Below are 144,179 nucleotides of genomic sequence, written 5' to 3' on the forward strand. Positions count from 1 at the left end.
GACATTTGCTTCGCATGCGGCCGATCCAGGGTCGACCCTCAGCATCCTATATGGTTTCTGGAGCACCACCAGGAGTGATTCTTGAGTGCAGAGCCAGGAGTAACCCCTGAGCATCGCCAGGTGAGGCCCAAGCCCACCTATGCCACCCTCAAAAGAAACCACTTAAGTAACTGGAAATAAAGTTTACCTCTTTAAAAAAAATTACTGCAGAGAGGGGCCAGAGAGATAGTACCGGGCATCTGCCTTGCGTGCAGCTGACCAGGGTTCAATCTCTGGCACCCCGTATAGTCCCCTGAGCTCGCCAGAAGTGATCCCTAAGTACAAAGCCAAGAAAGCCCTGAGCACTGCCAGTGTGGCTCCCAAATCAGAATTTAAACAAAAAATAACTGGGGCTGGAGCGATAGCACAGTGGGTAGGGTGTTTGCCTTGCACGTGGCCAACCTGGGTTTGATTCCCAGCATCCCATATGGTACCCTCAGCAGTGCCAGGAGTGATTCCTGAGTGCAGAGCCAGGAGTAACCCCTGTGAATTGCTGGGTGTGACCCAAAAAGAAAATAAAATTATTGTGGGATCATTCCTAGTAATGTTTGTTTGGTGTTCAGGACTGTGCAGTGCCAGAGACAGAAACCAGAGCCTGCAACGTGCAAGGCAGGGCTGGAGAAGGTCTAACAGAGAAGGCATTTCCTTGGCAGGCACCTGATCAGGGCTCAGTCCCCAGCACCCCAAAACCACCCCCAAGCCTTATCAAGAATGATACCTGAGCACAGAGCCAGGAGTAAGCCTGGACACTGCCAGGTGTGGCCCAAAAATGTAAAATGTAAATAAACAGGCAAGACAGGTGTTCAACTCCTTGAGCCACATCCCTGGCTGCCAAAGGTCAGGTCTCGAACAATAATTTATATTTTCAAAGGATTGCTGCTTAAGTTTTATTCTTAAATAACTAATCTAAGTTTTCTTAAAATACATTAATTCTAAAAATACAACCAGTCAAGTTTATTAGGAAAGACTCACAAAAGGAATAATTTTTTTTCTCATATTCATTATCATCATTATCATCTCGTTGGTCATTGATTTTCTTGAGTGGTCTCAGTAACGTCTCCATTCATCCTAGCCTTGAGATTTTAGAAACCTCTCTTTACTTGTACTTCCCAACGTGCTGCATTGGAGCATTGGAGGCTCTTTCAGGGTCAGGGGAATGAGACCCACCATTTCTCATATTAGGTAAGAAAAAAGTTTACCACTGGAAATGACTAATCATATATACTGCTGTAATGTGCTCAAAGGATTGATACTTTCATATGAAAATGCTGCCTCCACACAGCCCCTCCACAATTAGGGGCCATCACCTATGGGGCTGTCACCGTCACTATACTTTCTGGCTCTACCTAGCACTCTAGGGAAGCTTCAGCTGCTCTACTTAGAACATGCTTGATGAAAAACTTTTAAACATTTCCACAACCACAGCACCACATGGTTGCACCCTTGGCTCTTTTGTTTTTTTCCAACACCCCCATTAAGGTATCTGGGTGGGTTCTAGTATTTGCTACAGTCCTGGAATGACTCTCGTCTCTACATCCCATCACAGTTACCTGCAGAGAAGAAGAAGCATTATCTGCTGTTCTGTCTCACACCCTCCGACTACGGGGAAGTCTCACGCGCCATCCCATTCTTGAGGGTGAGCAAGCTGACCCTGGCCCTGAGGGAGCAAGTGCAGAGCTGCCCTGCACACCCCTCACCTGCCGTTCTCCCGACAAGGCACTTCCCCTCAGCCTCAGCTCTGGGCCCACAGTAATTCCAGAGGGCAGTCTTCTGACTAGAGACTGGTCCCCTGCTAAACCATGAGCTCTGAACGACTCAGCACCAGTCTAGGTCAGGCAGGGGTCAGCTGTTTCCAAGGCGAACTCCCACAGGCCAGTTTACTAAGTAACATCCCCAGAGGAAAGCTGCCACATGGCCAGTCTTGACTCTGAGGGCGAATCTGCTGGTGAGCACCTTCTGTCCACACCCCAGCAGGATGTGCCTCCGGCTCTACGTGTGGGTCGAAATCCAGCCCCGCTCTCCACACAGATGAGCTCTTTGCTGCTAGAGGCTCTGATGCCGAAGGAGAACACTCAAGAGGAACTTACTCCTATTTCTTAGTGCAATGAAATAAAGACATTATTTTAAAGTCTTCCCTACTGCAAAGGAAATAACAGTTTAGTGTTTCAAATCGCTTAACTGAAGCAATAAACTTGAAATCTTTTGTTTTTCTCCACTTTAACTAAATATCTTAACATTGTTCAATTTAAAAGAAAGGATTATGGATATCAATAAATGAGATACTACCTCTATTTTCTTGGAGCTAAAAGAGACCTCTAGCATAAATCAAGTCCATTCTGTCATATTCTAAATAAGGCTTTCACATTCTTATATTGTTGCAATAGAGCTAATAGAAATTCAAGAAGAATGAGTGAGATAGATAAATCATGTAAAATGCTTAATTAGTATCCATTATAAATAACTCATAGTAGCACAGATTTTCCATAGCATATCATATTAGCTAGAGATAAAAATATTTGTCTTTCAATTTAATGAACTCCTGGAGATATTAAAATTTGCAGTGTGCCAAGTTTATTTTTTAATTGGATCATTATTTTAAAGGAAGTCTATTTTATTCTTGAGAATAATAAAAACAATTCAAATGACATTAAATGCTCTTTAAAAATGTAATGGCAGCACAAGTACTTCATAGACAATAAAGAAAGTGAGGGTTAACCTGTTCATGGAGCACTCAGCTATTTTATCTAACTCTTTCTAATTAAATTTCAAGGAAGTTAGTAGATAATATAAAACCATATTTGTAGCATATTTTGAAATTTAATAGATCATATGAAAATGTTGAAATTTATAATGTCAGTGTAATTGAGTGTATGGATAATCTTTGTGTTATTGGTAGATGATGAAATACGTTGTATGTAGCATTGGATATAGTTTAAGCATTGAGAATAAAACACAACTTATTCCAAAATCTTACTTGATTCATCTGATATTTGTAACTGAATACATATACACTTTTGTTAGCAGCAGGATTTTATCTATTTGTTTGGTTTTGAACCACGCCTAGCAGTGCACAGAACTTACACCTGGCTCTTCGCTAGTGGGTACCATAGGGGATGCCAGGGATCAAAAGTGTCAGCTACAGGCAAAGCAAACATCCTACTCACTGTACTGTATCCCAGGCTACAGTGAGTAGTAGGATTTGATACTTAGATACGATTAGGGTACCTTTAAAAGATTCTCCACATATAAGAAAACATCATAAAATTCTACTTGTAGTAAACTTGCATATTAAATATTTTTGTCTTTGCTGACATATGACTTGCTACAGATTCTTGTAACATAAATTGTTAAAATGTAAAGGATTGTTACCTTAATTACTGTATTAAAACAGCATGGTTTTGGAGTAAAGGCAGACCCACAGATCAATAGAACAGAGTTGAATATCCTGACACTAACCCTCAAATTTATGGTTATCTAATCTTTAATAAAGAATTAAGAAATCGGAAGTGGGGCAAATAAAGAATCTACAACAAGTGGCAAGTGGTGGTAGGAAAACTAGTAGCTACTTACAAAAAGATAAACTCAGACCTATTTCTGACACCAGGCACTGTTGCATGAACGTTCCTGCGGTTGGGGACCTGAGATAAGGAAACCGGAAGAAATGCGTTCTTGGAGGATCTAGGTTCTCTCTGACTCTTAGACAAGGTAGAGAGCCCCGTGATCTCCTTTTATTGATCATGGTTCCTCTAAAGGGTGCAATACAGTGATGTCACCAAAGGCATCAAAAGAAGTTACAGGAAGAACATTGAGGCAGTAGAATATGCATTAGTTTCTTGCATCTGCAGGCCAGTAATTTTGGCCTCAGGAAAGAAGATACAAAACCAAAACTGAAACCTTCCTTGGGCTAAAAGGACTTGGATTTATATCCCAAAGACAAACCTGGGCCCACACCTGAAATCTACATCCCAAAGACTAGGCTGGGCCAGAGCCTACAATTTACAATATCGAAGGTCAGGCCTGGCTAACGCCATCTGCATGTCTACGACCAGCCAGGCTTCTGTGAGAGAAGGAAAACTGCTCTTATTAATATACTGAAATTATTTTTCTAAAGGCAGCTTGAAGGGGGAAAATGTTCAGCTTCATCCAAACCAGGACACACAAGAAATCTTGCCCATTTTCATGGGTCCCTATGTTCCTCTCCATAGTACGGTACAGTCTACATGGGCTCGCCCTAATAGCTCAGTCCAGCCCCTACAAGGCACAAAGATGAGATCAAAATGTATTAAAGGCCTCAATATAAGATCAGAATGCATATGGTACATGGAAGAAAATATGGGCAGAACCCTCCATGACATTGAAGATAAAGGAAACTTCAAGGATGAAACACCACTGTTAAGCAATTTGAAGCAAGATAAAAAATGGGACTGCATTAAACTATGAAGCATTTGTACTCAAAAGAAACAGATACAGAGCCAGCCAGCCCGTAGACTGGGAAAATTATTTACCCAATACTCATTGACAAATGGTTAATAACCAAGAAATATAAGACACTGGTAAAGCGTTAAAAAAATCTAAACCCATAAAAAAAATGGGGGGAAGAAATGAACAGAAACTTTCTCAAAGAAGAAATACAAATGTCCAAAAGACACATGAAAAAATGCTCTTCTATCACTAATCATCAGGAAAGTGCAAATCAAAACAGCAATAATATATCATTCTATACCACAGACACTGGTACACATCAAAAAGAACAAGAGCAATCAATGTTGGCATGGATGCAGAAAGAGATTCTCAATTGTTGGTGGGAATGCCAACTGGTTCACTCTTTTTTGGAAAACAATATGGGCATTCCTCAAAAAACTAGAAATTGAGCTTCCTTATGACCCAACCATACAAATTCTGGGAATATATCCTGGGGGCCCAAAAACAAACAGCAGAAATGCCATCTGCACTCCTATGGTCACCACAGCTCTATTCACAATAGTTAAAATCTAGAAACAACCAAAATGCCCAAGAACAGATGACTGGATAAAGAAACAATGGTGCATCTAGACAACAGAATACTATAGCCACCTGAATAATGAAATCATGAAATTCACTTATAAATGGATGGTCATGGGGATATGGAGAGTATCATGCTGAGTAAGAGGAGTCAGGAGGAGAGGAGGAGACATAGAATGGCTGCACTTATTTTAGTATCCCACCTAGTTGGATACTAAAAAAATCATAATGTGAGTAATATGAGATTAATACCCAAAGATAGTAGAAACAAGGACCATAGTTGGAAGCCTGCCTCAAGTATCGGTGGGGAAAGGGCAGTTGAGATCAAGAAAGGGCCAATGTGACAAAGATAGCTGGAACTTATCATTCTGGATAAGAACTGTGTGCTAAAAATAGGTAAAGGAACAAACATGATGACCTCTCAGAATCTGTATTGTAAACTCCAAAAAGTTGGGGTGGGGGCAGAGACAGAGAGAGAGAGGGAGAGAAAGATATTGGAGAGATAAAGTGAGAGAGAGAGAAGAGAGACTGCAAATACCTGCCATAGAGACAGGCTGAGGAGAGGAGGGTGGCAGGATGTATCTGGGGCCATTGGTGGGGTGGCAGGATGGATCTGAGGACATTGATGGTGGGAAATGCATACTGGTAGAGGGATGAGTGTTGGACCATTGTATTACTGAAATCCAATCATAGACAGCTTTGTAACTTTATCACATGGTTATTTAATAAAAATAAAATAAAATGTAAGGGGTAGTTTTCTTTTTCAATATAAATGTCATGGGGAATCTATTGAAAAGTTACTGTGCTAAAACTGAATATAATTCCAACAAGCACAAAGAAAATAAGTTAATGTCATTTTGCCATCAGCTTTTGAACTGTCAAATAATAGCAGACATTATTATAACTTAATAATAAAATAACAAATATAGCATCAAAAAATGCAATGCAAGATAAAATATTATTGTTTACAAAAGAAATACTTTGGTTTAAAAGAAAACTGAAACTATTATGTATATGGTTACTTTTAATATTTGGTTTGTTTGTTTTTATTTAAGTCACTGTCCTCCCGTTGCTCATCGATTTGCTCAAGTGGGCACCAGTAATGTCTCCATTGTGAGTATCTCTGAAAAATTGAGAAGGATCCTTATATAGTTGTACTTGTTTAGAGAAAATTTATAGGTTATACAACTGAACAATCTGGTTTTCAGAAATAAATTTTTAGATGAAGAACTTTTAATATTTGATAAATATTTTAATTAAATTTAGAATCAAATTTCTAAGTGAAAAATATCCTGAGTAACTGAAAAAGACAAATATATTTGTTTAAGTCTTAACTAGGGGTTGAAGTTCCAATTTTGCTTTGATGGTGGCACTCTCCCCACTGTCCACAGCCTGTGACAGATGCGTATAAGCTATTCCAGATTACTGTCAAACTTCTGATTCAATATATCCATCCCCTTGCTATTCTCTAAATGACTTATCTTTTCCTAAAAACTGTTCATGAAAATTATTGTTGTTAGCTGCATTTGTTGAAAAGAGGACCCGGGAGTTACTACAGCATCTAGGGCACTTTCCTTGCAGTGTTCAACCCAGATTTTATCTCCAGCACCACCAATGGGCCCCAGAGCTAACTCACAAATGATCCCTCAGCAGAGATCCAGGAATAATCGCTGGACACTTCTGGACATGGCCTAAAACAAAAATCAAACAAACAAACAAATTAACAAATAGATTAATTTAAAAAATAAACAATGCAAAGATAATTTTAATTTGGAAGCATTAAGTGGAAGTAAGGTGATTTATCATGGATTTAGTATTCTCACCAGGACATTCTTATAAGAATTTTTGTAACTCTAACTGTTTGAAAATTTTAGGTTAGTTATAAAGCATTACTGCAGTTCATTATTCATTTTAGGAAAAATATAAAGCCCGAGGACTAGGCATGTAACACAAGGGGTAGACTCCATGCCTTCTATGTGCAGGCCCTAGGTCGACCCCGGTGCCCCAGTGTCCACACGACCACTGGGTGAAGCTGTATGACCCAGAGAGCTTGACGGTGTGGTCTTTAGAAAGAAATAAATGATTTATTATAATTTGCCCCTGCAGGATATAGACAAAAAGCAAAGGTTCAATATCACTTAAAAATAGTTAATACTTTTTCAAAGAGGTTCACCTAATAGCCTTTTTTCTTTAAACCTTCCATTATCTCAATAATCATTGCTATGTTAAGTCATTTGTGCATAAGCCTTTTGTGTGTGTGTATGTGAGGGCATGTGTCTCCCAAATAATGCACAGATGGTTTAAGAGCCACTTGCAGATACTCAGCTAACTAGGGTAGACCATTTAATGCCTGGACTGACAGGGTTATGCTACCAAGGCCTCTCACTCCCAGAACAATATCTGGGGCAGTGCTCTGGGCCAAGTTAGCCGATGGGTCTAACACAGGGTTTCATGTATGCATGAGCATGTGCCATCCTTTGAGGCTATGTCTTGGCCCTTACATTTTGCTTATTAATAATTTATGACTGTTAGAAACTTTTCATTTTGTAAAAAAAATTTTCCTGATATTTTTAAATGATTTCTTCTATCTTTTGAACAGTGTAGATCCCCTTTTAAAGAAATAAGGCAAAATAAAGCAATGCTTAAAATATCATGTGTGAATTATACTTGCCAAAATAAAATGTCTAGTTATTCCTGATCACATTCATTATTATAGACATGTCATTTGATAACGTCATCTGTAACAAATCCATTACTTAAATAATAGCAATGTATTAATCAACAAATGTCAGAAGTGACTATTTTTCTTCAGCAAAATACACATAAGATCAAATGTGTATAATAATACTTTCATACATGTACATCTATTTTATAACCAATGTCTAGTTTATAATGATTTTTTGAAAAACCCTGGTCTATAGATTTTACTTAAAAATACTTAATTGTTAGCTTTATATAAAGTAAACTCTTTTTCACATTCAATTTTACGAGTTTTGACAATACACTTTAATCAAAATATTAAATACCTATGCCACCTTTTAAACCCTCTTTTCTGTAGTTAATGTCTCAATGGTCCTCCAATTTCTATCAACCACTGTTCTGTCAAATAATGGATATATTTTTATTTATTTATTTATTTATTTATTTATTTATTTATTTTTGTGTTTTGCGTCACACCCGGCAATGCACAGGGGTTACTCCTGGCTCTGCACTCAGGAATTATTCCTGGCGGTGATCAGGGGACCATATGGGATGCTGGGAATTGAACCCGGGTTGGCTGAGTGCAAGGTAAATGCCTTACGCGCTGTGCTATCGCTCCAGCCCCCAAATAATGAATATATTTGAGAAGCAAATTCACTCTTGATACAGTAAATGGAGACTCTCCAGAGGAAGTGCATAAAGAAGATTGTCCCATGCTAGTACCAACTTAAGCAATAGTTCAGGGGAGCAAATACTATACTGTTCAATTTTAACTTCAAGTTGAAGTTTTATTTGATTTAGATTTATTTTCAAGTGAAACTGTACATTCCTCGGCTGTATGTAAAATATCAAGGGGAAAAGTCTGAATCCAAGACCAGGAAAAATGGGCAGGGAGGGCTGGTCAGGGATGTGGGGGTGAAGGGTGGTTGAGATAGAGGAGGGTCCATTATGATAACATTAGTTGGAAATGATCACTCTGAAGAACTGAGTATGGAAAATAGGTCTTTACCTACTAGGTCTTTACCTACTTTACCTACAATACATGTTAGGATATACATGCTAACTTCCAGCATCTGTATTGCAGACCATAATGCCTAAAATGAGAGAGAGAAAGAGAAAGAGAGAAACTTGAGAGAGGCAGGCAGGGGTGGGGGATGGATTGAGGAGTGGAGGAATACTGGCAACATTGGTGCTGGGAAATTACACTGGTGGATGAGTTTGTGTTGGGACATTGTATGACTGAAACACAATCATGAATAGCTTTGTAATGCTCTCACAATCATTCAATCACTGTATCACTGTCATTCTGTTGCTCATCAATTTGCTCGAGCAGGCACCGGTAACGTCTCCATTGTGAGACTTGTTACTGTTTTTGTCATATGGAATACACTTGCCAGCTGGTAGCTTGCCAGACTCTGTCATGAGGGCGAGATACTTGAGAGGGGCAGAGGAATCAAACCTGGTTGGCCATGCAAGGCAAATTTCCTAGTGGCTATGCTATCACTCCAGCCCAGTCATTCAATAAAAATTTTTAAAAAATATATTAAAAATTTGTCTTCCATAGAAACACAGCAGAGCCTGGCAAGCTACCCATGGTGTATTCAATATACCAATAACAGTAACAAGTCTCACAATGGAGACGTTACTGGTGCCCACTCGAGCAAATCGATGAACAACAGGGTGACAGTGCTTCCATAGAAGCAGGGGGAGGGGTGGGATGGAAGGGGAGGAATACTGGGGACATTGGTGGTGGAAAATGTACACTGGTGTGAGATTATTGTATGAATGAAACTCAAACATGAAAGTTTTGTGGGCTGGAGTGATAGCATAGGGGGTAGGGCATTTGCCTTGCACACGGCCGACCTGGGTTCAATTCCCAGCATCCCATATGGCCCCCCAGCACCGCTAGGAGTAATTCTTGAGTGTAGAGCCAGGACTAACCCCTGTGCATTGCTGGTTGTGACCCAAAAAGAAAAAAAAAGTTTGTAAGTGTAGCTCATGGTGATTCAATAAAAATAAATAAATAAAATTTAAAAAAATCTGATTCTGAACTTGATTCTGCAAAATACCAATTACCAACTTTGTTTTCTGGTTTAGAAACATACAGTTTACAGATTAATAACAATAAAAATAAAAATATAGCAAAGTCAGAAAAATAGAAAACTCTGATCAATCAGAAAATTTCGCTGGCTTTCTGTTTTTTTTTTTTTTTTTCTGGCCCAAAATTTGGTCCATACCTATTGGTACTCAGAGGTTACTCCTGGTTCCACATTCAAGAATAAATAGTGGTGACTTCTGTTTTAGTGGAACACCCTACCACAATTTAATTAATTAATTTCTCATTGATAGGCATTTTTGTGGATGGAAGTATATAACATGTTTAATTGTAATGCATTTCAAAACAGTTATTTTAACTTGTACAAAGTCTGCCATTTCCCTTAACATTGAATGTATTTTTAAAGATTTATGATTTTCTTTTGTATTGGGGCCACATCCTGCAAAACTCAGGACTTTCTTCTGCTCAGTGTTCAAGTATCAATCTTTGGAGAACTGTGAGGCCCCTTATATTTCTGGGATCTACTTGGGGTGAAGAATTTTGTACAAGGTAAGCTCTTATCCCTGTGGTATCTCCCTTGCCCTAAGTGAGGCAAGTTTTTTTTTTTTAATGTGACATGGAATTTTAATCAATAACTGATAAAAAAATTCTCTTACCTCATTAAAAATAAAATCTTATAGTATCAATGTCCATAATAACACTCAATATTTGGAATGTTCTTTGCTCCTGCATATCATTTAAATATTTCATATATTTATCAATATATTATTAATATATATCAAGGTATCATTTAAAGTATTTGCTTATGATTGCATGAATCCATTTAATTCTATAAAACTGCAGAAGAAAAATATCTATGAAACTCTAAAAATAATTAAACATCCTTTACTTGGAGAATGGTGGTAATTCAAACAGTAGTACAGATATATTTTAATTCTATTATCTCGAAGTCCTTCTGACTTTGTATGAATAGAGGTTGGTTCAAATAATCTAAATCATTAACTTCACAGAAATGCATCAAAGTTTTACTAACATTTAGTTCTATGCTGGCAGACATACAATTAAGAACCTGTGGCCCTTGGAGATCATGCGAATACTATGAAAAAAATCAGAAACCAGTGTGGGAAGATTTTAGCAGATTCTCTTTGGAGAGAAAAAAAAAAACTTAGAAGTGCCTCTGGGCATTTATAAAACCTCTTTGATATCTTGATGTCTAACGAAAAGATATGGAAGTTAATGAAAGATTTATCTCCAATCCTAGCCCCTCACTTCATGAAGAGAATTTTCAGGTAAAATAAATGCAATATTTTGCTACTAGTGCAATGATATTTTAAGTATTGATTTTAACCTTCTACCAGATACCATGAAGTCCCATATAAATTAAAACAATGTGGACTAAATACTTTAATAAATCAGATTACCTCTTTATGACAAGCCCTATCTTTAAAAAGTTTATAACATATCTACGTTTTTACTGATTCCTTGCTGAATATCAGGAACTAGTAACTCATACTATTGCCAAGGTTACAATATATGTATGCATATATTTGCATTTAAAAATGGAAGGCAAATTAAACACACATAGACAATAATAACTACATGTATGAGTAACCATTGGAAAATATAATTTTTAGAAAATTAGTTGACAGAGTTCAAAACACATAAAACTGATTTATCAACTATATTTTTCTAAAAAGGCAACAATTTTTCAAATGTCACTGCAACACATTATCACAAATGTAGTTGCTTAAAGGGTGCAAATTAATTTTTTCCCCACAATTTGGGAGGTCTAAAACATAAAATAACTCTCATTGGGTAAAAGTAAAATATCACTGGGCCTATATTCCTTCTGGATGTTGCAGAGATAAATCCATTAAAATCTTAGCTTTTTTAGCAATTAGAGACCACGTATATGATTCATGGTCCCTATCTCCATCTCCAAGGTCAACAAAAGCAACTGCAGTCCCTTTTTGCCTAGATACTTCTATTTATTTTCACCAACAGAAACCCTTGTGACTGCAATTAGTGACTATACTGTTATCCCTGAATGCTGAACCAGATGTCAGCCTTGGCACCATTCAATGTGGCCCCCAAACTACCTGAGTAATCTGATAATCTACCTTCATCTCAAAGCCAGCTGATTAGCAAGCATGCATAAATCTAAAGTGTTAAGTTGTTAAGCAAGAATGGTCTGGGTTTCAGCTCTTTAGACATTTTCTATGTTTCCTGTCAGTTTCTTTCACATTTAATCACTTGGGGCAGGAAAGTGATAGACTTGATTTCCACTCAGTACAATCAGCAGAACAGAACACAAAGAGAAGAAAAATAAATTCAATGAATACACAGAGGGTGTTTGATTTAATAATTAGTAAGATGATTTATCATCCTACCTTATCTGCATCTATATTCTTTCTGGAGATCAAATATAACTAATTAATAACTCAAAGCACAAAGACTTTTATGTGGAGATCACCCTACTTATAGAGTGTTATACTCCTGGCTAACAGATTTTAAATCCAAGGCTAGTTAAGTTCTTCATCTTGCTATAAATTAAGTTCCTTAATTTGAAGTACTTAAATTGAAGTTCAGTTACTGGACAGATACATACATGAGTTGCTTTAATCAATTTATGTTTTTATTTCCTTTTCCACTATGAGTTCATTTAACATTTGTGAACAATGGTTAAACTTCTAAATTTGCTACTTAAAAATGTCAGGATAAAAGACACTGAGTCAAACATCAGAAGGTAAGAAGCTGGTAGGTGGAAGTATACACTCAGTTCCCAGCTCCAAATTCAGATATTTTTGTGTGACACTAGCACTGATATAAATAAAAAGCATTAAATTATAATGTTAACAATAACTGAAATTCATTAAAGATCTTGGCCAAGATAAAAACATTTTGTATTTTGCATTTCAGTGTGCATCTGAATAGCTGTTCCTGAAATTTTAATATTTCTCATATGCTAACTGAAATTCTAAGATGCAATCTGCCAGAAATAAATTCCACATGGGGAAAAAGTGTATTTTTCCTGTCAGCTTTAAGGTTTATATTGTCTTCTTGCTAATTTCTTAATTTTTTTGTAAACAACCCGCTGATGCTGAGCATACAATGTGTTAAATAAAAAGTGGTTATTCTAATAAGACACAATGACTGAAAGTAGTAATATATTTCATGTTAAACTGATACAAGCATCTCTTCTGTCATATGACTTAAGAATTAAAAATCTAAACAGACTAGGGTTAACATGAACAAATTATTTGTTTACATTTTCCTCATAGAAATAACGGGGAGTGGAGTGATAGTACAGCAGGTTGGCAGTTTGCCTTGAAGCTGATGAGAGTTTGGTGCTACCCTTGAACATTGTGAATCAGATTTGATCCACAGAACCCCATAAGGTCACCTAGACCCTTCAGAGGTGATCGCAGAATGCAGAGCCAATAGTACACTGTAATTACCATCAAGTGTGCTCCCCAGAACAAAAAAAAATTAAATACAAAAATGAAAACTAGGCAATGGAAACAGACTTCTAAGAAAGGATTCTTTAGAATAAATTGGTTTACATATTGAAATTCTTTTTTTCTGAAAGTTCATGCTCTGTCCTTTGTGTGTGCCTATGTGCCTGTGTGTGTGTATTTGGGTGTGGGTGTGGGTGTGGGTGTGGGTGTAGCAGTGATGATGATGGTGCTCAGTTCTCACATAGGCAGGGCACAATCCCCACCTCTGATCCGCATTCTGGGTCCACATTTATATACTTGGTAGACACAGTGTTTTGTTCTGCACAAAATCTTTCAGCATACAGAAAATTGAACAGAAAAACTTGGATACATGAAAAAAATTAATAGTTTGGTTTGTCACATGAGTTCAATTTGGTGTGTAGTTTCTGAAATGTACCATGTGTTTATTAGATGTTAGTATTAGAAGAATATACACATATATATACATGTATATAATCATTTTCTCTTATTCTTCTTTGAAATTATATAGAAGCGTACCTTAGCTTGATTACAATTATTTTAACAAAGCTAATACAGTAGACTTAAATTTTTTTAAAGGCTGATAATTTACCTAAAGTTTTTATCTTAGAGATTTTTCTCAAGAATAACAAGTACTTTTAATCATATTGAGTGTTTTGTTAATCCTAATCATTTCATTTATGGTCCAGAATCTTCTTCATTTTCATTCTGTCCGTGGCAATGTCAAGTGGATAATGTATGTGTGCAGTAGATATATAATACATGTATATTATATACAATGGAATACTACTGATCTATAATAAAAGATGAAAACACATAATTTTCTTCTGTATGGATGGAAATAGAGGTATTGTGGTGAGTGAGTAAGGGCGAGGGGCAAATATACAAACCGATCATTCTAATACGCTGACTTCGGCTAGAGAAACACTAAGGGAGCACCAAGTCCAAAAGCAGCAGAGCTGAAGAGTTGGTCTACAGACTGACCTTCCCTGGGGAGTTAGAGGAGGGTCCTTGGGACATCAATGCAGGGAAAATAGCATCCTGATATTGGCATGGTGTTGGAACTGTGTATGCATGAAACTATTTTTAAGCTCTCTGCCCACTCTCTTAGTTGATTTTCTGCTGCTTTGCTCTCTCTTTCTGTCTCTCTCTCTCTGTCTCTCTCCTTCCCTCTCCTACTCCTCCTCTCTGCTACTACATGCTACCAATTCTCTCAGTTTCTCTGGCTCAATCTTTACAGGTCTCACATCCTCTGTGATGCTAGGATAGCAAAACAGCCCCCTTCTAACCACTCCTCACCAGGTTGCTCTCTCTCCAGGACTGCTCCTCCTCTCCTTGGCTCCCACAGTGCTACAAGGCAGGAGTGCAATGCTGGCACCTTGCACCAAACAGTCACGTATCTCTGTCTCTTTACACTCCAGCAGTCACATATTCAAGTGCTCAAGGACTGGCTGTTTTGCTGAGTCCTGTTCCCTAACTGCCTTTAATGTCTGGGTATTTTGCCTAAAGCAAGAATTTAATCCCCTACAGTGCTCCCAAATGTGCCATCAGACATGCAGCTCCTTTAGCTAAAGGCCAAACTAAGCTTAGTGTTGGAGAAAGCCAGGTGCTCTTACTGACAATCCTCTCTGCTTCATTCTTTTAATTATTCATTTTATTATTAAATTTATAAATATTTAGCACTGTCTGTATCACTGTCATCCTGTTGTTCATTGATTTGCTTGAGCAGGTACCAGTAATGTCTCTATTGTGAGGCTTGTTACTGTTTTTGGCATATTGAATACTCCATGGGTAGCTTGCCAGGCTCTGTCCTACTAACGTAAAATTGATAGTCCAAGTAAGTGGGTAGAGTGCCAAGCGAATTTCATCAATCACTTTATATCTTGTCAATCAAACAGATCACTGTCATTGTCACTGTCATCCTGTTGCTCATCAACTTGCTCAAGCAGGCAAAAGTAAGTCTCCATTGTGAGACTTGTTACTGTTTTTTGCATATTAAATACGCCATGGGTAGCTTGCCAGGTTCTGCTGTGCGGGCGGGGTACTCTCAGTAGCTTGCCGGGCTCTCCAAAAGGAATGGAGGAAAAGAACCCGGGTGGGCCACATGCAAGGCAAACACCCTACTCACTGTGCTTCGCTCCAGCCCAATCAAGCAGATAGCCAATCAAAATAAATAATGGAATGGCTGGGTATCCGAGATGGAAGCATATAACTGTAGGCATCAGCCCTTACAGAACTGTGGGAGCAGTTATGAGAGGCCCAGAAACAGACATAGTGCACAAGGATCTCATTCACAAGCACTGTGGCAGAGGGCTGGAGGCTTAAGGAATGCCAGGACAAGGCATAAGGGCACCATGGGTACAGCTAGGGAAACAGTTTCAGACTAGGAGAGTGTATGCGGGACAGAGAGTGAGCACTGGCCATCATGCACTGGAGGGAAGAAGACCACAGGGACGGGAAGGGAAGTCACATATGCGCTGGGGCAGTACAATGATGAGTAATGTCATTTTTGAGTGAAGAGGAGGCCTGGGTATTGGGGAAGGACATCTGATTAAACTATATAATAAATGCCAACACTAACTTTTAATATCCTGTGGTGTACACAACTCTTTCATACAATTCTCCAGAACCCACCAAGACAGGAAAATCTACTTTTACACTAACACAGTGATCAAAACATGTGATTCAAGTCTAAAAAAAGCAAAGGGTTAGAGTGCTTATTTTTCATTCGGGAAAACAATACGTATCTCATAATGACTGGTATATGATAAATGTTAGGGTCCACGATTTAAACACAAGACACCCATGAGAAGTTTGAAGATTTTATTACAGAGAATTATTACAGATTGACCGGTCAGGACCTCATGCTACAGAAAATGGTCAGGAGTGTGACCCCCTTTGACGGCTGGGAGAGGTTTAAGTAGCCTAAAAACCACATTCTTGGCCAGCGATCAGGTTTCTTCCCTATACTAATTGGCTGGCACTACCAGACCCCCAGGTTTCACATGCATGTACCACAAACTTTTGTCTCTGTCTATTCTTGTTCCTTTTTCCAAAGTGTGCTTCAGGTTGTGGTCTGGGGCTCATGCCCAGGTCAACAATCAATTATATAAGCATATAACATGGCTTCTAACAACTAAAATGGCTGCACTTGGATTGTAACAATAAGTACTCAAAATTATTGAGGAATGAATATATATTTAAAAAAAAAAAAACAGTGCCCAAGAAATTTGCCTTGAAACTCTGTGCATGTGTTCCCAAAATATAAAAAATAAAATGAGATAAAATACAAAATAAAAAATGAGTATTCAGCCTTTGTTATAGAAAATGATGTATTGCAAGCATTAGAGTGAATGGTGGACAAGAGATGAATGTGCTTCCAAAGAGAGAATCTCAGAAACTACTTTATAACTTCTAATATGAGCTCAAATGCATTTTTATGTAAGAAACAAACTTGAAGGAATATTTGAACAGGCACTGTTTTTGTTATTTTTATTAAGCAACATTTTTTCAATATTTTAAGCTCCTAAACTGTGGACATTATGCACACACAGCCTCACGCATGAAGGAACCAGCAGACGAACCCAGCTGTGTAGGACCCAGGGCTGAGATCTCTAAGGCTCTCGGAGAGTGACTGGGTCTCTTCTGCCCAGATCCCCCATTTTCCAGTAGCTAGACTGTCAAACCCAGAAACTGCCCCCAGTGCCATGTAATCCCATCAATAGCCAACATCCAGAGACTATAAAACCAAGCTCCCGGCAGCAATGCGGCCGTGTGACAGCTGATAGCCTAATTCTCCCTCTTGGAGAACCTGGAAAGCCACAGAGAGTTTTCTGTCCGCATGAGAGAGCCTGGCAAGCTCCCTGTGGCGTATTTGATATGCCAAATAGAGTAATAATGATGGGTCTCATTCCCCTGACCCTGAAAGAGCCTCCAATCGTTAGGAAAGACGAGTAAGGAGAGGCTGCTAAAATCTTAGGGCTGAGAGAAATAGAGACGTTACTGGTGCCCGCTCTAGTAAATCGATGAACAACAGGATGACAGTGATACTGTGATACAGTGTTACACACACAGAGAGGAAAAGTTCTCAGAAATTTTTACGTCTTGTCATTTATTTTGACTGAAATAAAAAAAATAAAACGTTAAATAGATTGTTCAAATATCACATGTATGCATATGTATCTATATATTTCTCTTCCCATGGATATGGAGAGAAGAGAGACAGAGACAGAGACACAAAGAGAGAGAAAAAAATAATAGTCAAAGTTTCTGGAGAGTTTTAATATGTTTCCAATATTAAGCCTTAAATCTTTAAAACTGCATCAAACACAGAAAATTGGTATTGAAAACAACCCAGATTAAAAAAACAATAAACTTGGACAAATTTCATCTATTAGCAACAAAATAAAAAGACTAAACGTATAAATTTAAATATGCTTCTTTCATTCGGACTATAGTTTATAGGCACATGTTGGGACTGAGTGATAATTGGGTGTTTCCTTCTTATTGGTAATATTTGAAAAGTATTATTCACTTAATGTGTAGTTTGGTAAAAATATTTTAAACTTTGTTTATTTATAATGTTAATCATGTCAATTCTAGATGCCCTATATAGTATAAGTAATAAGATTTTTCAAATAACAGGCAAAGATATCTGTATTCTGGAGCATAGAGTTATTATAAATCTACTTAAAAGTATTGGCTTGTACTATACTTTTACATTAACTTTTAAAGTGCATATTTCCCTTGTTAAGAATTTTGTCAGCAAATGTATTTACTAATAGGAGTTACTCTACAGACCTAGAGGCAAAATCTGATCAATGCCTCATTTGTAAACAAAGCAAGGCTATCAGTATCGTGGACATCTATATTGGCTTCTTGTACAACAGCCAGATCGACAAATTACTAATGGGAGGAAAAGGACATAAATTATTGGGTAACATTAGTGTTTGTGAACTCTCTAGTTTAGCGCTCTGTATGTCAATCTTCAAACAGTGCTGAATCATTGCAATTGTTGATTAGCAGAACCTTTGTTGCCACATTTCATCCTTTCTTTTGCCTTGGGCAGATGCTGATTTGGCTTGTGGTTTATCTTTTAATCCTCTTTCTTGATCCATATACAATCAAAAATCTGTGTGAGTTAAGTTGCTTTCTTTGTTAACCATGAATCTTCTTTTGATGGCTGATCCCCACATGATAGTAGTAGTTGTTTACAGAACATATGAATTTTTGAGATAAAAACCAGAGCTCACTGTATCTTCTCTCTGTGAAAATAAGGAGGTAGGCTATTCTTGGTGGCTAAGAGCACCTTTTGGAAGAAAAGGAATAGGAATAGACTAATATATCTTTGTTTTCCCCTACCTGACAAAACTAATTCAGCTATAAAAGTCAACCATATTCTGCACTTATTCTCCATCACTGGTCCTATTTCCCTCTTTCGTCTTCTTTTTCCTCTGATGAAAAGTTTCACGTTAGCCTTAGCATAAATATCTCTCTCTGGCAATTCAAATTCACACATTTTATTTGATTTATTTACGTTTTCTTTTCTACTATTAATGAACACATGTGTTTCTTTTTGACACTGAACATAAAGGCTTAGAATTTTCTATTTAATTCATTAGATACACAAAGTATTGTCCATTTTAACACAAACACAGTTATTTACTAAATAAGCTTTGTCTGAATAATGTTCTACTATGTGTATATACTTGATCTTCTTTATCTACCCTTCTGTCGTTGAGCCCCATGCATTGTTTCCGGAACTTCACTACTGTGAATAGGGCTGAAGTTGGTGGGTCCCCAAGGGTGACTTATGTGAGGCGGAGAGAAGAGAGGTGATCACACTATCTCTGGATCAGCCCCTGGAACCTAGCCCCTGGCAGGCTAGGAACAATAAAGTCTAAAGATGAGACCCTGCGCTGCATGGGCCAGAACCCTGCCAGCCCCACCAGGTGCCTATCAAGCCACATCTGATGTCTGCTCAGTAGGGAGTTAATCCTCACCACCTGATTTCTTGGGGAGCTACAGTGAGCAGTTGCTCTTTGCAGGAAAAGAAAGTCAGCCCTTGGTCTTGCCCAGGGTTTCCAGGTACTTTGTCCTGTCTCCCAGAAAAGAATTTCAGGAGTAGCCGAGCAGCAATGTAAAATCAAATTTTATTTGGAGGCTTTTAGGAGGGGGAAGGAGGGAGAGCGAGAGAGAAAGAGAGAGAAACACACACAAGAGAAAAGGTGAGCTTCTTCTGAGATAGCGAGCCCCTACACACATCCCAACATTAGATATAATGGCATGAAATTACATACCTCAAGAGTGGAGATGGAGGCAACACATATGCTCCAGGCAACACATGTGCTCAGCTGCAGATGCAGCACATGGGCTCAGGCAGTATATGTGCACGCTTTCTTCTCTCTGTGTCCATCTTTGAGTCTCAGTTTGGTGGTACTTGACTGTGTGTGTTGACTTTTGTGTCTATCGCTCTATTTATCTATCCAGCTTTGTTGATATATGCATCATGACTGATAATTCAACAAAAATATCGATTGAATAAATTGGAAATTTTAAATGTAACTTTGTTATTTTTGTAAAATCCTTGTTTACTTACAAAGCCTTACAAATCCTTACTTACAAATCCTTAAAATCCTTGTTTACTTATTTTCAAATTATTATCCCAGTAGACCTTATATTTATATATTATATTTGGTCGATCTACATTAGTAAAATTGCAGAAAGGATGGCATGGGCTTAAGGAACAGAGTTATGAGTGAAGAATCCTGGCCGGCAGGCACCACACACCTGAGAATGATTCGAACCCAAGACTGGGCTGATAACAGTGGGGTGCCCCAATGGAGCAGGTGCAGTCTCCCCACCTGCTCCAGATGGAATCCTGGCAACACTGAGCTTCTACTAACATGGATCTGCTATATGAGGATCAGTACTATTTCTCCAAACCTTTCCTGATATACAAAAAAATGTTCAGGAGTGGCTTCTTCGCCCCTGAATGACCATGATCCCAGAGGCACACAAACCAATCTCGGAATGCAGCAGCTTCTGGCAGAAATGATCCTGGACTGTGAACTAAGAACGGCCCTGTGCTACTCAGGGAGGGGAAGGGTTTTTGTGCCTCAGCCTTTTCCCTTTTGCGGCAGCATCGTGACCACCATCTTTCAGAGCCAATTGGACAACGAGGTAGGAGCTTGCAGTGATGGGGTTCACAGGAAATCTCAGGATGGGGGACATGAAACCACTCCTTCTTCCCTACCAAACCAGACCCTGAGTGGCCGCCCACGAACGGCTCCTCCACTCCTGAACAGCCATGATTCCAGAGGCACACAAACCAATCTCGGAACCCAGAAGCTTCTGGCAGAAATACCTCTGTCTTAATTACTAAAATACCAGAATTACAAAACCACACAGTCTCTCTTATGGCCGTGTGACATCATATGCTCTTCATTATCAGCAATAGAAAACAAATGATCAGCAGGTCTGATTGTTGGGGAGGGAATTCCAAATAATAATTGTGAGTTTTCTGTTGAAAATTGAATGTAATCAAAGTAAAGTGAGAGTAAAGAGAAAATCATCTGCCACATAGGCAGGGTGGGGGCTGGGATGAGGGTACACTGGGGTTCTTTGTGGTAGAACATATGCACTGGTGAAGGGATGGGTGTTTGATCATTGTATGACTGAGACTTAATCTTGAAAGCTTTGTAACTGTTCTCACGATGATTCAATAAACATAATAAATAAATAAATAAATAAATAAACAAATAAATAAATAAATAAATAAATAACGTGTTTTATGCATGCAGGCTGGAGAAAAAGTACAGTGGGGTAAGGTCATTGCCATGCAGGAATATAACTAGGATTCAATACTCAGTAATACATGTGGTCCCCAGAACATTGCCAGGAGTGACCCCTGAGAGCGAAGTCAGAGGTAAGTCCTGAGTACTGATGGGTGTGGCCCTCTGAAATTAACAAAAGTAAACCAAAATGTTTTATGTATCCTAAAGTTCCTACTGTATGCATAATGTGCTAAAGCTATTTATTTTATCATAGTAAAATAAAATGCTTATAAATAAATATATAAATTAATAAATACATAAATATATAAATAAATCCCCATTAATCCCTCAAAAAAGAAACAGTTACTTAATACTGGTAAGCTACATTGACCACATTTAATTTTTTACCCCTCCTTTGTAAGAAAGAATGATAAGCAAAACACATTCCTATACTTCTTGTTTTTTGTTTACTGCGAAAATAGCAAAGAAGAACTTATGATCTATACCAAATAATGGTTTAGGAGGAAGTATCAGAAAACACATCATCTTCCTGTTTATCATTGAGATCTGGTCACCCTCAAGAATCTTATTATGTTTATCTCAAATACCTTCTTTAAAAGAAATAGACAAGATTGAAATTCCAAGCTCCTTTTCTATCACATAACATATTTTCTGAAACAAGAGTATGGGGCAAAGAGGTAGCTTTGAATATTGTCACTGTGTAAATTGCACTCCTCTCTGTGACAAAAGTATTTTTCTCTTGTAAAAAGAATTTGTTGGTAGTGTTTGTTAATTTTGATGTACTTGGGTATGACTTTACTTGGCTTCATTGTTCTTTTTTTTAACTTTCACTCATCTACTAGGTATTAGCTTTGCAGTTAATAAAATACACAGAATGGAATTTGATACTTTAAGTTTTCCCATATACCTTGCCTAGTACAATTCTCTCCCCAAATGCCTGAAAAAAATTAAAAGAAAAACATATGCAGCTAATTAAATATGTGACATGACTCTTAGTGAGCAAAATAACAAGATTGCTTAAAAACTGTTATTCTGAATTATTTTTTTCTTATCTTTAATCCTGTCAAAGATTAGTAAGCCTCAATTAACATTGCACTTTTGACTTACATCTTGTCAAACATTTCATTTCATCATCTCTAAACTTGCCCCTAGATACAGATAGAAAAAGCAGGCAGCAATAATCCTTAAACATGGAAAGTGGCACACTTCCCTGCAAAGAGCAAAATGGCATAGGGTATGGGTAAGAGCAAACAGGTTAGTGCAAAAATATGTTGACACTTTGCTTTTAACAAGTCAACACTTTGAATGCTTGCAGTAAGAAGGCATTGCAGCAGAACAGGGGAACGCACTGGCAGATAGTCTTTTTTTTTTTTTTAAATTTACTGAATCACCAAGAGATACAAAGTTACCAGGTTGGCAGATGTATTTCATATTCTTTAACTCTCTTCACTTCCGTCAACAGAACAGGATGATAGAATTAAAAGAAAAGTGCCTGGGTTTCTTGCTTGGGGAAGTTAGAAAGGCAGAGACTAGACTTAAGAGTCAATGTCTGATGTCTAGATCTTACAGTCTTTTGCTATGGAGGTGAATGTCTAATCCCCAAAGAACCCTAGTACCAGATAGTGACAATAACAGCATTGAGTTCCATTCAATCAAGCTAGAACACTTCTAAGCAGTTTCTATGAGGCAAATATCAACTTCATGTCAAAAACAGACAAAGAAAGACACCACATAAAAAGAGAATAATAGGCCAATATTCCTGATGAACATAGGATAAAGATCCTCAAAAAATACCAGCAAATTGTATCCAACAACTCATCAAAAAGATCATATACCATGACCAAGTAGGATTCATTTCAGGGATGCAATGATAATTCAAGACTCTCATGTCAATCAATACAGTACACCGGATAAATAAAAGGAAAGATAAAAACCATAGAACATATCAATAGCTGTATATAAGGCAATTGATAAGATCCAGCACCCATTTATGATTAAAAGTCTCAGCAAAATGGGAGTCACAAGATTTTCCCTCAGTACAGTCAAAGCCATTGACCACAGACTCACAGCAGGCATTATTCTCAATTAAGAAAAACTATAACAGTCCTTCTAAGACTGGAGACAGGATAAGTTTGTCCGCTCTCACCACTTCTATTCAATTTAGTACTAGAAGTACTTGCCACAGCAGTTACGCAATAAAAAGATATCAAGGACATCCAGATAGGAAGGGAAGAAGTCAAGCTATTACTATTTACAGATGACAGGAAAACTTAACAAAATCTTCAAGAATCTACAAGCAAGTAAAAACAAAGATAAACAAATGTGACTAAATTAATCTAAGAAGCTTCTGCATCTCAAAAGAAACAGTAACAACAATACAGAGAAGCCCATGGAATGTGAAAACATATTTACCGAATACCCTTCAGACAAGGTATTAATATCCAAGAACCAAGTCACTGGTAGAACTTTATTTTATTAATTAAATTTTTAATAGTGAATCAACGTGAGGTACAGTTGCAGACTTACAACTTTTCGTGCTTGTGTTTCAGTCATAAAATGCTCGAGTACCCATCCCTCTACCAGTGTCTATTCTTCACCACCAATAATCCCAGTATCCCTCCCACCCTCCATCCCATCCCCCCACCCCCCACCCCTGCCCCACCCCACCTCTGTGGCAGTGCATTCCCTTTTGCTCTCTCTCCTTTTGGGTGTTGTGGTTTGCAATAGAGGCATTGAGTGGCCATCGTGTTGGATCTATAATCTACATTCAGTGTGCATCCCCCATCCCCAGCAGGTCCTTGAACCACACTTTACATGGTGTTTCCTTTTCTATCTGAGCCGCCTTTTCCTCCAGCATGTGAGGCCGGCTTCCAGGCCATGGAGCCAACCTCCTGGTACTTATCTCTACTATTCTTGGGTGCTAGTCTCCCATTTTGTTACTTTATATTTCACAGATGAGTGCAATCTTTCTATGTCTGTCTCTCTTTCTGACTCATTTCACTTAACATGATACTTTCCATGTTATCCTCTTATATGAAAAGGTCATGACTTCATCTTTTCTAACAGCTGCAAAGTATTCCATTGTGTAGATGTACCAAGGTTTCTTTAACCAGTCATCTGTTCTCGGGCACTCAGTTTTTTTTCCAGATTCTGGCTATTGTAAACAGTGCTGTGATGAACATACAAATGCAGACATCATTTCAACTACACTTTTTTGTCTCTCCGTGAAATATTCCCAGGAGTGGTATTGCTGGGTCAAATGGGAGCTCAATTTCTATTTTTTAAATTTATTTTATTCTTTAATCAGTGAGTAACAATGAGGGTACAGATCCAGCAACACCACTCCTGGCAATATAAAAAAAATATAAAAATATATAAAAAAAACTGGGGAGAAGAAATGAACAGAAACTTTCTCAAAGAAGAAATACAAATTGCAGAAAGCACATGAAAACATGTTCTACCTCACTAATTATCAGGGACATGCAAATCAAAACAAGAATACTGGTGGTGTGAATGTACACTGTTTGAGGGATGGTGTTGGAACATTGTATGACCGAACATTATGAAGCTTTGTAATTGAATCTCACAATGGCACAGTGATTCAATAAAAAAAATCAATAATTTTAAAAAGAAGGTATTGTTTTAGTTATCAAAAAATTTAGTGATCTCATTCTGACCCTCCTCTATATACCTTTAAATTATATTTAAGTAATAAATGCTCACAGCAGAACCTGGTAAGCTACCCATGGCATATTCGATATGCCAAAAACAGTTAACAACAAGTCTCTCAATGGAGACGTTATTGGTGCCTGCTTGAGCAAATCAATGAGCAACGGGATGACAGTGATGATGACAGTGAAGTAATAAAGGCTATTTTACTTTTAGGTGTTCATATGCATATATATTTTCATAAATTATTAACATAATTCCATGTAACTTGCAGAAAACATGTTAATTCTTTGAAATTCATAGATGGGTACAAATCACTGAGAGACTGGCAAGAAGTCAACTCAACTTTGTCCTGGTTTCAGTAAACTTTGTCTTGTTTACTTGATTTTGCCAAAGAGATAACTTAAGGAGGCCCAGTTTCAGTTCCTATCATCATTCAGTCCCCTGAGCAATGGCAGGAGTGACATGACTTCAAGCACTGTGCCCAGGAGTTACATCAAGGGATGCTCTAAGTGGCACTAAACAGAGGGACACAGGGACAGAAAGAATACACATAGAATCTGTCCACCCTTCCATAGGAAAATCAGAATATGTCTCATTTCTGCAGTCCTGATCTCCCCCGGCCCCAGTCCTGAAATAGTGCTCTCTCTATGCAGAGTTTTGACATTCAGAATCACACTTTTCAATTCCTGCAGCATAAGGCCATCTACAGTATCAACAGCCTGCCTTCTTCCTCTTGGTCTTTGGATTTTCAGTCCCACATACCTCTTGGGAAGGAAACAGGGACATTGACGTTGGGAAATGAAGGCTGGTGAAGGGGCAGGTGTTGGAACATTGCTTGACTGAAACCGAATCAAGAACAACTTTGTAACTGTATCTGACAATGATGCAATAAAAGTAAATAAATCAACTAAAAAGTAAGCAGATGAATCCCTCAAAGACAACAATAACTCACTTCTGAGGAGATTTCCTTTCTCTGACATTTAACTTTTGGAGCTATAGTTTCCATCAAGACCTGCTAATGCTTTAACTCATAGGTTAAGCATAAAGTATCCAGATTTACTCACTTGTGCCAGGGTTGTTCATCACAGGTAACAAATCTAATCCACATGCAAATGCAGTTTTCCTTTCTTCCTTTTTTTGTTGTCTAAGATCCATTTATCCCATATTTATGTTATATCTAATTTTCCAATTTTTCTAAGCATAGACTATGGAAGAAAAACTAAACTTTTTTTATATATGTCTTGAAAATCACTAGTTAAAAACTGTGGTGAGGGAAGGCAGAGTGCAGAATTCAGGCATGACCTTCACATGCAGTGATGCTAGTTCAACCCAGGACACCACATGGTCATCTAAGCAGTCCTGAAACCCCAAGCATTCCTAGGGTCCTGGGTCATCTCTTCCACAGGAAAGCCCAAGACTCATGGCATCCTTGTGACCTACTATTAAATGTCTGGCTTGATTACCAGAGAATTGGGACTAACAGTCTCAGGGCCCCTAAGCACTATCGGTGAGATCCGCACACAATCCCCCCTCCAAAAAAAAAAAATCACAAAAAACATGGTAGCATATTTTTTTTTCTGGAGTTTCTGGAGTACTCTGGCCTTAAAATTTTCAATTTCTTCTATCCTAGCACTATCTTTCCAAGTGTGCTGAAATTGCTACTAGTGGCATTTCAGCTACAAAACAAGCTTCAAACTCAACTTTCTCCCATATTTTTAAGTCATAAAATCTTGCACATAGATTGCTTTATATGTATACACAAGACTATTAAATCATTTTATAATTCTTTTCAAAGTTTGGTACTGAATTTTTGGAATATGTCCAAGTGTATTCATAATCTACTTTTTGTCTCTTTCCTCCGAAGAAAACTCTTAGTATACGTTTCTATATTAAAATTGTGTAGAAAGGTTAAAATTCAAACAAATTAAAATATCTGGAAGCTGTCCCAGAATCCTAAAGTAGGTATTTATTGGGAATTCTGCCAACAGGATTCTATGCTCTGCATATATATGGAGAGAAAAAAGTACTCATGGGATATTTTAATATAAATTCTGATGCATTTCACATAAGTCTTTGTAACTTTCAAAAGAATAATCACATATGTATAGAAAAAGTTTTAGAGGTAACAATTAACTGTACAAATGGTCATCAATATTTTAGAGCTTACTGAACCTTATACAAATGAATAACTCATACATTCTCTGATTTTGTACTTTGTTCTCATGATCTCTTTTATATGATTTTTGTACAAGTTGCACAAATTTCTAATTTATTTTTTATCGCCATTTAGTTTTACTTTAGATGGATGTGCAATTTTTATGTATTTTATCATTGATGACTATTTTCATCTTAGTATTATAGAAAAAAATGCTGTGATAAGCATCATTGTGTATGTTTCATTGGATTTGATTTATCACAAGGAATAGATTAGCTTTATTTGGTATTGCAAAATAGGTTTTAGAACTTCTTGAACCAAGTTACACTTTCATCCCTGATGTAACTTGCCAATATATTCATTTTATCTAACATAAGTTCCTTCAAATATGGCACATCATTTAGTGAAGAAATATCAGAGGCATTTCATTTTCCTGGTTGCTAAAGAAGTTTTGTAATGTGCTTACTAACTAGCCTTGCATTCAGACCGACCCAGGTTCTATTACTCTGTCCCTCTTGGAGAGCCCGGCAAGCTACTGAGAGTATCCCGCCCGCATGGCAGAGCCTTGCAAGCTCCCCGTGGTGTATTCAATACGCCAAAAACAGTCGCAACAAATCTCACAATGGAGATGTTACTGGTGCCACTAGAGCAAATCGATGAGTAACGAGATGGCAATGCTACAGTGCTACTAACTAGCTGTAAATTTTTGTTTTTGCTAAGCAGTTTCTCACATTTTTAAAAAATTGTTCTTCTTATTTTAAATAGATCCTGGTCATAGTTCTTTGATGTTTAGCTTTTGCTTAAAATTAGTATTTTCTTACTATAAAGTAATGAAGCTAATTTTCTTTTATTTTAGAAACTTCAGTGTTTGCTTTTTAAAAAAACTATAAATTTCACCAAAAATTAATAGATGATAATATCTCAAAAATTTGAGATGATATTCTCAAACTATAATGCCCAAAATGAGAAAGAGAAAAAAACCAGTTCCTGTCATATAAGTAGGCTGGTGGGTGTGATGGGAGGGAAACTTGGGAACACTGATGGTGGGAAATATACACTGTTAGAGGGGTGGGTGTTGGAATATTGTAACTGTGAATCTCATAATGATTGAATAAAACATAAACTTTGCTTAACTTCTGCATATTGAGTAATTATTATTTCTGAAATTGTGGGAGTCAGTCTCAAAGCTGGTGTTTAAATAGCCTTGTCTAGTATTAATACTATGATTTTATGTGTTGTTTTCATCTATGGTTTATATCTAAAACTTCATTTCTGACAAGCAGAATACAGTATATGTGATGAATGTCACTACCAACATTGAGTTATAAAAGGTCAACCTGTATCGAAAGTAGTATGGATGTTTCACAAAGAATTAAGAATAAAACTCCCATATGAATCATTTAGTCTAATTTTCAGCATCTACCCCCAGAACACAAGAACATTCATTCAAAAGTATCACTTAGTGCCATAGCAAGGATATGGAAACAGCCCAAATGTCTAATGATGGATAAATGGGTTAAGAAGCTGTTGCATTTGTGGAGCATGAGAGATATTACAGTGGGTAATAGTTCCAGAGGGAACCTGGGTCAGCCTTGTGAAAGGAAAGCATCTTACCAACTTTACTATCTCTCTGGCCCTAATCTTAGAAATTTTTAACATACAGGAACTTTTGCAACTCTAAAACTCAATTTGCAAGCTGCTGTAGACTACGATTTTAATAGGGAGTGTTTAATCGACGAATAGCTCCAATCATTGAATCCCTCCAAATTCATATGTTAAAATACTAAATCATTATAAAATGTTTTTAAATAAATTTATCATTTCTAGAATATCTATTCAATTTTATGACCAGTAATCAAATTAGTCGTCATTGTTGTCAGCCCTTTGTTAATCGATTTACTTGAGTGGGCACCAGTAACGTCTCCATTGTGAGACTTGTTGTTACTGTTTTTGGCATATCCAATACGCCATGGGTAGCAGGGCTCCGCTGTATGGCGGTGTATGGGTGGGATACTCTCCATAGCTTGCCGTGCTGTCTGAGAGGGATGGAGGAATTACCTAGGTCGGCTGCATGCAAGGCAAAAACCCACTGTACTATCGCTTCAGCCCATCAAATCAGTATATATATATATATATATATATATATATATATATATACATTATATATATATACATTTTTGTTCCATGAAAACTGGAAAAATAATGTTGTGCTATTTTATTAAATTTAGAAAATGATTTTTTTTTTTTTTTTGCTTTTTGGATCATACCCGGCAATGCACAGGGGTTACTCCTGACTCTGCACTCAGGAATTAATTACTCCTGGCGGTACTTGGGGGACCATATGGGATGCTGGCAATCGAACCCATGTCGGCCGTGTGCAAGGCAAATACCCTACCCACTGTGCTATCTCTCCAGCCCCGAAAATGATTTTTTTAATTGGGTTTGGGACCACAGCCAATGGTTTTGCCCATACTCAATGGGGCACACTCAGAGATTACCCTGGTCCTACAATCAATCCTGATGGTACTTGGGACCACGTAGAGTGCCAGGAATTGAACCCAGGTTATCTATGTAAAAGGCAAGATACCTACTTGTACTAAATATCCAGCTCCTAGAAAAGTATTCTTTTACTTAAATTAAATTTAAATTAAATTAAACTAAAAGAGTAACTTGGTTGTATCACCTTAGATCATGGGAAAGGATAAGCTAAAGTATTTTTATAATTCATTTTTATTATTTTACATATTACATTATTTTACATTGAGGTATTATCACACATCCTTGATACCATGAAACGGCATATTACATAAAGGCTAAATAAGGTATAGTACTGAACAAATATTCCAATCCTAGAGGTGATACAAAGAACAATTTCTGATGATACATATGCAGGAGAGTGTTATCCTCATGAGATTACTGCCCCTATAAGAGTAGTAAGAGATAATGTAAGAGATCTCCCAGCTCTTTCTTCACTAATAAATTAGAAGATAAGACAGCCATTTGGAAAGCAGAGTGTTGCTAATCACTGAATCTACTTTTCTCAGCATGTTTGTGGATTGTTCCACAATTTTGATCGATTTATTGTTTATAACACATAACATAAACTATGTTACATATTATATATATATATATATATGTGTGTGTGTGTGTGTGTGTGTGTGTGTGTGTGTGTGTGTGTGTGTGTGTGTGTTCTTTGTAAGTCATTAGCCTGGTATTTTAACACCATATATCAGTGTACTGAAACAGTGGGATAATTTAAATAAGAAAAAATAAATAAAAACCTCTGGGTTTTAAATTCTCTTTTTTAAAAAGGCATACAATATCAGTTTATTGGGGTGGGTTTTTTTGTTTTATTTTTTGTTTTTTTTAATTAATTTATTTCTTTAATTAGTGAGTCACCATGAGGGTACAGTTACAAATTTACCCATCTTCGTGCTTGTGTTTCCCTCAAGCAATGTTCGAGAACCCATCTTTCCACCAGTATCCATTCTTCACCACCGATGAACCCAGTATCCCTCCCACCCTCCAATCCAATCCCCACCCCGACTCTGCTTCACTGCCGTTGCAGGGTATTGTGTGAATATTTGTGCGGTCAGAGGCGCTGAGATAAGGCATGCGGAAGAAATGTATCTCATGAAGGACTAAGGCTCTCTCTGGCTCTTAGCAAAGGCAGAGGGCCTAGTGGATCTCTTTTTATTGATCATGGCACTTCTAAAAGGCACAATACATTGACAACATTAAAGGCACCAAAAGATGTTACAGGAAGAACATTGAGACAGCATTATTTCCTTGTATCTGCAGGCCAGTAATCTTGGCCTCCAGAAAGAAGATACAAAACCAAAACTGAAACCTTCCTTGGGCTAAAAGCACTTGGATTTACATCCCAAAGACTAGGCTGGGCTGCCACAGGAAATCTACATGTCAATTACAGACTAGGCAGCACTTGAAGTGAACATCCTAAAGACTAGGCTGGGCCAGAGCCTGGAATCTACAATGTCAAAAGTCAGGCCTGGCTAGCACATAAGATATGCATGTCAAAGACCAGCCAGGCTTCTATGAGAAAAGGAAAACTGCCTCTGAAATTATTTCCTGAAGGCCACTGAAAAGGAGGAAAATATCCCTGTCTGTAGCACAGTGTCCCCAACACAGGGAATTCCATTTTGTTCTCTCTCTCCCTTTGGGTGTTGTGGTTTGCGATAGGGCCATCGTGTTCAGTCTCTAGTCTACTTTCCACATGTATCTCCCTTCCCGCGCAGGATCTTCAACCACATTTACTTGGTGTTCCCTTCTCTATCCAGACTGCCTTTCCCCCGAGCATGTGAGGCCAGCTTCCAAGCCATGGAGCCAACCTCCTTGTGTTATATACTACTATTCTTGGGTGTTAGTCTCCTACTCTGTTATTTTATATTCCACAGATGAGTGCAATCTTTCTATGTCTGTCTCTCTCTTTCTGACTCATTTCACTTAGCATGATACTTTCCACGTTGATCCACTTATATGCAAAGTTCATTACTTCATCTTTTCTTTCTAGTAGCTGCATAGTATTCTATTGTGTAGATGTACCAGAGTTTCTTTAACCAGTCATTGGTACACGGGCACTCAGGTTTTTTCCAGGTTCAGGCTATTGTAAACAGTGCCGCGATTAAAATATAAGTGCAGATGTCATTTTGACTATACTTTTTTGTTTCTCCAGGATATATTCCCAAAGTGGTATTGCTGGATCAAATGGAAGCTCAATTTCTAATTTTTTGAGAATAGTCCATATTGTTTTCCAAAAGGGCTGAACAAGTCCGAATTCCCACCAACAGTGTAGAAGGGTCCCTTTATCCACACATCCTCTCCCACAGCGGTTGCTTTTGTTCTTTTGGATGTGTGCCAGTATCTGTGGTGTGAGGTGGTATCTCATGGTTGTTTTGATCTGCATATCCCTGATGATTAGTGATGAAGAGCATTGTTTCATGTGCCTTTTGGCCATTCGTATCTCTTCCTTAGAAAGGTTTTTGTTTATTTCTTCGCCGCATTTTCTGATGGGGTTGAATGTTTTCTTCTTGTAGAGTTCAACCAGTGCCTTATATACCCTTGATATCAACTCCTTATTTGATGGGTATTGGATGAATATCCTTTCCCATTCTGTAGATTGTCTTTGTATTTTGGTCAGTATATCTTTTGCAGTGCAGAAGCTTCATAGTTTAGTATAGTCCCATTTGTTTATCTCTGTATCCACGTGGTTGGTCAGTTGCATGTCATCTTTGAAGATACCTTTAGCTTAAATATCATGGAGGGTTTTACCGACCTTGTCTAAGATGTACCTTGTGGATTGTGGTCTGATATTGAGGTCTTTAATCCATTTTGATCTGACTTTTGTGCATGGTGTCAGGTCCAGGTCTAAGCCCATTCTTTTGCATGTGGTTGTCCAGTTATCCCAGCACCATTTGTTAAACAGGCTTTCCTTGTTCCACTTTACATTTCTTGCTTCCTTATTAAAGATTAGATGATCATACAGTTAAGGTTGTGTGTAGGGATATTCCACCCTGTTCCACTGGTCTGCAGCTCTGCCTTTGTCTAGTACCATGCTGTTTTAATTGTTACCGCTTTGTAGTAAAGTTTGAGGTTGGGGAGGGTGATGCCTCCCATCATCTTTTTCCTAAGAATTGTTTTAGCTATCCGTGGGTGTTTGTTCTTCCAGATGAATTTCAGGATTGCTTGATCCATTTCTTTGAAGAATTTCATGGATATTTTTATAGGGATCACGTTGAATCTGTATAATGCTTTGGGGAGTATTGCCATTTAGACAATGTTGATTCTCCCTATCCATGACCAGGGGATATGTTTCCATTTCCTCATGTTCTCTTTTATTTCAGAGACTAGCTTTTTATAGTTTTCTTTATAGAGGTCCTTAATTTCTTTAGTTAAGCTGATTCCAAGGTACTTGATTTTCTGGGGCACGATTGTGAGTGGGATTAATTTTTTCATGTCCCTTTCCTCTGTCTCATTGTTTGCAAATAGGAAGGCCGTGGATTTTTGAGTATTGATTTTATAGCCTGCAACTTTACTGTACAAGTCTATTGTTTCTAACAGTTTCTTAGTAGAGGTTTTAGGCTTCTCTACATATAGTATCATATAGTCTGCGAATAGTGAGAGTTTGATTTCTTCTTTTCCTACCTGTATGCCCTCAATATCTTTTTCTTGCTAACAGATATTGCAAGTAATTCCAGTACTATATTGAACATCAGTGGTGAGAGTGGGCATCCTTGTCTTGCCCTGATCTTAGAGGAAACGCCCTTAGCTTTTCCCAATTGAGGATAATACTTGCCATAGATTTGTGGTAGATGGCTTTGACTACCTGAAATCTATGTTGTCGGATACTAGTATGACCACCCCAGCTTTTTTGTGGGAGTTATTTGCCTGCAGGATTGATTTCCATCCTTTGTTACTCCAAAACCCACTTTGTGAGAGTTTTCATCATGACCAGATGTTGGATCTTGTCAAATGCTTTCTCTGCATCTATTGATATGATCATATGGTTTTTATCTCTACTTTTGTTGATATGATGGATTATTTTGATTGATTTCCGAATGTTAAACCATCCTTGCATCCCTGGGATGAATCCCACTTGGTTCTGGTGTATTATCTTTTTGATGAGTTGTTGGATTCTATTTGCTAATATTTTGTTGAGGATCATCACGTTGGTATTCATCAGGGATATTGGTCTATAGTTTTTATTTTTTGTGGTGTCTTTGTTTGCTTTTGGTATTAGGGAGATATGTGCCTCATAGAAACTGTTTGGGATTGTTCCTGTTTTTTCAATTTCCTCGAAAAGCTTGAGGAGAACAGGCAAAAGTCCTCTTTAAATATTTTGAAGAAAGCAGTAACAATTAAAACAGCATGGTACTGGAACAAAGGCAGAGCCGTAGACCAATGGAACAGGGTGGAATATCCCTACACACAACCCCAAATGTATGACCATCTAATCTTTGATAAGGGAGCAAGAGAAGTGAAGTGGAGCAAGGAAAGCCTCTTTAACAAATGGTGCTGGCACAACTGGACAACCACATGCAAAAAAATGGGTTTAGACCTTGACCTGACACCATGCACAAAAGTCAGATCAAAATGGATTAAAGACCTCAACATTAGACCACAAACCATAAGGTACATTGAAGACAAGGTCGGCGAAACCCTCCACGATATTGAAGATAAGGGTATCTTCAAAGGTGACACGGAACTAAGCAATCTAGTAAAAACAGAGATCAACAAATGGGACTACATTAAACTAAAAAGCTTCTGCACCGCAAGAGATACAGTGACCAGAATACAAAGACTATCCACAGAATGGGAAAGGATATTTACACAATACCCATCAGATAAGGGGTTGATATCAATGGTATATAAAGCACTGGTTGAGCTCTACAAGAAGAAAACATCCAACCCCATCAAAAAATGGGGCAAAGAAATGAACAGAAACTTTACCAAGGAAGAAATACGAATGGCCAAAAGGCACATGAAAAAGTGCTCTACATCACTAATCATCAGAGAGATGCAGATCAAAACAACTTTGAGATACCACCTCACACCACAGAGACTAGCACACATCCAAAAGAACAAAAGCAACCGCTGTTGGAGAGGATGTGGGGAGAAAGGGACCCTTCTTCACTGCTGGTGGGAATGCCGACTGGTTCAGCCCTTCTGGAAAACAATTTGGACGACTCTCAAAAAATTAGATATTGAATTCCCATTTGACCCAGCAATACCACTGCTGGGAATATATCCCAGAGAATCAAAAAAGTACAATCGAAACAACATCTGCACATGTATGTTCATCGCAGCACTGTTTACAATAGCCAGAATCTGGAAAAAACCCGAATGCCCCAGAACGGATGACTGGTTGAGGAAACTTTGGTACATCTATACAATGGAATACTATGCAGCTGTTAGAAAAAAGGAGGTCAAGAATTTTGTAGTTAAGTGGATGGGCATGAAAAGTTTCATGCTGAGTGAAATGAGTCAGAAAGAGAGAGACAGACATAGAAAGATTGCACTCATCTATGGTATATAGAATAACAGAGTGGGAGACTAACACCCAAGAACTGTAGAAATAAGTACCAGGAGGTTGACTCCATGGCTTCGAGGCTGGCCTCACGTTCCGGGGAAAGGTCAACTCAGAGAAGCGATCACCAACTACATTGCAGTCGAAGGCCATGTGGGGGAAGGGAGTTGCGGGCTGAATGAGGGCTAGAGACTGAGCACAGCGGCCACTCAACACCTTTGTTGCAAACCACAACAGCTAATTAGAGAGAGAAAGCAGAAGGGAATGCCTTGCCACAGTGGCAGGGTGGGGTGGGGGGGAGATGGGATTGGGGAGGGTGGGAGGGACACTGGGTTTACGGGTGGTGGAGAATGGGCACTGGTGAAGGGATGGGTTCCCAAACTTTGTATGAGGGAAGTGTGAGCACAGAAGTGTATAAATCTGTAACTGTACCCTCACGGTGATTCTCTAATTAAAAATAAATAAATTAAAAAAATAAATAAATAAATAAATAAATATTTTGAAGAATTCGCCAGTGAATCTGTCTGGACCTGGGTTTTTATTTTTGGGGAGACTTTTGATTACAGTTTTGATTTCCTTGATATTAATGGCTCTATTCGGGTGTTCTAGATCTTCTTTGTTCAGTTTTGGGAGATTGTAGGAATCAAGAAATTCATCCATTTTATTTAGGTTCTCTTGTTTTGTGGCATACAGACTTTCAAAGTAGTCTCTGATGATATTTTGAATCTCCTTGGTTTCTGTTGTGATGCCCCCCTTTTCATTTCTGATTCAGTTTATTAGGATTCTCTCTCTTTCTCTTTTTTTGTGAGTCTTGCTAATGGTTTATCAATCTTGTTTATTTTCTCAAAGAACCATCTCTTGGTTTCATTGACCTTTCAGAATGTGTTCTGGGTTTCCGTGTCATTAATTTCTGCTCTAATTTTTATTATTTCTTTCCTTTGGTCAGGTTTGGTTTCCTTTTTCTGGTCCTTTTCTAACATCTTGAGCTGTGACGTCAAGCTATCGATGTAGGCCCTTTCTTCCTTCCTAAGGAATGCTTGCAGAGCTATAAATTTCCCCCTTAACATGGCTTTTTCCTTGTCTCATAGGTTTGTAGCTTGTTTCTTCATTCTCCTTTGTTTCGAGATATCTCTTGATTTTTCCTTGATATCTTTCCTGACCCACTCATTGTTCAACTCGAAGCTATCTAATTCCAGGTATTTGCTTTGGTTCTCCATGTCTCTGTGTGATTATCTTCTATCTTCAGTGCATAGTGGTCTGAAAATATAGTTGATACAATTTCTATTTTTCCGATTCTATTGAGGTATGTTTTGTGGCCCAGTACATGGTCTATTTTGGAAAATGTTCTGTGTACACTGTAAAAGAATCTGTATTCTTTCTTCTGGAGGTGTAAAGCTCTGTATAGGTCTATTTGGCCTCTCTCTTCCATTTCTTCTTTCAGAATCAGTGTTTCCTTGCTGAGTTTTGTTCTTGTTGATTTATCCAGAGGTGATAAGGCAGTGTTGAAATTTCCAACTATTATTATGTTGCTAGCAATGTCCTCTTTAAAATCTTTTAGGAGTTGTTTTCAGTATTTAGCCAGTCATTCATTAGGTGCCTATATGTTTAAGAGTGTGATTTCTTCTTGTTGTATATATCCCTTGATAAATAGAAAATGACCTTCACTGTCTCTTCAAATCTTTTGCAACTTGAAATCTATGTTGTCAGATACTAGTATGACCACCACAGCTTTTTTGTGGGAGTTATTTGCCTGCAGGATTGATTTCCATCCTTTGACTTGGAGATGTGTTTGTTCTGATTGTTCAGCTGTGTTTCTTACAGACAGTAGAATGTTGGGTTTAGTTTCCGAATTAGTTTGCCATTTTGTTTCTCTTAATTGGCACATTTAGGCCATTGACATTGAGAGAGATTATTGTCATGAGGTTTTGTGTTATCTTCCTTGGGGCTTGTTGTTCTTAAGGGTTTTTTTTTCTCGTCTTACAATAGCCCCTTTCCTCTTTCTTTTATGTTTGGTTTTGTGTCTATGAAGTTGCCTAGCTGTTGTTTATCCATGAAATAGTGTATGATTCCTTCGAGTTTGAGTGAGAATTTAGCTGGATTTGTATTCTTGCTGATGCTTTAATTTCATTGAGTTTTTTCACTATGTCCCACCATTGTCTTCGGGCTTGGAGGGTTTCCTCTGATAGGTCTGATGTAAATCTAAGGGGTGTTTCTTTGTGTGTGATTTCCTTCTTTGACCTTGCTGCTTGCATTATTGTGTCTCTATCCACAGCATCTATCATTCTGACTATGATGTGTCTTGGAGTCTTTTTATTCAGGTCTCTTTTTGCTGGTACTCTTTGGGCTCCTTGAATCTGGATGCCTGCCTTCTCCACTTCTGAGAATTTCTTAGCAATGATTTATTTAATTGTGTTTTCTTCATTAGGACTGGTTCCCTGTGTTTTTGGTACTCCAATGATTCTTATATTGTTTCTCTTGAGGTCATTACTAGGATTCTGATTTGCTCTAGAGCCATTTTGAGGTCTTTTGCCATTATTCGTTGTTGTCTGTAAGCTTTGTGCAGCTCATCTTCAAGCTAGATGGTTCTGTCTTTGGCTGTAGCCATTCTACTGTTGAGGGCTCCTACTGAGATTTTTAATACATCTACTGATTCCTTTATTTGTGTAACTTCCGTTCATATCTTTGAGATTTCTGCTCTCATTTCTTCCTGCATTTTCTTGGTGGACCGATTCAATTCTTCATTTATATCCTCCCTTAATTTATTGGATGTCTGTTCCATGGTTGCTTGGTGTACATCGACTCTCCTCAAGATTTCCTCTCTGAATTCTTTTTCTGAAAGGTTATAAATGTGGGTAGCCCCAGTTAAGGTTTCTGGGATCTTCTCTTCATCCTCTCTTCGTGGAGGGGATTTTTGCTGTTTCTTCATATTGGTATGGAACTGTAGAGTTGGAACCTTCTAATTGTCTATCCCTATTCCCTCTTGCTTTGGGAGAAGGGGCTCTGGTTGTGCTAAATTGATAATGGTAGTATTGATCCTATTTTAGAATTCTTCCTTACTCTCAGGCATTCATCCTGATTCATGTGGGGCCTCTAGTGAAGGTTTAAGGCTATGCTCTCCTTGCAAAGGTTTTGTATAGTTTTTATTGTTCACAGATAGTTTTTGTGAAGTTAAAATAACCTAATAGACTATGGCCAGGGTATTTTTCAAAGAAACGGGTTATACAGATTATGCTATAAAAGTAATAATAACTGCGGCTGGCCACCACTCGAGCAGGAGGCCACGCCCCCTTTGAGACCACGCCCCCTTAGATACAGGTAAGGCCCCCAGGAACCACTCTCGACACTGGAGGAGTTCACGGTGGGCTGATTACCTGCAGGATAGGGACAACGCAGTTGGGGACCAAGCAGAGAGGCCTGGCAATGGGAGACAGGGTCTGTGGATCCTGGTAGAGCCAGGAAGGGCGGGCCCCGGGTGAGAGCCATCCAAAGACCCTGGGTTTTAAATTCTTTTTTTTTTTTTTCTTTTTGGGTCACACCTGGTGATGCACAGGGATTATTCCTGGCTCTGCACTCAGGAAGTACCCCTGATGGTGCTCAGGGGACCATATGGGATGCTGGGAATCGAACCCAGATTGGCCATGTGCAAAGCAAATGCCCTACCTGCTGTGGTATCATTCCAGTCCCGTGGGTTTTAAATTCTTAATGAAAGCCACATTGAGAAAATTAATGAAACTATATGACTACTATAAAAAATCTAATAAATTTTGTGGTTCAGGGCTAATGATATGATAACAAATTAACTAGTATCTGAGTCAGGAGGTTGCTGAAATACACTGCATTTTCCAAAGATTACTGTGAAATTATCTCCCATGCTGTCTACTCTTTTGAAATATGACCTTGAATATCCCATTAAAAGGAAGAGTTTATTTCGCCACCGTATTAAATGTAGGCAGTGTGGTTTATATTATAAAGTTATGATGAATGATATTGTGCAAGTTTGTTCTTACTACTATGAATTATTGTACGTCTCTATAAGCAACTCTGGCCTATATAATTGTACAGTAGCTCAAAGAAAGTGAAGATAAAATCAGATACAACACCCGGTTGTATACTCTGGTTAATATGAATAGTTCCACTGAAGTACAATGTGAAAACACTCAGAAAATTGTTCATTGTGACATTTTGGGGTTTGGGAGAGAAAGAGAGAGAACAAGTCAGACAGACACAAACATACCTGATGCTAAGGCACTGACATACACGAAAGGAACCAACTGAGGTATTTAGCCTTTGATCCAATTGGATAATCTTACCGTTGAGCATGGAAGACCCACTGACAACACAGCAACTGGACCTACAGAATCAAAGCTGTCACTTATTTTGAAGCTTTGTCATGCTGTCGTGGGTAGTAGAAATACTGTTAGAATAAATGGGGCATTGCCAAATATAAACCTTATGTACTGAGTTTAGAATTAGACTGCAGACATTGGCTAGGAAGATCTGTTGGTAAATGATAATAGAAATCAGAAAATTTAGAAAGAAATTGCTATCATTGCTTGGATGGTAAACAACCTGTATTAGGGAGCAGCAAAATGTGTAGTTGCCTGCTATTTGAAGGGCAAAATAGTACGAAATAATTTGGTAAACTGAACAAGAGTATTCCCAGTAAATATATTAAAAATACTGACTGATAATTTTAACTATATTTGATAATAGTAATGGAGAGGACACATAAAGAGGAATGCATCAAAAAAGGAGCTGAAAAGTATATGAGCAGAACTGTAAGAAATCTAAGGTAGTCTGAATGTCTTTTAGCTGCCGTGTTCCCAAAGTAGGAACTGGCCTCAGGGTGAAGATTCAATTTGGGGTGCACAGTAAAAAAGTGGCCATAGCAAAGTCTAAATTTAGGATGTCACTCTAAAATTCTTTCCTAAGACATTGGAAAGATTAAGGGAACATCTCATGTATAATGTTGGTTAAACAAAATAAATTCTAAGAACTAATTTCTTAGTTTTTAAACTTTCTCTAGGTAAAATGAGTTCTCATGCTCATCAAGTCTGTGATAAAATAACTGTTTTACATTCATCCCATTATTTTTATTGAGATAGACCTGCTTACCTCTTCAAAATGTTGTTTTGAAGAAATGTGAGTTAACTGGTTATTGGAATGAACACTAGCAAGATTCATAGGGCCATTATAAAGATTCTAAGACCATTGAATCAGCAAATGCACCTTCAGTTTGAACAAATACAAATCAAAACAGTTGATAATGAACAAGTTCAAGCCTTCTTAAAGAGACACACACATACACACACACAGACTCCAGAAGTACAGTCAGTTGCAAACATAAAGGTTTCTTATTAAAAAGAAACAAAGAATTAAAGACAATAACACAGACTCAGAGTTAAAATGCAAAAAAACAAATGAATCAATAAGAGCATAATGATTCAAAGTCAAAACCTTATTAACTGTATCTGTGTGGAAACAGAAATTTAATAGGATCTGTCCCTTGGGGCTATTTGCTTTCTGTTTTCTCTATCAGATTCACCAATAAGTGTTAATGAATAAGGAGTGAATAACTTGTTCTTTTAAAAATGTCATCTTCAAGTGTTAAAATGAAAAATCTCCTTTTTTTACCTATTTTGGGGAGGAATTCTTGACATTTACTTTTTCTGAAAGTCTCATTTAAAAATCAGCCTTCTCTTTCATTCTTTAAAAAATTTTTGGATATTTACAACACAAAAAAGCCAAACATTGTCACCTACTAATATGAGTAGTCTATATTATTTAAGATATAATTTGCTAGGAATAACTTGATACATGGTGTACTAATAACTTTCACTTTATAAATAATTATTAATACAAATGTGATCAGTTTCCTATTATATTACTTATATTAAAATACTTATACTATAAGATGTACATGCTATCCAACATCTAATGTCTCTTTAAATAACCCTAGTCCTATCACATTGAATATTTAGATTTTCCCAGCTATTTTTTTCCAGGGGAGGGTTTTGGAACCACAAACAGTGGTGCACAGGATTTACTCCTGGCTCTGTGCTCAGGGATCACTTCTGCACAGGTCAGATTAATCTGAGAGCCTTTGTGCATCGTTTTTTAATCATATGGAAAAATACAATCAATGAAAAGTACATTTGAACTTCTATTTTAGGTCTGTTTTCTTAAAGGCCTATAGGGAATATATGGTAGAATTAAATTATTAAGATATTTCAGGGCCAGATCATACCATCAGTAGGGTGATTGTCCTAAACGGGGCCTACCTGGGTTTGATTCTTGGCATCCCACAAGGTCCCCCAGCACAGCCAGGATGCAATTCCTGAGTTTAGACCAGAAATAATCTCTGAGCTTTGCCACATGTGTCCCCCCCAAAAAAGGAAACAAAAAATATGTATAACAAATTACTAAACCTTCAAATAAAGTATATCTATTGTTAGGTCCCTGACTGGGGGAATACAGTTAATTATTCTATATCATTATATCTGAAAAAGTTAAATAAAAATTTGGTTTCATGTGGTATTGTGTTGGTTGAAATTTGCTATATAGGGGCCAGGAAACAAACCTGAGTTGGCCAAGTGAAAGCCAATTGCCCTAACCACTGTACTATTGCTCTGGCCTGGTTTGTTTTCTTTTTTTTTTTGGGGGGGGGGGTGGTGTAGAAGTGCTTGGAGCTTTTTTTCTGAGTTTACACACGGGGATCACTCCTGGGATGGGGGTTAACTCTTGGGGCGTGGTTTCAGGGGACCATATGTGGTGCTGTAGATTGTACTTTCAAGACCCGTACAAGCTGTCCTATTCCTCAGACCCCACCTTTACTGAAATTCGCTAGGACAGGAACAGGGAATGGTTGCACTAGGTGGGATAGAACATGGTATGTTCATTCTCACAGAACCATTGCCGTTGAACAGGAGAGGAAGTTCAAGGCAGATGCTCCTCATCCATAACTTCAGAGAAATGGGTTGAAGGAGATAACTGAAGAATAGACTGGATGATATTAAAGAAAAACACTGTAATCATCAGTTACTGGTTTCAGAGGGTAACAGAATAGTTTCATGCTGTCACTGTTCACGCCTACAAATAACTTGTTTGTGTTTTTGAATTAAAAAAAAGGCATTTTTATATATCCAGTGACTGACAGCATAAGTTGTGAGGCACTGTTACTGCTATTCTGCTGAGTTCAGGAATTGGGTGTTTGCTATCACCAGAAGGGAAGTGAAGAGGCATTCTTTCTGTAAGCGTAAGAATAATTGTATGTAAAATATTATTATTATATGTATTTTTTGCTTTTGGGGTCACACCCGGTGATGCACAGGGGTTACTCCTGGTTTTGCACTCAGGAATGACTTCTGGAAGTGCTCAGGGGACCACATGGGATGCTGGGAATCGAACCCGAGTTGGCTACATTCAAGGCAAATGCCTTAACCACTGTACTATCACTCCATCCCCTTGTGTAAAATTTTTAAAAAATCAAATTAGGTGACAACAGTGTGTGGTGAAATTTATTAAAGCTTACAAAAATCTATGTCTATTTTTCTCTACTCTACAAAATACCACACTAGAAAAAAAATCAATAGATTAAAATAAAAACAATTGTTTTCCATAAATTAGTAACATACTACTGGGGAAAGTACATTTTTGACATCCTGAGGCATATTTTATTATTATTATAGTCAAGAAAATAATGTAAAATGTTTTTAATGCATTTTAAAAGCATATGTACATTATCCTAACCACTATAGCACACAGCCAATAGGGTATTTGCTTTTCATGTGGCCAACCCAGGTTCGATTCCTCCATCTGTCTCGAAGAGCCCGGCAAGCTACTGAGAGTATCCTGCCTGCAAAGCAGAGCCTGGCAAGCTTCCCATGGCATATTCGATATGCAAAAACAGTAACAACAAGTCTCCCAATGGAGACGTAACTGGTGCCCGCTCGAACAAATCGATGAGCAATGGGATGATAGTGATACAGTGCATGTGCACTGTTATTAGACTTGAAGAGTAGAATATTTATTAGAAATTAAGTACTTCAGTCTTTATTTTACTGATGTTATTGACTATTTTCTAATTTATTTGTACATTTAAAAAACAATATTCTCTTTTATTTTTGTAAAGTTATATAAAAAATTGAATGTGAGAATTAGCTAATATGTATGAGGTATCTAAAGAATTTATATTTCAAGTTAAAAAGCAATAAGTAGACTTCTACCCATAAGCTGTATTGGGAGACTAAATTTAAAAATGATTTTTCCTTTTGTTAAGATCATCTTTTAGTTCACAATCTTTTACACAATCTTTAGTCATTTACTACACACACTTTTTTTACCTTAAATATTAACAAAAATGTACTTTGGTCTACTGCAATTGGGAAATTTGGTGTTTTGTGAAAAAAGAATTTGTCATTTTATTCCTTTGAGAATAAAATATGAACAAGCACAGGAAAATAAAATGTGATCATTGACAGTGCTTTAGTTGTGTTTAGAACTCTGAGGTTTGAATTTAGAAACTGGAGCTGAAAAATTGACCGAAATAAAAATAGCTATTATTTGATGGTACTGTTTGGACAACAGCTTCTTGATCTTTGTTAAAAATTTATTTTGTTAGATGGTAGTAATTTCTTAATAAAAAATTGCAAAGATAACAAATTAGAAAAGTATAAAACAATTGTGGTGTCATTAGAAAAATTGTATAAATTCAGGATAATTGAAAGAATGAACCCAGTGCTCTACTTAGATTCACTTCATTTTGTGAATAAAAATATAGATCATTCAACAATTTTTGATCTGTGACTAAGTAAAGAAAATAATTCACTCTATGAGTTATTCATAGAGTGAAATGATTAGGAGGATTTGGTCCATTGTAATATCATGTGATATGTGGGTCAGTGGACTTTGAAAAATCAAACACCATCTTGCTAATTTAATTCTTTAATTTTATCCATTTACTTATCAATGTTAATAACATATTCATGTCGATAATGTTGGTTAAACTTAAAAGTTTGCAGTCCTTTCTCCCCTCTCTGTGAAGTAGAATTTTGCACGAAGAAGATGGTTAGTTAGAACCCGCTTGGAATTTTGGGAAAACAGCAACATTCGTCAGTCAAAACCGTCATTTGAATATGATGTGGTCAATTTCATTGTGGAACTGTCCACTGGGAGACTCCCATGTCCAGTGTTTAGATTCGGCCTCTGGAACTGTGAGTTACCATGGATGCTCTTTGCTCGACACGATGAACCCAGACAGTCTCTCACCCTGTTCGTTTCATTCTAGGCCATGCATCCTGAGGTGGAGTTCTTCGGGCGACCTTCTCAGTCTTGGCATTAGTATCACCATATCACCGACAATGATTTTGTAGAAGGTGTGGTCTTCTTTATAGAACTTCACCAGATCCATGTAGAACTTCTCAATTTATTCTTCATTGTAGTTGGATGTTGTATGCAACTACATTACCTCTGCTCTGCTGATGACATCATTCTAATAACACCAAACATTAGCCAAGTGGCACAAACGCTGACCAACTTCGACCCTGTGTGTGGAAAGGTCGGACTGCAGCTGAATCTCACCAAGGCAATGTTCATGAAAAATGAACTAGAACCTGACATTCCATTTGCTCTCAATGGAACGAACAACTCCGAATGCAGCAGCTATGTGTACCTGGGTCAAGACCTCAACATGAGGAATGACTTGGTGCCAGAACTGCGCAGGAGAAAGAGAGCAGCGTGGAACACCTTCAAGAGTGTTGCTGAACGTCCGTGATCCCAAAGACCCACTACTTTCGGCACCAGCAGCTTCTTGCAGAAATGCCTCTAGAATGTGAACTAAGCTACAGCACTATGCTGCCATGGGAAGGAAAAGGTTTTACTCTCTCGGCTTTTTCTTTCCCTGGCAGGGCGTGGCAACCACCAGCTTATAAGGTCCACTAAGCAATAGTACGAGCTTGCAATGATGCAATTTCTGGCAGAAATTTCTCTGGACTTAGTTACTAAAATACCAGAAAACCAAAACCGTGTGGCCATGATGGCAGCTGAGCGATCTCATATGCTCTTCATTCTCAGCAATGGAAAATTATCAAATGCTGCCTTTTCGGCAGGTCTGATTGTTGGGGGGAACTTACAAATAATAATAGTGAGTTTCCTATTGAAATATTGAATGTAATCAAAGTAAAGAGAAAGTAAAGCAAAAATCATCAGCCACACAGGCTTGAGTGGGCTGGGGGGAGGGGCGGTGGGATGGGAGGTATACTGGGCTTCTTGGTGGTGGAACATGTGCACTGGTGAAGGGATGGGTGTTTGATCACTCTATGACTGAGACTTAAGCCTGAAAGCTTTGTAACTTTTCACATGGTGATTCAATATTTTTTTTTTTTTTTAAAGAATGCCAGAGAAGTGGTTAAGAGGATGAAGAACCTCTGGCTCCAGGCACATCTTTTCAACTCCACCATTCTTCCTGCACTAACATAAGCCTCAGAGACCTGGGCCTTTCCAAAACAGGATGAGAAAGCTATTCTTTTTTAATTTTTTTAAATTTTATTGAATCACTATGAGATAGTTACAAGCTTTTATGTTTGGGTTACAATCTCACAATGATCAAAAACCCATCCCTCCACCAGTGCACATACCCACCACCAATATCCTGGGTATACCCGTCCCTTTCCCACCCTCCCCCTGACTCTATGGCAGACAATATTCACCATACTCTCTCTCTACTTTGGGGCATTATGGCTTGCAACACAGACACTGAGAGAGCGCTTTTCGGGTATTCCAAAGAAGAATCAAAACAGCTATGCCTGGAGTATCACGTGTCACTCAAGCGAGAGAAGGAATCCAGAGTTCTGACCCCCATCGACCATCAAGAATCAGGGACACTGTCTAGTTTGCCACGGCGTCGAAAATCAGATAACAGAGGCGACTGCTGGACTAGAGCTGTCACCGACTGAATTCCATGGGACTTCAAAAGATCGCATGGCCGCCCACCTCCGAGATGGTCAGACTTCTTCGTCAAGACCCTGAATTAACAGTTTGAGGCTCTTTGTGTTCCTGGAGCGAGCAGACGCCATTGGGCTACACTAGAACATGACAGGGACGAATGGAGACTTTACTGGTGCCTACCCGAGCAAATTGAAGATCAACATGATGACAAGTGATACAAGTGATACAAGTGATAATGTTGGTATTATCATTATAATTCCAATAGTGATAACGATCTATTTCTTATGTGTAGATGATCATCTTTGTTATTGCATCTATAAATTATAATAAAAATACACCAAAACATATTACCAAAATTCAATCACAATTTAGGAAAAAGGTAAAAATACAACTGCAATATTTAAATAATGTACATTTTAAGATAAAATTCATACCTAGATAAACTTTTATATCTAGATGAATGAAAAATTTAAGAGCAATTATCTTCTTTGGTAGAGTGAAGGCATTAAAATTATGGTGGCAACACTCAGAGAATTGCTCTTGTTCCAGTAGCAGATGAAAATGCATGCTCGCATTCTTCAGGACTGTATACTTTTATTTCAGTATCATTTACAAAAAAGTTAATTTAAACTACTTTATTTGCATTATTTGGGAGCCATTTCAAGCAATGCCTCTGGGATATAAAAGGGTATTTGAGAGACAGGAGGGACAGCCCTAAAGTTCCTGGGGGATATTCATTTGCAAGAACCAAACCAAAGACACTGATACTTGGAGCCAGTTTCTCAGCCGCAAATAACCCAATTCAAGATAGTGAATGAACAAGCAAGTTGAAGGTGTATTTTCAGATGTTGGAAAAGTTTCATATTAAGGTCTACAAATCTTTTCAAGTATTCAAATATTTATGTGACAAGTAGATAGGCAATTCTGGGGCTGATTTAACACTCTCTCTAGCTTAGTTAATATTTTCATGTTTCCTGAGAATAATATATTTCCCCAGAAAGCATTTTATGGGCAGGGCACAGTTGATTGTGCTCAGAGGTAATTCCTGGTTTTGCTTCCAGGGATTGACGCTGAGGTTGCTCTAGGAACCAATTTGGCTCTGGATATCACACCTCGCTTGACCACGTGCAAGTTGCATAAGCTAGTCCCTGTATCATCTCTTTGACTCTCCCCACGTGCTACACTTGCTACAGGGCACTTATGACCGCTACCTATGACCCCTGGATTCTGACACTGCAAGCACAGCTAGTTTCCAGCAATTCTGAACCCTCACTCCAGACCTGCTGGCGCTCTTGAGAGCAAATTCAAGCAATCCTCCAATCCCACACAATTACAGCTGTCCAGAAGCCCTGATCATGAATCCCTGGTGGCTGGTCAGATAGAATAAAGAGATGAAGGAATAGACTTGATCTGTTCATGAAGACAAACGCCTGGGAAGGACCCCAGCATAGATCTTTCTGAAATCCCAAATGAAGAGATGATAAAATTAATGGAAAAGTGTAAAAAACTAAAGAGCGCCGAGGGGCGCGAGTGCACTCGCGGGCTCTCCGGGCGGCTCTGTCTCACCGCCCGCGTCCGGTGCTCCAGAACCGCTGTGTGTGCTGTTAGTCGAGGGCAGGGGACGGAAGGAAGAAGGAAGAAAGCCAAACTGGTTGCTCGATCCGTTTATTTCATTCTCTCCCTCCGCTTCTCTCCTGCTCTCCTGGGTCTCTCCCTGTGGATCTGCCCCGTGGATCTGGCTCGTGGATCTGGCTTGTGGATCTGGCCCCCCAACCCACTCTCACAGCCTAGTTAAATCTCCACAGCATCAGGGGGTTGGGGCATACACGTAGGTGTGGTCACCATCAATAGGGTAAGGTTCCTTTCCCTTAGGGGATGCTTCTCCTAGGACTTAATTCTCTTTCAGCAGGAGGATCCACCCAAGGGCGGAGTCCCATGAATGTGTTTCTCTTCTCCTCAGCCAGCAAACATATAAGAATTCATAATATTAATTATTTTGTATGGACACAATAAGAGATGCATTAAAGCTTATAGAATTGCTCTCCTGGGGCCATCTCAATCTCAGACTACAGTGCTCAGGCCAGATCAGTCTTTCCTATCCCTGGCAGGGTCCCAGTCTCATAATTACTATTGGATCATGACAGCATTTGTCTATGATCAAGCTCTTAACTTATAGTTAAGAATTAGGCACTTTGGCCAGGCCCATCTCGATGCCAGGGTAGCACATAACTCACCGCTTGCCCTGGATCCTTCCTGTCCCACGTCGGGGACCCTACTTTGGGGTGCTAGGAACTGAGGGCAACTGAGGCTTAAGTGGAGAAAGCAGAGGCCCAGGAGGGAATATTCGAGGCCAATTAATTCCCAAGTTATAAAAACATAATATTGTCTTCTTGTGTCTATACAAAACAGTCATAGCTTTAAAGTAAATTATTCAAAAGGCACAAGAAGAGGAGAAAGGCAATATTAACTTATATGATATAAATTCAGTATCCTAGGAAGGTCTGACCTTGCAAATTAGCAGAGTCAGATTAAGGGAAAGCCGAGGATTAACTCTTTTGGGGAAGAGAGCATGGAGAAGTGATTATAGCTAAACAAAGGGATGGGAGAGATTCGGGAACACCTTGATGGGTGTGACTGGGGTAAGCCTAAACTCTGGGTAAAACCGGGACAAGCTACTTGTGGCAAGGAGGGAAAGGGCAAAGTAATGTCATCCTACAGAAAAGAAGTTAAACAAGGGCAGAGAAAATATATGAAAAATCTAAATAAAAATCAATGAGCAAAAGATACATAGTAGACATATAGACAGATCCTGGAAACCCCCAAACTAAATGATATAAACTCAAATGTAAAACACAAACACAAATTTATATGAAATAAGCAAAAGTCAGAGAAAGACAGAACCCTTAGAGCAGCAAGAAAAAATCAGAATGGCAAATAAGGGAACCCTAATAAGACTCAGCACAGTTATAGTCTGAAAATCTACAACCCAGGAACAGGTGGTATGAAATATACAAAGTGTTGAATAAAAAAAAAAGACTTCCAACCAAGAACACTGTTCAGGGTTCAAGGAGTGATAAAAATCTGTTCCTCTAAATAATCGTAAAGTAATACATGCCACCAAAGTGGTTCTGTAAGCAATACTATTGGGTCTGCTATAAAAGTAAAAAAATCTCCACTTGTGTTTAAGTAAAAAAAAAAGAATATACAGAAAGGAAACATAAAAAATGCAAAAGACTATTGGAATTTTGTAAAATGGACTTTACTTCTTTGCTTTAACATTTAGTGGGAAACTAGAAAGACAGTACAGTGAGTAAGGCACTTGCCTTGCACATAGAAAAACTGTATTCAATTTTTGACATCCTACATAGTTCCCTTGGCCCTGTCAAAAGCCATTTCTTAGTGCAGAGCCAAGAGTAAGGCCTCAGCCCCAACTGGTGTGAGCCCAAACATAACAAAACAAAGAAACAAAAACCCCTCAAATTTGTCAGGGTCCTGACCAGTGGACCCCAGCACACTGGAGCAGGATCCCCCAAGCCACCGGACTTACTCCCTGTAGGAGAGAGTGGGAAGGGGAGAAACCTCTGCCCTGCCCCTCTGTGCCCCGCAGACTCACCACTGCCACCGAGAAAAACCATGCAAAGGGGGGAAGCTGGAGGTCAAGCAGCTCTCACACTATTAGCTCTCACACGGGGCATTTATACATGGACTTCAGGCAGCCTACATACACATCGCACACACCTGGTTATCATATTCCTCACGTACACCTGGCCGACCTCATCACAGATGTTAGCTAATGATTTACGTTTCCTGCTCTCAAGGCCGGGTGTGTTAGCTCAGGCAAGTGGTGACTGGCAGGTCCCTCACCCCGTTATCTCCTCAACCAGAGTGCCCTTCTGGGTGGAGTGCTGGCACGGGGCCCTGGGCCCCTGTGAACACAGCCTGCTCCTGCTTCTAGGGGATTTGACCAAGGTCTCAGGCCGGCTGCTGAGGCTCCAACACAAATTAAACGGAAATAAGAGTTATATGTAAATTCCATGGCAGTATTAAGATAAAATACTATGAAGAAATAAACAGATGCTAATGGAATTTGATCACTATATAATAAGCAGCTATGAAAGTTAAAAAAAAATAAGAGTTGACAAAGGAAACAAAAGCAAACAAAAATATCCAGATCCCATATAGTAAAATGGCAATAGATTATTTCACATTCATAATATTTCTATACAGAAATGGCCTTAACTCACCAATGTAGTTTCCATATAGGTAAATACAAAACCTTTGATATTTAGAGAAGATTCATTGAATTTCAAATATAAACTCAGCGTAAAAGTTTAGAAAATGACCATACAGACATATGGTAGTCTGCAAAATGCAGGATCACCATGATTAGACAAAACATATTTCAATTTGTGGTAGTTATAAGATATCATATATATATAATGCAATGACTAAGGGAGTTATACATCTAGACAACTAAAAACTTGTTAACATATATGTGATAAACGGAAAGGGAGAAAATCATATAAAGCAACTACTAAAAGACCTGAAAAGAAATAGCAACCATTTAATAGGATAATTTATGGAAATATAACAAATATAAAATTAAAGAGAAAACAACAGCCATAAATGAGGAGTTAGAAGAGAGGTAAGTATACATTTGTAGACATTTATAGAATTCTCTACCTTTTGCAGAATGATTATATATTATTTTTTTCTAATATACACAGTACATTTCCCAAGATAGATTGTATGCAGGAGTGCAAGTATCAAGGATGTCATGAACACTGAAATCCTATCAAGTTTCTTTATGAATCACAATAAAGGTCAATCAAAAAATCTAAGATAATACAAATATTTGGAAAACAAGCCACACATTTATTAAAATTATCTTATAAATGAGGCCAGTGAGAAAATCAAATAGGAAATAAAAATATTTCTGAAAATATTTTTTCAAATGAATATTTTTTCAAATGAAATATTTTCAAATGACAATGAAAGCAAGCTATCAGAATATGTATGATACAACTAATCAATATAAGAGAAAATTTATAGCATTGCAGCTTATGATTGAAAACAGGCTAAGTCTGTATGGGAAATAGCACAGCTGTGTCTCAAAAAATAAAATGGGGGCTGAAGATAGTTCAAAGGGCAGGAGGCTATGCTTCGCACTCACAGGGTCCTGGGATTGATCTGTGGTGCTGCAAGATCTCCGGAGAACTGCTGAATATAGGACAGATGGACCCCAGCAATGCTTTGGAGAGAAGCCTCAGAAACAAAGCATAATATCGACGTAAATAAAAATAGAACCATCATATGATTTAGCAATTCTACTACTAGGTATTTGTCCAAAGAACACACAGAAAAAACTACTAATTCAAAAGTTATACAAATAACTGTATTTATTGCTAGCACCATTTATATTATAGTAGCTAAGATCTGGAAATAATTATCCAAAGATAGATGGGTAGTTAAGGAAATGTGCTGTAGATGCACACAATAAAATATGACTCAGCCACTAGAAAATATAAAATCTGATCTTTTACTATAACATGAATAGAACCGGAAGGTGGCTTACTAATGAAGTAGTCAAAAAGAGAAAGACAAATCCTGGATTAGCTCACTAACTTGTGGCATATAAGGAAACTAACAATGAATGATACGTAGAGCAGTGCAAAGAAATCCCTGGACTCTCAAATCAAATTCAGAATGACAAGAGTTCTTGAGAGAGCGGAGGTCTAATGGACCTAGAAATAGTCACTAGGTTTACTGAAGGAAGAGGACACTTTGACATTGATTATGACATGGTACCATTAAACATAATCTACAATATAATCTTCAACAATAGTATAACCAATGAGTGCTCCAAGCATATTTATTTCAAAAGTGAAAATAAAATAGAGTATGGACAAAAAGTAGTCTAAAATATGGACATAGCAATAGAAGAAATCAGTGAAGGGAAGATTGAATTTATGCCTGTGCATTATTGCTATCAAATACAGCCTGAGAATATTCTGTAGGCTGCTCAAAAATAGAATTTAATAATACTATATTAAAGTTATTATTATTAATTATATAATAAATATATTGTATAATAAACCATATATTCATCATAATTATATATTCTATTATTATATGTAATATATTATATAATAAATATATAATTGTTATATAATAAATAATAATATTATTACATAAGGTGCAAGTTACCTTGCACTATAGTTTTTAGTTCTTTGTGAGGACACGAGTCACCTCAATATACACCAGGGGGAATTTGATTTTATGTTATGGCTCTTTACACAGCTGCAGGGGTCTCTCACACAGAGTTAAGCCTCATTAACTAGACTTCCTCTGCCACAAATTCTAAAAGTCAAGGGCAAGTTGTGAAACAACCTTCTAGAGAAACATTTTAGATAAACATTTTAGACTGTAGCAGCGAAATGCATTTTCTTATACCTCGTCTTATTATCATAATATTTGGATCTACAGATAATTTCTTATTTCCTTATAGATAAGTTATTTCATATGTAATATAAACTTATAATAAGTTAGGATCTCTTTTGCAATTAATTTGTATAAGAAATTCAGGGTTTAACAAAATGTATGCTACTCAACAAGTAAAAATTAATGCGAGATTTCCATGTAATTTCTCCTGAATTGATCTCTGCTTTTGAATGATGATTTTCTGATATAAAACAAATTTATTAGAATCATTTCAGACACTGGTATTTGACTTTAAACATCTCTATTGATTCAATAAATTTACATATAATAATCCTAAAGAAAAAGTTTTTTTTTAATTTTTTGTTAGTGAATCACTGTGAGATATAATTACAGACTTACAAACTTTCGTGCTTGCGTTTCAGTCATACAATGTCAAGTACCCTTCCTTCCACCAGTGCCCATTTTCCACCACTAATGGTCCCAGCATCCCTCCCACCCCCCACCCCCCACCCTGTCTCTGTGGCAGGGCATTCCCTTTTGCTCTCTCTCTCTCCTTTTGAGTGTTGTGGTTTGCAGTAGAGGTATTAAGTGGCCATCATGTTCAGTCTATAGTCTACTTTTAGCACACATCTCCCATCCTGAACGGGCCCTCCTAGAACCCTTTACTTGGTGGTCCCTTCTCTGTCTGAGCTGCCTTTTCCCCCAGCATATGAACCAGCTTCTAAGCTGTGGAATAATCCTCCTGGTACTTATCTCTGCTGTTCTTGGGTGTAAGTCTCCCATTCTGTTACTTTATAGTCCACAAATGAGTGCAATCTTTTTATGTCTGTCCCTCTCGTAAAGAGAAAAGTTCTTTAGGTTATTAGTATACTATAAACTTTGAGTCCTGTAGCTTCACTTTCTCTGAAGACTTATTTAAATACATCTTAACAAGAGGATTTCTACAGAGGACTTATTTTGTCCTGTTTTCTTCTACAAACCAAACTATTTTCTGGAATTCTTTGTCCATCCTTTTTTAACTGCTGTTTGTTGATCTTGGTTTAAATTTCTCTGAATGTCTCCTTTTATAGAGCCCATAATTCTGACTTGTATTTTTTTTGTACTCTCTGATCTCTTCCATCACTTATGTTTTCAAAGAATGTTCTATCCTATGCACACATTCAGTAAATTATTGGCTTTATAGTTCTCACAGCAAGTACCATGTCATTATTTTTCAAACTTACAAAACCAATTTTCTGTGTTGTGTACATGTACATGTATTTAAGGATTTTTCCTGTTACCACACCATAAACTTATTTTTTTCTTAGTTTTGGGGGACCACACGGAGCAGTGCTTAGGGGTTACTACTGACTCTTCACTCAGGAATACACTCCTGGCCATGCTTAAGAGACCATATGGGATACCGGGGGTCGAACTCAGGTTGGCAACACGCAAGGTGAGCATCACACCCAGTGATGCTCAGAATTTACTTCTGACTCTGTGATCAGTGTGAATATATCTGGTATAGGGTAGACTCACATGTATGGCAATGTTCTTACCTGCTGTACTAACTGCCTGACCCCTCAAACTATTTAAAATATTTATTTTTCACGATCATTCTTTTTTCTATTTTGGAAATATTAATGTTATATACTAGCAGTAAAATAGTGTATAAAGTTAATAATAAAATTTAAATAACTTAGAAAATAATAAAATGAATTATCAGAAATAACTCAATTACTTGCTCAAATAAGTTTTAAGAAAATTCCAATTGTCTACAGTGGCAAAATATTAGTTTTAATTCATAATAAAAGGAAATGGTTGCTAGAGATTTGTCTAAACACACTATAATAAGTAAAAAAAATATTTAGAAGATATTTAAGGAAAAGAAAGGTAGCAAATATGCTAAAATGTATGGACATATGGGGTTTTTATGTTCTCAATTGTAGTCAAATGTACTATAACTTCAAATTAATATATATCTTTTCAAATAAATATACCTATATTTTATAATTTCAAATGTTATATGCATTCACTATATATTCATAATACTTTCATTTACATACAAGATATATATTTTTAAAATTTTATTTCAGTCACCATGAGTTACAATTCTGTTAACTGTTTATGTTTCATTCACACAGTGTTTGAACCCACACTCTCCACTAGTGTCCACTGGAGGGCCAGCATTGTCTATGGGTTTCCCTACTCCATCCCCTATCACAACCCATGCGTCATTACAGTCTCAAACGTTTGGAATAGGAAAAAGATTGATATACTGAACTTGGTCCTGTAGGCCAGTTCACAGTATGGGAATAGCAATGGTCAAAAGAGAAGCGATCTATGACTTGTCCCATGCACACTTACCTTCACTGAAATCTGGGGAGTGCATTATGTGTATGTAAATTGCATCTTTCAAAGTGACCACACAGACAATAGGTGCTTAGTTAGTATACGGCAATAAGAGGAAATGTTGCAACACATATTTTAGTCTCTCTATCCAAGTCCTATGTTCTTCTATCATGAAATGCTACCTGTACTATATAATCAAGGACTGACAGAATAGAACTGTAAGATAAACTGAGTGTGATTTGAGCCAAGCACCATATAGACTCACCCTATTGGCAAATGAGCACCACAAACATAGGTAGTTGGACAACCAACCCCAACAGACATACACACACACACACACACACACAAAGATATAAAGACACACATGCTGTCTGTGTACAAGACTGTAGTACAGTGTTCCAAAACAAATGCAGATAAAAAGGCAGAAACCATGAACTGTCATTCTCTTTTCTGGATGAAATATATATTTGACTAAAGAAAAATGTAATAAGAAGCAAAGTCAAATATGATACGCTGACCAAACAGTATAACAAGTGAATACAGATAGGCAAGTGAGAGTTGAAATAACAAAATAGAAAACAGAAAGGTGAACCAAAAAGGCATATTTAAAAATAAAGAAAAAAATGGTCTGGTAATTTGAAAAGAACACATAAAGCTTTCCTAAAGTCAATAATAAGAACAGGACAAAATGTCTCAATAAAAACAAATAAAATCTGAACATTGAACTTAAAGCCAATATTGCAGAAATATAAAAGATAAGAAACCATTATGTTTCTTTTGAAGCTTCTTAGTTTGATGTAGACCCATTTGTTTATGTTTGCTTCCACTTGCAGGGTCAGTGCTGTTTCATCCTTAAAGATGATTTTAGCTTCAATGTCATGGAGAGTTCTGCCTACAGTTTCCTCTATGAACCTTATGGATTTATGTCTAACATTGAGGTCTTTAATCCACTTTGATCTGACTTTTGTGCCTGGCATTAGACAGAGGTCAGACTTCATTTTTTTTTTTTTGCAGGTAGCTATCCAGTTTTCTCAGCACCACTTGTTGAAGAGTCTTTCCTTGTTCCATTTTGCGTTTCTTGAACCTTTGTCAAAGATTAAGATTGGCCATATATTTGGGGGCCTGTGACAGGATATTCAACTCTGTTTCATTGGTCTGCAGGTCTGTTTCTAGCCCAATACCATGCTGTTTTAATTACCACTGCGTTGTAGTAGAGTTTGAAGTTGGGGAAGGTGACACCACCCATCTTCTTTATCCCAAGGATTCCTTTAGTTATTCTTGGGGGTTTATTGTTCCATATGAATTTCAGGAGTGTTTTGTCTATTTCTTTGAAAAATGTCATGGGTATCCTGATAGGAACCACATTAAATTTGTATAGTGCTTTGGGCAGTATTGCCATTTTGATAATGTTAATTCTCCCTATCCATAAGCAGGGAATGTGTCTCCATTTTCTAGTATCCTCTTTAATTTCTTGAAGTAGTCTTTGGTAATTCTCCTCGTATAGTTCCTTCACCTCTTTGGTTAAGCTGATTCCAAGGTACTTGATTTTCTATTCACAAGGTACTATTGTGAACAGGATTGTATTATTAATGTCTCTTTCTTCTCATTCATTATTTGTATATAAGAGAGCCATGGACTTTTGGGTGTTGATTTTGTAGCCTGCCACTTTACTATGTCAACCTATTGTTTCCAGAATGGGATAGAATATTTAACCAATACCCATCTGATAAGGGATTAATATCAAGGATATAAAAGACACTAGTAGAATTGTACAAGAAAAAACCTCCAACCCCATAAAAAAATTGGGAGAAGAAATGAACAGAAGTTTCCTCAAAAAGAAATACAAATGGTCAAATGGCACATGAAAAAATGCTCCACATTGCTAGTCATCAGAAAGATACAAATCAAAACAACAATGAGATATCATTCGCACCACAGAGATTGGCATACACTCAAAATAACAAAAACAACCAGTGCTGGCTTGGATGTGGGAAAAAAGGGATGCTCCTTCACTGTTGGTGGGAATGTCGTCTGGTTCAGCCTTTCTGGAAAACAATATGGACAGTCCTTCAAAAACTAGAAATTGAGCTTCTATATATATGACCCCACAATACCACTTCTGGGAATATATCCTGAGGATAAAAAAAAGCACTGTAGAAATGACATCTGTACCTATACATTCCTTGCAGCACTGTTCACAATAGTCAAAATCTGGAAACAACCCGAGTGTCCTAGAACAGATGACTGGTTAAAGAAACTTTAACACATTAAACTTTAACACATTAAAGATGTACATAATGTGACATTATGTACATCTACATAATGGAATACTATGCAACTGTTAGGAGAGATGAAGTAATAAACTTTGTTTATAAATGGATAGACATGGAGAGTATCATGATAAGTGAAGTGAGTCAGAAAGAGAGGGATAGACATAGAAGGACTGAACTCATTTGTGGAGTATAGAATAACATCACATGAGGCTGACACCCAAGAGCAGTAGGTACAAGGGCCAGGAGGATTGCCTCATAGCTGAAAGCTTGCTTTATGAGCGAAGGGTAGAAGGAGGATGGAATAGAGAAGGGATCACTAAGAAAATGATGGCTGGAGGAACCAGTTGGGATGAGAGATGCATGCCAAAAGTAGATAATGGAACAAACATGATGACCTCTCAGTGTCTGTGTTACAAGCCATAATGTCCAAAAGCACAGAGAGAGTATGGGGAATATTGTCTGCCATGGAGGCAGGGGAGGGTAAAAAAGAGAGGGTTTACCGGGGATATGGTGGTGGGGAATGTGCACTCGTTGAGGGATGGGTGTTTAATCATTGAGTGATTGTAACCCAAACATGAAAGCTTGTAACTGTCTCATGGTGATTCAATAAAATTTAAAAAAAAATAAACCACTATGAACACACCTATGCAAATAAATTAAGGAATCTAAAAAAAAAATGGATGCATTCTTTTAGAGTCATTCAGCTTTCTACTACTAAGCCAGGAATAAACAAATTAAATGGATGAACCAGTGAAAGTATCGAAACTGCACTTAAAAGTCTTCCCAGGAACAAAATACAAAAACCAACTGACTTCAGTAGTGTATTCTGTAAAAAAAAACAAAAACAAAAACAACTATACCCATTCTGCTCTTATTCCTCGAACAATTTAGAGTTGGAATTATTGGAACACTCTCAAGAATTCTGGAGGCTAACATAATTCTAATTCCAAAACCAGAACGGGACAAATATATATATACAATACACATGTTATATAATCCCTGATTAGCGTAGATGCAAAATTACTTCAAACAGTTGAAAATCAAACCCAACATCACCATTAAGAGAATCATTCCTCATTCTCAAGAGGGCATTATCTAGGGATGAAAGGATGGTTCAACATACACAAATTGATGAATTTAATATACTACATCAACAAAATGGTAAATAAGTCACATTATCATGACAATATATAGTAACACAATTTGTTGTATATTCATGATAAAACACCAAATATATTATGAAAAGATGGAACACCTGTTTTCCTATAATACAAGGTATACCCACAACTAGCATCATATCTAACAGTGAAAAACTGTAATATGGAAATCTGAAAAAAAAAAACCCATACAATCTCAGCATGGCACTTCAGAATAGTTTTGAAAACTACAGTCAAACTATTTATCTTTATACATTTATTTAATTTTGGCGATGGGGAGCAAGTCAGGTTGAGTTGACTTTTCTTTATGCAAATGGTTTGCTTATTTGTTTGTGTTTTTAAATTACTTAGGTATGAGGGGTAAAAAGAGGGTATATGCAGGTGTGGAGAGCAAGCCTAATTAGCTATTTTTTTGAAAGATATTAAAAAGAATCCAAATTGGAAACAAGAACAAAATCTATCACATTTTTTTCTGTTGTTGTTATAATGTATGTATAAAAGTCTAAAGACAGTTGTTCAATTTCTTTTTCATTTGTGTGTGCCTTTTGGCCTCTGGATATTTAGTGAACATTTTGTTGTTGCTGTACAGAAGCACTAGATGAAAAATGGGCCAAAAAAGGTAAAAACAGAAATTTTACCTCTGGTGAACAAAACACTATGATTACAACTACTAGAACAGCAGATTTGCAATTTGTTTTCTCAAATTGACAGGTTGAACTGCTTATTCGGAAAATGCAATTTTTTCAATTTTACATCCAAAGACAAAACACATTTGAAAGTCAGTATTCTGAAAGTAGTTTATCATTTAAATGCTAGAATTAGGGATTTACTTAATCTAAATTATTATCTTGGGCCCTTGGGATATTTTGGCAAAATGTTCTGCTTTGCAAGAATAAAGTTGATGAGATCTCAATTTCAATCCCACACCCCATCCACGTGCCTGAATTAACCCCAGTGCTTATGTTTGTTAGTATCACAGGCACACAAACAATTGTGTCATCCCTGGCTAATAATAAGCAGAGTATATAAGCACTGACACTAAAGTCTTCAAGCAACCAAACCAAAAGGGAATCTCACAATGTCAAAACAAAAATAACTATGAATATTAGAACCTAATTGTGTAACCCTCCCTTACTCTCCCCACCCCACAAGCATGTTGACAAACACCACATACAGCCATCAGTGAGCATCACAACCAAATCCATAAGTAATGCAAAGGCAGCAACAAAATAAAAGTGCCAGGGAAGAGTTTCAAAGAAAAAAATCTATCATTCAGTGATATACCTTAACTTCAGAAAACATTCATTTCCCTAAATTTGGAAAATTGACTCCAGTTAACTAACTTATTAGTTCAGTTGGTTAAGAAGGACTTGTTGAGTGATAATAATTCACTGATACTTTGATAATATACAAACTACTTTACATTAAATATTTTCATTTAATAGAAGAATTACAAAAACATAAGTTTTGGTAAAACTTAAAACAAAAAAACCCTTATAATTATAACTATATATACATAAATATATTTAATATTCCTTAGTAATTCTCATTCTTTTTACCTCACACGACTGAAAAGCTAAAATTTTATATGAAAATTAATTTTTGTCCTCTTTGTAACTGCAAATAAGTGCGATTACTAAAGTTCTAAGACAATATTAGCTGATAAAGAAATATTAGCTGATCTTTTGGAATTAAATTGGTTACCATTTTTATAGATGAGAAATTTGGAGTAATAGAAAATTAACTATATTTCTGAGTTTCAATTAGCTATAAAAAGAAGAAAAAATCATATATTTCTAACATCAAATACGTTTTGATAAAGAAAACCACTTCACCCAAATTAGTAAGTGAAAGTTGTACAAAATAGTAATACTAAGACCGTGTCAATAATTAAATTAATTAGCAATTTCCCATTCCTATTTAGTATATTTCAGTTTTAAACTGTGTCTCACTTATTAAAAATTAAATCATGATAGGGAATAGGCATCAATAGAAAGTGAGAAAGGGAGAATTTTGGAATTCAAAAACATTTTTATCAAAGAAACATCTGTATCAAGAATATCTCTTTTCTTCTATAACAAAATAGCAATTTTATCTTTCAAATGTTAAAAATTTAAAATTAAATCCCTTTAAAGATTTATATAAATTGTATTCAATTAATTTTCAAAATAGCCTTGAATTTTGAGTATATGGTTTAATTAACATATTTTAAGAACACCCACTCAAAGAATAAAGACATTAGTGTAACACTGAAAAAATAATTTACTCTCATTGAGCCTTAATCTTCTCACTTGTAATAAGTAGTTCATCTAATTGAAAAGTACCTATTAACATTTTTGAAACAATTATGGTCTGCAATTTTATCATGCTGGAATTTCTACCATTTAGAATTTAAATAATTATTCTTGCTCTTAGTAATAATTTTGAAAACAGGAATAGATTGTGTTAAGAGCGTACATAAATTTCAAGAAAGAGCAGCAGGGGTAACCTTACAGATATGGCAAAAATATGTAAAATATAGCCTAAAAAACAGAGTAGAAACAAGTTTTAAATAAAGTCAGCTGACTATAATCATTGAAATTCAACATGAACAAATTGTAGCTATCAATTTCTACTTTGTTTACTTAAAATTCCACAAATCATTTGGGAAAATTTTTTTCTTTGAGCAGTGGAACAGAACTATAACTGCAGTCATTTACATTTTGTTGATCACATGTGTACAGCTTCTTTAACTATGTTCTTCCTGCAGAAATTGAAAAAATGGAAGCAGTTTTCTATTACTTACATATTATGATGTATGTTTTATTCTATGAAATCTTGCATATTTTATTTCATAAACAAATGAGGAAATTTTAAAAGCTTGAAGAGTTAGGAATAGTTCCTTATAGACAAAATCATACTTTCCTTTGAATACAAACAAAAAAGCTAATTTAACTTTGTGGCTTGTTTCAACATACAATTTTCTACGAACATAAAGACTTCATAAATTATTATGTATATTTTCAATATTCTTATATGATTCTTATTGATGTAGACATATCTTTAATTTTCAATGAAAATGAACATATTACAAAATAATTTATCTAATATTTTAACGATATCCCATTTCCACAAATTCAGATAATAATTTAATATGAGTTTTGATCTCTGCTGAAATTCATGGAAGAGGTTCAATTTCTCCTTCACACATTCCTTTTCTGTCAAGCTATTGCGTTCCAAGTCTTTGAGACTCCTGGCACAGGAAAGAGGAATCCATGAGCTCCGTCTTCTCGTAGGGGTTGTGCTTCACTCGTGCGTGAGGTTCGGCCCAAGTGTCTGGAGCCCAACCTGGAGGGTAGCAGTGGCCGCGTAGTGGGAGTATAGTGGGGGCTGGCCAGTGAGGTATTTATCTTGGGTAGGGTGGGGTGTCTGGGTTGGACCCCTCTGTCAGATGCCAGAGATTAGAGGAGGCAGACAGAGGATCTTGTTTCCAGGTCTCGTAGAACCTAGAGCTAAGGTCACAAAGTTCTGCTTATCTGGCTTTGTGGGGCTTCACTCGTGCGTGAGGTTTGGCCAAAGTGTCTGGAGAGCAACCTAGAGGGTGGCGGTGGCTGGGTAGTGGATCCGTATTAAATCACACCATTTTCGACACTGGAGAATAATTGTTTGTCGGAACATGTGACAACAGAGGCGTTGGTGGCATTGGTGTCCTTGTCAACACAAACTTGGGCATGAGTATATAGATTCATCCAAATGCCTAACAACCCAAATTGGACGATTACGCTTGAATAGATGTGGCTCACTGCCTGCAGTTTCTATCTTCATTGTCTACGCACCAACTTCCAACTATGATGAAGAAGAAATTGAGAGGTTCTACATGGAACTGGAGCAGTTCTATAAAGAAGACCACACCTTCTACAAGATCACTGTTGGTGATTTTAATGCCAAGATAGATCCTAGAAGGTCCCCCGAAGGGCTCCACATTGGGACACATGGCCTAGAATGGAACGATCAGGGTGAGAGAAGGTCTGAATCCATCATGTCGACGAAGACCATTCATGGTAACTCACAGATCCAGAAGGCCGAATCTAAATGCTGGACATGGGAGTCTCCCGGTGGACAGTTCCACAATGAAATTGACCACATCATATTCAATCAAAGGTTTTGCCTGACCAATGTCACTGTTGTCCCAAAATTCCAAACGGGATCAGACCATCATGTCCTTCTTGCGAAATTCTACTTCACAGAGCGAGGAGAAAGGTCTGCAAAATTTAAGTCTAAGAAGACAACTCCCAGAATGACCACCAACTGGTAGCACTTTGGCACTATTGCAGCAATGTGGGAAGATACCGTCCTTGACAACATTGATGAGGAATAAGATCGAATGGTTCAGCATCTCTATGACTGTACGAAAAATGCCGAGAGAGCTTCAGGCAACCACAAGCTAACGTCCAAGCTCACAAAGCTGTGCAGACATGCAATAAAGGAAGACCTCAAAGAGAGAAGAGCAGCAGTGTTGGCCAGTGCAGCAGAAGCCGGGAAAAGTATTCACAACGCTTGCCTGTCCTTGGCCAACTACAAGACCACGATGACTGCCCTCCTATGTCCCTATGGATAGATAACATTTTCCAGAAAGGCAATGGAGAAAATTATTCATGACTTCTACTCAGATCTCTTTGACAGCCATGTCTACCTGTCCACATACCAAATTCTGAAGGATATATATGTCATTCCCAACGGTCTCCCTCCTGAAATTTGACATGGCATGTTACTGGTAAAGACTCTGAACAGCACCTGGTCCGGACAAGGTCAGACCTGAACACCTGAAGAATCTGCTGCCAGTACTCATCAATACACTGGCCCAACTCTTCGACTGCTACATGTCTGAATTCAAGGTTCCATCCCAGTGGAAAACCAGTAGGACCGTTCTGTTGTACAAGAAGGGAGACATCCACGACATTGACAACTATCACCCAATCTGCCTGCTGTTTGTCGTCTACAAGTTGTTCACTCGAATCATCCTGAATAGAATAGGCAGAGCACTCGACAAAGGAGAACCATGCAAGCAAGCCGGGTTCCGAAGGGGATTCAGCACGATAGACCATATCCACACAGTGACCAAACTCATTGAAGTTTCGAGAGAGTTCAATATGCCTCTCTGTCTAACATTCATCTACTTAAAGAAGGCCTTAGATTCTGTTGAGACTGAAGTGGTCATCGAAGCCCTGGCCAAACAGGGTGTTCAAACTCAGTATATCAAAATCCTCTGCAAGTTGTATTGTGGATTCACCACCAGGATCTCACCATTCTACAAGGAAGTGATCATTGATGTAAAGAGAGGGGTGTGACAGGGTAATACCATTTCACCGAAACTCTTCAGTGCCACCCTTGAGAACATCATGCAACAACTGGAATGGGAAGAAATAGGAGTGAAGATAGATGGTCAGCAATTACACCACCTCCGCTTTGCTGATGACATCATTCTCATATCACCAAACATTAGCCAAGCGGCACAAATGCTGTCTGACTTCGACCATGAGTGTGGAAAGGTCGGATTGCAGCTGAATCTCAACAAGATGATGTTCATGAAAAATGAACTGGTCCCTGAAGCTACATTTGCTCTCAATGAAACAAACATCTCTGAATGCAGCAACTATGTGTACCTGGGTCGAGAAATCAACATGAGGAACGACTTGGTGCCAGAACTGTGCAGGAGGAAGATAGCAGCGTAGAATGCATTCAAGAGCGTCGCAGAGGTGATTAAGAGAATGAAGAACCTCCGACTCCAGGCACATCTTTTCGATTCCACTGTTCTTCCTGCACAAACATATGCCTCAGAAACCTGGGCCCTACATAAACAGGATGAGAAAGCTATTATATATCCTAAAGAGGAATCGAAAGAGCTATTCTAGGAGTATCATGTCTCACTCAAGTGAAAGAAGGAATCCGGAATTTTGACCTCCGTGAACGGTCAAAACTCAGGGATGCTGTCTCATTTGCCAAGGCATCAAAAATCAGATGGGCCGTTCATGTAATGCGATTCAGAGATGACCGCTGGACTAGAGCTGTTACAGACTGGATTCCATGGGACGGGACATCAGAAGACCTTGTGGCCGCCCACCACTACATGGTCAGATTTCTTCGTCAAATCTTTGAATGAACAATTTGAGGTTCTTCTTGTGCCTGGAGTGAGCAGATATCATTGGGCTGCACTAGCTTGCGACATGGACAAATGGAGACATTACTGGCACCCGCTCGAGAATATCTAAGTTCAACAGGACTACCAGTGATACAAGTGAAGTGAATTTAATATGAGCCTAAGCACATGATGATCAAAGTTAATTATTCTGAATCTTTTTATCTTACTGGAAAAAAATGAAAGTTAAATAATATACAAATTAGCAGCACTTCTACATGTCAACAACTTCTTAAATCTCTGATTTGTTCAAAACATTTAGTATGACATTTGGCAAGGTAATGTGTTTGTTGCACGTATCCATTTCTTGTTTATTTTCGGGCAACATCAGATGGTGCTCAGGATTTCTTCCTTCCTCAGCACTTAGGGATTGGTCACTCCTGCTTTAGAGACCAAATGGGGCCAGGACTTGAACTGGAGTTGGACATTTGCAGGCAAGTTTCCTGCCCCCAATACTATTTCTCAGGCCACAAGCTCTATTTTTAAATAACTGTTATCTGCTAGAATGATCTGAGCCATTTTTTCTTCAAATGTCACATACAATCGTTAACTCTGAAAATGCAAACTAGAATTTAACAAAGAAATACAAGGCATTTGAACAGTCATTGTGTTAGAGGAGACATCGTAGGTTAGAGAAAAAAAAAATAGTAAATAAACTCCAAGTGCCCGGGGTAGTTAGAAGGCATAGAAGGAAATCATGTCCCAATGAACATTAAAAATAGTGTACCTGCTTTAGAAATCTGTATATATTTTTCAATTTGAAATCCCCTGTTACCTTATAAAACACACTTGCTATTCTTTAAGATATTTGATAAGTTGCATATTTTTCACTGTTGGACTAATTTTTATTTGTAACATATTGCTTTTTCTTTTTGCCCTTTACTGAGGACAAAATTAAGTTACTCATCATGATCCTGTGTGGCCATTAGAAAAAACAATCAACTTAGGAAAAACCAGGCAGAGGAATTAACTCTGTGTTAGAGAACAGGCTTAGCATATGGGAGGCCCTAAATTCATCCCTGGTCCCTTATGGCCCTGAGCACTGTCATGCTGAGTGGTCATCACTGGGAGGGGTCTCAGATTCCCCTCGTGCTGCTATTAGTAGTCCTGACACGACATGAACAAATAAAGGTAGAATTAACGGTGGTCTTGAAACTCTCTTTACATTTGTGTCTATAACACTGTTCATACCCATATATTTCTAGCCATATTCCAATTTGTAGCTATATAGTAGATTAGTAAACTGCTACCATGTCATGCTGGGATGCAATATTGAAATATCATACTGAAATGTCCCAAGATGACTATCCAAATGGGGCCTTGTCTTTCATATTCCCTAATCCTGTCACTCTGAATTAGCTATTTTGATATGTGCCTTCTCGTATCATAAAATGGTAAGAAACAATCATTTATGTGATTACATTTGGATTCCAGGGGAGGTCTTCCTGAATTTACAATCTGGATTTCTACTTCCAAGTACAGATTTTCTGTATTTCAATATTCTAGGATTCAGCATATATGTTTGAGTTGTTATTTTTGTTGTTTTTAAGAGACATGTAAATAGAAATACTGAGGCATTCTTTGCTTTAACATAATAAACATAATGACGTTTTGTATGTATATAAAACATATAAATGTTTCGGGCCGAGATGTGATCCCGGGGGCCGCATGTGCGGCCTCTCCGCAGCTGCACAAGCGTGAATCCAGACCCAGCAAAACCTCTTTCAGTGTGGGCAACTCCTCGCAGAATGTCTCCAGCCTGAGAACTAAGCCTCGGCCCCGTGCCCGCCCAGGAGTGGAAAGGTATTTCTCTCTCTCGCCTCTTTCTCTCCGGGTGTGAAGCACGCGGTGGCCGCCATATTAAGATGACCACAGATTGGGTTTTCAAGCCTGCAATTATCTAATATCTGGAAGAAATCTCCCTGGACTTCTTGTTAAAGTACAGAAATTCAAAACCTATTTGTCTTCACAGTAGGTCTGAATCTAGTGGGGTACTCCTAACAACAATAGTGAAGTTTGTGTTGAAATATTGAATGTAACCAAAGTAAACAGAATGTAAAATGAAACTTATCAGTTACAAGGTAGGGGGTGGGGGCGGCGGGATGGGAGGTTTACTGTGTGGGTTTGTTTTTTTTTTTTGGTGGTGGTATATGGGCACTGGTGAAGGGATGGTTGTTTCAGCATTGTATAACTGAGACCTAAGCCTGAAAGCATTGTAATCTTCCACACGGTGATTTAATAAAATAAAATTTAAAAAAATAAATAAAAAAAATTAAAAATAAATAAAAAATAAAAAATAAATTCCAAAAAAAAATGTTTCGAACAAATATTTTTAAATATTATAAAGATACAAAACCATGGTATTTAGATGGATTATTTCAAAAATCTACTTTACAAATTCAAAAATGTTAATAGTTTAACATTTTAGTTCAACAAGAAGACATTGTTTTATACTTTAATTTTTCATGTAACAATGAATGTGAGGTAGAAGCATAGTGTGGCGGGTAGAGCATTTGCTTTGCATGTTGCATGTGGTTGACCTGAGTTGAATCCCCAACACCTCGTATTATCCCCTGAGCCCTGCCAGGATTTCTCAGCAGAAATCCTTGGATGTGATTGAGGGATCATACGGTGCTAGAGATTTGAACTGAGGAGGTTGAAAACACATATACACCAATTTCCTGTACTATCTCTCTAACTTTAACATTAATCCCTGATCTAAAATGATGATAGTTATAGATTACATGCTACTTTTACTTGTATGAAAGCTTGTCTAGAATTTTATATAAAATAAACCATTTATTTTTATAGAAAGCAAATTACTCAGCTTTATTATAATAAATATCTGCAACTCCCCATATACTTTCTCAAGTATAAAATAATGATACCAGAAACAAAATTAGTAAAATTGTATATAATATTAAAAGGCTTAAATTAAAGACAGCTGCATATACTTTATATTTTTATTTTTTGCTTTTTTTTGGGGGGGTCACACCTGGCAATGCACAGGGGTCACTCCTGGCTCTGCACTCAGGAATTACCCCTTGCGGTGCTCAGGGGACCATATGAGATGCTGGGAATTGAACCCGGGTCGGCCGCGTGCAAGGCAAACGCCCTACCTGCTGTGCTATGGCTCCAGCCTTTGCATATACTTTAGCAAGTATACATTTAGGAAATATATAGTGATTTGTATATTTTATAATTCTTGCTACTACATAACAAACTAGTGTCTATTACATTATAATATATGCATAATCAATATTATAGTAAGTAGTTGCACACATGATACACATTGTCACTGTCACTGTCATCCCATTGCTCATCAATTTGTTCGAGCGGGCACCAGTAATGTGTCTCATTGAGAGACTGATTGTTACTGCTTTAGGAATATACAATACTCTCAGTAGCTTGCCGGGCTCTCCAAGAGGGGCGGAGGAATCGAACACGGGTTGGCCACGTGAAAGGTGAACACCCTACCCTTGTGCTAGCGCTCCAGCCAATGATACACATATTTTGTACATTTTATACATCTATATCACAATAAAATAAAAATACATATTTAAGGAAATTTTTTCCTTGGAATCAAGTACTGAAAGGCAAGGGTCACACATCACTCTGGTACTAAAGCAGACAGCACTGTAGCACTGTCGCACTGTCTTCCCTTTGTTCACCGACTTGCTCGAGCGGGCACCAGTAATGTCTCTATTGTGAGACTTGTTCTCATTGTTTTTTGGCATATCGAATATGCCACGCGTAGCTTGCCAGGCTCTGCCGTGGGGGTGGAATACTCTCAGCAGCTTGTTGGGCTCTCCGAGAAGGGTAGAAGAATTGAACTCGGGTTAACCACGTTGCAAGGCAAATACCCTTCCCTCTATGCTATCGCTCCGGTCCAAAGCAGACAGAGCCACAACAAAAATGAGAATTATAGGCCTATATCCCTGATGAACACAGATACAAATATCCTCAACAAAATAATAGTAATCCAACTGCTCATCAAAAAGATCATATACCATGACCAAGTATGATTAACACCATAGAGGCAAGGATGATTTAACATTCGCAAGTAAGTCAACAAAACACTAAATATCAATAAAATAAAAACCATATGTTTATATAAAAAGGTTCAGAGAAAGCATTTGACAAGATCCATCACACATTCATGATCACAACTCACCAAAAAGGGAGTTGGAGGAATTTTCCTCTATCTATCAATATAGTCAAAGCCAGCAACCGCAAGACTCGGCAAGCATTGCCCTTGATGTGGAAAAACTGAAAGCCTTCACTTTAAGATCAGGCACAAGACAAGGTTGCCCACTCTCACCACTCCAATTCAATATAGTACTGGAAGTTCTTTCCATAGCAGTTAAGCAAGAAAAAGATATCAAGGGGATCCAGTAGAAAAGGAAGAAGTCTTACTATTTGCAGAAGACATGATAGTATACTTAGAAAATCCTAAGTAATTCACCAAAAATATCCAAGAAACAATAGACTTGTTTAGTAAAGTGGTAGTTTACAAAATCAATAGTCAAAAATCCATGGCTTTCCTATATGCAAATAATGAAAGAGAAGAAAGAGATATTAAAAAAAAACTATTTTATTCACAGTTGTGCCTCAGAAAACCAAGTACCTGAGAATAAGCACAATTAAAGTAGTGAAGGATTTATACAAAGAAAACTACAAAACACTACTTCAAGAAATAAGATATGCCATAAGGAAATGGAAACACATTCCTCCCATGAGTTAGGAGCACTAATGTTTTCAAAAATGGCTATAGTCCCCAAAGCATTATACGGAATCAGTGAAGTTCCTGTAAGAAACTTCGAAAATCTGAAGGAAGGGAACAAACATGACGTTTTATAAGAAATATCCCATGCCTGGTGATGCTCAGAGCTTACTCCTAGCTCTGCACTCTGGAATTAGTCCTTTTGGTGCTCTGGGAACCATATGAGTTGCCTCAAATAGAATCCCTGTCATTATTTCTTTATTTTTTTCTTCTTTAAAAATTTTATTTTATTAAATCATCATGACATAAAAGTTACAATGTATTGATGATTAAGTTTCAGGTGTATAGTTTTTCTGCACCATTACCTTGACCAGTGCCCCCTACCATCCACCAATGTCCTCAGTTTCCTTCCAACTGCCATCTCCCCACTTCTGAAATTCTTATGAAACAAACAAACAAAAAAAAACACAAAAAGCTAAAGCAACCTTTCACATTCCCCAATTTCAAACGTCATGTGGTAGAAATTAAAGCAGGATGGTATTGGAATGAAGAAAGACCCTCTTATCAATGGAATAGAGTTGAATATTCTAACACAGACCCTTAAACATATGATCACTTTATTTTTGATGAAGGAACAAGAACTATGAAGTGCAGCAAAGAAAGCCTTTTCAACAAGTGATCCTGGAAAAACTGAGTAGCTACATAAAAAAAAAAAGCCTCAAATCTCTTTCTAAGGCCAGGCAAAAATGTCAATTCAAAGTGTATTAAAGACCTTAATATGAGACCTGAATTCATAAGATACATGAGAAAACCATAGGCGGAACCCTTCATGACATTAAAGCTAAAGGAATCTACAAAATGAAACACCACTGGCCAGGTTAGTGAAAGCAAAGATATACAAAATGGACTACATTAAACTAAAAAGCATCTGCCCCTAAAGAAACAGTGACCAAGTTACAGAGACAGCCCACAGAATGGGAAATATTATTTATCCAATAGTCATCTGATAAGGGGGGTATATGAAAGATGTATAAGGCACTGGTGGAACTTTATAAAGAAGACATACAAACCCAGCAGAAAATGGGAGAGGCAATGAATGGATCTTCCTAAAAGAAGAAATTCAAAAAGCCAAAATGCACATGAGAACATGCTCATCAGAGAGATGCAAATCAAAACAGCAATGAGATATCATTGCACAGCAAGGAGGAGATTGGCACACATCAGAAATAAAAAAAAAAAAAACAGTGCTGGCCCAGATGTGGTGAGTAAGGGACGGACACCCATCCATTGTTGATGGGTGTATTGACTGATCCAGCATTTTTTGGAAACAATATGTACTTTCCTCAAAAAACTAGAAATTAAGCTCCTGTTTGACCTAGCGATATCAATGCTGGGAATATATCCTGGGGCACAGAATCAGACAGAAGAAATTCTATCTGCACTTCTGTTTACACTGCAGAACTAGTCACGATAGTCAGAATAAGGAAATAACATTATAGTATAAGAACAGATGACTGGATAAGAGACTATTGTACATTTACACAATGGAATACTACACAGACAACAGGAAGCATGAAGTTATTAAATGTATGGATAAATGGGTGGGCATGGAGAATATCATTCTGAGTGAAATAAATCCGAAGGAAGGGAACAAACATAGAATGACTTCACTCATTTGTGAATACATAAAGCATACTATGAGACTAATATCCAAGGACAGAGAAAACAGGATCCAGGAGGGCTGCCCAAGGTTGGAAGCTTGCCACAAGCATGTGTGGCTGAGGAAGTTAGGATATAGAAGAAATCACTATGACAATAATAATTGGAAATGATCACTCTGACAAGAAATGAGTGCTGAAAGCAGGTAAAGGGTTATGTATGATAAACTTTCAGTATCTCTATTGCAAGCCATAATTCTGAAAAGGAAATTAAGAGAGAGAGAGAAAGAGAGAGAGAGAGGGAGAGAGAGAGAAGAAAGAAGTGCCTGCTATAGAGGCAGATGTAAAGATGTAAAGGGGAGAGTAACTGAGGACTCAGTGTTGGGGAATGGAAATGTACAAGTGAAATGTGCAAGTGAAGGGATGGGTGTTGGAACAATGTATGACTGCAACCCAACCATGAACCACTTTGTAACTGTGAATATCAAGGTTATTCAATTAAAAATTTTTAAATAAATAAATGAGAATAAATAAATGAGTGAATAAAAAGACAAGAGCTATTGCACTTATCATTGTTACTCAGTTTATTGGAGAAGTTTATTAATGTTTATAATTATTCTGTCACTGTCATCCAGTTGGTCATAGATTTGTTCAAGCAGGCACCAGTAAAGTCTTTCATTGAGAGACTTATTGTTACTGGTTTTGGCATATCCAATATGCACGGGTTGCTTGTCAGGCTCTGCCGTGCGGGCTGGATACTCTCAGTAGCTTGCCCGGCTCTCTGAGAGGGGCGGAGGAATCTAACTCGGGTAGGCCGTGTGAAATGCCCAAACACTTAGTTTGTTAATTAAATTTAAAATACATTCAACTGGAGTTTAGTCTGACTATGTCAATGTGCATTTATAGATTAACATTTATTTGTTCAATTTCTCGCTTTTCTAGTGTAAGTGCCTTTGGTTATTTTTTTTTAAATTGAATCAATGAGATACAGTTAAAAAGATTTCATGATTGAGTTTCAGTCATAAAATAAATGAACACTCATCCACCAGTGTACATTTTTCACCACAACGTCCCCTGTATCCCTCTCACCACCTCCACCCAAACTCACCCTCTGTCTCTATGGCAGAGAAATTCCTTCTTACTTTGGGTCATTATGGTTTGCAATACAGATACTGATAGGCCATCATGTTTGATTCTTTATCTACTTTCAGCACACATCTCCCATCCCAAGCAATCCCCCCAATCATCATTGACTTAGTGATCCCTTCTCTATCCCAGCTGCCTACTCCCTTAGCTTATGAGGAAGGATTCCAACCATGGAGCAATCTTACTTGCCCTTGTCTCTTCTGTCATTGGGTGCTAGTCTCATATTATGTTGTTTTATATTCCACAGTTAGTATGATACTCTCCATTACCATCCACTAATAAGCAAATTTCTTGACTTCATCTTTCCTAACAGCTGCAAAGTATTCCATTGTGTATGTGGAGGTGTTAACCCCTTATCTTATGGGCATTGTGTAAATAGTTTTCCCATTCTGTGGGCTCTCTGTATTTGGGTCACTATTTCTTTTGAGGTGCAGAAGTTTCTTAATTTAATGTAGTACCATTTGTTTATGTTTGTTTCCACTTACTTGGTCAGTGGTGTTTAATCCTTAAAGATACCTTTAGCTTCAATGTCATGGAAGGTTCTGTCTACATTTTCCTCGATGTACCTTATAGATTCATGTCTGATATTGAGGTCTTTAATCCACTTTTATCTGACTTTTGTGCTTGGCATTAGACAGAGGTCTTAGTTCATTTTTTTTTTGCAAGTAGAGGTCTAATTTTCCCAGCATCACTTGTTGAAGAGGCTTTCTTTGCTCCATTTCCCATTTCTTGCTCCTTTATCTGAAAGTTTGTGTCAGAATATTCAACTCTGTTACATTGGTCCCAGGGTCTGTTTCTAGTCCAATACTAGACTATTTTAATTACTATTTTAATTACTATTGCTTTGTAATACAGTTTGAGGTTGGGGAAGGTGATGCAATCTATCTTATTTTTCCCAAGGATTTCTTTAGCTATGCATGGTGGTTTATTCTTTCATACAAATTTTAATAGTGTTTTGGCTAGTTCTTTGAAGAGTGGCATAGTATCCTTATAGGGGCCACATTGAATCTGTATAGTGGTTTGAGGATCATTGCCATTTTGACAATGTTAATCCTCCTCATTCATGAGCAGGGTATGTGTTGCCGTTTCCTAGTGTCTGATTTTATTTCTTGATATATTTTTTTGTAATTTTCTTTGTATAGGTCTTTCATCTCTTTTGTTAAACTGTGAGGTCAGGTAACTTATATGGACTTGCTCTTCCTTCCTGAGGAATGCTTGTAAAGTGATAAGCTTTCCTTTTAACACAGCATTGGCCATGACCATGAGTTCTAGTAACATATCTTCATCCTCATTTGTTTCCAGGAATCTTTTGATTTCCTCTTTGATTTCCTCTCTAAGTCACTGGTTATTCAGTAGTGAGATGTTACATTTCCAGGTGTTATATTTGAATTTCTGTTTCTGTGTGTGATTCACTTATATTTTCAGTGAATCATGGTCTGAAAAGTACGTTGATACAATCTCTATATTCTCAATTTTATGGAGGTATGTTTTGTGGCCTTGTATTTGGTCTATCTTAGAGCATGTCCCATGCAAACTTGAGAAGAATGTGTATTCATGTGTATTCATCCTTATGGGAATGAAATGTCATATATATATATATATATATATATATATATACATCCTAAAACCCTATCTTCCATTTCTTCCCACAGATAAAGTGTGTCATTACTGAGCTTGAGTCTGCTTGATCTATTGAGAGTTGATTAAAGTAGTATTGAAATCTCCAAGTAGTATTGTGTTGCTAAGAAGTCTTTTTTCAAGTCTATGAGTAGATGTTTTAAGTATTTTGCTCATCCCTCATTATGTGCATACTATACATTAACAGTGTGAGTCCTTCCTGATGTACAGATCCCTTATTCTTAAGAAATGACATCCGCTGTCTGTCTCTTGCTGTCTTCTACTGTCTGAAATCAATGTGGTGTTATACAAGTATGACCACCCCAGGGTTTTTGAGGGAGTTGTTTGCCTGTAGGATTGTTTTCCAGCCTTTGAGCCTGTGTTGGCTCTGACTGTTCAAATGTGTTTATTGAATGCCGCAGAATGTTGGGTTCAAGTTTCTGATCCATCCTGCCACTCTGTATCTTTGAATTGGTACATTTGGTCCATTGACAGTGAGAGAGATTATTGTTATGGGGTTTTGTCCTATTTTTTACTGAAGTTTTGTGCATCTGAGGGTCTTAAAGTAACCCATTTAGTTTCTTTTGTAACTATGATTTTGTGTCTATGAAGTTCCTGTTTTGTTTGTCTGCAGAGCTGTGTTGTTCCTTCCAATATGAATGACAGTCTAGTTGGGTAAATTATTCATAGCAAGGCATTTATTTCATGTAGTTTTTTCACTATATCCCAACTTCTGTCTTTGGTCCCTTAGGGTTTCATGATATAAGTCTGCTGTAAATCTTAAGAATGTTCCTTTGTGAACAACTTCTTTCTTTGATCTTGCTGCTTCTAGAATTTTAGCTCTGTTCATGGTTTTAGTAATTTTGATAAAGATATGTTTTGGAGCATCTTTATTTGGATTTTTTTTAGCTGCTACCCTCCAGCCTCCTGAATCTCTGTGCATGTGCTCTTCAGCTCTGGAACATGTCAGCAATTATGACTTTGACATTTGCTTCTTCATCAGGATTTTCTTCCTGTCTCTTGGGATCCAGTGATTCTTATGTTATTCTTCTTTGCTTCAGCCTGATTTTCTCTTGACTTTTCTTGGGTTTATTTTGAGGTTCTTTTCAATTTGCTGCTGTTGTCTGGAGATTCTCTGCATCTCATCTTGTAGCTCACTGATGCTGTCCTCAGCAGCTGTTATTCTGCTGCTGAGGCCTTCCACTGAGCCTTTCATTTTACTTACCAGATTTTCAGAGCTGTCATTTTGGTTTGTATTTCTTGTTTGCATTTCCCTCATTTCTGCTCCCAAATCCTTTTTTATTTCATTGGCAGTGTGTTCCATTTTTTTTTTTTTAGCTCCCAATACATCCTTAAAAGCTCCATTCTAAATCCCTTGTGAGAGAGGTTATATAGCTCAGTGTTACAGGTTGGGTTATCTGGAGTAGCTTCTTCACTCACTATTCCTGCTGGGTTTCTGTGTTGCTTTACCATTGTGACCTGTGAGATTTGGACTTTCATGCTCACCATTACTATTTTGGTCTTTGTGTAATATTAACTGAGGTAAGGGCTAATGAATCATTGGCCTAATGTGTTTATGGTGATCAGGCTGCTCCAGTGAAAGTTCCATATAAAAGGCTAATTTATGATTCTTATGGTATATGGAGGGAGAGATTGACTGCAGCAGTGTTAGTTACCCACCTGGCCTCTGGCCCTGATTAGAAGAAATTTGTTCATTTGACTCAAATCTTAGTGGTGTCAGTGTCCTGCCTGGAGTGCTCCCTTGAGCTATTTTATTCACTACTGCATTGTTTAAAAGTTAAAATTTATTCATGTACATAATTTGTTGTCACCTTTTTGATAAATACTTAAAGCATAAACTGTAGCACTGTCTTCCTGTTCTTCGATTTGCTTGAGTGGGTACCAGTAACACTCCATTGTGAGACTTGTTACTGTTTTTTGCATATTGAATATGCCACAGGTAGCTTGCCAGGCTCTGCCATGCAGGCGGGATACTCTTGGTAGCTTGCTGGGCTCTCCAAGAGGAGCAAAGGAATGAAACCTGGGTTGGCCGCATGCAAGCCAACTGCCCTACCCACTGTGCTATCGCTCCAGTCCAAAGCATAAACATTTGTTTAAATTTAGAGGAAGTATAAAATATGCTTAAATTTGTTATTTTTATTCATTTTATTCATATATATTTATATTTGAGTAAACAAAATAATTAATATGCCTTTAATGAAAGTATTTATACAAAATCCCCTGGTATGAGTATATCATATTAAGCCTAATTTATTATGAGGCAGTTAGTTTTACTTATACCAAAGTTTCATACTCTTTCCTGCATCTGACTCATAAATAATCCCTATATACCAAGTCATAAAATATTATTAGTACCTACACAATATTTTGTGTCAAGCCTCAAAACATTTTGTATAACAAGCCAATCCCATTATGCTGTGATAGGTGCACATTGTGTGATGTGGCAGTTGCATGTTACCAATAGCATGGTATCCTAATTTTTAATTCATATGTGATATATATTTTAGTCTAAATATATACAATTTTAGAAAAAAATCAAATACTTTATAACTAAATATATTATAATACGTTAATCATAGTGAAGTATATAATATTTCAATTATCTCAAAGAATAAATTAAGAAATTATGAAATCAATTCGTAAACAATTTTTATGCTTGCTTTAAATGAACTATACTTGTGAGAGTTAATCTAATTAGAAAGAGAAAAGAGAATAATGACAAAACTCTATAAGATCTGAAATTTATATTCAATGCTAAGCAAAGCACTTAAAAATTAAAATATCAGAAAACATTAAAATTTGAGATTGAAACCAAATCTGTAGAAAACATCACAAACTATAATTTAAGTCTGATATTTAAATAAGTTTTAAAATTGAGCCGAAACTTATATGACATTATTCTCTTGGCACTTACATATCACTAAAGATCATGTGTAAATTAAGTGTTGAATGAGAATTTCTCTCTGTCTCATTCTTATTTTCTTTTCCAGACTAAGCAACTGTAGGTAAAGTGTCAAAGACCTGAGGATAACAGTCATTTTAGAGAAAAATACATGTGTAAGTAAAAGTGGAATTACCCAGAATGTTTACATTCATGTTTTGAAATGTAAAATTCTGTTGGCATTATAAAATATCCAATTTTAAAGAAGAAAAATATCAAATCTAACAATTTTTAGGATTGTATAATTTTGAGTCCTTGATAAACAACTTCTTAAGTTACCCAGTCAAATGCATACCTAAGAAAATTCTCTTTTCTACAATATATCTGCTCAGGTTTGACCTTGATTTTCTATTTATATATATATATATATATGAGACCATTTTTATGACATTTACTCATCTGAGTATTACATCTATCTCAATATGCATGATAGCTTTAAGCACTCCAGTTCCTATAGTTTTACTTCAGCATCTAATTGCTCACGTTCATGTTCCATAATTCTTAGTATTACTGACTCATCTAGATCTGCATTTGATGAGAAATCTTTATCATCTTATGCAAAATTAAAGTAATCAAAACTTCAGAATACTCCTAATTTATTTGACACATAACTTTTGATCATCTTCTATGCAACAGATACAATTAGTCTGAAGAGCATCTCTTCCAAGATGATGTGAGTTTACAAAGTAGCATGTGGGTGCTGTTGTGACACATGTGTGTTCTGTGGCCGAGAGCCACCTTCCATCCTCCCCAGGCCTCTCCAACAGAGACCGAGAGTCAGGGACCAAAGCCTGAGGGCGAAAATGGCTTTTTTAATGCAGAGCTGCGAGCACACTTATAGAGCATCCGAAGGGGTCAGCGGTATGGAACTGCATGTGCCTATGATAACAGAGGTAAAACATTCCAGCAGAGAAAATTCTCTGGGGGAGATAAACTCAAGGAAATGCTTTCTTCTTTCCTTCTAGTTATATATATCAAATAATTAGGTCAAACAGCTAGTCAAACAATTCTACTTATTTCCAATACTTGCAGTCGTTTGGATAAACACAGTAAGAGATAAAGATTCTAAAACTTAGTTCTCTGGGCACTGAGAGCAAGCTAGACATTTACCGTAAATTCCAGACTAAGTCTGCAGGCCAGTTCAGCATGTCCTTCCCCATGGGGGTTCTGTCTCATTAGCCATAAGAACTTGCATCAAGATCCTGTTCTATTTATGCTTTCTAGAATATCCCATTTCAATGCCGGGTGTCTTTGCAACTCACCCTGGGTCCATCCCAGTCCCACAGCAGGACCTCGTTTTTGGAGCATTAGGAACTATGGCAACTGAAGCCTGAGTCAAGTAATTATGACCAAGTAATTATGCTCAGGAGTAGATATATTTCAGAGTCAATCAACTCCCAAATAATAGTAGCAAAGCATTAATGTCTTTTTGTGTTTAAGCAAAGAACATTGCTCCATAGTAAAATATGAAATGGCTATAGGGGAAATAGAAAAGCAGGTAATTCACTACAAATAGAAAATCCAGAATTACCAGATCATTTTGGCTTATAATTAACCAAGATTGACTTGGGGAACTGTGACAATAAGGTATAAAACACAAAAGAAAGGCTAAATATAAACTCAGGGAATTTAGGATGCTCACAAGAGCATCTTCTGGGAGGAAGCTTCTCTGGGAGGAGGAAAGGGGGCAATTCACAGAAGAAGGTTAAAACGCTCAGGGTTAATATCTAGAAATATATCAGATTCTGTTATCTATGTGCTATTCTATAAGCAGAGAATGAAGACAGATAATGACAATGCTCAACTTCATTAATCATCATCATCATCATCCTCCCCTTGATTGTCGATTTTCTCAAGCGGTCTCAGTAATGTCTCCATTCATCCTAGCCCCGAGATTTTAGCAGCTTCCTTTAACTCGTGCCACATTGGAGGCTCTTTCAGGGTCAGGGGAAAGAGACCCATCATTGTTACTGTTTTTGGCATATGAATACGCCATGGGGAGTTTGCCAGGCTCTCCCATGTGGGCAGGAAACCCTCGGTAGCTTGCCAGGTCCTCTGAGAGGGAGAACTAGGCTATAAGATGTCGCTTCCAGGAGCTTGGTTTTATAGTCTCTGAATGTCGGCCATTGATGAGATTGCCTGGCACAGGGGGCAATTTCTGGGTGTCACCGCCTAGCTACTGGAGAATGGGGGATCTGAACAGAAGAGGCCCAGTCCTGATCCAAGCAGGCTTGAAGATCTCAGCCCTGGATCCCACACACAATTGGGTTCCTCTGCCGGTTCCTACATGCGTGAGGCTCATCCAAATGTGTGGAGAGGGCCTTGAGCATGGCTGTGGCTGGGTTTCGAAGGTCTTCAGCTGCCAGAACTCTGCTCAGGGCGGTGAGGTAAACTCAGCCCACCCCCTCCAAGGGTCCCCAGTGAAGACAGCCAGGTGCCTGGGCAAGAATGAAGTATTAATCTTGCACTGAGGACTTTTCAGTTAAAGAAAGTGTGTGATTGCAAGAATACATGAGACTTTGTGGTATCTTATAGAGAATGGCTGCATGTCAGTGGAATAATAGAAAACAATATGTTATACAGAGAAAGAGTGGGTCAGGAGAGAGAAGTAATGAATAACTAATAGAACATATAAAAGCCTACTGTGAGGGAAATGAAAAAGGTGCTGTAATTAGAAGTTAATAGGCCAGAGCGATTGAAAGGATCAAAGGGAATGGTATTAAAAGATTTGGAGCTGGTATTGTAGGAATGAAACGTGTTCATAGAGAACAATAAGTAAAATTGGTCTCCTGTAAAACTGTTTGTACCAATCTAGGAATTGTTAAAATATTGCTACAGTAGGAGGTTTAGGATAATGAGTGAGAAAGAGAGTGGTGTGATTTAAAATTGATTTTTAAGAGATGAAACTGGGGAATATAGTGCTTTGAAAATTATGAGAAAAACACTGATATGACCATAAAGTCAATTTTCTAAAACATACAAAAATATTCTCAATCTAACTAATTTAGGGAATCCCAGAGTAAAACATCATAAAATTTATTCTTGTTCTGAAAGTGCATATCCTTAATGCAACACACTATAATTTCTAATAGAGTAATAGCAATGGGTCTATTATACTACTGCAATAAATTTTATTTTTAACATTTTTAGTGGGCTAGAGAGCAGAGGCCCAGGTCCTGGTCACTTCTGACAGTGATCTGCCTAGCAGTGCAGTGTTTGGTCTGCTGTTCATAAGCTTCTGGAACTTGCAATCCCAGGGCCATCAGGACCTCCTAAAGGCTCGTGGCCAGATGGTGCCAGGGATCACATCAAGGATTCACGTCCTCCATCTCTTGAGTCATCTCCCTGGTACACTGATAGAAAATATCAGTTCAAAAAGAAAATAGTTTGAGATTCACTAATAATGAGATTATATTCTATAATAATTATACAGATCTACAATGATATGACTTGAGTTCCTATAAAAGAATAAAATTTTTAAAAACAAATTTTTAAAACTAAAAGAATTAATGCTAAAATTCAGATTTCAGGGAAGAATCAAAATGTACCTTCATGGTCTATTGGATTATTTTGCCACCATCAACAATATCAAAACTGCCTGATATATCAAGGGATAACTTGAACACAATAAATAGGCAATTTTATCATAGGTAGATAAAAACATAAATTTTAATGACTGTTCTATTGCTATTATGGGTTAATTGAAAGAGTTAAGTCTAAAATATTCTATTATCCTGAGACCAACCTAAAGGAACAGTTATTATTTCTTAATATAATGCATGGATTGATAAGGGAAGGAAAGAAAGCAAGAAAGCAGGAAGGAAGGAAGGAAGGAAGGAAGGAAGGAAGGAAGGAAGGAAGGAAGGAAGGAAGGAAGGAAGGAAGGAAGGAAGGAAGGAAGGAGGGAGGGAGGGAGGGAGGGAGGGATAAAGGATAGAATGAGACTCAGTATAACTTATTATCAGAGAAATACAAATCAAAACAAGAATGAGCTGTTCACCTCATCGCAGTAAGGCAGGCACACATAAAAAATAACAAAACAATCAGCTTGTTATGGGAAAAACTGAAGCTTCATTCACTTTGGGGGAGAATGTTGGCTGGTTCAATGTCATTAAAAACAATAGAACAATTTCCACATAACTAAACATAGAGTTGCCATTGCCATCTGATGTAGCAATTCTACTTCTCAAAATCTTTTCTAAGTGGGGCCAGAGCGATAGCACAACGGGTAGGGCGTTTGCCTTGCATGCAGCCAACCTGGGTTTGATCCCCGTCATCCCATATGGTCCCCCAAGCACTGCCAGGAGTAATTCCTGAGTGCTAAAACCAGGAGTAACCCCTGAGCATCGCTGGGTGTGACCCAAAAAGCAAAAAAAAAAACTTTTCTAAGTGTACAAAAGCATTTTTAAAAACATTTGTGTACCTGTATTTATTGCAGCACAGTTCACAACAGCTAAGGTCTGGAAACAAGCCAAGTGTCCAAGATCAGATGACTAGATAATGAAATTAAACTCTCTCTATACATATATATATATATACACATATATATCACTGTATCACTGTCACCCTGTTGTTCATCGATTTTCTCAAGTGGGCTCCAATAATGTTTACATCGTCCCAGCCCTGAGATTTTAACAGACTCTCCTTACTCTCATCCTTGCAATACAGCACCGTTTGGAAAGACAAGTAATATATATATATATATATATATATATATATATATATATACATATATATCAAGATATATATGTAAGAAGTTGTGTGTGTACAATAGAATACTACTCAGATATAAGAAAAGATAAAGCTATTCAATTTGCTTCTCTGTGGATGAAACTAGCAGGCATTATGCTTACTACAGATAAGAAGAACATGTACAGATAATTTCTCACAATGTGGGATATAAGTCAAGATTTATTATAAGGATATAAATATAACGATATTATACAACTATAAACTCACATTTAAACTCACATTTATAAGCAGTTATTATAAATAAATATTTATTACATGTGAGGCATCACTTTTATCACTTATTATCCCGTTGCTCATAGACTTGCTCTTGTAGGCAACATTAATATCTCCATTGGTCCCTGCTGCATGCTAGTGTAGCCCAATGGTGTCTGCTCGCTCCAGGAACAGGAAGAGCCTCAAAACATTCATTTAGGGTCTTGATGAATAAGTCTGACCATCTCATAGGTGGGTGGCCATGCAGTCTCTTGATGTCCTGTGGAATCCAGTTGGTAAAAGGTCTAGTCCAGCAGTCATCTCCAAATTACATTACATGTCCAGCCCATCTAATTTTCTAATCCTTGGCCAATGAGACAGGGTCCCTGATTCTCGATCATCAATGGAGGGCAAAACTCCAGATTCCTTCTCTCAGTTGAGTGAAACATGATATTCCAATTATAGCTCATTTGATTCCTTTTTGGGATACCCAAATAGCATTCTCATCCTGTTTTTGTAGGGCCCAGGTCTCTGAGGCATATGTTACTGCAGGAAGAATGGTGGAGTTGAAAATATGTGCCTGGAGCTGGAGGTTCTTCATCCTCTTAACAACTTCTTCGATGCTCTTGAAGGCGTTCCATGCTGCTCTCTTCCTCCTGCGCAGCTCAGGTGCCAGGTCATTCGTCATGTTGAGTTCTCGACCCAGGTACACCTAACTGCTGCATTTGGAGATGTTTGTTCCATTGAGAGGAAATAGAAAGTCAGGAACTAGTCTGTTTCTCATGAACATTGTTTTCATGTGATCCTTTCCACACTCATGGTCGATGTCGTCATGTATTCTTGGCATTTGGCTAATGTTTGGTGTTATTAGAATAATGTCATCAGTGAAATGGAAGTGGTGTAGTTGCCTACTGTCTAACTTCAGTCCCATTGCTTCCCATTGTAGTCATTGCATGACGTTCTTGACTGTGGCACTGAAGAGTATCGGTGAAATAGTGTCACTGTGTTAACCCCTATCTTTATATCGATGATCACTTCCTTGTAGAATGGTGAGATCCTGGTGGTGAATCTGTAATACAGCTCACAGAGGATCCTTATGTAGTGAGTTTGAATGCCCTGTTTGGCTAAGCTTCAATGACCACTTCAGTCTCAAAAGAATCAAAGGCCTTCTTTAAATCAATAAACGTTCGACAAAGTTTCATCTTGAACTCTCTCGAAACCTCAATGAGCTTGGTTACCAGGTAGATATAGTTGATAGTGCTGAATTCATTTAGGAACCTGGCTTCTCACATGGTTGTCCTTCATCTAGTGTTCCGCCAATCCTATTCAGGATGACTCAAGTGAACAACTTGTAGATGACAGACAATAGGCAGATTGGACGATAGTTTCCGATGCTGTGGATGTCTCCTTTTTTGTCCAACAGAATGGTCCTGCTGGTTTTCCATTGGAGATCCTTGGAATTCCAAGGATTCCAAGGAAAACTTTGCATTTAGACAGGTAGCGTGTGAAGAGCTGAGCCAGTGTTTTGACGAGTCCTGGTGGCAGATTCTTGAGGTGTTCGGGTCTGACTTTGTCTGAACCTGGTGCTGTACGCTTCTTTACTGATGAAATGGCATGTCGGATTACAGAAGGGAGAACGCTGGGAACAACATATGTATCCTGTAGAATTTGGTATGTGGGCAGGTGTTCCTGGCTATCAAAGAGATCCCAGTAGAAATCGTGAATAATCCTCTTCATTGCCCTTCTGGAAGATGTGATAGATTCATCAGGACATCGGAGGGCAGTCATCTTGGTCTTGTTGTTGGCGAAGGACAGGCGAGTCTTGTGCATACTTTTCCCAGCTTCTGCCGCATCGGCCAACACTGCTGCTCTTCTCTCTTTGAGGTCTTCCTTTATCGCTTCTCTTGCACAGCTCTGCCAACTTGGCCATTAGCTTGTGGTTGCCTGAGGCTTGTGCCAGACCATGTTGATGAATGAGCTCAAGAGTTTCCAAAGACACGTGTATTTTTGTGACTTTCTCTCTCGGTATTCCTCGCAGAATCATGGAGGTACTAAACCAGTCGATCATATTCCTCGTTGATATTGTCAATGATGGCATCTTCCCATATTGTCTCAATAGTGCCAAAGAGCTCTCAGTTGGTGGTCATTCTGTGAGTTTTCTTAAACTTTCCAGTAGAATTTCCCACAAAGAAGACAGTTATCTGATCCCGTTTGGAATTTTGGGACAACAGCGACATTGGTCAGGCAAAACCTTCTATTGAATATGATGTGATCAATTTCATTGTGGAACTGTCCACTGGGAGACTCCCATGTCCACTGTTTAGATTAGGCTTTCTGGAACTGAGAGTTATCATGGATGGTCTTGGCCAACATGATGAACTCAGTCTCTCGCCCTTTTTGTTCCATTCTAGGCTGTGGGTCCCGATATGGAGTTCTTCATGTGACCTTGTAGGTCCTATCTTGACGTTAAAATCACCAACGTTGAAACTATCCATGCGAGCTATAAATAAACATATAGTATTCTCACATATTATAAGGGAATAACAAACAAATGACCAGAGAAAACAGAACTGGAGTGTTTGTTTACAGCGCCCAGATAATGTAGAGTGGAGGAGGGAGAAGTACTGATTACAAGCAGAGTCTGCAGGTGAATATGGTACTGCAAGCACCCTGTGCATGAAACTATCATTGAGATTCACTGCAAATCACTGTCCTTAAATTGAAATGGGAAACAGACACAAATATCTACTGCTCACAAATACATCTTCTTGAAAAGATATTCTTCTGTGAAGAAAGACTGATTAGATTATTTTTCTATTTAATATATATACATATATAATTTCTTTTTTCAAATGTGTCCTTTGAATTTTGATATATTCTGTGTATTATTAATGAAGTGGACTCAACAAAATTAAAGTGATGTCACTATTTAGAATCCAAAAACCCTAATTTTTAGGAGTGGTTGAAAATGTGAGAAACCTGCCCTCCCCACCATCTTCCCTTAAGGATAGAGGTTGGACACTTTAATCAAAATCCTGAATTATAATACTTTTATTCATCACCTGGTTGGCATCCCTTTTCTCTTTTCTTAGAAAATGCCCTTCTTAGAAATGTAAAGATATGACATTTTGGAGGGGACTTGAATCCACCATCTTCTCAGGTTTCTTGAAACTGAATATTCCTTTTTCTAACAACTTTTTTGTCTTCAATATTGGCCATTTGTCTGAATGTACTTGGACTTGAGTTTGCTAACATAAGGACACTATCAGAGAGTTTGAAAAATATTTTTTCTATTTTGTCCATTAACTTTTTATTATGTTGATCATTTATTCTGATGTTTAAGTGGTTTTAGTTTGATGTGTTCCTAATTATATATTTTCTATCTTTCTTAGTATTCATAGTGGATTCTGTTGCTTCATTAAGGATCTAAAACTACATGTTATTACAAAAATAATACACAGAGTTCTGTAAGGAACTATTTTGTAGTTTTTTCATGCATTTTTCTGAAGCAGATAGTTTAATTGATATTTATTTATTAAGATTTGAGGGGAGAGAAAAAGACAAGTGTGTATTCAAGAGAGAATACATGTTTCTCGACTGGAAATATGCAAACAAAGAAACATAGACACAAATATGCAAGGAAGAACATGGTCTTTAAAGCCAGGAAATGCACATATTAGTTTTTATTTAAAGAAATATTTATTAAAAATGCTATCCTTAGTGTTGGTGGTAAGATTTCTTTACACACTGCAATGATACAGGTTATGTAAATCGTTTTTGTTGAATTTCATTTTAAAGTATTTTAATAATACTAAATAGGGTTATTATTTGAAAAGTAAAGCAGATTTATATTTCATAAATTGCTTAAATATTCCTCTGGAGCATACTTTTATAATTGATTGTGGGATCTTGACTCGCCAACTTTATAATCTAACTCTATAGTTTTATAGAAAATGGAGATTTACTGTCTCATTTTTTGATCAATTTTTATTCTTGGATAGATATGAATATAAAATATGCAATCCACAATCAAGTAAATAATCCTGCACTTTGTTAAAAAAAATAACCATTTTCAGTTTATTTAATTTTTGAGATGATTTTGTATAAATTTGACTGTCATTTAAGTAGATTAGCTTAGTAACATTTTCTCTAAAACATGGTTTTTCAAAGAAAAAATCATCGAACTATAATATTGTGCAATCACAACGGGGCAGTGGTGCTCTATCTCTCCTGGAACCCGCGTTTGGTAGTCTCACACCGCTTCCCCCAGCCCACTCTTACAGCCTAGTTAAATCCCCAAACATGAGAGGTTGGGGCTTACCCATAGGTGTGGTCACAATCAATATGGGTAAAGTTCTTTCTCTCAGGAGATGCTGCTTTTAGGACAGATTCTCTTTCAGTAGGACTGACCCACCCAAGAGAGGAATCCCATGGTCTGTTTCTCCTCTCCTTGTCCAACAAACATATAAGCATTCGTAATATTAATCATTTTGTATGGACACAGTAAGAGATACACTAAACTTTTACAATTGCTCTCCTGGGGTCATTTTGATCTCAGACTACAGTGTTCAGGCCAGTTTAGTCTTTCCTATCTCTAGCAGGGTCATAATCTCATCCTTACTTTTGGATCATGACAGCATTTGTCTATGATCAAGCTCTTAACTTATAGTTAAGTATCATTGCGCTTTGGCTTGGCCCATATTGATGTAGCTCACAGCTTGCCCTAGGTCCATTCAGTCCCTAGCCAGGACCTAGCTTTTTGGGTGCTAGGAACTAAGGGCAACTGAGGTTTAAGTCGAGGAAGCAGATGCATAGGAGGGAATACTATTAGAAGCAAATTAAATCCCAGGTTGCACAAGCATAAAGTTAACTGTCTCCCTGTGTCTATACAAAAAGGTCATTGCTTTAAATTAAACTATTCAAAAGATACAAGGAGAGGAGAAAGGCGATATTAGCTTACAATACAAGTTTGGTGTCCTCGAAAGATCTGACCTTACAAATTAAGAGTCTGATAAGGGGGAAAGGCTGATTAACTGGTTGGGGAAGAGCTCATAAAGAAGTGGTTACAGATAAACAAAGGAATGGGAGTGACTCGGGGGCACTGTGATGGGTGTTACCCAATAAACCTAAGCTCCTTGTGGCAAGGGTGAAAGGACAAACAATGTTAAGCTTAAAATATTTAGACCTATATTCCAACATCTCCCCCTTTTCTGTTCAACAAAGTCACAAAATTTTGAAATAGAAAGAGTAACAATTCTAATCACAAAAGTCTTACTTGCTGTACTAAAAATTCAGTCCACCCCTGACTCAGAGCAGTGCTTGTTGTAAAGTGTCCAATTGTCCTGCACTGCACAGAGGTGATCCGTCATCAGTCACATTTTGAAGAAATGAAGTGTCTGGATAAAAATGTGAAGAGTTGTTTCTTTAACAGCAGCAGTAGTGGTCATAGCCATGAGTCCCAGGAGAGCAGCTATACGATGTGATAAACTTTAGGAAGCAATGGATCAGGCAGGGAGCACTGAATCAGGAGCACCACAACTTCTGTCAGGAGTCCTTCAGCATGGGGATGCAGCCATTCTCTGGTCAGGTTTACTGTATTGCAAGAACCTTTATGACATTACAAGTCAGGTTTTTCTAATGGCACATTTTGAAGAAATAAAACACAAGTAGTATGTTTTAATTCTAATAAAATATTACCAATAGCTACCAAGAGCAGATTTTAATCAGAGGTGTATGCAGACATTCAAAGTTCTTCCATGAGCACTGTATTAGTTTAATGACTTTTTGTTTAATGAAATAATTATGCAAAATAAAACATATATGATAATGAGTATATAAAACAGATGGCTCTGCCTATCTTTTTATATTTTACATCTATAGATGGTTTCATGCACTATCAATCCATTTAAAGCACAGAGAGGGGCAGCCATTAAACAGTTTTCATTCTTCTTTACTAACGATACTTAAAGACATTTAATAAGGCTTGCTAATTGTGTGATGTCAATCCTCCAAAAATAATGTATCACTAGGGAGTATTTCTGCTTCATTCCTTTTGTTTCCAGACAGCAGCTAATGAACTGGAATGATCATAATTGGCAGAGTACAATGCATTAAAAAACATGTTGTTAGAGGTATTTCTTAAATGTCAAAAAATTTGCTTTATATCTGGGGAAACAAAGGAACTCAATAGAACTTGTACTGAAATTGAAATAGCTAAAACTTTGTGTAATCTTTTTTCCAAATTGTAAAAACTTGAATAATACATTGTGAAGATAATAAAATTTTGTCCTGCATTATTACACAGAATACATGTGTTTTTCCAGTAAAGTGCTATTTCACCAGAAAGGAGTAATCATCATTCATAAAACATAACCAATAAAATGTATTAATTAAGATCTTAACTTTTATTTTATGAATCGTGATTAATAAGAAAATAATTGGTATCAACTTGTTTTAAATAGATGAAGTAATAAATATAAAACTTAGCATAGATTATCATATAATATCTGTTTTGTTTTGTATTGTCCTCCCTAGTTTAAAAATAAAAACTAAATATGCATCTCTCACATTTTCTGTACTTTCACTTTTAAGGTTTTCCTTATTTATGCCTCAACCATCTTTATGATGAAATGTTAGACATAATGTATCTAGTATGAATTTATTTATTGTGAAAATATATGAACTGGCTGAAAAGGTATAAATGGTTGAGATATTTTATTAGAAATCTATTATATGCTTAGAAATTAATTTTTGAAGTATATGCCAATTTTGGAGCAAACTTACCTACCATAAGTGAATATAAAATCATGCTTCACATGTATAAATGGTTTATATTATAAAATGCTTTATATTATAAAATCACCTTCATTGCTAAGATTTGAGCAAAATTTCACAAGGCAGACTAGTTTTCAATGACAAGATATCATCATAGAATTGAAAGCGGCGCACATTTGTTTTCTGGTCATTGGCAGTCATGGCTTTGCTGAGTTCTCAGGCAAGGGTCTTTGACAACTAGAAAGGTATTAATTGAGCTGTATTCCTTTATGGAGGCTAACACTACCAAACAGTGAAGATTTAAATAGGGATAAAACTTATTCTAGGATATGACTTCCTGTTATCATTCTCTCTCTCTTTCTTTAATTGAATCACCATGAGCTACAGTTACAAAGCTTTCACGTTTGAGTTTTAGTCATTCAATGATCGAAAATCTGTCCCTCTACCAGTGCACATTTTCCACCAATAATGCCCCAGTATCCCTCCCTGGACCCTGTCCCACCCCTCCCCATGTCTCTATGTCAGACAATTTCCCTCTTATTCTCTCTCTACTTTGGTCATTATGGTTTACAATACATATAATGAGAGGCCATCATGTTTGGCCCCTTATCTACTTTCAGCACACATCTCCTATCCCAAGAGATCCCTCCAACCATCACTGACTTAGTGATCCCTTCTCTATCCCAGCTGCCTTCTCCCCCAGATCATAAAGCAGGCTTCCAACTGTGGAACAATCTTACTGGCCCTTGTCTCTACTGTCCTTGGGTGTTGTAAAAAACTAAGGCTCACCGAGGGGTGCGAGCACTCGCAGGCTCTCCGGGCGGCTCTGTCTCACCACCCATGTTCGGTGCCCCGGAACCGCAGTGTGTGCTGTCGGTCGAGGGCAGGCAACGGAAGGAAGAAGGCCAAACTGGTTGCTCGATCAGTTTATTTCATTCTGTCTCTCCGCTTCTCTCCAGGCTCTCAGTCTCTCTCAGGATCTTTGGATCTGGCTCCGTGGATCTGGCCCTCCAACCCACTCTTACAGCCTAGTTAAATCTCCACCGCATGCGGATGCGGGGGGGGGGGGGTTGGGGTGTACACATAGGTGTGGTCACCATCAATAGGGTAAGGTCCTTTTCCCTTAGGGGATGCTTCTCCTAGAACTTAATTCTCTTTCAGCAGGAGGATCCACCCAAGGGCGGAGTCCCATGAATGTGTTTCTCTTCTCCTCAGCCAGCAAACATATAAGAATTCATAATATTAATCATTTTGTATAGACACATTAAAAGATGCACTAAAGCTTATGGAATTACTCTCTTGGGGCTATCTCAATCTCAGACTACAGTGCTCAGGCCAGATCAGTCTTTCCTATCCCTAGCAGGGTCCTAGTCTCATCATTACTTTTGGATCATGACAGCATTTGTCTATGATCAAGCTCTTAACTTATAGTTAAGAATTAGGCACTTTGGCCAGGCCCATCTCGATGGTAGCACATAACTCACCGCTTGCCCTGGATCCTTCCCGTCCCTCCTCGGAACCCTGCTTTTGGGCTTTTGGGGTGCTAGGAACTGAGGGCAACTGAGGCTTAAGTGGAGAAAGCAGATCCCTGGGAGGGAATAATATTCGAGGCCAATTAAGTCCCAAGTTATAAAAACATAATATTGTCTTCTTGTGTCTATACAAAACGGACATAGCTTTAAAGTAAATTATTCAAAAGGCACAAGAAGAGGAGAAAGGCAATATTAACTTATATAATATAAATTCAGTATCCTAAGAAGGTCTGACCTTACAAATTAGCAGAGTCAGATTAAGGGAAAGCCGTGGATTAACTGTTTGGGGCAAGAGAACATAGAGAAGTGATTATAGCTAAACAAAGGGATGGGAGAGAGTCGGGAACATCTTGATGGGTGAGACTGGGGTAAGCCTAAACTTCGGGGAAAACCGGGACAAGCTACTTGTGGCAAGCAGGGAAAGGACAAAGTAATGTCATCCCACAGTTAGTCCCATATTACAATATTTTATATTCCATAAATGAGTGTAGTCATGTCCCTCTCTTTCTGACTCATTTCACTTAGCATGACACTCTCTATGTCCATCCACTTAAAAGCAAATTTTGTGACTTTATTTTTCCTAAAAGCCGCAAGGTTTTTTGTATATGTTTTTTGTTTTTTGTGTATATGTTCTAAAGTTTCTTTAACCAGTCATCTGTTCTCTGGAACTCAGGTTTTTTCCATATTCTGGCTATTGTGAACAGTGCTGCAATGAACATACAGGTGCAGATGTCGTTTCTATTGTGAGTTTTTTGCATCCTTGGGATATATTCCCAGAATTGGTATTTTGGGGCCTTATGGAGGCTTAATTTCTAGGTTTTTAAGGAATGCCCATATTGTTTTCTAAAAAGGCTGGACAAGTCAGAATCCCCGCCAGCAATGGAAGAGAGTCCCTTTCTCCCCACTTCTGCTACAACACAGGTTGTTCTTGTTCTTTTAAGATGTGAGCCAGTCTCTGTGGTGTGAGATGATATCTCATTATTGCTTTGATTTGCGTTTGTCTGATAATTAGTGATGTAGACCATTTTTCCATGTGCCTTTTTGGTCATTTGTATTTTTTTTTGAGGAAGCTTCTATTCTTTTATTCTCCCCATTTTTAGATGGGGTTGGAGGTTTTTTCTTGTATAATTCTACTAATATTTTATATATCCTGAATAGTAACCATTTATCTGATGGATATTAGGTAAATATTTTTTCCATTGCTTGGACTCTCTCTGTATTTTGGTCACTGTTTCTTTTTTAAATATAATTTACTTGTTTTTTAATTGGTGAGTCACAGTGAGGGTACAGTTACAGATTCACACATTTTTGTGCTTGTTTTTCCCTCATGCAATGTTCGAAAGCCCATCCCTCCACCAGTGTCCATTCTCCACCACTTATGAACCCAGTATCCCTCCCACCCCCATCCAATCCCCCCCACCCCGCTCCACCTCTGTAGCAGAGCATTCCAATTTGTTCTCTTTCTCTCCTTTTGAGTGTTGTGGTTTGCAATAGGGGTATTGAGTGGCCTCATGTTCAGTCTGTAGTCTACTTTCAGCGTGCATCTCCCTCCCTGCACGAGATTTCCAATCACATTTTACTTGGTACTCCCTTCTCTATCTGGGATGACTTTCCCCAGCGTGTGAGGCCAGCTTCCAAGCCATGGATCCAACCCTCTGGTATTATATACTACTATTCTTGGGTATTAGTCTCCTATTCTGCCATTTTATATTCCACAGATGAGTGCAATCTTTCTATGTCTGTCCCTCTCTTTCTGGCTCATTTCACTTAGCATGATACTTTCCATGCTGATCCACTTATATGCAAAGTTCATGACCTCATGTTTTCTAACAGCTGCATAGTATTTCATTGTATAGATGTACCAAAGTTTCTTTAACCAGTCATCTGCTCTCAGGCACTCGGGTTTTTTCCAGATTCTGGCTCTTGTAAACAGTGCCATGATGATCATATAAGTGCAGATGTCATTTCGACTGTACTTTTTTCTTCTCCAGGATATATTCCCAGAAGTGGTATTGCTAGATCAAATGGAAGCTCGATTTCTAATTTTTTGAGAATCGTCCATATTGTTTTCTAAAGGGGCTGGACCAGTTGGCATTCCCATGAGCAGTGTAGAAGGGTCCCTTTCTCTCCACATTCTCTCCAGCAGCGGTTGCTTTTGTTCTTTTGGACATGTACCATTTTCTGTGGTGTGAGGTGGTATCTCATGATTGTTTTGATCTGTATCTCCCTGATAATTAGTGATGCAGAGCATTTTTTCATGTACCTTTTAGCCATTCGTATCTCTTCCTTGGAAAAGTTGCTGTTCATTTCTTCGGCCCATTTTCTGATGGGGTTGGATGTTTTCTTCTTGTAGAGTTCAACTAGTGCTTTGTATACCCTTGATATCAACTCTTTATCGGATGGGTATTGGGTGAATATCCTTTCCCACTCTGTAAATTGCCTTTGTATTCTGATCCCTGTGTCTTCTGTGGTTCAGAAACTTCTTAGTTTAATGTAGTCCCATTTGTTTATCTCCATTTTTACTTGATTGCATACTTCCATGTCATATTTAAAGATACCTTTAGCTTCAATATCGTGAAGGGTTTTGCCGACCTTGTATTCGATGTACCTTATGGATTGTGGTCTGATATTGAGGTCTGTAATCGATTTTGATCTGATTTTTGTTCATGGTGTCAGGTCCAGGTCTAAGCCCATTCTTTTGCATGTGGTTTTCTAGTTATGCCAGCACCATTTGTTGAAGAGGCTTTCCTTGCTCCACTTCACATTTCTTGCCCCCTTATCAAAGATTAGATGATCATACAATTGGGGTTGTGTGTTGGGATATTCCACTCTGTTCCATTGGTCTGCGGCTCTGCATTTGTTCCAGTACCATGCTATTTTAATTATTACCGCTTTGTAGTAAAGTTAAAGGTTGGGGAGGGTGATACCTCCCATCATCTTTTCCCCAGAATTGTTTAAGCTATCTATGCGCGTTTATTGTTTAAGATGAATTTCAAGATTGCTTGATCCATTTCTTTGAAATGTGTCATGGGTATCCTTATAGGGATCGCATTAAATCTGTAGAATTCTTTGGGGAGTATTGCCATTTTGACAATGTTGATTCTCCCTATCCATGAGCAGGGGATATGTTTCCATTTCCTCATGTCCTCTTTAATTTCATGGAGTAGAGGTCATTTACTTCATTAGTTAAGCTGTTTCCGAGGTATTTGATTTTCTGGGCACGATTGTGAACAGGATTGCTTTTTTCATGTCCCTTTCCTCTGTTTTATTGTTTGCATATAGGAAGGCGATGGTTTTTTGGGTATTGATTTTATAGTGTGAGACCTTACTATACAGGTCAATTGTTTCTAAGAGTTTCTTAGTAGAGCTTTTAGGCTTCTTTCCATATAGTATCATATCATCTGCAAATAGTGAGAGTTTGATTTCTTCCTTTCCTATCTAAAAGCCCTTAATATCTTTTTCTTGCCTAATGGCTATTGCTAGTACTTCCAGTACTATATTGAAGAGAAGTGGTGAGAGTTGGCATCCTTGTCCCCGATCTTAGAGGAAAGGCCCTTAGTTTTTCCCCATTGATGATAATGCTTGCCGTAGGTTCGTGATAGATGACTTTGACTATCTTGGGGAAAGTCCCTTCTCTACCTATTTTAGCAAGAGTTTTCATCATAAATGGGTGCTGGATCTTGTCAAATGCTTTCTCTGCACCTATTGCTATGATCATATGGTTTTTATCTTTACTTTTGTTGATATGATGGATTATGTTGATTGATTTCCAAATGTTAATCCATCCTTGCAACCCCGGGATGAATCACACTTGGTCATGGTGTATGAACTTTTTGAGAAGTTGTTGGATCCTAATTGCTAGTATTTTGTTGAGGATCTTCGCATTGGTGTTCATCAGAGACATTGGTCTATAGTTTTCTTTCTTAGTGGTGTCTTTGCTTGCTTTTGGTATTAGGGAGATATGTGTTTCATAGAAAGTGTTCGGTAAGGTTCCTGTCTTTTCAATTTCCTGGAAAAGCTTGACGAGAACTGGCAAGAAATCTTCTTTAAATGTTTGGAAGAATTCTCCAGTGAATCCATCTGGACCTGGGTTTTTGTTTTTGTGGAGACTGTTGATTACAATTTTGATTTCCTTGATATTTGTGGGCCTATTCAGGTATTCCAAGTCTTCTTGGTTCAGTCGTGGGAGATTGTAGGAATCAAAAAATTCATCCATATCTTTTAGGTTCTCTTGGTTTGTGGCATACAGACTTTCAAAGTAGTCTCTGATGATCTTTTGAATCTCCTTGGGTTCTGTTGTGATGTCCCCCTTTTCATTTCTGATTCGTTTTTTTAGGGTTTTCTCTCTCTCTCTTTCTTTCTGAGTCTTGATAACGGTTTATCAATCCTATTTATTTTCTCGAAGAACCAGCTCTCTGTGTCATTGATATTTCGGATTATTTTTCGGGTTTCCATATCATTAATTTCTGCTCTAAGTTCAATTATTTCTTTCATTTGATATGGTTTGGGTTCGTTTTTGCTGGTCCTCTTCTAAGATCTTGAGCTCTGAAGTCAAGCTATCTATATAGGCTCTTTCTTCCTTCATGAGGAAAGCTTGCAGAGCTATAAATTTTCCACTTAACACAGCCTTAGCTGCTTCCCATAGGTTCTGGTAGCTTGTGTCTTCATTCTCATTTGTTTCAATGTATTTATTTTTTTATTTCCTCCTTGATTTCCCTTGTGACCTACTCATTGTTCAACAGTGAGTTGTTTAATTTCCAGGTGTTTGATTTGGTTCTCCCCGTCTGTGTGTGATTAATTTCTATCTTCATCTCATCATGGTCTGAAAAGATAGTTGATACAATTTCTATCTTCCCAATTCTTATAGTTTGTGACCCAGAATGTGGTCTATTTTGGAAAATGTTCCTTGTGCGCTGGAAAAGAATGTGTATTCTCTCTTTTTGGGGTGTGTAGCCCTGTGTAGGTCTATTAGCCCTGTCTCCTCTATTTCTTCCTTCGGAGCCATTGTTTCCTTGCTGAGTGTTGTTCTTATCGATCTATCCAGAGGTGATATGGCAGTGTTGAAATCTCCAACTACTATCATGGTGCTGTTTATGTCCCCCTTAAATTCTGTTAGGAGTTCTTTTAAGTAATTAGCTGGTCGTTCATTAGGTGCGTATACATTTAAGAGTGTGAATTCCTCCTGTTGTACATATCCCTTTTATGAGTAGAAAATGACCTTTGCTGTCCCTTCTGATCTTCTTCAGCCTGAATTCTATGTTGTTGGATACTAGTATGGCCACCCCAGCTTTTTTGAGGAAGTTGTTTGCTTGCAGGATTGTTTTCCATCCTTTGACTTTGAGTCTGTGTTTGCTCGGACTGTTCAGATGTGTTTCTATTCGGCAGCAGAAAGTTTGGTTTAGTTTCCGAATCCATTTTGCCACTATGTGCCTCTTGATTGGTGCATTTAGACCACTAACATTGAGAGAAATTATTGTCGTGAGATTGTGTGCCATCTTTCTGTAGGCTTTTTTGTTCTTCTAGGGTATTTCCTTGTCTTACAGTAGCCCTTTCAGTCCTTCTTTTAAGTTTGGTCTTGAGTCTATGAAGTTCCTGAGCTCTTGTTTCTCTGTAAAATAGTGTATTGTTCCTTCAAGTTTAACTGAGAGTTTAGCCGGGTAAAGTATTCTTGGTGAGGTGTTCATTTCATTAAGTTTTTTCACTATATCTCACCATTGTCTTCAGCCTTGGAAGGTTTCTTCTTATAGGTCTGCTGTGAATATAAGGGGTGCTCCTTTGTATATGATCTCCTTCTTTGATCCTGCTGCTTGCAGTATTGTGTCTCTATCCACGACATACATCATTCTGACTATGATATGCCTTGAGTATTTTCTATTTGGGTCCCTTTTAGCTGGCAGCCTTCGGAATCCTTGGATCTGGATGCCCGCATTCTCTATCTCTGGGAATTTCTTAGCAATGATGTCTTTGATTGTGTTTTTTTCATTGGGATTGGTTCCCTGTGGTTCTGGTACTCCCATGATTCTTATGTTGCTTCTCTTGTGGTCATCCCCTAGGACTCTAATTCGCTCAAGCGCCATTTTGAGATCTTTTGCCATTATTTTTTGTTGCCTATATGCTTTCTGCAACTAATCTTCAAGCTCACTGATTCTGTCTTCAGCTATAGCCATTCTATTATTGAGGTCTCCTACTGAGTTTTTTATTTCATCTACTGATTCTCTTAATTGTGTCACTTCTGCTCATAGCTTTGAAATTTCTGCTCTCATTTCTTCCTGGATTATCTTGGTGGACCGTTCCAATGCTGCATCCATATCCTCCCTTAATTATTTGATGTTCATTTCATATTTGCTTTGAGTTCGTGAACCATCTTCACAATTTCCTCTGCATTCTCTATCTGAGAGGAGTTTGTATTTCTGGGAAGTCCCTTTGGGGTTTCTGAGATCCTCTCTTCCATCTCTCCTGGCGGTGGGTATTTTTGCTGTTTCTTCATGTTGTTATGGGCTTTACTGTCAGGCGCTCCACCTTAGCTTGTGAGGGAATTGAATTGAAGATGTGGGGCCATGATCTCTTTACAAAGGGCTTTTTGCACCATTTGATGTGTTCACTGATAGTGGTTTTGAAATTAGGATGGGATAGGCTAATTGACTATTACCATATAGTGACTAAGATGACCCGGCTATTCTCCAGAGGAATAGGTTATACCAATTGGGTCACTGTTTCTATTGAGGTGTAGAATCTTCTTAGTTTGATGTTGTCCCATTTGTTTATGTTTGCTTCCACTTGCTTGTTCAGTGCAGTTTCATCCTTAAAGATGCCTTTAGCTTCAATGTCATGGAGGGTTCTGCCTACATTTTCCTTCATGTACCTTATGGATTCAGGTCAGATATTGAGGTCTATAAAATTTATGCCATGAAACATGAAAATCTCAAGGAATTGGATAAGTTCCTGGATTCCTATAGCCTCCCAAGGTTGAACAAAGAGGACCTGGAGCATCTGAACAGACCTATTAACATGGAGAAAATTGAAATGGTAATGAAAAGTCTACCGCAAAACAAATGTCCTGGCCCAGTTGAATACACTGGTGAATTCTTCCAAATCTTTCAAGAGAACTTACTCCCAATCCTTTTCAAGTTATTTCAGGAAATTGAAGAATCAGAAACACTTCCAAACAATTTATATGAATCAAATATCACCCTGATACCAAAAACAGAGATACCACAAATAAAGAGAATACAGACTGATATCCTTGATGAACACAGATTCAAAGACCCTCATTAAAATCCTAGCAAACAACTGTACACCATGAATGTATAGGATTAATCCTGGGGATGCAAGGATGTTTTAACATTCACAGTCAATCAATATAATCCATCATATCAATAAAAGATAAAACCAAATTATCTCATCAATAGACACAGAGAAAACGTTAGAAAAGACCCAGTACCCATTTATGATGAAACTCTCAGGAGAATGGACATCGAAAAAACTTTCCTCAGTATATTCAAAGCCATCTACCACAAGCCCACGGCAAGTATCATTCTCAATGGCGAAAAGCTAAAAGCCCTCCCTCTAAGATTGGGCACAAGACAAGGTTGCCCGCTCTTGCCACTCCTATTCAATATAGTACTGGAACTCCTGGCCATAGCAGTGAGACAAGAAAAAGATATCCAAGGCATACAGATAGGAAAGGAAGAGGTCATGCTAACACTATTAGCTGATGATATGATACTATACTTAGAAAATTCTAAAGACTATAAAAAAGCTCAAAAAAGAACAAATCCTAAATGTTCCATAGTGCACTGCACTGTCATGTAGCACTGTCATCCCTTTGTTGATCAATTTGCTAGAGCAGGAACCAATAACTTCTCCATTGTGAGACTTGTTACTGTTTTTGACATATTGAATACACCACGGGTAGCTTGCCAGGCTCTGCCGTGCAGACAGGATACTCTCGGTAGCTTTCTGGGCTCTCTGAGTAACTCTTCAAAATAAAACCATCTTCCACAGCATACTTTATTAAATTCATATTTGTATTATCTGGTCCTTTATACTCATTTACCAAAGAAATTTAGCAGAAAATTAATAAGTGCTTTAAAACTTGCTAAAGATTAGCCACATTGTTACATTTCTTTTCCTTCACAAAACCTAAACATAAGTACCTCATATTATAGAAAGTTCAAGTTTAAAGCTTTCCTTTATATTTATATAACAGAAAAGAATCATGTATCTTTTATTTGTCTCTTTTCTTCTGTTTGTGGTTATTTCTTTTAAGGCATGCAGAAAATGACTCATAAAATGGTGTTTGAAATCAATAAGAAAATTCTTTAGAAGCCATGACTCCAATTTATGGGTTTCCTATTAATAGCCCAAAATATGGACTAAAACTGGGAAGACTTTTTATGATTTAAAAGTTCTGTATTGAAATATTTTAATTAATTAAAAGTATCAGTTTAACTTATATTTACATCTACTCTACATTTTATGTGGGCTGCAGCGATAGCACAGTGGCAGGGTGTTCACCTTTCAAACGGGCGACCCGGGTTCGATTCCTCTGGCCCCCTTGGAGAGCGCAGCAAGCTACTGAGAGTATTGCGCCTGCACAGCAAAGCTATTGGATATGCCGTGGCATATTGGATATGCCGTATCAAGCTATCCTTGGCATATTGGATATGCCAAAAACAGTAACAATAAGTCTCACAATGAAAGACGTTACTGGTGCCCGCTCAAATAAATCAATGAGCAATAGGATGACATTTTATGTATAGTATTTATTTTATGTTTTTTTTCTAATGAGTCAGAAATTCATGCAAAATGTGTGATACTAAAATTTATTTATATAAAAGTTTTACCAAATTTGTGTTTTCATTTAATTTCAAGTCAATAAAATATTTCTCTGCCTTACCAAAGAAGCTCTTCTTGGGTCAGATGATAGTGCTTATAACTTCCTTGAGGAATAAAACCCCTACTGCACATTCCCCTTTTCAAAGGATTCTTCTACGTAAAGGAATTAATTTTTCGGCTTATTCTATATCTCTTATTGGTACTCTATCTAAATATTAAGTAGCACTGAAATTCAAGTAAGGCATACTTATTATGTTAATATTAAATTAAAGCTTACCCTCAAATAAAAGTTCTATACTTTAGAATAAAATACAGAATTTATCAAAACATATGCAACAGGGAAATTAAAACATCAGTAATTTTAACAAAAAACCTTAACAAATTTTGTACCAAATTTAAGAAAAGATTGTTTCACTGATGAATTTTAATAGCCATCATGTACATTTAAGGGCTGGAGCGATAGCACAGTGGTTGGGCGTTCACCTTTCACTCTGACAACCCGAGTTCCATTCCTCCGCCCCTCTCGGAGAGCCCGACAAGCTACCGAGAGTATCGAGCCCGAGTGGCAGAGCCTGGCAAGCTACCCATGCATATTGGATATGCCAAAAAACGTAGCAATATGTCTCTCAATGAGAGACGTTCTTGGTGCCCGCTCGAACAAATCGATAAGCAATGGGATGACAGTGACGAGACAGTGATAATGTACATTTAGGAAAGTAAGTATTGTTTTAAAAATAAGTGAACATTCCATGAAATTTGCTTATAAATTAATAGACATGGAAAGTATCATGCTAGTAAAATGAGACAGAAACAGAGGGACAGACATAGAAGGACTTCACTCATTTGTGGATATAAAATAATATAACATGAGACTGACACTCAAGAACAGCAGACACAAGGACCAGGAAGATTTCTCCATAGTTGGAAGTCTGCTTCATGAGTCAGGGGGAGAAGGCAGCTGGAATAGAGAAGGGGTCACTAAGAAAATGAGGGGTGGAGAGATTGGTCAGGATGGGAGATATGTGCTGAGAGTAAATAAAGGACCAAACATGATAACTTCCCATTGTAGGCTATAATCCTCAAGAGTAGAGAGTGAGTATGGGGAATATTGTCTTCCAGGGAGGTAGGGAGAGGGTGGGAAAGGGGGGGTATACTGAGATGATTGGTGGTGGGGAATGTGCACTGGTGGAGGAATGGGTGTTTGATCACTGTGTGATTGTAACTCAAACATGAAAGCTTGTAACTATCTCACGGTGATTTAATATTTTTTTTAATTTAAAAAGTGAACATTCCCTATCCTACATCAGTGTTATCCAAAAATGCATGTTCATCTAGACCTTTAAATATGATACTATTTAAAATTAGCTTCTTTACAGATGAAAACAGGATAAGATGAAGTCAAAATAGATTGTTGTAAGCTGAAATCTAGTCATCAGTTGCCTTATAATTAAACAAATATAGAATACAGGCAGTCAGGAAAATACCCTCCAGCAAAGACGACAGGGACTGAATTCTAATGCCACAGGCAACGGTGTTTAAAAGAAAAATGTTTTAGTCACATTTGCAATGCTCAGGGCTTGCCTGGGTTCTGCACTCAGGAATGGCTCCTGTGGGGCTCAGGGCACAATATTCTGAACTGTGGGGGAGCACCTGAGCTGCACAATCTTTCCTGCCCCAGGAAAATAAATCTTTGGCAACCATGAGAAGATGGGAGGAAGGCCTGGATCAACATTCCCTCTTGTACCTCAGTAAGGAGCCAACTGTATGACTCTTAATTTCAATTTCTGCCTTTCAAAATAGTGAGAAGGTAAATATTATTTAAGTCACAGATTTCAGGTGATTTGTTCCTATAACTAGGTAAGAGATATTCTTTTTGAAACTTTGAAAGAGCTATAGATAAACTTGATGTGAAGAGATAAAAAAAAAAGAATTTGAAAGAAAGCAAGAGATGAAGACAGAAACTGAAATCAACACACAGGAACATTCATATAAAAATTGTTAATAGCATTATAAAATGAAATCTAGCATTATGTGCAGATGATAATACATCTTGATTAATTGGAGTTTATCCAAGTTTGCAGAATTGGGTTAACATGAAAATTCAATCCATATAATTAACAGTTTAAAGAGAAAATTATGAACCTATCAACACATGAGAATATTAAAATATACTTATTCATGATAAAAATTCTTAGCACACTAAAGACAGTAGATCTTTTTCAATAGATGTCATCTTTATAACTTTACAGCTAACGTCAGACAAAATGCTACTATATTAAACACTCTAACTTCACCTTATGAAATGAAACAAGTATATCCAGTATTATCTAGTATTAGGAATGTAACTTGCACATATAGTGTTAGCAAATTCAATCAAAAGAGATAAATATAAAATAAAAAGATAAAATACTAAGGTAATAAAGACTTTAAAAGGAAAGCAAAGTGATCCTTGTCAACATTCATACTTGAATATATTTAGTATTGTATTATGGCATAATGGCAAATTCTATTATTTCAACTAATTTCCTTGTATAAGTATTGAATGATTTATGTCACTTTTAAGTAAAACAATTCAGATAACATGCTAAATTAATTGATATTAATAATTTGGTAAATTTGTAAAAATCATAATAATTCACTTGTATCACTTATAATACCATTGTTTATCGATTTGCTGGAAGGGGTTCCAGTACTGTCTCCATTTGTCCCTTTCATGTGCTAGTGTAGACCAGTGGTATCTGCTCATTCAAGGAACACCAAGAGCCCAATTCAGGGTTTTGATGAAGAAGTCTGACCATCTCTTAACCACTTCTTTGACACTCTTAAAGGCGTTCCACGCTGCTCTCTTCCTCTTGCGCAGCTCATGTGCCAGGTCATTCATCATGTTCAGTTCCCAACATAGGTACACATAACTGCTGCATTTGGAGATGCTTGTTCCTTTGAGAGCACATGAAACGTGAGGAACCAGTCCATTTTTCATGAACATTTCTTGATGAGATTCAGCTGTAGTCCAGCCTTTTCACACTCGTAGTCGAAGTTGGCCAGCATTTGTGCTGCGTGGCTAATGTTTGGTGTTATTAGAATGATATCATCAGTGAAGCGAGGTGTTATAGTTGCCGGTCATCTATCTTCACTCCCATTCCTTCCCATTCCAGTCATCGCATGATGTTCTCCAGGGTGGCACTGAAGAGTTTTGGTAAAGGTATCACCCTGCCAAACCCCTCTCTTTACGTGGATGATCACTTCCTTGTAGAATGAAAGATACTGGTGGTGAATCTGCAATACAGCTTGTGGAGTATCCTGATATACTGAGTTTGAACGCCCTGTTTGGCTAGGGCTTCCATGACTGCTTTAGTCTCAACAGAATCAAAGGTCTTCTTAAATCTATGAACGTTAGACAGAGCAGCATCTTGAACTCTCACGAAACCTCAATGAGCTTAGTCACCGTCTGGATATGGTAGATTGTGCTGAATCCTTTTTGGAACCCAGCTTGCTAGCATGGTTGTCCTTCATCTAGTGTTCTGCCTATTCTTTTCAGGATGATTTGAGTGAACTACTCATAGCCGATGGACAATAAGTAGATTGGGCAATATTTGTTGATATCATGGATGTCTTCCTTCGTGTATAACAGGACGGTCCTGCTGGTTTTGCACTGGGATGGAAGCTTGCATTCACACAGGTAGTGTGTGAAGAGCTAAGTCAGTGTATTGATGAGTACTGGCGGCAGATTCTTTTTTTTTTTTTCAATTTTATTGAATCACCATATGGAGGGTTACATAGTTCTCAGGATTATGTCAGTTATACAATACTCAATCACCCTTCCCTTCACCAGTGCCCCTATTCCATCACCAACCACCCCAGTATACCTCCAACCCCCTCCCGCCCCCCCAGTCCCCGCCCTTGTAAGTGATAAGTTTCACTTCGTTTACGCTTTATCTTGGTTACATTCTATGTTTCAACACATAACTCGCTATTGTTGCTGGGGTTTCCCCCCAAAAAGAAAAAGACAGTCCTACTGTCAAGGAAGCATTTGGTAGTTCTCCATTGCTGAGAATGTAGAGATATTAAGTCCCTCTGTTTGTTACATAACTTTTCTATTCTTTTTCCCCCCTCGTGCCACGCCACCAAGTTCACGCCTGTTTAGTAATCACTACGCTGCCTGACAAAGGGAAAAAAAAAACAAAAAAGATGGTTATTTCCCATCATCAGCCGGCATGGGGCTCTGGCTTAGTTGATAGTCTGGTAGAAAGTCTGCAAGCAGTTTCTGGAACCAAAAGTAGTGCGCTGGTATCGGCCCCGGCTCGAGATTCCACCAGTATTCCGCTGTTCCATGTACATAATACTTTATTCCCTTGTATCCCATTCCCATGACACCAGGTCCGTGTCAACTTAATGGACATCATACTATGGTTAACGCCACGCCTCGTTTCTTCCCGAGAAAGAAGGATATTTCTTTTCAGCCAGAGTGGGGATATGGCTTAGTTCAATCTAGAGAGATGGCTACCACTTTGATTGCCTTCAATAGTTCAACAAAAGACTTACTATTCTTGTTAGGATTTCCCACCAAAGTCCGACCCGTTCAAAAGGAACCATTTCATATTGCTGATGATTAGATGATATTAGGTCACGCAGCCACGGCACTGGCCACGCAGTTTTGGGTTTCTGTATAAAGTCCAGGGAAAGTACAGCCAGAAATTACACGTCACTACAAACTTTTACCCTTTTTTGGTCCCCCCAAAGTCCAACCCGTTACTAAGGAACCATTTCATATTGCTGATGATTAGATGATATTAGGTCGCGCGGCCACAGCAGCGGCCACAGCAGTGGCCACGCGGTTTTGGGTTTGTATATAAAGTCCAGGGAAAATTCTGCCTGAAATTCTATCGCTACAATCTTTTACCCTTTTATGGTGCTCATAAGATGGGAAAACCTAGAGAAATACCGGGCCCCCCCAGGGGCAGCCTGGTGGAACCGCTCAGTTCACATACTGCAAATTTTTCAGTGGGCTGCTGGTGTCCAAAGTAGCTCTTTTGGCCTCCTCGGTCATACTGGAGCAGCGGGCGCGGCGAGTGGGAAGCCCACGTGGCTGCACTGTCCTTAAGTGTCCTCGGTGGGCGGAGACCGGTACTTCCCCGCCCCTCGATCTCCCGCAAGCCGCAAGGTGGCAGATTCTTCAGGTGTTCAGGCCTGGCCTTGTCTGGACCGGGTGCTGTACGAGTCTTAACCAATGAAATGGCGTGTCGGATTTCGGAAAGGAGGATGTTGAGAATGACATATCCATCTTGCAGAATTTGGTATGTGAGCAGGTAGAAATGGCTGTTGAAGAGATCTGAGTAGAAGTCGTTAATGATACTCTCTATTGCTGTTCTGGAAGAAATGATAGATCCATCAGGACATTGGAGGGCAGTCATCTTGGTCTTGTAGTTGGTGAAGGACAGACGAGCATTGAGAATACTGTTCCCAGCTTCTACTGTATCAGCTAACACTGCTGCTGATCTATCTGTGAGGTCTTCCTCTATTGCTTCTCTGCACAGCTTTGCGAGCTCGGAAGTTAGCTTGTGATTGCCTGAGGCTCATGTCAAACCATGTTTGCGAATGAGCTCGAGAGTTTCCGAAGACAGGAGTCTGTTTGTGGCTTTCTCACACTTGGCATTCCTCGTGCAGTCATATAGGTGATGAACTAGTTACTCCTCGTCGATGTTGTCAATGATGGCATCTTCCCACATTGCCCCAATAGTGCCAAAGACCTTCCAGTTGGTGATCATTCTGGGAGTTCTCTTCTTAAACTTAAACTTTGCAGTCCTCTCTCCCCACTCTGTGAAGTAGAATTTTGCAAGAAGGTGACAGTTGTCCAATCCTGTTTGGAATTTTGGGACAACAGTGACATCAGTCAAGCAAAATAATCAATTTAATATAATGTTGTCAATTTCATTGTGGAACTATCCACCAGGAGACTTTCATGTTCAATGTTTAGATTTGGTCTTCTGGAACTGTGAGTTACCATGGATGGTCTTTGTCCACATGACGAACTCAGATAGTCTCTCACCTTGTTTGTTCCATTCTAGGCCATGGGTCCCAATGTGGAGTTCTTCAGGCGACCTTCTCAGCCCTATATTGGCATTAAAATCACTGACAATTGCCTTGTAGAAGGTGTGGTCTTCTTTATAGAACTTCTCCAGCTCCATGTAGAACTTCTCAATTTCTTTGTCATAGTTGGATGTTAGTGCTTAGACGACAAAGACAGAAACTGCCGGCAATGAGCCACATCTATTCAAATGTACACATCCAATTCGGATTGTTAGGCATTTGAATGAATCAATGCTCATGGCCAAGTTCATGTTGACAAGGACACTGACACCACCAACACCTCTCCTGTCACATGTTCCATGGAACAGTTTTTCTCCAGTGTCAAAAATGGCGTGATGTGTTTGATGCCTTCTCGTCTCAGTCAGACCAATGACATTGTACTTGATATTCTGTGCTGGCACCATCAGGTCCCAAATGGATGCTTCAGATGCGAGCGTACATGCGTTAAAAGTGCAAATATCATAATAATTACCACAGCCCATATCACTGTATCATAAGCCAAAATATTTAAGCAATTTAATCATCAAATATACGTCATCACATGTTATATTCCTACTATGAAATATGATTTAACAATTCATCAATTTATGAGAAAGAATGCAAATATTTTTTAAAATGCATTAATCATGTAGTTAATGTAAATGTTAAGTATCATTTTCGGAGGCTGGAACGATAGTACAGTGGGTAAGGCATTTGCCTTGCACTCGGCCAACCTGTGTTTGATTCCTTCGCCCCTCTTGGAGAGCCCAGCAAGCTATCGAGAGTATCGTGTCCACACGGCAGACCCTGGCAAGCTCTGGTGTATTCGATATGCCCAAAACAGTAACAATAAGTCTCACAATGAAACGTTACTGGCTCGAGCACATCGATGAGCAATGGGATGACTGTGATCCTTTTCAGGTTTCTTCAAATATGAAAAAAGAGATAAAAATTATAGACAATATCACACTTTTGAAAAAAATGCAAAATAAGTAAAAGCAACATCTATATGAATGTAAAATTGGTGAATAAGGTGACATGGATATTGTGAGCAATTTATTAAAACCAAATACAGAATAGAAATTTTAAAAATGAGCAAGAGAAATGTAAACTAAAATTGTTTGTCTAAATTGTAGGTAACAACAAATTTGTACTTCAAAGAAAACAACTCTAAAAAATAGCACAAAATATCAGTGGAATAAAAATCAGTTCATAAACAAATGTAGCTTCTGATCCACATCTACCATTTAATAACATAACAGACTCCCAAAGAATCGAATATTCAAATTATTAAAATAATAATGAAAATCCAAAGGTCAGTAGACAATTGTTTTATAAGTTTAGGATAGAAAGTGTATTTTATTTTTTATTTCTTTTCGGGTCATACCCAGAGATGCACAGGGGTTACTCCTGGCTCTACACTCAAGAATTTCTCCTGGCAGTTCTGGGGGACCATATGGGATGCTGGGAATTGAACCCAGGTCAACAGCATGCAAGGCAAACGCCCTACCTGCTGTGCTATCACTCTAGCCCCTAGAAAGTGTATTTTCTACAGTAACTCACCCCAGGCCTTTCTTTAGTCTGAAATTGTTACATTTCCTCTTTCTTCCCAGATTGAATACAAATTGAATTCGTTGTTAAAAACATAATTTTTTCAAAAAATTTCAGGCAAGCAGATTGAATATCGCCTCCAAGCAAGTTTTATAATTTTGCATCTGAATCAATTTTATGATACAGTTATATATTGTACTTGTTTTAAAATACATAAAATTCCTGTGGCTTACAGTTCAAAATATAGCAAAAGATAAAGAATTAAATTACATGTGGTGCTTTAGCTATGTGGTACTATGCATAAGAAAATATTTTTAACATATTAATAACTAGTTTTACATATACAGTAAGTATATATAATTTGTGTTATTAAATATTTTTCTCACATTCACATTTGTAAGTGATATGGTCATAATTTTTCAGTATGTTTTCATTACTTTTGAACTATGTTTTTTTTAAAATGTGCAAATTTATAGCACCTTGGTAACATTAATTTTTTTTTTTTTGCTTATTTTGGGTCACACCTGGCGATGCACAGGGGTTACTCCTGGCTCTGCACTCAGAAATTACTCCTGGCAGTGCTCAAGGGACCATATGAGATGCTGGGAATTGAACCAGGGTCTGCCATGTGCAGGGCAAAGGCCCTACCGGCTGTGTTATCGTTCCAGCCCCCGGTAACATTAATTTTTAAGTGTAGAATATATAATAATGTAATTTCTAAAATCATGACACATTTGTATATCTGCCATAATTGTGAACAATCTTTTGATAAATGAATTAATTATATTATATTTAGACATAGATGATTTATTTTATTATTTTTATATCATAATATCTACATTTAACTTACAATTGTAATTAATATTGTGCCATATTGACATATATTTTAAAATATATTTGTCAGTGTCATTTATTTATTACTGGTTATTAAATCAATCTTGATGAAAAATAACACATCATTATATCACTATATCACTATAGTTAACTTATTTATCTTTGAACTATTATTCACTCTCACTGAATATTTAAATAATGCTTCTTATTTATGCATCAATAATATAACATTATACATCCAATTTTCATTATGATATTAACCAAATTCCAATAATAATGGAATGTGTGGATGTTAATGTTATTCTTGTTCTTCTAATTTTTTTAAATAAGAAGACCAATTAAACTTATCCTAATCTCATCGTATGAGGCAGATTCATTGGATTCCTCCGTTTTGTTACTGAAGATGTCCTACTTCATTTTCAAACATATCCCAGTTTAGGTGCTGTGATTGCATTCATAGGGAATTTTTTTCTTTGATTTGCTTTCATTTTTATTTTGTTTGGGTGCCACGCTCAGCGGTGTCAGGGACTTACTCCTGCCATTGCTCTCAGGAACCTTTCCTGGTAATGGTCTAAAGACTATCTGTGCTGCCAGGAACGAGTGCTGTCAGCCACAGACATGAACCAGGACCTGGCTTGCTCTTCAAGCCATGCTATTCCCATAAACACTCTCTAACCTGATTGTCTCTGTGTCATTGCTTGCCCATTTCTACTCTCTCAAACATGCTCTCTTATGGCATCCCATATGGTCCGTAGAGCCCACCAGAAGTGATCCCTGAGTGCAAAGTCAGGAGTCAGCCTTGAGCACTGTTGGGAAGGGTCCCCAAATAAAAACAAACAAAACACTATGTTCCTATCGAACTTATTGAAACTGAGCAATTGATAAAACCATGTAATGAAATATAGTAATAAAGTGACTAATATACCCCAATTAAATGTGTTCTTACAATATTTGTTATTATAACCCCTGTAACATAGGAACAGAGTGAAAAATATACTTCAGGGAACAGGAATAGAAAATAAGGTCATACCTTGAAATACAGAAAGCGTAAAGCACTACATGGATAAATCACCACAGGGATAGGGTAAGGAGACCAAAAGAGGAGTTCTTTAGAATGGTGTTTCAACTATGGTTTTTTAATGGTCCATTTTAGTGTTTAAACAGTTTTGGAAATAAATGGTACTCAAGATAATTTTACTTGCTTGAAGTAGCCAAGAATACAATGTAGTAAGCTGAAGAAAATTAACAATAGTTCATTTATAGTAAAAAATTCTAATTATTTATATTCAATTATGTACTTTTCGTTGCAGATATGATTTACACAGTAAAATAAAATAGGTTCAACCAAAGATAATACTTGAAATGCATGAATACTTGCATTGTCATGTTCTGAATACTGTTTCTGATAGAAGTATTTTCTAAGACCTAATATTTTTGAGCATTTCATTATTGACCTATCGCTTTTCAATCCTCTACTCATTTTAGAAGCCATTTTATTGAATATTGTATTTCTTGAACTTTTTCTCTAATTCATCTCTTATACATATGATATAGATTTTTGGGGTTTTGTTTATGTAAAAGAACTGTTCTTAACTTTGGATACCTTTTTAGCATTTTTCATCTCTAATTATTTTTCTGGAGGAGTACATCACACAGTGTTCAAGGGTTACTCCTTGCTCTGTGCTCAAGGATCACTTTTGTCAGAGCATGGGGATCCTACCAAGTGCAGGGATCAATCCAGGTCTACTGAGTGCAAGGCAAAAACTAAACCTACTGTATTATCTGTTCATTTCTATTTTTTCTAAGAACTCATTGTAAGTTGCATATATTCTTAAATTTCGTATTGTACAAAAATTGACAAATACTACAATATTCATATTTTTCCAGTAATACACATCACGAAATCACAAAATCCCATTAATCACCGATTTCTTGGGCGGGCAGAGTAACATCTTACTTCATCCTTTCCCTGAGATCTTAGAAGTCTATCTCGACTCGGCCCTCCTAATGATGTTGCACTGGGGGCTCTTCAGGGTCAGGGGAATGAGATCCAGCTTGTTACTGGATTTAGCATATGAATACAACATGGGAAGCTTGCAAGGCTGTCTCATATGGGCAGGAAACTCTCAGAAGCTTGCCAGTTTCTCCCAGAGGGAGAAGTAGGCTACAAGATATCGGCCGAGCACTTCTGAGAGCTTGCTTTTAAGTCTCTCTCTGGATGTTGGCCATTGATGGGATTACACACACCTGGGTTCCTCTGCCCGTACCTTCATGCATGAGGCCTGTCCGAACGTATGGAGAGGGGCCTCCAGCATGGCTGTAGCTCGGTTCTGGTGGTCTTTGGCTGCCGGGAGCTCTGCTCGGGGTGGGGAGGGAAGCTGGAGCCCATCCCCTTCGAGGGGCCCTGCAGAAGACAGCCAGGCATGTGGGCAAGAGACTCTCTTACTTACAGAGTTACAAAATTACTCTCTTACTTACAGAGTAATACACATATCACACTATAATTTTAGAACATTTTCAGCCACTTAGGAAATTTAAGAAAATATAATCTTGTGGTAGAAAAATCTGAAAATTGTGCAATAAGCTTTATCCCTTAATTTAAGAGTTCTAGTGCCAAGTGGTTGAAAATCCAATTTAGTATTATATTGCTGAGTTTTTGTGAAGAGTCTTCACAGAAGAGTGATAGGGGAAAAAATAAAGAAAAAGAAAACCAGTATTTTCCCTTGTATATCCCAGAGGTATTTTTAAAACTTAAGGGTTATAGATAATTCAAAGTTTCGTATTTCTAACTTTAAACTTAAAAATGTAATTACTTGTTTTTCTCTGTTCTCCCTAAGAATTGTTTTTGCAATCCACATTTTTCAGCACTACAAGTTTTGTATTAACCTTTAGGGCAGCAGAATGGAATTGTTGCAAGTTTTGTAATTAGCTGTGGTTGTAAAAGTCAGACATTCAGAAGGCAGAACTTTCTGTCAGAGGGAACATCTGATGAAAGTATAAATGCACTGAGAGAATAAAACTGTTGCTGTAGCAACCAGTTCTCATTCTCTACAAAGGAAGAAAAGCAAAAAAAAAAAACAAGTAAGGTGCCCGAAGTTCCCATCTTAAAAGATAGCTATTCCAGTTGGAATTATGAATAAAATCTTTAAATTCATCATTTTAACCAATAATAAGTAATGGCGACTATTATCTTTTTAAGCAAAACCATGAGCAATAAGACAGAAAAATAACTTCTAAGCCTTGGAAAGGGTACATTTGGGGGTAAATTGTTGCTTTCTTGTCATCTACAACCATTTATCTTAATTTCTTTAAAATGTATCCAAAAAATCATACAAAGGTGTTTATCTCTGAGAATATCTGTTGCTTCCCTGGAGGTTCCCAGACAATCTCTATTGATGTCGTATGTTGAAAGTTCTTGAGGAAGATAGCCAACGGAAAAAATCTGCTTCTTCATCCCCCAGGAAACTGCAAAACCTTCTCCAAACTCGGATCAAGTCACTGGAACATACCTGCAGTGAGCAAGGTGCTGAAGGAGAGATCCTGGACAGATGGGAAATAGGACACCTGCATACAGCAAGAGAGACCGCCCCTCCACACACAGGGATAAGGAGAAGCAATGGGAGGATTCTGAAGGGGGGACCTTTGCCCTAGGGGGCAGGACAAGATGTTAACCCTAACGGGAACCCCAGCCCTACAATTCTATAAGCACGGTACTAGAACAGGGGACAAGAGATGAAAAGATATAAATGCGGACAATTGGTAGCAGGAATCTGTGGTGACCCTCACAGCCTTACTGGTGAAGAGCATGTTGAAATTCCATTGCTAGAGTAGTAGAGTGACCAGCTGGCACCAAGATTTAGTGACTTCTAAAAACCGTCTTGTGAAGGTCATACTGTATTTCTGTTCTGTAGTACAAACCTGAAGGCAAATTCCTCTGCTGAGTTCACCCACCTTAACTAATAGCTGAGCTAATGGGGCATGGGGGGAGGTGTTAAGAAAGTATCACCATTGAGCAAAAGGCCCTTTTGTGTTTGCATTGTCTCCATTCAGCTCCAAAGGGCATGACCTCAGACAACCTGACTTTGTTGACTCTATCTGCAAAAGGTCCCCAGACACACACAAGCCTGAGTAATCACAGGGGCACAGATTAAGGCCTCCAAGCACTGGTAATTTGCTGTTCCTTTGATTTTAGATTTGGTGGCCACAATCTGCAGTGCCCGGGTTCTATTTCTGAATCTGTGTTTAGGAATGACCCCAGGTAATGCTCAGGGAACCAGATGCAGTAGTGGGTGCTGAACTGCAAGGCAAGGCAACCTTGTACCATTGTCATCCAGTTGTTCATCAATTTGCTTGAGTGGGCACCAGTAACATCTCCATTGTGAGACTTGTTACTGGTTTTGGCATATCAAATATACCAGGGGCAGCTTGCCAGGCTCTGCCATGTGGGCAGGATACTCTCGGTAGCTTGCCGGGCTCTATGTGAGGGTTAGAGGACCTCTCCAGGTCAGCCACATGTAAGGCAAATGCCCACCTACTGTGCTATTGCTCCAGTCCAAGGACTAAGGGCAACCTTAGTCCTCTACAATGTTTCTGGTCCAACCACTACTTTTGAAGCACTAGTTTCCCCTGGGTCTGTGCAAACTTGCTACAGAGGTAACCCTGAGTACTTACCAGGGCTAACTTCTGATCTCCTCACAGGGCCTCTGAAAATCTCTTTACAAGAGTCCAGGTAAACTATCTAGACCTGTTCAAAGTTGGTACAAAGAAATCACTAGTCACTTAGTGCACATTCCTGGTCACCACCAACTCCTGCTTGAATTCAGTGTACCGCTTAAATATCTGCCATGCAGGCAATTTTGAAATCTGTCATGCCCTTAGACTTGTGCCAGCTTAATGTCCAGTTGTTTTGTGAGCCAAGGTGTCTGCAAATTTAATACAGAGGTACTCTTGAACACTTCGATTTTTGCCATTTGGTTGCAGTTCAGACCCACTCAGAGATAGTGCCATATACCCTACCAAACACTGCAGCCTCGCACAGCAAAGCATCCAGCTCTGCTTGATCTTGGCATTATGGTTGGTGCCAGCAGCAATGCAGATCTGGGTGCTACAGCTCCTATCAAGCATTTTGAGATGGTGAGCCACTGTCCAGGCTTGAGAAGCATCAGAGCCAGGCACCAGCAAGCTGTCATGCATGGGTGCTCAGGCAGTGCCACTGTACACTGAAGGGGTAGCCACTGCATGCACTCGGGACTGCACCTACTCGTGGTGGTCCAGGATCATACAAGTTCTGAGCCAGAGTCACTGCTGAGAGTGTGTGATCAGGAGCCTCCACTGAGCTCTGCTCAAACATCAACCCTCAGTCTGCATCCTCACTTAGCATGAAGCATAATGAAGAATCTGAGGGATTCACTTGCACGTATGGATGAAGACAACTGCCTGGGAGGAACTCTAAGATTATCAGAGCTTTAAAACTCTCTGATAAATCATTCGAAACAGCAATTCTAATGATGCTCACTCAAATGAGTAAACCAATGGAAGAGAATGTCCATTTCTGAAGCCGTTGCCTCAGGAATTACTCCTGCTGGTGCTCAGGTGCCATAAGCGACATCAGGGATCCAACCAGGATCAAGTGTGTAAGTTCTACTATTGAATTGAAATTGACTTAAAAAGGATGGGTGTTCGAGCATTATGTAACTGAGACTTAAGCCTGAAAGCTCTGTAACTTTCCACATGGTGATTCAATAAAAAAAAGAGAACATTAATCCCTAAAAAAATTAATATGGCATGATTATTAAGCTGCATGTCACAATTTTAATGTAGGAGAAATTCCACAACTTAATCATTTTTTTCCAATGCAGGTGTATGCCACCTGTTAAAACTATATTATTAACTTTTGTTTTATTATTTTTCAGTGCCACAAATTGAACAAGATCTCATGCTCATAAGGTAACTGCATTCCAATTTTTTGGCCCAAACTTATTAACTTTTAGCTAAATCTTACCTGACATAATAACATATAATTTATTCATTATAATTTGTTTTGTTTGTGCAAGTTAAACACATAACATGAGAGATTTCTACTGGATACTTAGCTATTTGGAAATAACTTTAACTGGCAATTTAAATGTATTCAAATCTACTTGCATTGGTTTAATTCATTTTCATATCATGTAGTGTTTGATTAAAGTTAAAATCTCTGGGTATCAGTTTGTTTTTCCTTACTTTAAAACATGTCCATCTTCTTTGTTTAAGTAGAAGTGGACTTGGTGTCCTTCACCAGGGTTGCTTTGCAAAATTTGATATGATGACTTTCCATTGTTTCAGTTAGAGTGGACATAATTTGTGTCTCTGAGAAAAATGAGGAAAATGTTCAATGCAGGATTGTATTTGATTACATAAGGTTACTGATTTACACTTGAAGATCTCACAAAGAAAGAGATCACTCTGTCTAGGTCATGGAATAAACCTTTATGTTGATGGAAAAATCAATTTATTTACAAGAACTTCTATTCCTCTCCTCAAGAATTCCTAGAATTTGGGGTTGGGAGAGGCACATGTAGCTGTGCTCAGGCTACTCCTAGCAGGGGTCTGGGGACCACATGGGATTCCAGAGATAGAATCTGGGTGAGCGCCATGGTGCTGTACTATCTCTCTGGGTCCTTGCATGATTTTTGTAATACAATTATTGAGAAAATCTGTAGCAGTGTAGCACTGTAATCCCGTTGTTCATCGATTTGCTTGAGCAGGAACCAGTAATGTCTCCGTTGTGAGACTTGTTGTTACTGTTTTTGGCATATTGAATATGCCACGGGGAGCTTGCTAGGCTCTGCCCGTGCAGGTGGGATACTTTCGGTAGCTTGCTGGGCTCAGAGAGGGACGGAGGAATTGAACCTGGGTCAGCCATGTGCAAGGAAATGCCCTACCCGCTGTGCAATCTGAGAAATGTCAAATGATGTTTGAATGTGGAACTAGGTGTATCCTACATCAAATTGTCAAAATATTTTGAGTTTATAATATCAACAATTTCTCCTAAGGAACTTTAAAAGTAATATATTTGATTTTCCTTTTTTTTGCAATTTCAAAATAGTGCTTGAGTAGTATCTTACTCAAAGTCATAGGACAGAAAATTAAAAATCAGGATTGAGAGATACTACAGTGAATATGGTCCTTAGCTTGCATGAGGCCAACCTGTGTTCCCTTGGCGGAAGCCGATATGATCCTGAGCCCAGCCAGGAGTGATTCCTAAGTGTAAATCCAGGAGAAAGCCCTGAGCACTGCCTGGTGTGGCCCCCAAACCAAGTTAATTAAATAGATAAATAAATAAATCTGCATGTATACATAATGCATTAGATTTGATAGTAATAATTGCCTACCAAATTCTTTCTCTAAGTTTAGTTGTTTAACATGCTGTTACTGGGCCAGAACAATGAGAAGTAGTGGGGCTTCTGCCTTTTACAGGTTGACTCAGTTTCAATCCCGAAATGCATGTATGGTATTCAAAACTTATCAGGAGTGATCCCTGAGCCCAGAGCCCAAAATCACTCTTGAACATAGCTGGGTATTGTCCAAAATAAATACAATTAAATTAACATTTTGTTACATAGCTTTCCTTTAATTTTAAAATTATTTAAAGTGGTATGATAAATCTTGATGGAATTAATCATATCCAGAAGCTGAAGTTCCAATATTAAATTCATATTAGATATGGATATAATTCACATTTAATATTTCAAAAATTATATCTCTAGGCTTTGTTATATATATACAATGTGCCACAATCTCTTTAATTAGCTCAAATATAATTTTCTGTTTAATGGGAGTGTGAAATCTTGTCTAGTCATATCTAACAGTGTTCAAGCAAATGAAAGGAATAAGGTTGTTAAACATGGTTTAGAGACTCTTTTAAGGTCATACAGCAAATGATACGCTCCACAATTGGTAAGTAAAGTTTAGAAACTAAATGTATTTAAAAGATTTTTGAGTTTTCTAAACTCTCTGTGTTGGAACAATAAAGAACTCTGATGAAGCATTCTTATTTTCTTTTATAGTTGTGTTACAAGTAATTTTAAAATAATAAAAACTTATTACCTAATAATGTATATTTTAATATAAGAATGAGAAATAATAATGGCTAAACTTTTCTTAAAACCAATATAATACACTTTTGATTAAGAAAGTATATAAAAAATAAAATTAATTTGGATTCATGACATAATATCAACAGGTCCAGATACTAATATAGAATTCATCATTTAATTTTTAAAATAAATGCCATAAAATTTAATTGAAATTTCTTAAGCCACTCTGAGAATAAAACTCAGTAACACAGAGATTTAGTAAATAAATCCCTAATCCAAAACCCTACATCTCTATAGATCACTAAAATAAGATTTAGTATAGATTTAGTATAGAGTCCTACTATTGTAAAAGTCATGAACAAGAAAAATAATGTAGTCTTGAGTATTACTATTAGTGGCTTATAGCATATTAAAAAGAAAAATTATGCAAAGTTATTATTGTAAGAACTAGTAAGTATGAGAGATAACAGACTTCCAAGATACGACATGACCTGAGCCAGGGACAGCAAGAGAAAAATGACACCTAAGCAATATAATATTAATCTGCAATAACACGTAATTAGAGACTGGTGGAGTTAAAAGTAAAAACAAGCAAAAAAAAAGCACACAAAAACACACACACAAAAAAACAGAAGCTTTTCCCTTTTTTCTGAAGAAAAACTAAAATTTATCCCAGGATCATTATTTGACTGTAAGCAAGAACGAAAATTGTATCTGTACAAAATTGTATCTGAACCACCATGTGAGGGACTAGGAGAGCTTGAATGCTCCTCTGATGAACTTAGATCATAAATCTGTCTTCCTACAGACACAGTATCAGAAACTCAGTACAAAATGTCAAAGCTGATCAAAACAGCAAGTTTATCACCAAAGTCAAGAGTGAGGGTGTGGCCTAGAGTATGGCTAAAATCATCTCCATAAGTCTGTGAATGCTAAAATGGTGAACCTTTGAAGCTATGCTGATGAGGAGGGATTTTTTTTAATTATTTGTGAATTATTTGTTTAGTTTGAAATTTATTCTCTTCTGAGACATTTGACATGCAAACACATTCTCTCCTTCAGTTGGAGGCAATGTCAGTGCAACACAAATTTCTGTTGCTGTGCAAAATCTTTTCTTTTTGATGTTGTCTGACTTGTTTTTCCTTAACTTTGCTTCCCTTGCCACCACTGTAAAAGTCTCCAGGCATCTCTAAGACTAATACCAAGGAGAACATTGTATGCATTTTATTCTATTGTTGCATGAACGTTCTGCAATCGGAGGCGCTGAGATAGGAACGCGGAAGAAATAATCACTGATTGGAGGACTAAGGCTCGCTCTGGCTCTTAGCAAAGGCAGATGGCCTCGTGGACCTCCTTTTATTGATCATGGTACCTCTAAAGGGCGCAATATAGTGACGTCACCAAAGGCATAAAAAAATGTTACAGGGAGAACATTGAGACAATGGAAACATATTGTTTCCTTGTATGGGTAGGCCTATAGCCTCGGGAAAAGAATATAGAACTGAGAAGGAAAAGATACAAACCGAAACTGAAACCTTCTACAGGCACCTGGATTTACATCCCAAAGACAAAGCTGGGCCTGCACCTGAAATCTACAATTTACAATATCAAAGGTCAGGCCTGGCTAACGCCATCTGCATGTCAAAGACCAGCCAGGCTTCTGTGAGAGAAGGAAAAACTGCTCTTTTCAGTATTCTGAAATTATTTTTCTGAAGGCAGCTTGAAGGGGGAAAATGTTCAGCTTCATCCAAACCAGTCAGGACACACGAGAAGTCTCGCCCATTTTCATGGGTCCCTATGTTCCTGTCCGTAGTACGGTACAGTATACATGGGCTCGCCCTGGTAGCTCAGTCCAGCCCCAACATTCTATGTATTTTGTAGTTTCAACCCTCACACACATTTCTAATCCATTTGAACTAAGTTTTGTGTATAGCATTCAACAACTATCTAGTTTTGTCTAGTTTTATTGCTTCATTGTGGTATTCCAGATTTTTCCACACCATTCATTGTGCTGATGAGTGAGATTTTATTTCTGGACTTTTATTTCTAACCTATTGATTTGTGCATCTATTTTCATTAAAATACCATCTTATTTTACTTGTCATCCTTTTTAAAGATAGTTTGAAGAAGCACAACTTACTACCCCCAGTTTCATCCTTTTGTCCTCAGGAATTTTTGTCTTACAAGTCTTTATTAGTTCCAAATACATTTTTTGAGTTTCTTTTCTTTTTTTTTATTAGTGAATCACCGTGAGACAAAATTACAGACTTACAGTTTTTCATGCTTGATTGAATCATACAATAATCGAGTACCCAATCCTCCACCAGTGCCCATTTTCCACCACCAATGTTCCCAGCATCCCTCCCACCACCTCCACCCTCTCCCCTTCACCCCACCCTGCCCTTGTGGAAGGGCATTCCCATTTGCTCGCTCCCTCTTTTAGGGTGTTGTGGTTTGCTACAGAGGTATTAAGTAGGCATCATGTTCGGTCTATAGTCTATTTTCATCCCTAGTGGGTTCGCCTAGCATCAGTTGCTTGGTGATCCCTTCTCTATCAGAGCTGCTTCCTCCCCTAGCATGTGAGGTCAGCTTCCAAGCTGTGGAGTACTCCTCTTGATACTTATCTCTACAATTCTTGGGTGTTAGTCTCCCATTCTGTTACTTTATATTCCACAAATGAGTGCAATCATTTTATTTCTGTCCCTCTCTTTCTGACTCATTTCACTTAACATGATACTTTCCAGGTTGATCCACCTATATGCAAATTTCATTACTTCATCTTTTCTAACAGCTGCATAGCATTCCTTTGTGTAGATGTATCAAAGTTCTTTAACCAGTCATCAGTTCTCGGCACTCAGGTTTTTTTCCAGATTCTGGCTATTGTAAACAGTGCTGCAATGAACATTTAGGTGAAGATATTACTTTTACTATACTTTTTTGTATCTCCAGGATATATTCCCAGAGGGGTATTGCTGGGTCAAATGGGTGCTCAATTTCAAATTTTTTGAGAAGCATCCATACTGTTTTCCAAAAGGGCTAAACCAGTCGGCATTACCACCAGCAGTGAAGGATAGTCCCTTTCTCCCCACATCCATGCCAACACCAGTCACTTTTGTTCTTTTAGATGTGGGCCAGTCTCTGTGGTGTGAGATAGTATTTCATTGTTGTTCTGATCTACATCTCCCTGATGATTAGTGATGAGGAGCATTTTTTCACGTGTCTTTTACAGCCATTCAGATTTCTTCCTTGAGAAAGTTTCTCTTCATTCCATCACCCCATATTCTGATGGGATTGGATGTTTTCTTCTTGTGGAGTTTAACCAGTACCTTGTAAATCCTTGATATCAACCCCTTATCCCATAGGTATTGAGTGAATATCCTTTCCCATTCTGTAGGCTGTCTTTGTATTCTGGTCGCTGTATCTTTTGAGGTATAGAAGCTTCTCAGTTTAAGATAGTCCCATTTGTTTATCTCTGTTTCCACTTGCCTGGTCAGTGGCGAGTCCTCTTTGAAGATACCTGTAGTTTCAATGTCATGGAGGGTTTTTACAACCTTGTCTTCAGTGTACCTTATGGATTATGGTCTGATGTTGAGGTCTTTAATCCATTTTTATCTGACTTTTGTGCATGGTGTTAGGTATAAGTCTGAGCCCATTTTTTTGCATGTAGCTTCCAGTGTTGTCAGCACCATTTGTTAAAGAGGCTTTCCTTGCTCCACTTTACCTCTCTTGCTCCCTTATCAAAGTTTAGATGATCATACTTTTGAGGTTGTCTGTAAGGGTATTCTACCCTGCTCCATTTGGTACTGCTCTGCCTTTGTTCCAGTTCCATGCAGTTTTAATTATTACCGCTTTGTAGTAGAGCTTGAGATTGGGGAAGGTGATGCCTCCCATCTTCTTTTTCCCAAAAAATCGCTTTAAGAATTCGTGTGGGGGTTGTTATTCAATATGAATTTTAGGGGTGTTTGGTCCTCTTGCTTGAGAAATGTCATAGGTATCCTTATAGGGATTGCATTGAATCTGTATAATGCTCTGGGAAGTATTGCCATTTTGACAATGTTAATTCTCTCAATCCAGAAACAGGGGATGTGCTTCCATTTCCTCATGTCCTCTTTTATTTCGTGAAGTAATGTTTTGTAATTTTATCTGTACATGTACTTCACCTCCTTATTTAAGTTGATTCCGAAATACTTGACTTTCTGAAGTATGATTGTGAACGAGGTTGCTTTTTTCATATCACTTTCTTTTCTCATTATTTGCATATAGAAAAGCCATGGACTTTTGCGTATTGATTTTATAGCCTGCAACTTTACTGTACGAGTCTATTGTTTTGAGGAGTTTCTTGGTAGAGGCTTTGGGGTTCTCTAAATATAATATATCATCTGCGAATAGTGAGAGCTTGATTTCTTCCTTTCCTATGCCCTTAATATTTTTTCTTGCCTAATAGCTATTGCAAGTACTTCCAATACTATATTGAACAGAAGTGGTGAGAGTGGGCATTCTTGTCTTGTCCCTTTTCTTAGAGGAAAGGCCCTTAGTTTTTCCACATTGAGGATAATGCTTGCTATAGGCTTGTGGTAGATAGCTTTGACTATATTGAGGAAGTTCCCTTCTATGCCCATTTTGGTGAGCGTTTTCATCATGAACGGGTGCTGGATCTTGTCAAATGCTTTGTCTGCATCTATTGATATGATCATATGGATTTTGTCTTTTCTTTTTTGATATGGTGAATTATGTTGATTGACTTCTGAATGTTGACCCATCCTTGCATCCCCGGGATGAATCCCACTTGGTCGTGGTGTATGATCTTTTTGATGAGTTGCTGGATTCTATTCCCTATTATTTTGTTGAAAATCTTCGCATCCGTGTTCATCAAAGATATCGGCCTGTAGTTTTCGTTTTTTGTGGTGTCTCTGTTTGGTTTTGGTATTAGGATGATATGTGCCTCATAGGAACTGCCCGGGAGTGTTTCTGTTTCCTCGACTTCTTGGAAGAGTTTAAGAAGAACTGGCAATATGTCCTCTTTAAATGTTTGGAAGAATTCACAAGTGAATTCATCTGGACCTGGACTTTTGTTTCTGGGGAGACTTTTGATAAGAATTTAGATTTCCTTAATAGTATTGGGTCTATTCAGGTATTCCAAATAATCTTGGTTCAGCCTTGGGAGGCTATTAGAATCAAGGAATTTATCTATTTCTTCTAGATTCTCTTGTTTCGTGGTGTACAGACTTTTGAAGTAGTCTCTGATGATCTTTTGAATTCCTTTGGTTTCCGTTGTGATGTCCCTCCTTTCATTTCTGATTCAATTTATTAGAGTTCTCTCTCTCTTTCTTTGTGAGTGAGTCTTGCTAGTGGTTTATTAACCCTATTTATTTTGTCAAAGAACCAGCTCTTAGATTCATGTATCTTTCAGATTGTTTTTTGGGTTTCCATATCATTGATTTCTACTGTAAGTTTTATTATGTCTTTCCTTCTGCCTGGTTTGGGCTCGTTTTGTTGGTCCTTTTCTAAAGTCTTGAGCTGTGAGGTCAGGTTATTTATGTGGGCCCTTTCTTCCTTCCTGAGATATGCTTGCAGAGCTATAAATTTTCCCCTTAACACAGCTTTATCTGTATCACACAGTTTCTGTTAGTTCGTGTCTTTTGTTTCCAGGTACCTTTTGATTTCTTCCTTGATTTCCTCCCTGACCCACTCATTGTTCAACATTGAGTTGTTTAATTTCCAGGTGTATTTTGTCCTCTACGTCTGTACATGATTAACTTCTATCTTCAGTCCATCATGGTCTGAGAAGATAGTTGATACAATTTCTATCTTCCTGATACTATGGAGGTATGCTTTGTGGCCCAACGCATGATCTATTTTGGAGAATGGTCCTTGTGCACTGGAAAAGAACGTGTATTCTTTTTTTATGGGGATGCAAAGTCCTGTATAGATCTATTAGCCCTCTCTCTTCCATTTCTTCCTTCAAAGCCAGTGTTTCTTTGCTGAGTTTTGATCTTGTTGATCTATCCAGAGGTGATAAGGTGGTGTTTAAGTCTCCAACTACTATTGTCTTGCTAGCGATGTCTGCTCTAAAATCTGTTATCAGCTTTTTTATGTATTTCATTGATCCCTCATTAGGTGTATATACATTTAAGAGTGTGAGTTCTTCCTGCTGTATGTATCCCTTTGTTAGTAAGAAATGGCCTTCTCTGTCCCTTCTAATCCTTTTCAACCTGAAATCTATATTGTCTGATACTAGTATGGCCACCCCGGATTTTTTGAGGGAGTTGTTTGCTTAAAGGATTGTTTTCCATCCTTTGACTTTGAGTCTGTCTTTGCTCTGACCATTCAGATGTGTTTCTTGTAGGCAGCAGAACGTTGGGTTCAGTTTCTGAATCCATTTTGCCACTCTGTGTCTCTTGATGGGTGCATTTAGGCCATTTACTTTGAGAGAAATTATTGTTGTGGGGTTTTATGTCATCTTTCTGTAGGAATTTGTTGTGCTTGTATGAGTTTTTCTTTTCTTACAGGAGCCCCTTTAGTCCTCCTTTAAGTTAAGTTTTGAGTCTATGAATTTCCTGAGCTGTTGTTTATCCATGAAGTTATGTATGGTTCCTTCTAGTTTGAATGAGAGCTTAGCTGGATACAGTATTCGTGGTGAGGTGTTCATTTCATTCAGTTTTTTCACTATATCCCACCATTGTCTTCTGGCTTTGAGGGTTTCCTCTGAGAAGTCTGCTGTGAATCTAAGAGGTGCTCCTTTGTTGTGATTTCATTTTTTGACCTTGCTGCTTGCATTATTGTGTCCCTATTCCTGGAATCCATCATTCTGACTATGATATGTCTTGGAGTCTTTTTATTAGGGTCTCTTCTAGCTGGCACCCTTCGGGCTCCTAGTATCTGAACATCTGCATTATCCAGCTCTGGGAACTTTTCAGCAATGATTTCTTTAACTGTGGCTTTCTTATTAGGGTTGCCTCCCTGTCCTTCTGGAACTCCAATGATTCTTATGTTATTCCTCTTGGCATCATCCCCTAGGTCTCTGAATCGCCCTACAGCTATTTTGAGGTCTTTTCCAATTGTTTGTTGTAGCCTGTGGGCTTTCTGCTGCTCATCTTCAAGCTCACTAATTCTATCTTCAGCTATAGCCATTCTACTGTTGAGGGCTCCCACTGTGTTTTTATTTCATCTACAGTGTCTTTTTTTCGTGACATTTCTGCATATAGCTTTCTTATTTCTGCTCTCATTTCTTCCCGTAATTTTTTCGCTGACTGCTCCACTGTTTAATTTCAATAAACATTCTCAGAATTTCTTCTCTGAATTCTTTATCAGAGAGATCATATTGTGGGAAACTCCTGCTGAGGCTTCTGGTCTCTTTTCTTTGTCCTCTCTTTTCTTGGGGATTTGTGCTGTTTCTTCACGCTGTCACGGTTGTATGGAGGTGGGACCTTCCAGTTCACTAGAGCTAATCTCTCTTTCTGTGAAGTTTCAATATTTTGGTGGAATTGGAGTAGGCTCCTGGCTTATTTGCCCTTTGTAGTTAAGGTAGCTGGGGAAATATCCACAAAGTTAGTTAATGGGGATTGAGACGTCTGTCAAGTATGCTAGAACAGAGGGAAATAACTGCAGTCGCCCCCAGAGACCACGCTCACTGCAGCAGAAGCCATGCTCACTAACAGAGACCACGCCCCGTCTGGCCACTGGACATTGCATTGAGATCTGGTCCGGGGGCCAGGCACAGACGACTGGGATGCTCAGTGAGGGGATCAGGCGCAAGTGGATGAGGAAGCAGGAATTGCAGGGTCAGCAGCAGCAAGGGGCGGGCGATTTTATGAGTTTTTTCAATTTCTATTAAGAACTTTGTTGGGATTATATAGGCAGTGTATGTAATTAATATAGTTCTTTAGGTACTGTAGCTATTTTTATTATGTCAATACTTACAATTCATGAACACAATATATCTTTCTACCGATTTGTGTTTGTATTTTCCATTTTATAGAGTGTTGGAACTTTCCATGTACATGTGCTTTACCTCTGGGTAAATTTAAAAATTTATTCCTAGATAATAGAATTACTATTATGTGTTTATAACGAGGATCTTTCTTTGTCTCTTTCTTCTAGATCATTATTTACACATAGAAATGAAGCATGATTTTCTGTTTTGTAGAGAGCCATGTAACTATATTTGTCTTTTCTAAAGTGGTTCTTACTGAAAGACTTACACCTTTCTAAGTATGTTAGCATACCACAAATCAATAGTAATAATTTTGTTTCTTCCTTTTCTAATTTAATTCTTTTAAGTTTGTTCGTTTGTTTGTTTTTTGGGTCATACCTGGCAATGCACAAGAGTTACTCTGGCTTTGCACTCAGGAATTACTCCTGGAGAGGCTCAGGGAACCAGATCCTAGGAATCGAACCCAGGTCAGCCTCATGCAAGGCAAACACCCTACCTGCTGTGCTATCACTCCAGCCCCTAAATTCTTTTTTTTCTCTAATTGTTTTGAAAGGTTTTCAACAACATATCGAATAATAGGGGTTAGAATGGATATGCTTTTCTTGTTCCTAATATTAGAAAATTATTTTTCTTTAATGTTTTTGGCTTTTGAACATAGTTTTTGACTATGAGTTTCACATGCATTGATTCAATCATTCAGCCATGTTGAACTATCTATTTTTTACACCAACTCTTTGAGTGTTTTTTTAAATAAGGGCTACTCTCATTGACATTAAAATGACCAAGAGAGTCTAGAGCACAGTGATGCATTGTGGCTTTACTTCTTGGGCCTGGTGATACTCAGGCTTCATCAGAACCCAAACTGGGATATATACCATTCCCAACTGGCAAGATCCCATAGAGTTAATATTCCAAAATGTGATTGGTTGTATTTAATGTTTAATTAATGAGTTTGCTAAAATAAACTCTTATTTGTAGTCTCCTATTAAATATTTGATAGACATACTCATGTTCAACAATATGTAGCTGGGTGTGAAGAAATATTAACTAAGAATTCCACAGAGAAACTGTGTCAGAGAGTATTCAGAGAACTAATGCTCTGCTGGAAACTGGCTGAGGTAGACATCTGTCCCTCCTCAGGCCAATTTAAGGAAACATCTGTGAGGCACACATAAAATTGTTTTCTAGGGGAAAAAACCAACCAACCCAATCTACTATACTTAAATCTAGAATGAGATGGTGCAAAATAAAAAAAGAAATAGAAATGAATTTTCAAAACCAGAAAATGTTAAATTAAAAGTTGCAATTTTTGGATTAGCTTGGCTATTCATGCCATGATATTAAGCATATAGATTCATCAAATTGTATGATTTTGAAGATGTATTGCTTAATAAAAGATGTATTGCTTAATAACATAAAAAATGAAAAATGAAGTGATGTGTAATGGTACTAAAGCATTCAGATATAAAACCTAAGAATATTTCTTCAGTTAAAAAAATCACTTGTCCTATCTAATTTGTTACAGATTTTTTATGCAGAGTTTTCATGACCATGAAAGTTTTAAGGAGTACGTTTTAGGTACTTAATTTTTAAAGTTTTTCCCTTGATAAAGCTAAAGTTATGGAATGTAAGAAAACAAGATCACATCAAAATAAAGTACGCATTTATTCTCTCTTATCAGGTTTATTACTACCTGACATCATTGTCAGGCATTAAACTGAATCACTTGATCAAGCTCATCCAAGCTGCTCTATGATAACATCACTATCCTTTCCTTGATTCGCTACATTCTGTAGAAGCAAATCATAATGTACAGGAGACCAAAATGCGGAAAAGATTAAAAACCATCTCCCAGGACCAGGGAATTAGCGCAGAGCTCAGGGTATGGGGTGCTGCAGGTAGCCAAGGAGACTGAGGAACTAGAGCATCCTGTTCCACTCTTTGTGGGCTGGTGCGGGAATTTCCCTCCAGAGGTGTCACCCACTGCTCCCCTCATTTGTCTTAAGCACAGAAACCTAAGCCTGCATGCAGCAGAGCAAGTGCTCTCCCTGCAAAGGCTCCCGGAGCCAGAGTCTCCCTGGCGAGCTGGCCCTTAGCTTGCTCAGTGGTCCCTGACATTTTGTTTTAGGCCCAGAGACTGGATGTTGAGCCTGCTGTCGGAGGAGGGAGGGAAGCCAAGGGGGCCCTGCCCAGGGTGGGTGCACTGCCAGTGTTCACTTGGGTTGAGGCTCAGGGGCTCACCTTCGACCTCATGCCCCAAGTCTTGTGCCAATTTCCTGGCACAAGAGTCCAGGGAGGTGGGAACTAAGCAGCTCAGGTTTTTTAATTGCCTGCTCGCTTTGCATCCCATGGTTAAACTACTCTCTGCTTATCATTTACCTGTCAGAGCACACCTTCGTTGTTTCAAGGCTGAGGTTTTTACAAAGAGAGTTTCTGTGAACTATCAAAATTTACATAAAGCCATATTTGTGTCAATTGTACAGTTTGCTTTGGGATCACAGCCAGCAACTCTTAGGAGCTACTATGACCTCTCTGGAGACTCTCCTGGCGGTGCTCTGAGTCCATGTAGTCCAAAGGGTCAGAGCAGAGGTCCTTGCATGCAGAGCACAGTCCCAGCCCTGTAAGCAATCTCTCTAGCCCTGAGCATGCATTTATTTTTGTTTTGGGGCCATGTCTGGCTGGGTTTAGGTCTTACTCCTGGCCTTGTGCTCAGTGATCACTTCCGGTAATGCTTGGAGGACCCTATAGGATGCTGGGAATCAAACGTGGGATGGCTGGCTGCATGAAGGCAGGTGTCTTATCCCTGTAAAACTCTCTAGCCCTGAATGGGCTCAAAAATTTAATCAAGACAAAGTAGGAAATCTCAACAGACAAATGTTGAGTAAGGGAATTGTTACAGTAATGAATAATTTCCCCAAGTGAAAAACCCAGTTTCAAATAGGTTTGCTACTGATTTTTATCAAACTTCCAAGAAGGCTCACTGCCTACAATCAAGGTATTAGAGAATATCCAAGACACAGGAGTCAGTTTTGATAGTTTCTCAGAAGCCAACAAAGTCCTAATACTAAAACCAGATATATTGTTTAAAAGAAAGTGTAGAGCTGTAAAGGCACCACAGGACATGCTCTGCATGCAGTTGACCTAGACTCAGTCCCTGGCACTGAATATCCACAGTGGATCCCTCAGCACTGAACCAGGAATAAAACCTGAGCACAACCAGGTGCTTTCTTCTCTAAAGAAAAGAAAGAGGCGCCCAGTTTGCTTCCTCCTACAGGTCAGTGAACCAAAATGGGTCGCCATCTCCTCAGTGCCTGCCCCTCCCTCCCCATCTCCTCTTCAGACCCTGAACTCCCAGTTTGCTCCCACCTGCCGGGCACCCAGCCACATCGTGTTAGTGGGAATGGCCTCAACAGAAGTGGGCGTGTCCTCCTTTTGAGCTGGCTGTAGATATTTTCCACATACCAAGCAATTTCTTGTTACATCTCAGTCTTCATCACCTATGTCGCTGCGTATCATCCTAACTATCCCAAAAATAGTTCGTCAATAGGTTGCTAGTTTATTGCAATTTCTCAAAAGTACCAATGAATATAAGCACCTCTTCAAGCCCAAGGTAAAGGAGCACATTCTCAAAAGCATCACTTGAGCCCTCATGTAAAGAATAGAGGAACATCAGAGAAAGACATGTTCTATAGGGGGTAGAGAATAAGGTAAACACTAATACCCGAGCCCATTGAGAATCCTTTTTCAAAATCAGAGGGAACAGTGATAGTGAACTTGAAAGTCCCTCTTCCATACCACCACATCAACATGAAGAAACAGCGCAAAACCCCACCACAAGGAGAGGATGATGAAAGGAGTCCAGAAGCCTCAATAAACATTTCCTACAAACTTGAGCTCTCCGATAAAGAATTCAAAGTTGAAATCCTGAAGATGTTCAATGAACTCAATGGAAAGATTGACAACATATTCAATAAGTTAAAGGAGGACCTGACAGAAACAATACAACAGACAACCAAGAAATTATGGAAGAAATGAGAGTAGAAATAAACAAGCTACAAAAGGAAATGTCCCAAATAAAGGATTCAGTAGATGAATTAAAAAACTCAGTGAGTGCCCTCAATAATAGAATGGACGGGCTGGAGAGAGAGCACAGAGGGTAGGGCATTTGCCTTGTACACAGCTGACCCAGGTTCGATCCTCGGCATCCTATATGGTCCCCCAAGCACTGCCAGGTGTAATTCCTGAGTACAAAGCCAGGAATAACCTTTGAGCATCACTGGGTGTGACCCAAAAAGAAAATAAAATGAATAATAGAATGGATGCAGCGGAAGACAGAATCAGTGGGCTTGAAGATGAGCTGCAGGAAGCCTACAGGCAAAAACAAACAATGGGGAGAGTCCTCAAAATAGATCTAGGGCAAATCAGAGTCCTAGAGGATGATTTCAAGAGGAACAACATTAGAACCATTGGAGTAACAAAATGTCAGGGAAGCAATCCCAATGAAAAAGCCACAGTCAAAGAAATTATTGCTGAAAAGTTCCCAGAGCTGGAGAATTCAGGCATCCAAATTCAAGGCTCTTGAAGGGTGCCATGTAAAAGAGACCATAACAGAAAAACTCCAAGACATATCACAGTTAGAATGATGGATGTCATGGATAGAGACACAATACTGCAAACAGCAAGGTCAAAGAAGGAAATCACATACAAAGGAGCACCCCTTAGATTCACAGCAGACCAATCAAAGAAAACCCTCCAAGCCCGAAGGCAGTGGTGGGATATAGTGAAAAAGCTCAATGAAGTGAACCCTTCCCCAAGAATACTTTATCTGGCCAAACTCTCATTCCAATTCTAAGGAACAATACACTATTTTGCAGATAAACAACAACTCAAAAAATTTATAGACTCAAAACCAAACCTAAAAGAAGAAATAAATGGACTACCATAAGACAAGAAACCCCCTACAAGCACAACAAACCCTTTACAGAAAGATGGCACAAAACCCCATAACAATAATCTCTCTCAATGTCAATGGTCTTAATTCACCAATTAGAGACACAGAGTGACAAAATGGATTCAGAGACTGAACCCAACATTCTGCTGCCTGCATAAAACATATCTGAATAGCCAGAACAATCACAGTCTCAAAGTCAAAGGATGGAAAACAATCCTGCAAGCTAACAACTCCCTCAAAAAATCTGGGGTGGCCTTAGTATCGGATATCATAGACTTCAGGTTGAAAATGATTGGAAGGGACAGTTAAGGCCATTTTTTATCAATCAAGGGATATGTGCAGCAGGAACAAATCACACTCCTAAACGTATATGCACCCAATGAGGGACCAGCTAAATACTACAAGAACTGCTAACCTTAAGAAGGACATTGCGAGAAACACAATAGTAGTTGGAGACTTCAACACCGTCCTATCATCTCTGGATAAAGAAGATTAAAACTCACCAAGAAAATTCTGGTTTTGAAGGAAGAAATAGAAGATAAGGGCTAATAGATCTATACAGGGCTTTATATCCCCCAAAAAAGGAATGCACATTCTTTTCAGGTGGACACTGAACATTTTCCAGAATAGATCATGTGCTTGGATGTAGGATGACATTACTTTGTCCTCTCCCCCCTTATTATGAGTAGCTTGTCCCGATTTTTCCAGGAGTTTAGGCTTACCTCAGTCACACCCATCAAGGTGTTCCGGAATCTCTCCCATCCCTTTGTTTAGCTATAATCTCTGCCCCAAAACAGTTAATCTGCGGCTTTCCCTTAATCTGACTCTGCTAATTTGTACGGTCAGAACTTCTTAGGACACTGAATATTATAACATTGCCTTTCTCCCCTCTTTATGCCTTTTGAATAATTTACAGCTATGTCTTTTTTGTATAGACACAAGGAGACAATATTATATTTTTGTAACTTGGGATTTAATTGGCCTCGAATATTATTACCTCCTGGGCATCTGCTTTCTCCACTTAAGTCTCAGTTTCCCTCAGTTCTTAGCACCCTAAAAGCAGGGTCTGATGAGGGATGGGACGGATCCAGGGCAAGCGGTGAGTTGTGTGCTACCCTGACATCGAGATGGGCCTGGCCAAAGTGCCTAATTCTTAACTATAAGTTAAGAGCTTGGTCATAGACAAATGCTGTCATGATCCAAAAGTAATGATGAGACTAGGACCCTGCTACAGATAGGAAAGACTGATCTGGCCTGAGCACTGTAGTCTGAGATTGAGATGGCCCCAAGAGAGCAATTCCATAAGCTTTAATGCATCTCTTATTGTGTCCATACAAAATGATTAATATTATGAATTCTTATATATTTGCTGGCTGAGGAGAAGAGAAACACACTCATGGGACTCCATCCTTGGGTGGATCCTCCTGCTGAAAGAGAATTAAATCCTAGGAGAAGCATCCCCTAAGTGAAAGAAACCTCAACCCTATTGATGGTGACCACACCTATGTGTACACCCCAACCCCCTCATGCTGGGGAGATTTAACTAGGCTGTAAGATTGTTTTGGAGGCCAGGTCCAGAGATCCAGAGAGAGAGATCCAGAGCCGGGAGAGAAGCGGGAGAGAGAATGAAATAAACTGATTGAGCAACCAGTTTGGCCTTCTTCCTTCCGTCACCTGCCCTCTATGGACAGCACACACAGCGGTTCCAGGGCGCTGAACGCGTGCGGTGAGACAGAGCTGCCCCGAGAGCCCAAGAGTGCGCGTGCCCCTTGGCGTGCTTTAGTTTTTTACACTAGGCCACATGCCATTCCTCTACAAAATCAGCAAGATAGACATTGTACCAACTACCTTTTCAGACCATGATGAACTGAAGATAGTAGTTAATCATGTACAGATGCAGAAAACCAAATCAAACACCTGGAAATTAAACAACTCGATGTTGAACAATGAATGGGTAAGGAAGGAAATCAAGGAAGAAATCAAAGGGTACCTGGAAACAAATGAGAATGAAGACACGAACTACTAGAACCTGTGGGACACAGCTAAAGCTAAAGCTGTGTTAAGCGGAATATTTATAGCTATGCAAGCATATCTCAGGAAGGAATAAAGGGCCCACATAAGTAACTTAACTTCAAAGCTCAAGACTTTAGAAAAGGACCAACAAAATGAGCCCAAACCAGGCAGAAGGAAAGAGATAATAAAATTTAGAGCAGAAATCAACGACATAGAAACCCAAAAGACAATGCGAAAGATGATGAAATCAAGAGCTGGTTCTTTGAGAAAATAAGCAAGATTGATAAACCATTAGCAAAACATACAAAGAGAGAGATAACCCATATAAACCGAATCAGAAATGAAAAGGGGGAACATCACAACTGAAACCAAAGAAATTCAAAAGATAATCAGACAACTTTGAAAATCTGTATGCCACAAAACAAGAGAACTTAGAAAAAATGAATAAATACCTGAATTCCTTTAATTTCCCAAGACTGAGCTAAGAAGACCTGGAGTACCTGAATAGTCCTATTAATATCAAGGAAATTGAAACTGTAATGAAGTCTTTGCAAAAACAAAAGCCGAGGTCCAGACAGATTCACTATCGAATTCTTCCAAATATTTAAAGAGGACCTATTGCCAGTTCTTCTCAAGCTTTTCCAGGAAATTGAAGAAACAGAAACCCTCCCAAACAGTTTCTATGAGGCTTATATCTCCTAATACCAAAAGCAAACCAAGACACCAGAAAAAATGAAAGCTACAGACCAATATCCCTGATGAACACAGATGCGAAGATTCTCAACAAAATATTGGCAAGTAGAATTCAACAACTCATCAAAAATATCATATACCACGACCAAATGGGTTTCCTTCTGAAGATGCAAGTATCGTTTAACATGCAGAAATCAATCAACATAATCTATCTTATCAACAAGATTAAAGATAAAAATCATATAATCATGTCAATAGATGCAGAGAAAGCATTTGACAAGATCCAGCACCTATTTTTGATGAAAACTCTTGCCAAACATTTTAGAAGGGACTTTATTTACTCATTTTAGAAGGGACTATCCTCAATATAGCCAAAGCCGTGTATCACAAGTCTACGGCAAGTATCATCCTCAATGGGGAAAAACTAAAAGCCTTCCCTCTAAAAACAGGATGAGACAAGGGTGTCCACTCTCTCCACTTCTGTTCAATATAGTACTGGAAGTACTTGCAATAGCGATTAGGTAAGAAAAAGATATTAAGGGCATTCAGATAAAAATGGAAGAAATCAAGCTCTCACTGTTGGCAGATGATATGATACTATACTTAGAAAACCCTAAAACCCCTACCAAGAAACTCCTAGAAACTATCGACTCGTATAGTAAAGTTGTAGGCTATAATATCAATACCCAAAAGTCCATGGTTTTCCTATATGCAAATAACAAGAGACAAGAAAGCAACATGATAAAAGCAATCCCGTTCACAATTGTGCCTCAGTAGATCAAGTATCTCTGAGTCAGCTTAACTAAGGAGGTAAAGGACTTGTATAATGAAAACTACAAAATGCTACTTCAGGAAATAAAAGAGGATACAAGGAAATGAAAAGATATCCCCTGCTCATGGATTGGAAGAAATAATATTGTCAAATTGGCAATACTTCCCAAAGCATTGAACATATTTAATGCAATCCTTATAAGGATACCCTTGACATTATTCAAAGAAATGGAGCAAGCACTGCTGAAATTCATATGGAACAATAAGCCCCCACTAATAGCTAAAGTAATTCTTGGGAAAAGGAAAATGGAAGGAGTCAACCTCCCCAACTTCAAACTTTACTACAAAGTAGTAGTAATTGAAAAAGCATAGTACTGGAACAAAGGCAGAGATGCATTCTAATGGAACAGGATTGAATACTCTGACACACTCCCAAATATATGATGTAATCTTTGATAAGGAATCAAGAAATGTGAAGTGGAGCAAGGAAAGCATGTTTAACAAACTGTGCTGGCAAAACTGGACCGCTACATGCAAAAAAAATGGGCTTAGATTGTCACCTATCACCATGTACAAAAGTCAGATCAAAATGGGTTAAGAACTCAATCATACCAGAATCCCTAAGGTACACTGAAGACAAGGTAGGCAAAATCCTCCACGACATTGAAGCCAATGCTATCTTCAAAGACGATATGCCCCTGGCCAAGCAAGTGAAAATAGAGATAAATAAATGGTACTATCTTAAAGTAAGAAGCTTCTCTACCTCAAAAGAAGCAGTGATCAAAATACTAAAACACTCTACAGAATGGGAAAGGATATTTACGAAGTACCCATCTGATAAAGGGTTGATATCAAGGATATACAATGCACTCGTTGAATTCCACAAGAAGAAAACTGCAGAGTTGATCAAAAAACAGGGTGATGAATTGAAAAGAAACTTTCCCAAAGAATAAATCCTAAATGGCTGAGAGGCACATGAGAAAATGCTCGACATCACTAATCACTAATTATCAGGGAGATGCAGACAAAAAGAACAATGAGATATCATCTCACAACACAGAGACTGGCCCATGTCCAAAAAAACAAAAGCAACTGGTGTTGATGTTGATGTGGGCAGAAATGGACTTTCCTTCACTACTGGTGGGAATGCCAACTGGTTCAGCCCTTTTGGAAAACAGTATTGACGCTTCTCAAAAAATTAGAAATTTAGCTTCCATTTGACTCAGCAATACCACTTCTGGGAATATATCTCAGAGAGGCAAAAAAGTATAGTAGAAATGACATCTGGATTTCTATGTTCATTGCAACACTGTTTACAATATCCAAAATCTGGAAAAAATCGGAGTGCCCAAAAACAGATTACTGGATAAAGAAACTCTGGTACATCTACACAATGGAATACTATGCAGCTGTTAGAAAAGACAAAATCATGAAATTTTCATATAAGTGGATCAACATGGAAAGTATCATGCTGAGTGAAATGAGTCAGAAAGAAAGAGACAGGCCTAGAAATATTGCACTCATATGTGGAATATAAAGTACCAGAGAGGTATGAGCTTGCAAAGATGCAATTTCTGGCAGAAATTTCTCTGCACTTAGTTACTAAAATACTAAAATACAGAAATATAAAACCACTCAGCCACTATTGTGGCCACTTGACCTCATATCTCTTCATTCCCAGCAATGGAAAACAAATTATCAAATGCTTCCTTTTCAGTGGTGTGACATTGGTGGGGGAAAATTCCAAACAATAATGGTGAGTTTTTTGTTGAAATATTGAATATAATCAAAGTGAAGAGAAAGTAATGTGAAAATTAGCTACACAGGTGGTGGGGTGCTGGGGGATGACCATATGCTGTGATTCTTGGTGGTGGAATTTGTGCACTGGTGGGTGTTCGAGCATTGCATAACTGAGACTTAAGCCTGAAAGTTTTGTAACTTTCCACATGGTGAATCAATAAAAAAAAAATAAAAAATAAAGAAAAGAAAGAAAGAAAACTTATAGACTTTTCTCCCTGATGAGCAACGAAGCATACATTGTCAACAAAATCTTAGCAAAGTGAGTCCAAAAAATATCAAAATAATTATATATAGGATCAAGGATTTGTTTCAGTAATTCAAAGGTAGTACAACATACAGAAATAAAAATTAGTAAAATACACTCTGTTATCATAACAAGATTAAAATGTATTAATTGATGCAAAAATATTTTGACAAGATTCCACATCTATTCATATAATGCATTCAACAATATAGTAAAAAATAAATAAAATTCATGACTAACAGATTTCAAGTTTTTACTATTGAGTGTGGTGTTTGCTGTAAATTGCATTAATTTTGAATTAAAATTTTTGCTAAGGGTTTGCTGTAAATTGCATTAATTTTGAGTTATTTTGAGATATATTTTTATATTGCTATTTTGTCAAGGATTTTTTAAAAATCATTAATGGATATTAAATCTTGTCAAAAACTTTAGGATTTTCCATTGAATATAATGTTGGTCGTGTTTCTGTTATAAATGGTTGCTATTCTAAGACTAACTGAATAGAACATAAATCTCAGAAATAAAACCTCAGATGATTGAACAGTTATTTTATAACAATGTGCCAGATGCGGAGTAAAGAAAGCCTCATCACCAAATAGTGTTGGGCAAACTAGCCAAGGAAAGAAAGGAAAGAAAGAAAGAACGAAAGGAAGGAAGGAAGGAAGGAAGGAAGGAAGGAAGGAAGGAAGGAAGGAAGGAAGGAAGGAAGGAAGGAAGGAAGGAAGGAAGGAAGGAAGGAAGGAAGGAAGGAAGGAAGGAAGGAAGGAAGGAAGGAAGGAAGGAAGGAAGGGTATAAAAATGAAAAGGAAAGGCACGGGCAAGGGAAGGGACGCCTCACCTCACCGAGCCAGGCACAGGGCCTAGGGCAGCAGCCATCTCTCCCGCCACCCTAGTTCGGTAGCCTCCGGCCGCTTCCCCCACCCCGGGGAGGTTGATGGCGATGATGTGGCAGGCGAAGGAAGGAACGGAGCCAAGATGGTTGGTCTCACTTGCAGTTTATTCCAATCTTCCCTCTATACACTCTTCCTCTCCCTCACCTTCTCTCCGAACCCCTTTTATTGATCATGGCCCTCCCAAAGGGCTCAATACGTTGAGGTCACCAAAGGCACCAAAAGATCTTACAGGAAGAACATTGAGGCAACATAATTCTCTTGTATCTGCAGGCCATTAACCTAAGCCCCGAAAGAAGATACAAAACCAAAACCTAAGCCTTCATTGGGCTGAAAGCACTCGTATTTACATCCCAAAGACTGGGCTGGGCAGCAGCAAGAAATCTACATGTCAATTACAAAGTAGACAGCACCTGAAATTTACATCCCAAAGACTAGGCTGGGCCAGAGCCTGGAATCTACAATGTCAAGTCAAGCCTGGCTAGCACCTAAGATCTGCGTGGCTTCTGTGACAAAAGGGAAACTGCCTCTGAAATTAACTCCAGAAGGCAGCTGGAAAAAGGGGAAATATTCCAACAGGAAGGAAGGAAGGAAGGAAGGAAGGAAGGAAGGAAGGAAGGAAGGAAGGAAGGAAGGAAGGAAGGAAGGAAGGAAGGAAGGAAGGAAGGAAGGAAGGAAGGAAGGAAGGAAGGAGGAAGAAAAAAAGGAAGAAAAAAGGAAGAAAGGAAGGAGGAGGGAAGAAAGGAAGGAAGAAAGGAAGGAAGGAAGGAAGGAAGGAAGGAAGGAAGGAAGGAAGGAAGGAAGGAAGGAAGGAAGGAAGGAAGGAAGGAAGGAAGGAAGGAAGGAATACCTGTTTTATATCCAGCAGCATTCATAAGAGTTAAGTCACAGTATACTAAGGACCTCAACATTAGACCAGAATCATAAAATTCATTGAGAAAAACATACCTAGAACGCTGCAGAATATGGATCTCAGGTGTTTTCAATGACTTCACATTCCTTGGAAAAGAACTCTCATTATGAATTTAGTTCTAATATGTATAAGGAAACAAATCTTCTAGAGCAGATGAATAGCAAAAGAAGTTGTGGTACATACACATAATGGAATACTATGCATTCAAGAAAAAGATGAAAGCATGCATACATAATAACCTTTCAGTACCTGTGTTGAAAAACCATAATGCCCAAAAGGAAGAGAAAGAGAGAGAGTGAGAAAGAGAGAAAGAAGAAAAGTGCCAGCCATAGAGGTAGGCTTGGGAGAGGAGGGCAGGAGGGAAACTAAAAACATCAATGGTGGGAAGTGTGCACTGATGGAGGGATGGGTGTTGAAACAGTGTAGGACTGAAACCCGATATGGAGAAATTTATAACTGTGTATCTCACAGTGATTCAGATATATATGTATGTATTATGTATGTGTATGTATATATATATATATATATATATTTAAAAACGAAACAACACAAACTTGTTTTTAATCTTGCTCTTAATCTTCATGCACTGACCTTGTTTCCCCAGTACTGCAGGATCCCCTCAGAAACTCCCTTTATTTTCTTTTTTAATACTGAAACAGGATATAGCCCACTCCCCTATCCTCCACACAAAGGAGTCATTCAGCCTTTGACATCACAGTGCTCACAACAGTTAATAATGTGATGACAAGGCACAAAATTTTATTGTTAGAGACTAAAATAATTCCTAAGATTAAAATTGCAAATGAATTATCATACACTGAATGGAAACATATTAAAGGATTTAATTGGCAATGATTCTGCTATTTAATATTATTCTATGAAAATTTCAGAGTGAGGCAAATTTTATGTGAATTTTAAAAACTTATCAAAAACACTTATTATACAATAAAGTGGTCTGCTAGAAAAATGACTAAGAAAACCTGATGTTAGTAGTGTAGGAGAGGGAAATAATTTATTTAGCACTACCAAGTGAAATAGCAATGAACTTACAGATTTCTTCATACAGACTATAGAACTATAAATGGAGAGTGAATATATATATAAATTGTACTTTCATATACATTTATTTATAGATTTGTATCATTAATATTCTGGAAACTACATTTAAAAATATATAAAATGTGTGCAAAGTTATTATAAATTATTTTATAAATGTGTGTGAAGTTTTAAGTTAGGTTAGTTCTCAGATTTATGTAAAACAGAAAAAAATGTTATAGGGAAAGTGTTTTATTCTACTGTATAAAACAATGTTCAAACTAGTCAAGAAAATCAGTCTTAAAGAAAGAGAGGGAATATTACAAACCTATTGCATCCTATTAATTTGTATCCTAAACTGTTCATGTTTGGAGCTTACGACATGTTTGTATTTAATGACATCAAAAATATCTTCTCTTAAATAATGCAGGTAGGTGATAATCATTGAATATATTATTTAGTCCAGATAGTTAAGAAGTAAACTTGTTAGTTCTACTTTTATAGAATTGAATTATAGTCTCAGTGTTTCTTTTAGTTAAGTATTTATGATGCTCAGGGTTTATTCCCACCTCCTTAGTCAGGAATTACTCCTGGCTTGGGGACCATATGGGATGGTAGGGATTGAAGCCTGGCCTGCTGTGTGCAATCAAAATCCCTCCCTGCTGGAGTATCACTCCAGCCCTAGTGTCTTGGCTGGGAGGCCCTGGGTTTGGGGGATTATGGCAGAGAAACAGCCACACCTTCCTTCTTCGGGTCCTCCCGACTCATGTTCTGGGGAGCCACGCCCAGCTGAGCCCTACTCCTGGCTCTGAGCTCAGGCACCTGTACCTCAGGATCATTATGGGGCACTGCGGTTGGAGTCCCGGTCTGCTGTATGTCATCAGCTCCTTACTCCGTGTTATTTCTGCTTCCCTTGTCTTCAGGTACAGATTAGCATTATGTAAGAATACAGGATGAATATTTTTGAGAGTCTCATCTTAGGAAAATGGGCCTGGAGAGGTTTTTAATGGAGGGAAATGAAAAGTTTGCTATTGTAATTTTTTTAAGTTATTTATTTTATTGAATCACCATGTGGAAAGTTACAAAGTTCTCAAGCTTATGTCTCAGTTATACAATACTCAAACACCCATCCCTTCACCAGTGCCCATATTCTACCACCAAAAACCCCAGTATACCTCCCACCTCCCATCCCCCCACCCCAGCCTGCGTAACTGATAAATTTCACTTCATTTTCTCTTTACCTTGATTACATTTCATATTTCAACACAAAACTCACTATTGTTGTTGGAGTTTCCCCCCAACAAAGACAGCCCTGGGGCTGGAGCAATAGCACAGCGGGTAGGGCGTTTGCCTTGCATGCGGCTGACCCGGGTTCGATTCCCAGCATCCCATATGACCCCCTGAGCACCGCCAGGGGTGATTCCTGAGTGCAGAGCCAGGAGTAACCCCTGTGCATCACCGGGTGTGACCCAAAAAGCAAAAAAAAAAAAAAAAGACAGCCCTACTGCCAAGGAAACATTTGATAATTAGTTTTTCATTGCTGAGAATGAAGAGATATGAAGTCCCGCTGTTCCAAGTACATAACTTTTTTTTTCCTCCTTCCTGCGCCACCAGGTTCAGGCCTGCTTAATATTTCTCATAATATGGCAGACACCATGCCACTTCTCCCAGAAAAGGGAAAAAAAAACGAGAATGAAGGATATTTCCCCTCCTTGGCTGGCGTGGGGCTATGGCTTAGTTCACAGTCTAGAGACATGGCTGGAAGCAGTTTCTGGGACCAAAAGTAGTCTAGTTGGCCTTTGGATCCTGGTCGATCAGCAGCAAAGAAGCCGCACAAAAGTGTGGCCACCGGGGTCGAATCTCGGCAGAGCGCACGCTGGTATCAGCCCCGGCCTGAGACTGCCCAAGCGTCCCATTGTTCCAAGTACATAATTTTTTTTCTTTCTTTTTTTTTTCCTTCTTCCCGCACCACCTAGTTTGTACCTGCTTAATAGACCTCATAATATGGCGGACGCCACGCTGCTTCTCCCCAAAAAGGGAAAAACAACGAGAAAGAAGGATATTTCCTCTCCTCGGCCAGCGTGGGGCTATGGCTTAGTTCAGAGTCTAGAGACACGGCTGCTACTTTGATTACCTTCAATATTTCAACAAAAAACTGACTATTTTTATTTGAAGTTTCCCCCCAAAGTTAGACCTGCTAAAAAGGAACCATTTCATATTGCTGACAATTAAGAAATATTAGGTTTTGGATTTCTGTATAAAGTCCAGGGAAAATTCTGCCAGAAATTGCATCCCTGCAAGCTTTTACTTCCCTTTTGTGGTGCTCATAAGATGGAAAAGCCTGGAGAGAGAAACCCTACCCCTTGGCGCCGGATGGGGCAGTGGCTCAGTTCAGAATCTAGAGGAATTTCTGCAAGCTGCTGGTGCCCAAAGTTGTTTAATTGGCCTCTGGGATCATGTTTGTGCAGCAGTGGAAAGGTCCCACACGTGTGACTGCTGTAATCTCAGTGGAGCGTGGATCCGGTACCCCCTGCCCCCTGGGATGCTATTGTAATTTTTAAATTTTTTCCCCGTCTTTTTGGGTCACACCAGAAATACTCAGAGATTACTCCTGGTGGTGCTCTGGGACCCTGTTAAACCTGATACAAGACAAGTGTCCTACCTGATGTCCTATCTCTTTGGCCACTATTAAAAACAGTTTAAATGAACTTTAGTGTGCATAGAAAAACTGGTGAAAGTATGGAAGGGCCCCTTGAATCAAATGTCTGACAATTGTTGTGAATAAGGGTCAGCACCCAGGCTCCCCACATCCCAGCAGTCCATTCCATTTACCTGTTTTACCTGTGATCACTCACAGGGTTGGTCACGTTCTTGGATCCCACCCGTCAGTTCAATAATATCAGACCAAAAAATAAGTATTGTATTTGGAATTAGCAAAGTCCCATCAATCTAGTAGTCACCAGAATGATAAAATGATAAAATGATTCAGATCTGTTTAAAGGCCAAAAAAAGGCTACAAGGTGACCAGTATGGTTTGCTTCCCATCAGCCTCCCTTCTTAGGGTCGGCATATACTCTAGGTTTATATACGTACACTCATGTACATAAATATAAAATATGTAAATTTGATATATATATAATTTATATATTTACCTCCGCCCCCTCGGAGCCCGTCAAGCTACTGAAAATACCTCGCCTGCACAGCAGAGCCTGGCAAGCTATTCGTGGCGTATTTGATATGCCAAAAACAGTAACAACAGAGAAATGCCTCTAAACCGTGAACTAAGCTATGGCCCCAGGCTGCTCAGGAAGGGGAAAGTTTTTTCTCTCTCAGCCTTTCCTTTCGGCTGCAGGGGTGGTGCGGTGACTGCCGTCTTTTAGAGCCCACTAAACAGAGGTACAAGCTTGCAGTGATGCAACTTCTGGCAGAAATTTCTCTGGACTTAATTACTAAAATACCAGAAATTTAAAACCTCATATACTCTTCATTCTCAGCAATGGAAAACAAATTATCAAATGATGCCTTTTCGGCATGTTTTGATTGCTAGGGGAAAATTCCAAATAATCATAGTGAATTTCTGTTGAAATATTGAATGTAATCAAAGTAAAAAGAGAGTAAAGTGAAAATCATCAGCCACACAGGCAGGGTGGGGTGGGAGGGGGCTATACTGGGGTTCTTGTTGGTGGAACATGTGCACTGGTAAAGGGATGGGTGTTTGATCATTGTATGACTGAGAATTAAAACTGAAATCTGAAAGCTTTGTAACTGTCCTCATGATGATTCAATTAAAAAAAAATAAAAGTTAACAACAAGTCTCACAATGGAGACGTTACTAGTGCCCACTTGATGAGAAACGGGATGACAGTGACAGTGACATTTATTTGTAAAATAAATTTAAGAGGATTAATTAATATTTCCTCTGGGTACTTTTAAAAACCATAATTGCACAATTTGTTCAAAATAAAACCTTAAACGTCATATTTACCAAACCATATTACAGGAAAAAAGTAGCTTTTATAATGTCATATTGGTATAAAATTAAATAAACAGCAATTTTTTTTATACAGAGCTTAATCTTCAGTAGTGCACTACATATACAATTTTTAGTAGAAAGGAAGTTCTTTAAATACATCCTCTACACATTTTTATCTCAGTGGGTAGTAAAACAAAATAGTAATTCTGTTGGGATAAAATAGAAATCAATTGGATGCATTAACTATCTGGTATGCTGTGAACTTAAAAACTTGCTTGAAAGAATGTTTTTTACAGTTATTTGTGTTTTTTTTATTCATTATATTGATACTTGAAAATTTAGAAGAAAACTTTGAGATATTTTCATACTTTGAAAAGGTAAATGCTATTTATTTAGGTACACTTACGATGAATTTATATCCAATTTGAAGATCATTTAAATATTATAGTCATGTAGAAACAGATAAATCAATAGGTATGTACCAGCTCAGTTGTCTTGGAAATCAGTAGAGGAGATGAAAACATTCATCTCATAAACATAGTTTTAGTCCTGTTATCAATTAGAGAATTACTATTCTTAGATCCAGTCAGAGACTGTCTTCTCCTTGCACTATCTTATATATAAACTGGTCTTAAAGGTTCTAAATTAGGGAAGATAATCTATTCTAAATAAGGAATACAGACACATTTTACTTCAGTCATTACATATGACATTTTAGTGTTTTTATACATCGGGATTATATTCAGACTCAGGAGAAACAAATAAAACTCAAGCATAGCTACTGTCTTCAGAATGCAAATTTGTTCTTTTTTCAATACATTCAAGAGCGGTATTCAATTTACTTTGAGACCATTATGCGCTTTAGTGTGTTATTCAAATTTTGGATCAGTACAAAGGTTAATACAATAACTTCCATAAAATAGATGATTTGAGAGGTCATATAAAGTTTCCAGAAAGTTACATAAAAATTATTAATCCAGATATTAAAAAAGATGTAAGAGTATATTTAAGCCCCCAAGTATAAATGTATTTGAAAAAAACGATGAGGATTTACGGACTTCATTAAGCAATTTTAAATAGGAAGTAAGCATTTTCAGTAAGGTCATATTGTGGAGAGAGAAGTAAGATTCCAATTGCGAACCCATGGAAAATGAATCAGAAATGAAGGCTATTCATGTGGGTTATGAAACAGAAGGTGTAATTTTTTCTCAGAAGTAGATTAAATTAATTTGAATAAACATTCCAACTGGAACTGTTGTTGCATGGAACACATCCACTACCCAGCCAGCCACATGCTCCAGGTTGCTCTCCGGACACTTGGGCCGAAACTCACACACGAGTGAAGCCCCTCAAAGCCAGGTAAGCAGAACTTTGCGACCTTGAACTCTATGTTCAACGAGACCTGGAAACAAGATCCTCTGTCTGTCTCCTTCAATCTCTGGCATGTGATGGAGGGGTCCAACCCAGACGCCACACCCTACCCAAGCCAGATAAATACCTCACTGGCCGACCCCCACTACATCCACTACCCAACCACCACCACACTCCAGGTCACTCTCTGATCACACCATAAAAAACTTAATACCTATTATTCCCACACCATATTTTATAGGGTTCCAATACGGTGTGAACCATGGTAACAACTCTAAGGGCTATTGGAGGCCGCCCTAAAAGCCTCCATCCCTCTCAAAGAGCCCAACAAGCTACCCTGAGAGTATCCCACCTGCATGACAGAGCCTAGCAAGCTACCCGCCGGGGATTCGATATGCCAACAACAGTAAAAAATAGTTGGCCAAATTCACTGTCACCAAAAGAGCCCCCAATACAGCAGTGTTAAGAAAGATGAGCAGAGAGGCTGAAAAAATCTCGGGGACGAACTAGACCGCCAAAACGAAGAAAGACTAAAATGATTGTCTGTACTTTCAATGCACAAACACTGGCATCAGAAGCATCCATCGAGGACCTGATGGTGCAAGCACAGAAGATCAAGTAAGACATCATTGGTCTGAGGAGACATCAATCACATCACGCCATTTTCGACACTGGAGAGATATTGTTCCTCAGAACATGCAACAACAGAGGTGTTGGTGGCTTTGGTATTCTTGTCAACACAAACTTGGCCATGAACATCAGTTCATTCGAATGCCTAACAAACCAAAATTGGATAATTATGCTTGAATAGATGTGGATTACTGCCTGCAGTTTCTATCTTCATCATCTACGCACCAACTTCCAACTACAATGAAGAAGTTGAGAAGTTCTACATGGAATTGGAGAAGTTCTATAAAGAAGACCAAGCCTTCTACAAGATCACTGTTGGTGATTTTAATGCCAAGATAGGTACGAGAAGGTCACCTGAAGAACTCCAAATTGGGACTCATGGCCTAGAATGGAACAATCAGGGTGAAACACTGTCTGAATTCATCATGTCGACCAAGACCATCCATGGTAACTAACAGTTCCAGAAGGCGGAGTCTCCTGGTGGACAGTTCCACAATGAAATTGACCACATCATATTCAATCGAAGGTTTTGCCTGACCAATGTTGTCCCAAAATTCCAAAAGGGATCAGAACACTGTCTCCTTCTTGCAAAATTCTACTTCACAGAGTGGGGAGAAAAGTCTGCAAAATTTAAGTCTAAGAAGACAACTCCCAGAATGACCACCAACTGGGAACTCTTTGGCACTATTGCAGCAACGTGGGAAGATGCCATCCTTGACAATGTCGACGAGGAATATGACCGACTGATTCAGCACCTCCATGTCTGTGCAAAGAATGAGAATGAGAAAGCCACAAACACCTGTCTTCAAAAACTCTCGAGCTCATTCGTCAACGTGGTTTGGCATGAGCCTCAGGCAACCACAAGCTAACATCCGAGCTCACAAAGCTGTGCAGAGATGCGACAAAGGAAGACCTCAAAGAGAGAAGAGCAGCCGTGTTGGCCAGTGCAGCAGAAGCCGGGAAAAGTATTCGAAACGCTCACCTGTCCTTTGCCAACTACAAGGCCAAGATGACTGCCCTCCAATGTCCTGATGGATCTATCACATCCTCCAGAAAGGCAATGGAAAAAATTATTCACGACTTCTACTCCTACTCGGATCTCTTTGACAGCCATGTCCACCTGTCCACATACCAAATTGCACAGGATGGATATATCGTTCTCAACATTCTCCCTTCTGAAATCCAACACGCCATGTCGCTGGTAAAGTTGTGAACAGCACCTGGTCCAGACAATGTCAGACCTGAACACCTGAAGAATCTGCTGCCAGTACTCATCAATATACTGGCCCAACTCTTCAACATGCTACCTGTCTGAATGCAAGATTTTGTCCCAGTGGAAAACCAGTAGGACCGTTCTGTTGTACAAGAAGGGAGACATCCACGACATCAGCAACTATCGCCCAATCTGCCTGCTGTCTGTCGTCTACAAGTTGTTCACTCGTGTCATACTGAATAGAATAGGCAGAACACTAGACGAAGGTCAACCATGCAAGTAAGCCAGGTTCCAAAGAGGATTCAGCACGATAGACCATATCCACACAGTAACCAAACTCATTGAAGTTTTGCGAGAGTTCAAGATGCAGCACTGTCTAACGTTCATCGACTTAAAGGCCTTCAATTTTGTTGAGACTGAGGCTGTCATCGAAGCCCTGGCCAAACAGGGTGCTCAAACTCAGTATATCAAAATCCTCCTCGAGCTATATTGTGGATTCACCAGCAGGATCTCACCATTCTACAAGGAAGTGATCATTGATGTAAAGACAGGGATTCGGCAGGATGATATCATTTCACCAAAACTCTTCAGTGCCACCCTCAAGAACATCATGCAACAACTGGAATTGGAACAAATGGGAGTGAAGATAGACAGTCGGCAATTACACCACCTCCGCTTCGCTGATGACATCGTTTTCATCACACCAACATTAGCCAAGCAGCACAAATGCTGACCGACTTAGACCACGAGTGTGGAAAGGTCGGAT

Source organism: Sorex araneus, chromosome 1 (genome assembly GCF_027595985.1).
Source record: "Sorex araneus isolate mSorAra2 chromosome 1, mSorAra2.pri, whole genome shotgun sequence".
In the NCBI taxonomy this organism is placed as follows: Eukaryota; Metazoa; Chordata; class Mammalia; order Eulipotyphla; family Soricidae; genus Sorex; species Sorex araneus.